Genomic DNA, 140,362 nt, shown 5'->3' on the forward strand with positions numbered 1-140,362 from the left:
GACTGCCAACTTTTAACAAATATTTACCCAGGCTATATGCATTTAATTAAATTGTGAATAAACTTACGGTATGTATTACCACCTCTGCTATGCTACAACTAATACTACTGCAATTGTTAATGCAATTTAATTCTATATTATAAGGTACAACCGTTACTTCTAGCTGTACTGCTACTGCTACTGCAACTGTTACTACTACTAGCTTACTGCTGCAAAGGCTACTCACCTACTACTGCAAAGGCTACTCACCTACTACTGCAAAGGTTACTCACCTACTACTGAAAAGGTTACTCACCTACTACTGAAAAGATTCCTTACCTACTACTACTAGCCTACATCAGTAGTAGTATATTAACAGTAGTATATTAACAGTAGTAGTAGTAGTATTAACAGTAGTATAAGCAGTGGTAGTAGTATTAACAGTATTGTAGTATTAACAGTAGTAGTATTAACAGTAGTAGTTATATTAACAGTAGTAGTAGTATTAAGAGTAGTAGTTATATTAACAGTAGTAGTTAAATCTGTAGTAGTATTAACAGTAGTATTTATATTAACAGTAGTAGTTATATTAACAGTAGCAGTGCTAACATTAGTAGTAGTATTTATAGTAGTAGTCCATGGTAGCAGGCACAGCCACCCTGAGATGAATCCATCTCCATCAGATCCCCGTAGACCAGAAACCAGTCAATGAAGAGCAGCATCACAACAGGCAGGTGGAGCTTCATCATCAGACCAGTTAGCAGTCTGCATCGGTCAGGTCTCAGTAATCCTGAGAGTCAAGTTATTAACAGTAGAGATGCAGATTTTAATCAATTGCTTTTATCAATAGTCAGCCGCCTTAATAATACTAGCTGTAAGTCAAGAAACAAGACCACATTGATGGTGCAGTCTTGATCCAGGGAAACCTGCAAACTGTCTGCTTTGCTTCACTGACACTGCTTCTCATCTGACTGTGAGGATGACAAGCTGTATGGTTCTGTGTCGTTCTAAAGGAATGTCCTGTTGTTGTGCAGCTCCAGTGCTGCTAGCCACACTGACTTCTGCTCCATTGCGCAATCATTTACAATAAAGATTAACTTTACAACACACACTCACAGTTGGACCCGCGCCAAGTATCACATAGTGTGTGTCAACACACAACAAGTTACGTTGCAAAGCTTTCTGAACAATATTTTTTTGATCGTGATTGTTGTGTTGCAACACTGTTTGTTAGTGTCACAGGGCAGAAAACAAACTCAGTATTTACCCTTAAATTTAAGGGAAACCAGAGTTCAAATGATCCAACACAGACTCTGAATCACAAAAGGATTTATTACCAAATATGTTTGCACATCAACCACAAATTACAAATTACTGTCTATCTCAGCGTAGGTGTACAAGTCCTGGAGGGTTCTAAGCGTCCTGTAGGTGTACAAGTCCTGGAGGGTTCTAAGCGTCCTTTAGGTGTACAAGTCCTGGAGGGTTCTAAGCGTTCATGTAGGTGTACAGGTCCTGGAGCGTTCTAAGCGTCCTGTAGGTGTACAAGTCCTGGAGGGTTCTAAGTGTCCTGTAGGTGTACAAGTCCTGGACGGTTCTAAGTGTCCTTTAGGTGTACAAGTCCTGGAGGGTTCAAAGTGTCCTTTAGGTGTTCAGGTCCTGGAGGGTTCTAAGTGTCCTTAAGTGTACAGGTCCTGGAGGGTTCTAAGCATCCTGTAGGTGAACAGGTCCTGGAGGGTTCTAAGCGTCCTGTAGGTGTACAGGTCCTGGAGGGTTCTAAGCGTCCTGTAGGTGTACAAGTCCTGGAGGGTTCTAAGTGTCCTTTAGGTGTACAAGTCCTGGAGGGTTCTAAGTGTCCTTTAGGTGTGCAAGTCCTGGAGGGTTCTAAGTGTCCTTTAGGTGTACAGTTTCTGGAGGGTTCTAAGCATCCTGTAGGCATACAGGTCCTGGAGGGTTCTAGGCATCCTGTAGGTGTACAGGTCCTGGAGGGTTCTAAGCATCCTGTAGGCATACAGGTCCTGGAGGGTAGGCATCCTGTAGGTGTACAAGTCCTGGAGGGTTCTAAGCATCCTGTAGGCATACAGGTCCTGGAGGGTTCTAGGCATCCTGTAGGGGTACAGGTCCGGCACATTCTGGCACAGAAGGGAAGGGAAACACTCCTTAAATACACTAGGAGGGGAAGACAATGAGACAGGTGGAAGACATTTGGTTGGGGACCAGCAATCATATGAGCGGAAGCTTGACAGGACATGGAGAATGACAACAGACAGACTATCAAAATAAAACAGGAAGTACATGTACACAAAGAAAAACTATCTAACTTGATGGGTCCTGACAGGGAGGACTTGTCCTGTAACAGCGCCAGGATGATGGCATTTAAGGGAGAGCTGAAATCCACAAACAGGATTCAGGTGTAGGTCCCATCACCCATGTACCATCAACTCCACAGTTAAAACCTCTAAACAAAAACAACAATGGACTCAAGAGTCCTTAGTTGAAGACAAGAAACATTCTGTAGACCTATGGGCAATAAAACAGTGTTAATATTTAATTTGCTTTTGTTTTCAGAGCTGTCATTAACGCCATAGCACAGCACCCACATTCATTTTCACTGTGGATTAATTTGACTGGTGGGAGCACACAACAAAGTGACATTAGTAGTGTCATAAGGTCATCGTATCTTCTTTTCTTAACACAGTATATGATTTATTATATAAAGCATGTCAAATTGTCTTAAATATCCCAATATCACAGATCATACAATTGCCGCTGCTTGGCCACATTCCATGTCCCTGTTCCAGTCAGCAGCCAAACAGGATTACTTCTGGAAGGATTGGATCACAGATCAAATGTTTGAGAGTTATTATTTGACACATAAACAAATTAAATATCATGGCCAATAGAGGTAATTTTGAAATTTTAGACATGTTAGTTATTCTGTCTTGACTCTAACACGTCAGAATGAGTTAGAAGCAGCAGCCGTTCACTGTGGACAAACATGTTGCATTCTGGACATTTGGCAATCACTTGTGTTGCAGTGAGATGTTCGGGGTCGGCCGCCGCGACTAAATATGGCCACATTGCTTCCTTCGGTCCGACGTACTTCGCTCAGAACAGCGTGCGCGCGGCACTACACCCATCAGCGGAGACGAACGTGAACGCGCATTCCTTACATAGCTTGTAACATACGTCATGGCAGACTTAGACAGGTTTATTCTCAAAACTCGAGAGTAGAGAAAGTATAGCACTACGTACACCGATATGTTTACTATTATCGATAGTAGTAGTAGTAGTAGTAGTAATAATAGTAATAATAATTATAATAATTATAATAATTATTATTATTACTATTATTATTATGTGTGTGTAAGTAAAGCACTCCATACACCGAGATGTTCACTATTATCGATAATAATAATAATACTAGTAGTAGTAGTAATAATAATAATAATAATAATAATAATAATAATAATAATAAAATAATGATTATTATTATTATTAGTAGTAGTAGTATTATTATTATATGTATATACACTGTTAACAATAAAGTTGGAATATTTTGTTTTCAGACACAATCCTCTGTTTATTCCTATTTAAATCAGTAATCACTTTTGATCAGCTGAAACGATTATATTATGTGTCACACAAGGTGAAATTAATTCATACATAGCATTTGTAATTATTCCAACCTCATGGGTGACCCTGTATATATATATATACATATATATATATATATATATATATATATATATATATATATATATATATATATATATATATATGAAAGTATAGCACTACATACACCGAGATGTTCACTATTATCGATAATAATAATAATCATCATTATTATTACATATATATTTCCAGATAAAAGAAAGTATATAAAGAAAGGATAGCACTACATACACTGAGATGTTCACTATTATTGATAATAATAATTATAAATATGTATATAAAAGAAAGTACATACAAGATGTTTACTATTATCGATAATAAATAATCATTATATATATATATATATATATATATATATATATATATATATATATATATATATATATATATATATATAAAGAAAGAAAGTATATAAATAAAGTAGAGCACTCCATACACTGAGATGTTCACTATTATCGATAATAATAACAGTTATTATTATATTGTGATAAAGAAAGTAGAGCACTACGACCATTAATATGTTCACTATTATTGATCATAATAATTATTACATATATATATATATATAGATATAGATATAAAGAAAGTATATAAAGAAAGTACAACATACACTGAGATGTTCAATATTATCAATAATACTAATTGTGTAATTGTGTGTGTGTTTGTGTGAGTGTGTTAGACAACATGAATATCTGTGCTCTGTGTGTGTGTGTGTGTGTGTGTGTGTGTGTGTGTGTGTGTGTGTGTGTGTGTGTGTGTGTGTGTGTGTGTGTGTGTTAGACAGGTAAACAGTGAGGTCCAGGATTGATGGATGAGAGAGAACCAGCAGACGGGCAGCGCCGCGGCCTCGCTGACTACCGGAGGAGGGAGGAACAAACAATGCCCTTATTTCAGCTCCATTGGTCAGGAATGCCAAATTTCACAGGCCGCTGCCTCCTTCGGGCGCCGAGCAGCACCTCCACAGACCTCCACACAGCCCCACAGACCTCCACAGACCACCACAGACATTCACAGACCACCGCAGAGGCCCACGGACCTCCACACAGCCACACAGACCTCCAAACAGCCCCACAGACCTCCACACAGCCACACAGCCCCACAGACCTCCATAGAGCCCCGTCGTCTTTAACCTTTTCCCACCCGGCCGTCCTGGACCCACGCGGCCCCGCCCCGACAGAGCTGCCGCGCCCTCCGGACCACCTTCTCCGTCGGATCACTGACAGATCTCCAGCGAAGGCCAGGCGGGAGGATGAGCGCGAAGCCCCGCTGTGAGGCGGACGCAGCCGTGGCTCGGATCCACGGAGCCTACCGCTTCCTCTCAGCACAATAACACCGCTCCGAGTCGTATAATGAGAAATTTGTGAATGGAAGAGAACATTTGTGTTCATTGTTAAAATTAAACCATACAATGACGTCCCCTTGGTATGTGACCAATCCCAAAGGTGATGAGACACATTCTCCACCAATGAGGGCAAAGACAAGCGGAGAAGCGGACCAATGGCAAACGAGCATGCAAATAAGGAATTTGTCTCGGCAAGAGCTGAATGTCAACTAGTCAAAGATGGAGTCCAGAGCTGGGAGGCCGCGCGGTGGCCGATGGACGAAAGCCCGTTTACAACCGAGGAGCCGAGGAGCGGCGCGAGCCCTCACCGCGGGGGAAAGGGCCATTAGTGCCGGAGTCAGACGTCAGAAGACGGGACGTTTTCCTGCCGCCGCCGCCGCCGGGTGCCGCTCACCACAACCTGCGGGAGGAGAGCGCCGCTGCTGCGGCCCGGAGACGGCGAGGAGCGGCGGGCGGACCTGGATGTCGGTGGGTGTGATTGGCCGCGGAGAAGCTTCGCGAGCCCTCGCTGCTCCGAACTGTTGGTATCACTCTGGTGTGTGTGTGTGTGTGTGTGTGTGTGTGTGTGTGCGTGTGTGTGTGTGTGTGTGTGTGTGTGTGTGTGTGTGTGTGTGTGCGCGTGTGTGTGTGTGTGTGTGTGTGTGTGAGAGAGAGAGAGAGAGAGAGAGAGAGGGGTGATCAGTAGTGATTGACAGGTGAGCGCCCATGCAGGTATTATTCCTCAGCTATCCTGATATCACATCAGGCTTCAAAGTGGCCTTCAGGGACACCAGGGGTCTGTAATTACACTGTAATATAATAATCCACGTTTGGACCTATAGATTATAGATTAGTATTGGACACCAGTAGCTCTTATCTGTCCAATTATTGGTGGATTATTGAGCTGTGCTTGAATTGCATATAGTGCAATCAAATCACTGTGAGCTCTGTTGACCGTTCCCCAGGTTTAGTGTCACATGTGTTGAGCTTCCTGACAATAAAATAAAATTAGATATGTATATATGTGTGTATATATATATATATATATATATATAAAGGTAAAGCAAGCTGACCAGGGCCTGAGGTTGTGCTGCTATGTGGCGTTGTGTTGTTGTGTTTGTTCTCCTAACTGAAGGAATGTGTGCATATGTTGCTCTGCTATAGACGACATGCAGAAACACACAGCGAGTTCTTTCTCAGCGTGTTAACAGGTAACCGAGCAATCAAGTTGTCTTCTTGGTTTAAATGTGATGTTTGAGAAGCCATGGCGGCTTGTTTTTGATCCTCCTCGTCTACATGTGTGTTTTATCTGATCTTAAACTTCTCTGAACACTGCAAAAAAACAAAGCCCCTCATAGCCCCCACCGGCTCTCTGAACGAGGAGGGTTTCAAATTGCCACTTTGGCTAAAGGGACAGGAATAGTATGGTATTAAATGAGGGTTTCTGGTATTGTATCGTGGAATGTGCTCTTTGCCCTATATATGTTTTCTCCACCCTCGTTTCCTCCAGGCGAAGTTGTGCTCGCTGCCTGTTTTCAGCGAGGCCAGCTTTGGTTTCCATTTGAGTCTGTGTGTCTCCCCACGCTCTGATAACCTAATACTGACCAGAACAAATGACCGCCACATGGAACCACGAGCCACAAACATCAGTTTTTTATTTTCACAAGTCAAAGCTTGCATTTCTTTACAATTCCTTTACAATTTGAATAAATGATATGCTTTCCTATTTCGGCATTTTAAACCATATAGGCTGCATTGTGTCGTGAACCTAATAAGCCTGTTTCACGGCTTCCAACCTGTTAGTAGTTGTGTGCTGGTGGTCTGCTCCATACTGTCGACATCATTGTGTAACATTGGAGCTGACTGGTGCATGCTGGGGCTTCAATAGAAACTGAACACATTCGAAGAGCAGCCGTGTTGTCCAAAGCCCTTTTTCTGTTGGACTACTGTGAAATCAGATGAGCAGTGCAATATTAAAAGGGCATTGGCTGACAACACCCCCCCCTCCCCCCCACACACACACACACACACACATACAGGCACACACACACACAGGCACACACACACACCTCCTTCCACTTCCACTACTTACATATGTTATTTGAACATGACAGAAGATAGAATGCTACTGTGATAGCCCGAGAGAGCTAACCAGTGCTGCTGGTGTGTCTCTAGCGTGGCATGTGTGTGTGTCTTTGTGTAGCATATGTGTGTGACTTATGTGTGTGGCGTATGTATGTGTTTATGTGTGTGTGACGTATGTGTGGCATATGTGTGTGTGTGTGGCGTATGTGTGTGACGTGTGTGTGGTGTGTGTGTATGTGTGTGGTGTGTGGGGTGTGTATGTGTGTGGCATATGTGTGTGTGTGGCGTATGTGTGTGTGGCGTATGTGTGTGGTATGGCTGCCATAAAATGTCCCAGCTTGCAGAGGTCAACTGCTTTGACAATGTTGCACTACTGTACCATCCGCTAAAGCAGTGCAATAGTATTGTCATAGCATTGGACCTTTGTCCTCCACTACAGCAGCAGAAGGACGGATGCTGCTAATTGGAGAAAATGAGACAATCCAAAGGGTGGAGGAGCCTGTATAGGTTGTTAGTGGAGGCCGCCTCCGTCCCCACCCCCACACCTACCTCCACATTCAGCAATCATATGACACAGGCCATAGGTTGAGTAGAAAGGAGCCATTACCACAGCTGCTCTTTGTGTTACTTCCTGCTAATACTAGCTCAAAGGGGCTTTAATCAGTCGTCAGTAAACATCAAATCCTACGTCCTCAATTTTAGTAGAAGCATAACATATGTTCTATTCAATTTAATCAATCTCATCAACAACTGCCACACTAACATTTTTTATTTTAATGAGGAACGTGGACTGAGACATTGACACCAATGTTGGGCTGAGGCTGTTCTCTTCGAATACTTTCTTAAACTTCTTCAATTCAGAGAGTTGAACACAAGACATTTATTATCATCTGTTAAAGTTCTGCCTGAACAATGTATTTAAATTTAGTTTGATTAAGTTTTATTGAGTGAAATAAAAAAGTATCCCTTAATTTGGAAACTCCCTCAAGGACCGCTGGAGGTCCCCAGACCGCAGTTTGGGAACCGGTGGCTCAGTCCCGAGGTCCTTATGACAGGAAGAGTCTCTGGCCTTTCAATTCAAACAAGCTGCATTATAAGGCTGTATTTTACCCGGGAGATATAGGCCTCCTGGACCACGCCTCCTTAAAAAAAGAACATTTTGTTCACAGAAGTTCAGTCTTGGTTTGCATTGCAGACCACGTCGGATGAAGTAACATGCTCTGAGGTCAGCTTTCACACATTTAGTTTGGCAGTGTAATGCGTTGCTCCATGCTGGTCCACACTGTGGAATCGGGTTTACCTGAAGTTCTCCTGCTAGTCCTCATCCTGAGTCCATCACACAGCAGTCATTGAACCAGGCTTAACAACAGTTTTAATTAGCAAAAGAGATTTATTTCGATTTAACATTTAGTGTAAAGTGTGTAGACACCAATCTCATGGAAATAGTTTGTATTTTAGGAACAGGAAATGCATAATTAAAGGACTGTTCTGTAAAAAGAATTGATTTATTTCTAATCTTTTAATTTTTGTATGTATGGCTGAAATCCCTTTTTAATTTACAGTTTTACTACTGCTAGTTATTTATCAGAACATACAGGCATTTTAAGATTTTAAGATTTAAATTAGATTTGTCAAAAAAAGAAAATGTTTTATGTAAAAAATAAAAAACACAAGCATCGGTTAAAAAGTATCCACTTTCTTTCGTGTAAATATGACATTTGTTTCAGGAGAAAACGAGTAACTAGGAGGCTGTGAGGGAGCGTGTGAGCATGTAGGTTAACCATACAGTCATTTAGTGTGTGTGTGTGTGTGTGTGTGTGTGTGTGTGTGTGTGTGTGTGTGTGTGCAGCAGCGGGCCTCTTTCTCTCTTCAAGTTGAAAGCAGAGCTGGAGTGCCGTGTTGAGGCGTCCCGGTGTGGGTGGGAAGCGCTGGCTGCGGTTCTTGTTCGGGGCAGGTCGTAGGGGGGATGGGGCTCCTTGTGAGGAATGTGGAGGGCAGGGCCGCTCTGGGGGTGACTGCCTTCGCTCCGTGTGTGTGCATGCCTTGGAGCGTTGGAGCCTGTAGCGTCATATTTAGCCACTGTTTTGCAAGCGACTGTGGAATTTGCTGTTTGTTGTGTGTCTTAAGGGGGAAGTGTTGAAGTGAGGGACGGCAAAACCAGCAGAAAGGAGACGACTCTCTTCTTTTCTCTCTGGCAATAATGGCTTCATTTACTGGTTCAGCCTCACATACATTTCATCACAGAACGGATCAAATTAAACAAAACTTTTGTCAAAAAATTGTTAAATTGATTTCCTTTTTATTGTAGTATTGGTTTGTCTCATTATGATCAGGTTCTATGAGGGTCACCTTTTTTAAAGTATTAGATACAACCCTTTTTACATGTTAATAAAATACATAATAATGTAGATCAATCCATAAATCATAACAAACAGTAATAAACTTTCTCCATAGAAGGTCATCGTTTTCATTCCTTTTGATTTGCAGTGAAGCCATCCTGGTGTCCCAGCCGGCCCTGTTATTTTACCAGTGCTGCACATGTAAACAGTCAAAGCGTCCATCAGGTGATTGTTATCAAATGAGAATAACTCAAACCTGCTAAAGTCTGGACCAGCAGCATGTAGAAGCTTGTCTTCGTCATTGAGCTGGCAGGCAAATACCAGAGCAGAGCGGGTCTATAAGGGGACGGGGGAGGGACCGCACTGCACTCCGAGACACTAACATGTCAACGCCATCAGGCGGAGATCAGCTCAACATCGTCCTACGGCTGCAACAACATGGCGTCCATGGAGCTGCCGGGTGGCGGGTTGGCTTTTAGACAGTAGTCGGTTTTTAGGTGGCAGTCAGTCATCGGCTTTTAGGTGGTGTGTTGGCTTTTAGGTGGTGTGTTGGCTTTTAGGTGGTGTGTTGGCTTTTAGGTGGTGTGTCAGCTTTTAGGTAGTGTGTTGGTTTTTAGGTGGTGTGTTGGCTTTTAGGTGGTGTGTCGGTTTTTAGGTGGTGTGTTGGCTTTTAGGTGGTGTGTCGGTTTTTAGGTGGTGTGTTGGCTTTTAGGTGGTGTGTTGGTTTTTAGGTGGTGTGTTGGCTTTTAGGTGGTGTGTCGGTTTTTAGGTGGTGTGTTGGCTTTTAGGTGGTGTGTCAGCTTTTAGGTGGTGTGTTGGTTTTTAGGTGGTGTGTTGGCTTTTAGGTGGTGTGTCGGTTTTTAGGTGGTGTGTTGGCTTTTAAGTGGTGTGTCGGTTTTTAGGTGGTGTGTCGGTTTTTAGGTGGTGTGTCGGTTTTTAGGTGGTGTGTTGGCTTTAAGGTGGTGTGTCGGTTTTTAGGTGGTGTGTTGGCTTTTAGGTGGTGTGTTGGTTTTTAGGTGGTGTGTTGGCTTTTAGGTGGTGTGTCGGCTTTTAGGTGGTGTGTTGGCTTTTAGGTGGTGTGTCGGCTTCTACTGGCTGTGCAGATACAACGCTAATAACGCATAAACAGGACAAATGAAACGCTGGTCACATGTTCTGAACATGTAGTGTGATTAGTGCTGATCTGAATCAGGCAGAACATTAGTCAGCAAGTAATGTTATCATCAATTAGCAGTTAATTAACATGTTTTCCTCCAAGTAAGAGTGAATAGTTAAGACTTAAAATGTGAAACCAACCACAGTACGTGTGTGTGTGTGTGTGTGTGTGTTCCTACATACATGTTTGTTGAATTTGTTCCTTAATGGTTGTGTTTGATGTGATATTCAGATTTGTAAAATTAGATTTAGTCTTTTTTGTGACTGTTAAGTTGCAGCATCAGAAGTGAAGAATGATTGTTCCCCCTGAAGGTTTAGTGGTTCCGGAGCAGATCAGAGCCATGTGGCAAGAGCCCACCCTTAAAAAAAGAGCAGGGGGGTAAGAGGGGAGTCTTTGGTTTTAATGAGGGTCAAAGTTTCTGCCACTGAAAATAATAGAGGCTCTCCTTCTGTTTAATATGACCCGACTACTTCCTCAGAAATGGAAACACAGTGAACACACTTTCAGATAATGTCCTGCTGAAAAAGAGTTTGTGTTGCAGTAAACGATCATGACAAATCTCTGACTTCCTCCAGTCTGAACTCACAGGAAACCCAAACGTAAATGACTAAAATGAAGCCGACCATGTGGACTCAACCAGGACTTTTAACAGTTTAGTAAGAGAATTCACCAAAACAACTGCACGTAAAATGGAAACCAGACAGATTTTCGGATGGGAAGTTAATTCTCTCAATCCATCTCTGAAGCATCATATTGCCACTGTGATCACAGTCATCAAGCTGATGAATCACATGTGTGCTTAGAACAGCAACAGCCTAACAAGGATCTGTACGGCATATTGATCATTTAACAATCGTTCCGTTATTCTGTTGTGTGAAATCTTAAAAATCCACAATAACAATTTACATGTAATATTAACAACTATCTAAATGACAGCGTTTTATAGAGCATATCTTTTAATAAATATGAATATGGCTGACACTGGAAATTGAAGGAAATAAATTCAGCTGCCAGTAGACGATGCTCATCAGAGAAATGATCTAAGAAGGAAAAGGTAAAAAAAAAAGAAACAATCAATTCCAGTTTTGTTGTGGTTTATGCAACAAAAAAAACCATCCTAGTATGTTGAAATATTCAAATGCTGGAGCACGTTAAGAAAGTAATACTCTTCTTCTGGCTTTCCTTCTTTTGAAATGTGGTTGTGAGCTGCATGACTTTATGTCTCCTTCCCCTTGCTTACTTTTCAGGAACATACACTTCAAAACCCTACTCAAAGAAGTCAAAACCACATTTGAACTCATATGCTAAGCTTGTATATAAAAGACATGAGCGGTTTGTTAAATGGCTTCCAGTAATACTCTCAGAACTTTGGTGAATCACACATTGAGAAGGGGAATGTTTCTCGACTGCATCGCAGCCAAATCTATTCCTGTTTCAGTTGTCTTCTGGTGTTTCTGGTCTGTAGTGGATTACCCCGTCCCTCTTCTGTGTCCTCAGGTCCCCGTGGCCTCCGACTGAGACGGCCCTCCCCTCTGAGGAGAAGTCTTCCATGGCACCTTGCAGACGAGACCCTATCAATGTTGCCTCTGCTTTCACTAGAGTTAACAGAGTAGTGCAATATTGCTTATAGGGTCTTGACTGTGAGGGCTGATCTTCATCCACGAGTCGATCACACAGAGAAGCTTCATGCTGCTGCAGCTCACCGACTTATATATAGAATATATAGAATATATATATATAGAATTAACAGCTTTGCTGGGAGTCAAATATGATTAACAGATCAAAATGAATGAAAGACAGATGAATAAACCAACAACCGTTTGATTAATATTCCCTCGAGTGCACATTAAAGGACAGAATTGAACCTTTTCATGATATCTTATCAAACTAAACACCTAATTTTACTGCTAATAAAGTTGTTTGAAGCCTTTTAGGTTAAAGATCTGTTTGTCATGGTGAAGTAATACTTTGGTGAACAGGTGAATGAACCATGACTGACTGACGGGAAGAACACACCATCTATTGCACGTTGCTGCTGTTTTTTATTCAGGAATTTGTTCTTGTGCACCAACGCCACCAACACAAGTTAGCAGTTCTGTCACTTTGACTTCAACTTATTTATACAACTACGAACATTTTTGTCACTCAGCTGTTTGTGTAAAACCAACCACCCGCTCTGATAGTGCCATAATTTCTCACCAAAGAGTTGGAAAAACCAAAGTGAATCAAACGTTTGCATTTAGCCACAGAACAATAGCATGAAACCCTATTTTACTGCGCTCATGTTCCACTTTAGTCTCCTTTAGTATTTGTTTTCCTGCCTCTTGAAACCAAATATGATCCTACATGTAGACCAATGATTTTTACTCTTATGCTCATGATTTTACATCATCATCATCATTCACATCATCACCATCATTCATATCATCATCTTTCACATCATCATCACCATTCATATCATCATCTTTCACATCACCATCATTCAGATCATCTTTCACGTCATCATAAATTACATCATCTTTCACATCATCATCAATTACATCATCATCATCTTTCACATCATCTCAGCCTGACTCAGGCAGAAATAGTGAAAGTCTCAGTCTTGGATGTAAAACACTCTGCTTGACACTCTTTCCCTGTTGCACTACTGTGGGAGCTGCAGCAAGCAGTGCAATAATGAAAGGGCATCAGTCAGCTGGGCCACGCCTCCCCCTTCACCCCCTCTGAGCAAGGCACTACAACCTTACAGTAACTCATGTGTCTTTACTTCAATAAACGTAGATTAAATGATGAAGTGGTATTTGTGTTTTATCTCTGCTGTGATGATTTCTGCTCGGTACTAATAGGAATGTTCAGCCTCCTGCAGGTCCAAGGCAGTACTGCAGCCCTGATGAGCCCACGCACAAGCAGACGAGCTAAGAGTGACAAGTCAAGAGTTACATGCAAAGTGACCATGTAGACAATCCTGAAACTAAAGAAAAGAACAAAATGAGAATGAAAACAGTAAATGAATAAAAGTAACTGTTTATTTCTCCCTTCCCTCTGATGGAATTTATTCCTGTTGACGGGTTGGTTTTAGTCCCGTTGACGGGTTGGTTTTAGTCCCGTCTCTGAGCTTTGTACCTCCACAACAGTGCCGGTGAATGGAGTATGATTTGTGCTTTTCAACAGCTACTTATCCAAACAGTGCCCCTGTTTCATGGCAACTTTTTCAAAGTAGTTTGAATGAAAACAACAGTGTTGTGGAAACTATCCAGAGTGAGATTCTGTAAACCAAGGAGATGTGGGACGGTTTTATCCTTAATTTAATTTATCATTGAAATGGAAAGAAAAAATGGGAACCAGACATTTACAAGCAGTTGTTGGTGAGGCTGTTATTAAATGGGTAATGTAGGTTGTAAGGACAGGTAGCCAACACATCCGTGAGGGTTTCCTATCTCACAGTTCCAGAGAGCCGGATTCAGATGCACCAGATGTTCACCGGGATTCAGTGGAGCCGCCTCGGCCCCTGACAGCCGGAAGAGATGTGTGATCCTGAAGAAAACCCTGCTGCTGCTCATAGCCATGATGATGATGATGATGAAGATCCCTGCTCTCTGTGACACTGTGTGTTTTTGTTGGTAATCTGTCGCGACCTGCTGGTCAGAAACATGAGCAGCAGGTCCCTCACCATGTTCCCGTCATCCACATTCCTCGGCTCGTGCACTCATCCACCGTAGTGTTGTCTGTTCTCATAGAAACCATCCAGAGAGACGCTGGTTGGTCTGAACTTGGAGCACTTATAGCGAACACACCTCCAACACCACATTTACTTTAGTTTGAATTAGGCATTGGGTTAATTAAGCAAAACAACACCTCATTACATGCTGTACAAACCAGCAAATATTGTAGTTATTATTATTATTATTTTGTGCTATAATTATCATTATTATCAAAATGTTATTTATTAACTACATACAGTAGACATCACAATCATTAAAAAAACACTTGCTATGATTTGACTTTAAATGATAGGTGTGAATTTTAAACAGGGTTCGAGTTACAGGACTGTTGGAGTGGGTCAGGACTCTTGTCCAGTCCCAGGAGTGGGTCAGGATTGTTGTCCAATCCCAGGAGTGGGTCAAGATCCCAGGTGCCCGCAAAGAAAAATTTGAATCGTAGAGACTAGGGATCAAATCTGTGGCCCAGCAGCATTGATTTTGACCATTTAAAATGTCTCTTCATTTATAGACATACAAATAAATTAAATATTACATTACTGAAGAAATCTTTAAATATAAAACACAATTAGAATGGCCAGAAAATACACATATACGCAGTGCTGTGGAAATGTTTGAGGAATTCAAGCTTTATTTTATATCTTAACCATTAGCACATCAATAGGAAAGATCAGATTTGAGATTGTAAAGCATTCCTTTTGCAAATAGTGAATGGTTCCAGTGACATTTTGATTTGCCGTTAAAGAAAAGAATGTAACAAAGTAACTGATCACTTCCCAAATAAAACACTTCATGGAAGACTTATAGCCAAAAAAAATATTCTTCTGATGACAAAAAAAACAACAACAAGCGACTCACCTATGCATGAAAAACGGAAGCAGGTGCTCTGGGCTGATGAGTCAAACCATTAAATATCTGATGTAACAGAAGCCAGTTTGTCTGTAAGCGATACAAGGTGAAGCGTGTTAAGAGGCTCATGGCAGATTTTGGAGTTTTTTTCTGGAAATACAGTTGGGGATTTGGTCAAGAAGAGATTCTTATCGATCACGCAGGACCCTGACCTGATCCCAGATCCCTTCTGAGAGATGACGAACATACAAGCAGTGTCACACAAGAGAGAAAGAGATCTGCCGTGTTCCAGAGGGGATTCACACCAAATGTTGATTGAGGAGGTTTAGATTCACTGCACTTAGTTTGATCAATTAAACATATTCATGGTACTATTTCTGAAAGCATCCTCACTTTACACAGCAGTCTTTGACACTAAAGTCACTAAGGCCTTTGTACATAGAATTATATGTATGTGTGTGAGTGTAAATATATATATATATTTACATACATACACACATACATGCATCCCTACACAAACTATCTAAATATATTACATATATATTTAGATAATCTAGCCTTGATTTTTCACAGTGCATTTTCTCCCTTATGAAATGGACTAAGAAAAAGACCATATGGCTACACTACAGATAGCATCATCGATCTTGATAAAAACGTATCTCCGTTGTCTCAGACCCTGAGAGCTTCACATGTACAGAGACGAGTCAGTTAAATACTCTGCATCATTCACACATGACGTCTGTTGGTCCCGAGAGCTAGAAAACCCCACCAGAACAGGAATTAACTCCCAGTGATGATGTCAGAGCTCGTCGTGGCGAAGCAGCACCTGGCTGGGCTGGATGAAAACACCCTCCATGGAGCGCCACCAGTTGTGCTGGTTGGCAGAGCTCATGCCGTGCACCTCACGCTGGCCGCGGATGGGATGGCCGTACTGTTCGCCCGTCACGGTCAGGAAGACGTCGGTACCCACATGTTTGAAGCGCACAGCCTCATCGCGCTCCCAGTGGTCGCCGTCACACTGCACCATCCACACGTCCAGGTCGTCACCCTCGCCATTCTCTCCAAAGGCGCTGACCTCCTGCAGGGGGCACAGTAGAGGGGAATGAATGTATCCTATTGAAGACGTGTGTATATTCCCTCTGTTAACCGTGAGTGTGACTGCCTGACCTGGTTGTTAGACAGGGGGGAGCTGAAGTGGTGTGTGTGGAGGTTTCGACTGGTCTTCATGTGTGTGATGCGGATGGCCTGACCACACTTGATGGCGGCCCCACGCTGACACGGACGGGTGGGCTTCCCACGGATCTGCCAGTAGCTGTTGGCATCATCAGCGTTCTCCACTCCGGTCACTGACTGCTGTCCACTGCCTTCACACACACACACAGACACACGCGCGCGCGCACACAGACACAGACACAGACACACACACACACACACACACACACACACACACACACAGTAAATCCACCTGCACCTGGTCTTGTTCACTGATTGTGGATGTAAATTAGACATATTTAGCGCAGATGTGCTGGCAGTAGTGGACATTATAATTATGGCACAAACAAAAACATAAACTACTGTTTTAATATCTTCGCTGGTTTCTTTAATATCTTATTTTGTGCAACACAGGAACCGAGAGCGAGCACGAGCCGCGCGTCTTCGCCAGGTGGATACCCAACGAGGACCGACAAGGACCACGGGGACCACGGGGACCGAGGCTCCGACAGGACGGACGGGGACCGACAGGGACCGATGCACCGACAGGGACCGAGCCGAAATGGACCGACAGGGACCGGTGCTGCTTACCTGAGCCGTATTTGACATCGTGGGAGTGCAGACGGACGTTGTGTCGCGTGTTGAGCAGTTTGACCAGCGAGCCGCAGGTCACATGGTTGAGCTCGGACTCCCGGCCGTCGCAGGTGGACCAGAGCAGCAGGAAGAGCAGCGATCTCATCCCCAGCTGGACGCTTCGAACCAGCTCCATCTTTGTGTTCCTCCGTTTCCTGGTCCACGGACGCTGACACCAACAGCACGGTCTCTGTCAGCCAATCACAGCGTGACAAGTCCTCGAATACGGAAGTACATGTCGACACATGATAGGTTAAAGTACGTGTCTGCGGCCATGGATGTTTATCATTGGCTGCATCCCAAGTCTCTTAACGTGAATCTGGTGACGTAATTTGCATTGAAGCCAAAGAGATGCGCCCGACGTAATGTCCCTTTGCTTAATTTGTTCATTATTTTATCCAAATTTTACATACATAACATAAGTCTAAATTTTCTGGTAAGAAGCCAAACTTTCTAGAACTGTCTGCATATGTTGGTCAATATATCTCCTCCCTCTGTGATTGTGAGAATTAAAAAGCTGTTAAAACGTATGATCTTTGTAAGCTTTACAAAATATTTATTTAAATTTATGTTGTTTTCTTTCTATCTTGCTGTCAACCCCTGGTGTATTTATGATGGTTTGGTTGTGTATTAATGTTGTATGCACTTATCTCAACTGTATTCAATCCTGTGTATACTCTTGTTGTCAATAAAGTTGTTAAAAAAAAGTAATGTCCCTTTGTTTTTTGTTTTTTTTATTGTTTGTCCCTCCTGTTGTTTTTAAACGTGCCATATAAACAAAGTTGAATTTGGTTTGACTATTAAAATGTCATACGCACCACTCAATTTACAAACTACACTGAAACCAATAAAAGCAGCTACTCATCTCATCTGCCCCCCCAACAGTCCAGCTCGTACCTTCATAGCAGTCCTGTTGTTTTCTAAATGTGCTATATAAAGTTGACTATGTATTACAAAGTCATATCCATGACTAATTTGCTGCCGACACCAGATTCCACTGACTCAGTGAATGAACTTGGTTCAAAGAACTGACTCTTCAGTCAGACCGTCATCTATAGTCTATATGGGCTTGAAGTCTTCCATACAAAGCAGAAGGTTTCTCAAGGCTTATTGAGCCTCCTCCGAAACAAAAGCAAAAGCAAAATACAATCTTAATATTGAATTTCATATGGAAGAAGAGAACTCATGAGTTGGTCAATGATTCAGCCAGGGGGGTTTAGGAGGCTGTAACTGCTCCTCTCTGAGTTACTCATCCACAATCAATTTGGTACCATATCCTGAACAAAGATTGGAGAGCTCCATGTCATTCTTTTATGTCATTTTCATGTGTCAAAAATCCCTGTAAAGCTGTCCCATTTCCACAAACAAGTACTGCATCTTCAAAATGTATGTTTCACCACACAATTCTGGAATAACGGAGTTGTTACCATAGCAGCGTGGTAGACAATGGTTTAATATTTGTTTATGATTTATAGAATTCAGATGGAACTGGTATTCTTATTTTATAAATGAAAGTGTCGATAGAAGGGCTATTCTACTCCCTTTACTTCCTTTGATTCTAAACAGCATGTTATTTTCTGAGTCTGCATCGTCCTCGTCTTCTCTAAAAATCTGACATGTAAAAGAGGCTCCTTGAAGGAAACCCTTTCTTTTCATTCATCATCCTGTTACTCCTCAAAGAAAGTCAAAGTAACACATTTTTAAATACTATTCAGCAAGTAGCCTAAGTGTTCTTATACACAAAAGCTTCAGTTTGAGGTTTGTTCGTTGGAAGATGAAACCAACTATTTCTTTTTTAATTATTAATTCTTACACTAGGCAAGGCAAGGCAACTTTATTTCTATAGCACCTTTCATACACAAGGCAGACTCAAAGTGCTTCACATCATAAGTTCACTAAGTTGTTTTGGACTGATGTCCATGGTTGTCATTGAGCTCTGAGCCACAGCTGTCACACTGTGTGGTCAATGTGCCTAATTGCAGATCACATGACATGGTTCAGCTCCATTTGAGTAAAATGTTACTAATGCACTTGACTAAAACTTTGTTCTCTCAAAATGTTTTATTTGAAAGATCTTATAAAGAAGCAAATGCCACTCATTAACTTCATTCATTAGTCAGTATTTTTATGTGAAAGATATGAGCTCTATAAAAACAAAACATATTTTCTTTTGTAAAATTCTAAACTTCAACACTGATAAAGTGACAGTCCGTAACATTTTCATCTATTTAATTGTCTTTTAAGCTACTATTTTTCAAAGAGTGAGTTAAAACAATGGTGATTGATCATATGACCCACTAATGAAAGTGCTTGTACTTGCTGCTTTGCCCAGAAATAGGATCTCCGTGTCTGTGGCGACATTCCTGCGCAAAATTTAAAATCAGATAACTGCGCACGCAGCTTCATGAGAAACGCCCCTTGGTGACGTGCTGTTATTATACTATTAATATTACTACTACTGCTAATATTACTACTTCTGTTAATATTACTACTACTGTTAATATTACTACTAATATTAATATCAACACCAAATGCAGATGAACCCCAGCCTGGTCTGCTCCAGATTTCTGATTTCTAAGACGATATTTGCGCAAATGGAGTTCCATACAAGGAGGAAGGCAGTGAACGCATCGTGAGACTGGTCAGACTGGCCAGGTGAGTTTCACCGCGTCATGGATCTGGGATCAGTTCTCTTTCTCACAAATCGACCTAATTTAAACCAGGGCTGATAGTGATGTCTGACCTGAGATCAGTGTGAGAGTGTCGGGAAACAAAGGGATTGTGACAGACGGGATGTTTCCACCGTTTCACTGTGAACAATATACGGAGAATTATCAGCAGGTAAGTCGGTGTCCTAATGTGGGGTTATTTGCGTTTTCTTCGCTTTTACTGACGTGAACGTAGATCGATACAGGCGGCATTTGTTGTAGGCAGAGATCGATGCATGTCTGATTCACCCCGGGTGAGTTTCACTGGGGGGAAAGTTGTTTAAAAACCGGGGGAAAGTTGTTTAAAAACCTCGGGGAAGTCGTTTAAAAACCGAGAAAAAATGCACTGCTGTATTATTAAGTATCGAGTAAAATGTAGGCCTACTGACCATTAAATGGAATAATCGCGAAGACATTAAGTAAATGTTACTTCTCATTATATTTAAGTTAGAAATAATATTTTAATTTACAATTAAGCAAAGTCCAGTCCAGTTTTTCTAGACAAAATCATCACTTTCATTAAAATAGGAAGTAAATCTTACATATCTGTAATATTTACTGTTATGAAGTAATAAATTCGATTTTAAGATTTTTTTTTATCAAGTTACCATAGTTATGTAAATGTAGCTAATTTTCACTTGCTAAATCTCAGGAATTAAAACAATGATCAAAACAGACAACATCATGTACATTTATTATATCATGCATACTTAGTTTTCTACTTAACGATGAGATGAGATGAGAACACCCCCTAATCAGACGGTCTGATGCCAACTGTCTTCTTCCTTCAGTGTGTATATTTATTGTATATTCTAGATATGAAAATACTGTAGGTCCATCTGTTGACAGCTATTGTTACTCCTCTGTGTTTCTCTCTGTAGCAAGCACAGAATCCAGGACCCAATGTCTTCCGGACCGATTGGTTCTGCCACCAGATATGACTGGGTGCGGGAGATCCCACACTATGACCAGGTCCCACTGGGCTACTCATGGCAGGACCAGGATCTTCCTCCTCCGCCAGATCCCTTGCGTGGAATAGCACCAGCGGTCAGCAATGACCCCCTTCCCCCTCCCCCTTTACCTCAACTGCCAGCTGTTGGGCTTGAATCCTTTCAGCCCCCCAGCGATGATGAGACAATGGAGAAAGACTCCGATGTCATGGACATTAAGCCGGTCCACCGCTTCATACCCCCCTCTGTCAAGAACTTCTTCCGTGGCAACAGCGGCAACCGTGGCAGCAAGGATTGGGCCAACCCGTCTCCTCTACCTGCCCCTTACTCTAAGGCCCCCTCATCCATTCAGAGTTCCAGCTGCCACACGACAGCAGGAGTCCCCTGCTCACCCCCCCACTCTGCCCCGCCATCACCTACCCTTCTAGGGTCCTATCGGGACCCCTACGACGGGGGCAGGTACACTTCTCAGAAGGAGCAAGACGAGATGCTTTTGGGTATTGAAGCTCTGGACTCTGCATCAGCAGTGCCCACCAATCTATCGGCCCTGACCTACCAGGAGCGGATCGAGGACTACCACCTGCGCTACGCCTACATGAAGTCCTGGCCCGGCCTGCTGAGGATCATGGGCTGTGTTCAGTTGCTTTTGGGAGCTGCTGTGTTTGCTTGCGTCTGTGCTTATGTTCACAAGGACAACGAGTGGTTCAATATGTATGGATACTCCGGGCCGCAGATGTATGGGGGGCTTGGTGGAGGTGCTAGTGCATATGGATATGGGGGCGGTTCCTACACAGGCCCCAAGACACCTTTTGTTCTTGTGGTGGCAGGTCTTGCATGGATAGTGACTGTTATTCTGGTCGTTCTTGGGATGTCCATGTACTACAGAGCCATCCTTCTGGACTCTTCTTGGTGGCCACTCACTGAGTGTTCCATTAACCTGGTCTTGGCGGTGCTCTACTTAGCAGGAGGGATAGTGTATGTGAGGGACACCACCCGAGGGGGGCTATGCAACATACCCGTCTTCAACAACGGAATAAATGGGGCATTTTGTCGCACCGAGGCCGGTCAGACAGCAGCAATAGTCTTCCTCTTCATCAACATGGTGCTCTACTTCATTAGTGCAGGAGTGTGTCTAAAGCTGTGGAGGCATGAAGCAGCCAGGATGAGGAAGGAGGAGCTGGCACGTGAGGTCTGACACACACACACACACACACACACATATATAGAGAAAATGCTCTGAAAAACACTTTGTAGAACATCTAATGAATCGTCCTCTTCTTCCCACCAACCTAGATGAAAACTATTGGATCATCACTCCCTCCGTCGATAGTAAGTATAAAGGATTGTGTGCTATGGTGCAAGTAGAATAGAATGCCTTTATTTGTCACTATACAAGTACAATGAGATTAAAAGCATCTCCTTTCAGTGAATACAACAAAAGATATAAATCCCTAATCTAAAAATAACACCTGAAGTGTACCTGAACTGAACACAACTTTTACCTGCTGTAGCTGGGTCCAGCCTCCAGGGTCTCAGAGCAGACTCCTCTCCCCACTATCCAGCCAGACATCATGGACACTGCTAACAGCTCTACAGGTGCCTCTCTGATGATGCTGGAGCCAGAGATCCTCAGAGGACACATACCAGCTGGACACATCCCCAAACCTGTCGTTATCGCAGACTATGTGGCGTGAGTATAACCCTCTGACGTGTTTTCACAGAAAGTCCACTTAAAGTGGACAAACACATAATCATACGGCTAGTGCTGCTGCTGCTACTAGTACGACTATTGCTGCTGCTGCTGCTACTACTACTACTACTACTACTCAGATTCTGAGACACATTTGGCTGTAGTTTGAATGTAGCCAGCTGCCCAAGAAAATATGTTGCCTCCTGTTCCCACAGGAAGTACCCTAGCATCCACTCAGAGGAGGAGAGGGACCAGTACAAGGCCGTTTTCAATGACCAGTATGCTGAGTACAAGGAGCTGCATGCTGAGGTTCAGGCCATGGCCAAGAAGTTTGAAGAGATGGACGAGATGATGCAGAACCTTCCCCCCCGGCCTTCCAGCCAAATGGTACAACACTCAATCCTATACATCAACATGCCACACACAGGAATACACATCTTATCACTACTTACATTCTCATTTTGTTACAGGAAAAGGAGCGCATCGGTAGCATTTTAATGGAATATCAGAGGAAGAAAGCTGTAAGTATACATCATAAAATGCAAAGTAAGACTTCACACAGTGGACGTTTCTGTGCCAGATAGTCCAAGGTGTGGTTAAGGTCTTGAGAGACATTATCTTTGATATGCCTTGATGCCCCCTTTGCAACAAAAAAATATAGTGTGTGCCCGAGTCCACTTGAAAAGGTGGTCTAAGGGAGCACACACACCACGACATCTGTACCGTGCCCAGACACGGCCCCGGTATGCTTGGAAGAGGTGACATGACGTAGGCTTTAATCGAAAGGCCGTCCCACCATCCCAAATATTGTTGATGACTCTGTAAGACACAGCCGGATACTGGGTTGGGCTTGGGCTTCAGACTCGTGGTGTGAGCGCTACTGGAGCGGAACCGGACCGGTACTTTCATAAAAAAAATGCTGCTGCTGTGTCTCCATGTAAAATTCACTGCTCGCTCGCATGGGCTGATGCAGGCCGAGTGTTTACTAGACATATGCGCGGACGGGACTTGTCGGTAACGTTTCAGTCATATTCTCTCTGTTCTCTATTGTGCTGACAATGACAACATCAAGCCATGCGTGATGACGTATGTACAACAGGCAATCGGGCCTAGGCCCGTTTGGGCTGGAGCAGTGTGAGTGCAAACCGGGGGACCCCTGGTTGGGGGGGCAATCGTGCCGAGGCACGGTATGGAATGAATGTACTTTGTGTATGTGTATAGCTGCTGTTAATACAACTATTGCTGCTGCTACTAGTACAACGACTATTGCGGCCGCTACTACTATGACTATTGCTGCTGCTACTATGACTATTGCTGCTGCTGACAATATTGCAGCTGCTACTATGACTATTGCTGCTGCTGCTAATGCAACTATTGCTGCTGCTAATAGGACTCTTGTGGCTTCTGCTATTGCTACTGCTAATACGACTATTATTGCTGCTACGACTATGACTAACGTGGCTGCTAATACTATGACTACTGCTGGTGTTGCTACTATGAATAATGCTGCTACTACAACTATTGCTACTGTGTGTAGGCAAGGTGTTGCATAATTATTTAACGTTCTTCCTTCTGATTTGTTAATGTTTGTTATTTGGTTTACTGAATACTTCCTAAAGAAGTGTGTTTTGCCATGCAGTGAGCCACCCATTGAAATGGCTTGATATTCTATGACTATCACAGACTGTATGTAAGGAAAGAAACAAAACAATTGATCTGATTTATTTCTGTTTTTCTTGCCAGGACCCAACGTATTTGGAAAAGAGAGACAGGTGTGAGTACCTAAAGAACAAGCTGTCTCATATCAAGCAGAAGATTCAGGAGGTCAACAAGGCCTTGGAGTCAAACAGCTAAACGCAGCAGTTAGACACTTTCATTCACACATGTGGAATTCATATGGAGTCGCAACTACCTAAGAAAAGGTGTACTATTGCTCCAAGAACAAAGTGTTAATAAAAAGGCGGTGTCACTGCTGTTATTAACAATTTCATCAGGACAAATAGAAAAACCGGGAAGAAACATCATCAGTAGAAATGACTGTTACTATGGGCATTTTATACACGTCATTTGATGCTTGTGTTTGCTGTCAGCTGCTAAGAAATACAGTTAGTAATTAAAAAGTATACAACAATGACAATTATATTTTCCGCAGAGGGATCATTTTGTGACATGATGACATAAATGAGGTGGTCACAACGGCTCAATGTAAGAAAACTGATGTAAATATGTCCGACCCGGTGTTAATGAAGGTTACGTGAGTAGAGTAAATATCTGCAGTAGACAGGGAAGTTGGTGAGTTTACTTTTGGTCAGATAGGATATATTGTCATGTCCTGCGTGTGTTATACTGTGGAGGTTTAGCTGCACTGTATACTGTTGTTAATGGTTTTGACATTTCATGTCTTCTGTCCAGTTCTCTAGTTTCAAACTGTGAGGTGCAACGAACTGTCTCTCCATGTTAGAAAGATGGGTGTTTTTGAGTTTGTTTTAGTTACTACTTTTGTATGATATGTCCTACTGCTTTACACAGGACGAAGCACCCTTTTATAATCTTATATTTTCCCTCTTTAACCGTGAATCTAATGTCCTGTTAGAGTTAATTCTGTTCCATCTGACATTCACTGTTTCATTCCAACTCAATTAGTTCAAGGCAGTGCTAATGATTATATTACAAAAACAGTACAATCACAACAAAATGATATTTTCTTGACTTCATAATTGTATTTATTTTAGATTCTTGTTGGTTTATCCTGGTTTATCCAGGGTAGAGTTAGAAATAGGATTTTGTGTAACATAAGAACATTTTGTCCTGATCTATCATAAGAATATCGATTGTTAAATGAATGTGTCTGCGGAATACCACCATTATAATAACTTTGTGGGTTTTCAAGGACATTGTAAAAACAATATCTCGTTTTCAGTCTACACAAATAAAGATTTATATTATAATGTTGAGACATAAATTATTTAATGAACACAACATCAATATTAATTAGATGTTTGATTATTATTAGTGTAGGAATGTTAATCACTCAGTATCAAAAAACATTAGTAGTATTCAGTCTGAAGACAGAAGAGATGAGGCTTCTCTCTAAGGACCCTGAATAACCTTTCAGAACCCAGTCTAGAATGACCTGAGAGATCTGCAAAGCCAGTTCAATATATCCAGGACATCTATAGTTTATCTGGTTAACTATTCCTAACAACTGCTGTGAAGCCAGCTCAATATATCCAGGATATAGTTTATCTGGTTAACTTATCCTAACAACTGCTCTATGAAACCAGTTCAGTATCCAGGATATCTATAGTGTATCTGGTTAATTTATCCTAACAACTGCTCTATGAATCCAGTTCAATATATCCAGGATATCAATAGGTCATAACATATGTGTCATGCGGATCACGGCTAACTAAAGCCAGAATTCAATTCAATTTAAATTAAATATTATTTACATATCAGCAGCAGGTACCTCAGGACACTTTCAACATAGAACAGGATCGGGATTAGAACAGGATCAGGACTAGAACAGGATTGGAACTAGAACAAGACCAGGACTAGAACAGGATAGGGATTTTCAGAGTGAATCTTGGAGTCCCAACATCACCTGGAGAAAGAGTTACAGCGCCACAGAGAGAAGACACTGTCTTAGCAGACTTTAGGCAGAAATCTGGAGCAGACCAGGATCTGGGGTTCACCTGGATTTTGTGTTGATACTAGTGTGTGTGTGTGTGTGTGTGTGTGTGTGTGTGTGTGTGTGTGTGTGTGTGTGTGTGTGTGTGTGTGTCTATATAGCCATTATTTATTTTTATATGTATAACACTACACTAAATCCAATGAAAACAAAATAAAGTTTATTCCAATCTTCACATACATACATATACATGTACATGAAATATACATATGTATGTTTTAGCCATCATCAGCATGAGGAGCTCCGGTTTTGCGCAGTTTAAGGTGCAGACAATAACGTTTCAACAACATTATGAGCTCAGATTCTCCGCACTGAGCTCATAATAACCTGAATAGTGTGTTTTCCATTACGGTGAAGTGAAAGTCCGCTGTCCCCGTTGTTGTGGAGCTGGGCGGGGGGAGGACAGGTTGGTCCTGTCTTGGGAGGAGCCCACGTGATCAACGCACACCTGTAGGCGCGTCCTGCTGAGAGGAAGGATGCGTCCGCGCGCACAGTGTGTGTTGTTTGCATTCGTCACATCAGCGTAATACGGTCTTCATCAGGATCAGACGGTTCATCAAACAGGTGGGTCCATTTCAGCGTTCCGTTCGGCTTTCTGGGCGCAATAAGGGACACGAGACCTCAATAACAGGTGGTGAGGGGGTGACGCGGGACCGCGGCAAGGAACACAGGTCTTTATACGTTCACGTTCGAAAACGTTCGAGGAACCTTCGTGACGTTTATTTACGCCATTTTGAATGATGTTACTGTCCAACATGAGAGCAGAAATGATTATTTGCAAATGTAAAGTGTTTGAGTCTACTTGACTTGAATGGTTGTAAATAGAAGGTGTGATACACTATCTCTCCACCCATCCACTGGCCTTGTTTCACCACAAACAAAGCTGAAGGCCGAGCAGCTTCCTGCTTCTTTCACAAGGTGAAGCTTCACCAGGTGGATGTGTCACTTTCCTGCCACTCTGGTTGAAATCCGAAGGCCCTGTCTTGGTTTGATGGATACACAATGGGCCGCTGTAATATTGATAGTTAACGTTATACAAAAGTAACTTTTCTTCTGTTTTTGTTCTTTTCTTCTTAGCAGGCTGAGTTTCATCATGCCGAGTAACAAACACAACGCTGGGGCGCACCATTCAGGGGGCAGCAAACAGTAAGTGTCCATCACCACTACACCGCCATGTACCACCATACTCCGTCACCACTACACTACCATGTACCACCATACTCCGTCACCACTACACCGCCATGTACCATCAAACTCCGTCACGACTACACCGCCATGTACCATCATACTCCGTCACCACTACACCGCCATGTACCATCATACTCCGTCACCACTACACCGCCATGTACCATCAAACTCCGTCACGACTACACCGCCATGTACCATCATACTCCGTCACCACTACACCGCCATGTACCACCATACTCCGTCACCACTACACCGCCATGTACCACCATACTCCGTCACCACTACACCACCATGTACCACCATACTCCATCACCACTACACCGCCATGTACCATCATACTCCGTCACCACTACACCGCTATGTACCACCATACTCCGTCACCACTACACCACCATGTACCACCATACTCCGTCACCACTACACCGCCATGTACCACCATACTCCGTCACCACTACACCGCCATGTACCACCATACTCCGTCACCACTACACCGCCATGTACCACCATACTCCGTCACCACTACACCGCCATGTACCACCATACTCCGTCACCACTACACCGCCATGTACCACCATACTCCGTCACCACTACACCGCCATGTACCACCATACTCCGTCACCACTACACCGCGATGTACCATCAAACTCCGTCATGACTACAGCGCCATGTACCATCATACTCCGTCACCACTACACCGCCATGTACCATCATACTCCGTCACCACTACACCGCCATGTACCACCATACTCCGTCACCACTACACCGCCATGTACCATCAAACTCCGTCATGACTACACCGCCATGTACCATCATACTCCGTCATCACTACACCGCCATGTACCACCATACTCCGTCACCACTACGTCCTTAAAGTGTCCCGTGGAACCCTGAATTCACTTTTGAAAGAATACATTTTTTTTACAATTGCTAACAAGCATTAAGCTACTTGAGATATGTTTTCTAAAGCAACACTACATCAAAGTTGTGTGCCAGACGCCAGGCATGTGTTTGCAACCATTGTCTCCTTTTAACACAGAGGCCATGTTTCTGCTTTAAAGTCAACCACATAGTTCTTTATCCAAACATCAGCCCAGCTCCATGTAGGTCCAAGACATACTGCCCCGTCTCCTCGGTCCTCATTCTTTCCTGTGTGCATTCAGGTTCTAGGGGACATTTGAATGACACGATGTGGTGATAGTTTCCTCTCCTCTTCTCTTGCAGCCACAGCAGCAGACACAGACACAGCGAGCTCATGTCCAACCCGGCCTATTCCTACTACCCAGCAGAGAAGATGCTTCACTTTTACCGCTGGACGTCACCACCTGGGATCATGAAGATCTTGTGTATCATCATCATCATCATGTGTGTGGCTGTGTTTGCCTGTGTGGCCTCCACCCTGGCCTGGGACTATGATATGAGCCTCATGGGTATGGGAGGTGGAGCTGGCTTGATGCCAGGCATTGGGGGGGGCTCATACGGTGGGGGCTCATACGGGGGGGGCTCATACGGTGGGGGCTCATACGGTGGGGGCTCATACGGTGGGGGTGGTTATGGAGGTGGCGTTGGCGGCTCCTATGGTGGAGGTACACAAATGGATCCCCGAGCTGGCAAAGGCTTCATCATCGCCATCTCTGGCATTACCTTCATCGCTGTGCTCATCATATTTGTGTTGGTTGTTTCGAGGCAAAATGCTGCCCGCTCACAAAAATTCTACCTAGCAACCATCATCATCTGTGCCATCTTGGCATTTCTGATGATCATCGCCACTATCGTGTACCTGGTGGCGGTGAACCCAACGGCCCAGTCCACAGGGTCTGTCTACTACAGCCAGATCCGGCAGCTGTGTGCCCAATATCAGACCCAGACCCAGGCCCAGGGCATCTTCCTCAACCAGTACCTCTACCATTACTGTGTGGTGGAGCCTCAAGAGGTGTGTATGCTTGCTTTGCACTTTCATTGTGAAGTGACAGTTTAAGATGGAGGCAGTGTCCATGATGGTGTCCATGTTATTTATTAATGCCCACTGATGTTTGGTGCTGTGCTGTTGTTCCTGCAGGCCATAGCTATTGTTCTGGGTTTCCTGGTGTTTGTTGGCCTCATCATCCTGCTGGTGTTTGCAGTCAGGACTCGCGCTAAGATCAGGCACTGGGGCCCGGACCGCGTTCTCTGGGAGGAAGTGAAGGTGGTCAGTGATGGCCTCCACACCAGTGTCGGGGAGTGGGTGAGAGAAACTTTGTGAGCCTGTGATTTGCAATGTTTTTTTGTTTTTTTTTAAATAAAGATTTGTGTGTAATCTGTACACATATTTGAGGATTTACATCAATTTCTATATATTTCTGGTTCATCTCAGATATTATTTTTCACTCGAAATACAACTGCATAGGAAATATATTGTTACTTCAAGGAAATGGATCCAACCTAAGCTTCTTTGTTGTGTCCTTAAAAAAAAAAACACAGATGTGAAAGATGAGAAGTGGTGTGTTGTCGGTGTCAGGAGGGAGAGTTTCATGGGCAGTTTCTGGGTGTGGTCTGTTCAGCCACTCCTACTTTTAGCATGATGTGTTGACAGGAGGATATCTTCTAAGAATAAAATCCTATTCGAAGCCAAGACATCTAAATGACAGTTTGTAAGCCTGATGTGTGGATGTACAAAAGAACATTAGTAGAAATCTACTGTGTTACCCACATTTCCAGTAATTACATCATGGTGGTTTTTGAGGCCAGTGGCACACGTTAAAGTGTTAACCTGAAAACCAACATAGTTTTCATTCCATGTGTGTGAGAGTGTCAGGCTTCTTGTTGTTGATGCTGTGATAGTATCGGTGGTATTCAGACCTGCAGGGAGAAGTGGAAGAACTGGTTGGTCCTGGTGAAGGCTGCATGTTTATCATATGAGAGAACAGGTTGTTTTAGGAAGTATGAGAGGAGCCTCAGGACAACGTTCTGTGGTATCGAGTAAGTTAGTAATACAATGTCTGAAATCAAGTTTTTAATGTAAGACTGATGTGTTTTCATTACTATATATTTTGGTATATAACAAAGTAGAAAAAATAGAATAAACATGCTATAGTCAAATTCCAAAATGTATGCCACTGAAGGTTGTAGATGATATATCAGGATAATGGTTTTTAGTTGATTGGTTTATTATGTGGTGAAACTGCAGACTTGTTTCTGTGTCTCATCAGGTCCATACACTTAAATGTTTACTTGCTATGTTTACCTTTTTAAAGTAATTTACATTGCAGGTTGTGACATGGTGAAGAAGTCTAACACTAATATATTGTTTATCACACAACATATAGGATTTAGTATTAGACTGTTACACAGTTGAGGGACTTGTGAGAGGCCGTTAAAGATAATACTGGATACACTTCCCATAATGCAGCTAGATGCTTCCTGTAATAAATGTGTTGTCTGATGACATCACCAGGGTTATTATGACAAAGGGCCCTCTGATCCACAGAAGACACATACAACAAAACTAAGATCCAAACTAAAATCTACAGGAACATGTTTAAATAAATATCTGACCTTGTCTCTTGCTTCAGGTGAAGAATGTGTCTGGTAGTCCAGAGGTGCTGCTGAATAACGGTAACCCCAAAGTGAGAGGGTCCAGAGACTATCTGGACCAGCTGGACCACAACAAGCCTCTTTACCTACCAGGGTAAGCAATGCACCTCACTAAACTCAGACGGGTTCTGCTGAGAACCTCCCAATCTATGTAAACAGGGTTCCTGAAGTCAAACATTGCTGTTAGCTAGGTACGTTTTCAGATAAAATGATTGTTTATGTGAAAAGAGCCATGCAGTGTTTCAGATGAAGAGATGGTTGTTTATGTATTATTCAGGAAAGTGCCGTAGATATTCTATCAAAACTAAATGCAATGTGCAAATAAATCAATCAGAAATTAGAATTGATGTAATGTGTCAAGTTCGACGTGGAGGCGATCAAAGCAGCACAATGATGTGTTTGATGATGATGTGTTTGCAGAGACTCCGACATCAGCAGTTCTGTGGCAGGCCTGAAGCCCCGGATGAAGGACTATGACCCTGGTGTGGAGTCTGGAGACGACCTGGAGGAGGACCACTTTCCTGTGTGAGTGCACCTGAAGGGATCTGATTGTCGAATAGGGTTATGAAAAAGCTACATGAAGCTTTGTGTGTGTGTGTGTGTGTGCACGCACGCCAAATTTGCGAGTGGACTGTTGCTAGTCATGGCGAGTCGTTCATAATAAATTCTCCTTTGCAGTTTGTTTCCTTCCATTGTGGATGAGCAAGAGCGTCTGAACTACAAACGGGAATTTGACCGGGAACATCAGGAGTACAAGAGCCTGCAAGCTGAGCTGGACAGCATCAACCAAGACCTGGTTTACCTGGATAGAGACCTAAACCAGCACCCTGAGGGCAGTCCACAGTTCCTGGTGAGTGTGGAAGTCAGCCTCATGCTGGATTTGGGGACTATATATGTTATGTCGTGTTACAGCCCGGCCCAAAGGCTGCAAAAAAGGGTCAATAATGTTTGCATGTGTGGATGTGTGAAAATGGGTTAATCAGATTAAGCAGCAGCCATGTAACAGAGGAGGCAAGATGAGCTTTTATATCTGGGCTGCGTTTCAAAAACAGTTTGAGTCGCCCTCGATCACTTGCCCTCAGCCCTTGCTATGACGTCACACGGAGGCCACTTGGAGGGTGGAGGGAAAGTGGGCGGAGGAGGAGTGAAAGAGGTAAATGGAACACACCTGCCCTCGTTCACTAACAGCCCAGACAATCATGGATCAACCACACGTTGTTGGAGTAGCGCTATACTGCCTATTCCAAATTACACAAAATATGCGGAGACTCATTTCATTGAGACAAAGACGTATTCTACGCTTGATGGCAATACGTCGGCTTATATACTTACACTTGTAAACGGTGGGCTCTGCCATAACTCTGCAACAGACAGTCTAATTGCACAATTTAAGAAAATGAATTAAATGTAATTCATTTTCTTCTTCCTTGGTGGTGAATAGACAGCAGACAATGGTGTTTGAGGTTCATTATCGCCACCGCATGGACATATTTTTCGTGCACCACTGCAATGCATTGTGGGTGATATACAGCTCTGGAGTGACCATCGTTGTTGACTCGATCACTCAGCCCTCAAGGGTCGATCTCACGGAGTTCACTTCAGCTGTTCAGAGAAATGGAACAGCCCTTAAGATGGCGGCGGGGATTCCCCCAAGGGCAAGTGCTTAGGGCAAGTGAGCGAGGGCGACTCAAACTGTTTTTGAAATGCAGCCCTGGAGTCTCAATCAGGCTCAGGTGTGGCTCATCAGCTGTTAACGTCCTCCAGGGCCAGGAGGAGGAGCTCAGACCCCAGGAGGGGTCGTCACACCTCCCCCATAAAAAACTGTGTTCCCAACAGGAACACATACAGCTTTCAATATACAGACCGGTTGTAGTGAACCCCCGAGGCCACCAACCAGCCACCAACCTCTGCTACAACCAGCAACTCCAACACATGGAGAAGCATTTAGGAAAGACGGCTAAGGATAGAAAAATCCCACAGTCACATGGTGCAGCACTAGCTGGAAAAGCAAAGCTTCTTCAGAGGGTCGGTCCATGGATATACCTGAACTGGTGGTGAACATCCAGAACTGAATTACATAAGCGCCCAGCCAAAGTAGCATCCAAAGGTTCCTCTAAAACGATGGCTCACTCTGCACTCTCGTCCCAAGACGCACAGCATAAAGAGGCAACCAAACTCACACCAACCAAACTATAACCAAGGCTTGAACTGTAGTGCTCATGTTCCCAGGCCAAGTTACCAACCTGCATGTCGCCTCAAAATGAAACACTTGACAGTTCACCACATCCCTCCTGCAGCAAACAACTTGCCAACAAATGAACCACCAGTCTCCTGCAGCAGGCTTCAGGTTCTCAGGCTAACACACCTGTAGTGTAGCTTGTTCCAACGACCCAGAAACCTACAGGCCATGCAGTGCCCTCATAACTGGGTCCAACTACCCAGGTAGTAATGTATTTATTTTAAGCTGAAGCTAAACGGTCTGCGGACAGACCAGCAGCTGATATAGCTGACACCCAATTACAAGCACTTCAGTAATTCCTCCATTGGAGCTTGAAAATCCTCCACAGAAGCAAACTACATGTGACATGTAGTGTAAAGTGCTCTGCATTAATGCAAATTAATTATCATATTGTGATATTAGTGTGAGTCATGTGATTTAATGGTGTCCTCACAGTAAAGGCATGAAACTAATGTGTGTGAATGTGACACCATGTTTCTGCTGTCAGGATGCCGTGGACGCCTACAACAGACTGAAGGACCTCAAGAAGGTAATAACCACACTGATGTTCTTTACAATGACATCCAGTCACTTCTTGGTGAATGAAATGAAATTGTGTGAATAATGCTCTCTGATTTCCAGTCGCCCGACTACCAGATGAAGAAGAAAAGGAGTAAATATCTCAGGACCAAACTGTCTCACATTAAAAGGAAGATCAGCGAATATGACCGCCGGCCATGAAGCTCCACCTCCGACCCCTAATGCAAGGAAATAGAGATTCACTGCCCCCCCCCCCCCCCTCACTGTTTGACTTGATCACAAACCATATAGGAGCAACACGTTGCCGTTTAAATTACATCTGTATTATGTCAATCAACTGTGATGTATGTTTTTCCCAGAGGAGCAGAGGTGATGGAAAGTGAGATATGAGATGTTTTTATGAAGCAGTTATTGAGCTTCTTTTATGGCCTTTTTTTAAAAAACATGTGACAGCTTCATGAAGCCAAGATGACACATCATCGAGTTACTGAACATCCTTTGTATATAATGTTTATTTTAAGGTTTTAGAAACAATGTAAATTGTTGTTTTGTGTAACTTGTTCCCTTAATATTGAGACATTTCTCTTTGAATGTAATTAATTTGATTTCTAAGTATCACATTATTCAAAAGCAAATGAACAAATGCTCCCATCTCGACAATATATTAGTATTTTGCAAATGTTCCATTGATGGAAACGATGCTTGTGTCTCTGAACTGATGCCTTCGATATGTGTTTTGGTGCAGAATCACACACTTCTGTTCTGTTGTATTGGACATGTTTTGGCAGGGATATAGTTTCAATAAAAACGTTTGTCATTAATGAGCTTGCTGGGTAACTGTGTCAAGTAGAAGAGGTAAGATGATCATTGTGAAGTTTGGTTATTGCAGTACAGTTCTCATTACAATCATAGAAACTGTGAAATAGCCAATTATACCACCAGAACAAGGTTTATTGATCATGTTGATGAGTCACTATTAGTCTGGTCTAATCCTGGTCTAAGTCTTTTAGGATGGAGATGTGAAGACTTCCGGTCAGATCCATGGGCGACTCAGCTGAGGGTGTAGGCGTAGTGGAGGGTGCCACCTTTCTTCAGGGAGCAGTCGTGCTCATGGGTTCCCAGCTTGAGCTGACGCTGACAGACTCCCAGAAGGTCATCGAAGATGATGTCACTGTCATGAAGCTCCAGCCTCAGTATGTCGTTCTGCTGGGCGATATAGGTGAACTGTTCCTCCCACCAGGGATCTGGGTTGTTGTTGCGAACAGACGTTTCACCCAGAGTGGCTGAGCCACAGAACACTTTGACGTAGCCGTCTGTGGCTCCTAAGATGCCGGAGGGAAGTTTGCTGGCCCGCAGGTTAAACAGCCTCAGTTGGGGATCAGCCATAGACAGACTACACAGGAGCAGCAGCAGGAGGGGACGGCTGGAGGCCATGGTTTTAGTCTGGGGACATTAAACAGCATGAGTTAACCCTCAGTTATATGATGCTTGTGACGGCACACTTTGACCTCATCCTGTTCACTTGTCTGCTACGTACATGTACATTTGGTGGTGCGTAATGCACCACATGCTGTTCCATTTGTTTTACCTGTGATCACATCTTTCAAGCTCTAGCAGCAGTGCTCTGTGTAAAAAATAGATAATATAACCCTGCACCCTCAAATTAAACAATGGGATCAAGTTGTCCCGTTTTCCCTCTCAACAACGTTAGAAATCTCAGAGATCCCATCATAAGAATGACCTGCACTAGTTTTCATCTCAATATTATGAGAAAGTTAGAAATAGGCATATACAATGGAAATGTTTTGTATTTTCCTTTTTGTGATCCATCCATCACTACTATTAAATAACTTGGAACCTCTGGTTATATATAAAAGGATAGTAAGGTGTTTGTCAAAATGAAATATATATGAGAATAACATTTAACTTCAATCAGCATGGAACATAATCAAGTATATATACATTATACTACATTATATTTTCTGGGGTATTATATTATCGGGGTATAGCCTATACAAATGATACATACTAAGCCTGGAACAGGAAACCACATGTAGTCCAACTACAAAGACGATAATGTCCAAAATGTCTTCTACTTGAAAAAGCCATGTATCTCATATAATGATTGACTGAGTTTCAGCAGTCAGGGAAAAGTGTTTTCATCTTCAAAGTGAGAGTGAGAAAATGTACTTTCATAACAGCTGGATGTGTTTGGGTTGTTATCTCTAATCCAACACATATTTATGCTGTCAGACCCACTCTCAATTTTAATCTACCAGTTAGTTTATGCCACATCTTTCCCCTGTGTTACATATCAATGTCTCTTAAATTATTTATAAAAAAACTTGTTTTATGTTTTCCGTGTCCTCATCAAACTGTTCCATTTGGTTTCTACTTCCAATAATAGGCCAGCCTATTAAAATCCACCAGGTGGACATTGTTATGCAGTTAAAGCAGTCGCTGTTCCCGTCATGTCCAACATGACAATGCAGTCACAACGTATGAAAACATTAGCAGTAAATATGCTGATTGTAAGATTTGAACAGGTTGAGGGGATGAAGAGTGGCTATTCCTGTTGATGAACATGCAGGCAGAAAATGACCCACAGCCATAGATTAGTTTGAAGAAATGAAAAGGGAAAACTCAAATTACAGCAAAGCAGTGAGCGAAGTCTTACCTGCAGTCTTGACTCCTTGTCCCTCACCACGGTCGTCTTCCATAGGGTTTTAAAGGCAAGCGGGCGTCATATCACCTCCCACAACGCAACCTGCTACACTCTCAGCATTACATAATAGGACAAGTTTTAGGCTTGGATTGTTCAGCCCATTGGTTTCCTTATCGGAGATCTGATGAGCAGGCTGAAGCATGATTCAGGGGGATTCAGGGTACCAACAATGTAATCTGGTTCACCTGACCTCTACTGAATCACATATGGGCCACAAAACGTGGCCTGGAAGGCAGAAGTGGAGACTGGGAGAAGGGCCAGCACCCTGTCACCAACCTGGAAATCTCTTGTAACAGATTTCTTATAACATCTTCCCCTCGGTTACAAAGCATGTGAAACTCCTGCGTCCAGTTTCACATGCTTTGTAAAACCTCTCCCTGAGTTGCTCACATAATCGAACACATATACACATTAAAAACTCTCTCTGAGCAACTGAAGTTGACCACCTTCACGGTGTCCCGAACACCAACTCTGCAGCACTAGAACCAGTGGACTCCGGCACACTCTCTCCTGCAGCCACAAGGAGAAGGAAGTCTTCATCTCACTCTCTTCCCCTCTTTTTCATCATGGCCTCTAATTAACGATTTTTATGAGTACTATTTTTACTTTCATACAATTGAGGGACTTGTGAGAGGCCGTTAAAGATAATACTGGATACACTTCCCATAATGCAGCTAGATGCTTCCTGTAATAAATGTGTTGTCTGATGACATCACCAGGGTTATTATGACAAAGGGACCCCTGATTCACAGAAGACACATACAACAAAACTAAGATCCAAACTAAAATCTACAGGAACATGTTTAAATAAATATCTGGACCAGCTGGACCACAACAAGCCTCTTTACCTACCAGGGTAAGCGATGCACCTCACAAGGGTCCATTTTTTTTCTCAACCTCCACCTTGAAATGAAGCCCAATGAGTTTACTGTGGGTCTTAGCAACGTCAGGATGGTGGGACGCCGCTTGACAAGGCTTTAGAAAGAAAATTCAGATTAAAATCTGTTATGTTGGTTAAAAAGCAGCTGTTCCTATTTCTCCATTGTGAACAATTAGGACAATAACTTGAATTAAAGTATATATGCATGTGGAAAAAGGGCTCAACATACAGAAAAGTGTTTATGGTGAATGGACTAAACTCAGACGGGTTCTGCTGAGAACCTTCCAATCTATGTAAACAGGGTTCCTGAAGTCAAACATTGCTGTTAGCTAGGTAAGTTTTCAGATAAAATGATTGTTTATGTGAAAAGAGCCATGCAGTGTTTCAGATGAAGAGATGTTTTTTTATGTATTATTGAGGAAAGTGCCGTAGATATTCTATCAAAACTAAATGCAATGTGCAAATAAATCAATCAGAAATTAGAATTGATGTAATGTGTCAAGTTAGACGTGGAGGCGATCAAAGCAGCACAATGATGTTTGATGATGATGTGTTTGCAGAGACTCCGACATCAGCAGTTCTGTGGCAGGCCTGAAGCCCTGGATGAAGGACTATGACCCTGGTGTGGAGTCTGGAGACGACCTGGAGGAGGACCACTTTCCTGTGTGAGTGCACCTGAAGGGATCTGATTGTCAAATAGGGTTATGAAAAAGCTACATGAAACTTTTTCATGCGTGCACGCGCGCCAAATTTGCGAGTGGACTGTTGCTAGTCATGGCGAGTCGTATAATAAATTCTCTTCTGCAGTTTGTTTCCTTCCATTGTGGATGAGCAAGAGCGTCTGAACTACAAACGGGAATTTGACCGGGAACATCAGGAGTACAAGAGCCTGCAAGCTGAGCTGGACAGCATCAACCAAGACCTGGTTTACCTGGATAGAGACCTAAACCAGCACCCTGAGAGCAGTCCACTGTTCCTGGTGAGTGTGGAAGTCAGCCTCATGCTGGATTTGGGGACTATATACACTCAACAAAAATATAAACGCAACACTTTTGTTTTTGCTCCCATTTTTCATGAGATGGACTTAAAGATCTAAAATTCATTCCAGATACACAATATTACCATTTCTCTCAAGCATTGTTCACCAATCAGTCTAAATGTGTGATAGTGAGCACTTCTGCTTTGCTGAGATAATCCATCCCACCTCACAGGTGTGCCACATCAAGATGCTGATCTGACATCATGATTAGTGCACAGGTGTGCCTTAGACTGTCCACAATAAGGGCCACCCTGAAATGTGCATTTTTTTGCTTTATTGGGGGTCTGGGGACTCAGAACCAGTCAGTATCTGGTGTGACCACCATTTGCCTCATGCAGTGCAACACATCTTCTTCGCATAGAGTTTATCAGATTGTCAATTGTGGCCTGTGGAATGTTGGTCCACTCCTCTTCAATGGCTGTGCGAAGTTGCTGGATATTAGTGGGAACTGGTACACGCTGTCGTATACGCCGGTCAAGCACATCCCAAACATGCTCAATGGGTGACATGTCCGGTGAGTATGCTGGCCATGCAAGAACTGGGACATTTTCAGCTTCCAAGAATTGTGTACAGATCCTTGCAACATGGGGCCGTGCATTATCTTGCTGAAACATGAGGTGATGTTCATGGATGTATGGCACAACAATGGGCCTCAGGATCTCATCACGGTATCTCTGTGCATTCAAAATGCCATCAATAAAATGCACCTGTGTTCTTCGTCCATAACAGATGCCTGCCCATACCATAACCCCACCACCACCATGGGCCACTCGATCCACAACATTGACATCAGCAAAGCGCTCACCCACACAACGCCACACACGCTGTCTGCCATCTGCCCTGAACAATGTAAACCGAGATTCATCCGTGAAGAGAACACCTCTCCAACGTGCCAGACGCCATCGAATGTGAGCATTTGCCCACTCAAGTCTGTTACGGCGACGAGCTGGAGTCAGGTCAAGACCCCGATGAGGACGACGAGCATGCAGTTGAGCTTCCCTGAGACGGTTTCTGACAGTTTGTGCAGAAATTGTTTGGTTATGCAAACCAATTGTTTCAGCAGCTGTCTGAGTGGCTGGTCTCAGACGATCTTGGAGGTGAACCTGCTGGATGTGGAGGTCCTGGGCTGGTGTGGTTACACGTGGTCTGCGGTTGTGAGGCCGGTTGGATGTACTGCCATATTCTCTGAAACGCCTTTGGAGACGGCTTATGGTGGAGAAATGAACATTCAATGCACGAGCAACAGATCTGGTTGACATTCCTGCTGTCAGCATGCCAATTGCACGCTCCCTCAATGCTTGTGGCATCTGTGGCATTTTGCTGTGAGACAAAACTGCACATTTCAGAGTGGCCTTTTATTGTGGGCAGTATAAGGTACACCTGTGCACTAATCATGATGTCAGATCAGCATCTTGATGTGGCACACCTGTGAGGTGGGATGGATTATCTCAGCAAAGCAGAAGTGCTCACTATCACACATTTAGACAGATTTGTGAACAATGTTTGAGAGAAATGGAAATATTGTGTATCTGGAATGAATTTTAGATCTTTAAGTCCATCTCATGAAAAATGGGAGCAAAAACAAAAGTGTTGCGTTTATATTTTTGTTGAGTGTATGTTATGTCGTGTTACAGCCCGGCCCAAAAGCTGCAAAAAAAGGTCAATAATGTTTGCATGTGTGGATGTGTGAAAATGGGTTTATCAAATTAAGCAGCAGCCATGTAACAGAGGAGGCAAGATGAGCTTTTATACCTGGAGGCTCAATCAGGCTCAGGTGTGGCTCATCAGCTGTTAACGTCCTCCAGGGCCAGGAGGAGGAGCTCTAGACCCCTGGAGGGGTTGTCACACCTCCCCCATTAAAAACTGTGTTCCCAACAGGAACACATACAGCTTTCAATATACAGACCGGTTGTAGTGAACCCCCCAGGCCACCAACCAGCCACCAACCTCTGCTACAACCAGCAACTCAAAAACATGGAGAAGCATTTAGGAAAGACGGCTAAGGATAGAAAAATCCCACAGTCACATGGTGCAGCACCAGCTGGAAAAGCAAGGCTTCTTCAGAGGGTCGGTCCATGGAGATGCATGAACTGGTGGTGAACATCCAGAACTGAATTACATAAGAACCCAGCCAAAGTAGCATCCAAAGGTTCCTATAAAACGATGCTCACTCTGCATCCAAATCGTCGCACAGAATAAAGAGGCAACCAAACTCACACCAACCAAACTATAACCAAGGCTTGAACTGTAGTGCTCATGTTCCCAGGCCAAGCTACCAACCTGCATGTCACCTAAAAATGAAACACTTGACAGTTCACCACATCCCTCCTGCAGCAAACAACTTGCCACCAAATGAACCACCAGTCTCCTGCAGCAGGCTTCAGGTTCTCAGGCTAACACACCTGTAGTGTAGCTTGTTCCAACGACCCAGAAACCTACAGGCCATGCAGAGCCCTCATAACTGGGTCCAACTACCCAGGTAGTAATGTATTTATTTTAAGCTGAAGCTAAACGGTCTGCGGACGGACCAGAAGCTGATATAGCTGACACCCAATTACAAGCACTTCAGTAATTCTTCCATTGGAGCTTGAAAATCCTCCACAGAAGTGCTCTGCATTAATGCAGATTAATTATCATATTGTGATATTAGTGTGAGTCATGTGATTAATGGTGTCCTCACAGTAAAGGCATGGAACTAACGTGTGTGAATGTGACACCATGTTTCTGCTGTCAGGATGCCGTGGACGCCTACAACAGACTGAAGGACCTCAAGAAGATAATAACCACACTGATGTTCTTTACAATGAAATCCATCACGTCTTGGTGAATGAAATGGAATTGTGTGAATAATGCTCTCTGATTTCCAGTCGCCTGACTACCAGATGAAGAAGAAAAGGTGTAAATATCTCAGGACCAAACTGTCTCACATTAAAAGGAAGATCAGCGAATATGACCGCCGGCCATGAAGCTCCACCTCCGACCCCTAATGCAAGGAAATAGAGATTCACTGATGCTTGTGTCTCTGAACTGATGCCTTCGATATGTGTTTTGGTGCAGAATCACACACTTCTGTTCTGTTGTATTGGACATGTTTTGGCAGGGATATAGTTTCAATAAAAACGTTTGTCATTAATGAGCTTGCTGGGTAACTGTGTCAAGTAGAAGAGGTAAGATGATCATTGAGAAGTTTGGTTGTTGCACTACAGTTCTCATTACAATCTTAGAAACTGTGAAATAGCCAATTATACCACCAGAACAAGGTTTATTGATTATGTTGATGAGTCACTATTAGTCTGGTCTAAGTCTTTTAGGATGGAGATGTGAAGACTTCTGGTCAGATCCATGGGCGACTCAGCTGAGGGTGTAGGCGTAGTGGAGGGTGCCACCTTTCTTCAGGAAACAATCGTGCTCATGGGTTCCCAGCTTGATCTGACGCTGACAGACTCCCAGAAGGTCATCGAAGACGAGGTCACTGTCATGAACCTCCAGCCTCAGTATGTCGTTCTGCTGGGCGTTGAAATAGGTGAACTGTTCCTCCCACCAGGGATCTGGGGTGTTGTTGCGAACAGATGTTTTACCCAGAGTGGCTGAGCCACAGAACACTTTGACGTAGCCGTCTGTGGTTCCTAAGATGCCGGAGGGAAGTTTGCTGGCCCGCAGGTTAAACAGCTTCAGTTGGGCATCAGCCATAGACAGACTACACAGGAGCAGCAGCAGGAGGAGACGGCTGGAGGCCATGGTTTTAGTCTGGGGACATTAAACAGCATGAGTTAACCCTCAGTCTTAGCATATGATGCTTGTGACAGCACACTTTGACCTCATCCTGTTCACTTGTCTGCTACGTACATGTACATTTGGAGGTGCGTAATGCACCACATGCTGTTCCATTTGTTTTACCTGTGATACAACCACATCTTTCAAGCTCTAGCAGCAGTGCTCTGTGCAAAAAATAGATAATATAACCCTGCACCCTCAAATTAAACAATGGGATCAAGTTGTCCCGTTTTCCCTCTCAACAACGTTAGAAATCTCAGAGATCCCATCATAAGAATGACCTGCGATAGTTTTCATCTCAATATTATGAGAACGTTAGAAATAGGCATATACAATGGAAACGCTTTGTATTTTCCTTTTTGTGATCCATCCATCACTATTATTAAATAACTTGGAACCTCTGGTGATATATAAAAGGATAGTAAGGTGTTTGTCAAAATGAAATATATATGACAGATTAACATTTAACTTCAATCAGCATGGAACATAATCAAGTATATATACATTATACTACATTGGGGTATTGTATTATAGGGGCTTGTAATATAATACATGATATTATATGAAGTATAGCCTATACAAATGATACATACTAAACCTGGAACAGGAAACCACAGACCAACTACAAAGACGATAATGTCCAAAATGTCTTCTACTTGAAAAAGCCATGTATCTCATATAATGATTAACTGAGTTTCAGCAGTCAGGGAGAAGTGTTTTCATCTTCAAAGTAAGAGTGAGAAAATGTACTTTCATAACAGCTGGATGCGTTTGGGTTGTTATCTCTAATCCAACACATATTTATGCTGTCAGACCTACTCTCCATTTGAATCTACCAGTTAGTTTATGCCACATCTTTCCCCTGTGTTACATATCGGTGTCTCTTAAAATATTCATTAAAAAAACTTTGTAATGCGTTGTTTAGCTGTTTTTATGTTTTCCGTGTCCTCATCAAACTGTTCCATTGGGTTTCTACTTCCAATAATAGGCCAGCCTATTAAAATCCACCAGGTGGACATTGTTATGCAGTTAAAGCGCTCGCTGTTCCCGTCATGTCCAACATGACAATGCAGTGACAACGTATGAAAACATTAGCAGTAAATATGCTGATTGTAAGATTTGAACAGGTTGAGGGGATGAAGAGTGGCAATTCCTGTTGATGAACATGCAGGCAGAAAATGACCCACAGCCATAGATTACCGGTAGTTTGAAGAAATGAAAAGGGAAAGCTCAAATACAGCAAAGCAGTGAGCGATGTGAAGTCTTACCTGCAGTCTTGACTCCTTGTCCCTCACCACGGTCGTCTTCCATAGGGTTTTAAAGGCAAGCGGGCGTCATATCACCTCCCACAACGCAACCTGCTACACTCTCAGCATTACATAACAGGACAAGTTTTAGGCTTGGATTGTTCAGCCCATTGGTTTCCTTCTCGGAGATCTGATGAGCAGGCTGAAGCATGATTCAGGGGGATTCAGGGTACCAACAATGTAATCTGGTTCACCTGACCTCTACTGAATCACATATGGGCCACAAAACGTGGCCTGGAAGGCAGAAGTGGAGACTTGGAGAAGGGCCAGCACCCTGTCACCAACCTGGAAATCTCTTGTAACAGATTTCTTATAACATCTTCCCCTCGGTTACAAAGCATGTGAAACTCCTGCGTCCAGTTTCACATGCTTTGTAAAACCTCTCCCTGAGTTGCTCACATAATCGAACACATATACACATTAAAAACTCTCTCTGAGCAACTGAAGTTGACCACCTTCACGGTGTCCCGAACACCAACTCTGCAGCACTAGAACCAGTGGACTCCGGCACACTCTCTCCTGCAGCCATAAGGAGAAGGAAGCCTTAATCTCACTCTCTTCCCCTCTTTTTCATCATGGCCTCTAATTAAGGATTTTTATGAGTTTGGTTCCCTGATTTGTTTGAATGTACAAACCAAAAGTGGAGAAAAAAAAGAACGACTTTTAATGTGCGGAACACATCAAGGTCAACAGATACTGATGCCTAGACTTTGCTCAGAATCATTGCTGAGAATGGGGGTCACGCCCCATATCAGCAAATGGGAATGGCAATCATTTTAAAATGATATTAATATGATATCATATAATGTAATATTGAATTGAATTATATTTATAGTGTCAAGTTTTTAATGTAAGACTGATGTGTTTAATACTATATATTTTAGTATATAACAAAGTAGAAAAATTAGAATAAACATGCTATAGTCAAATTCCAAAATGCCACTGAAGGTTGTAGATGATATATGGTTTTAGTTGATTGGTTTATTATGTGGTGAAACTGCAGACTTGTTTCTGTGTCTAGTCAGATCCATACACTTAAATGTTTACTTGCTATGTTTCCCTTTTTAAAGTAGTTTACATTGCAGGTTGTGACATGGTGAAGGAGTCTAACAATAATATATTGTCTATCACACAACATATAGGATTTAGTATTAGACTTTCATACAGTTGAGGGACTTGTGAGAGGCCGTTAAAGATAATACTGGATACACTTCCCATAATGCAGCTAGATGCTTTCTGTAATAAATGTGTTGTCTGATGACATCATCAGGGTTATTATGACAAAGGGCCCTCTGATCCACAGAAGACACATACAACAAAACTAAGATCCAAACTAAAATCTACAGGAACATGTTTAAATAAATATCTGACCTTGTCTCTTGCTTCAGGTGAAGAATGTGTCTGGTAGTCCAGAGGTGCTGCTGAATGACGGTAACCCCAAAGTGAGAGGGTCCAGAGACTATCTGGACCAGCTGGACCACAACAAGCCTCTTTACCTACCAGGGTAAGCAATGCACCTCACTAAACTCAGACGGGTTCTGCTGAGAACCTCCCAATCTATGTAAACAGGGTTCCTGAAGTCAAACATTGCTGTTAGCTAGGTAAGTTTTCAGATAAAATGATTGTTTATGTGAAAAGAGTCATGCAGTGTTTCAGATGAAGAGAGGTTGTTTATGTATTATTCAGGAAAGTGCCGTAGATATTCTAACAAAACTAAATGCAATGTGCAAATAAATCAATCAGAAATTAGAATTGATGTAATGTGTCAAGTTAGACGTGGAGGCGATCAAAGCAGCACAATGATGTTTGATGATGATGTGTTTGCAGAGACTCCGACATCAGCTGTTCTGTGGCAGGCCTGAAGCCCCGGATGAAGGACTATGACCCTGGTTTGGAGTCTGGAGACGACTTGGTGGAGGACCACTTTCCTGTGTGAGTCCACCTGAAGGGATCTTACTGTCAAATAGGGTTATGAAAAAGCTACATGAAGCTTTGTGTGTGTGTGCACGCACGCCAAATTTGCGAGTGGACTGTTGCTAGTCATGGCGAGTCGTTCATAATAAATTCTCCTTTGCAGTTTGTATCCTTCCATTGTGGATGAGCAAGAGCGTCTGAACTACAAACGGGAATTTGACCGGGAACATCAGGAGTACAAGAGCCTGCAAGCTGAGCTGGACAGCATCAACCAAGACCTGGTTTACCTGGATAGAGACCTAAACCAGCACCCGGAGGGCAGTCCACAGTTCCTGGTGAGTGTGGAAGTCAGCCTCATGCTGGATTTGGGCACTATATATGTCGTGTTACAGCCTGGCCCAAAGGCTGCAAAAAAAGGTCAATAATGTTTGCATGTGTGGATGTGTGAAAATGGGTTAATCAGATGCAGCAGCCATGTAACAGAGTAGGCAAGATGAGCTTTTATACCTGGAGTCTCAATCAGGCTCAGGTGTGGCTCATCAGCTGTTAACGTCCTCCAGGGCCAGGAGGAGGAGCTCAGACCCCTGGAGGGGTCGTCTATGAGGGGCCGTATAGGCCATAATTCAAACTCACCTCTCACACACACTATTGAAAATGTTTGGCCTCTCACATTCACTACTGAAAACCTCTCACGCACACTACTGAAGATGAAACCTCGCACACACACCACTGAAAACCTTGCACACACACCACTGAAAACCTCTCACGCACACTACTGAAAACCTCTCACATTCACTACTGAAAACCTCTCACGCACAGTACTGAAAACCTCTCACACACACTACTGAAAACCTCTCACACACACTACTGAAAACCTCTCACACACACTACTGAAAACCTCTCACGCACACTACTGAAAACCTCTCACATTCACTACTGAAAACCTCCCACATTCACTACTGAAAACCTCTCACGCACACTACTGAAAACCTCTCACATTCACTACTGAAAACCTCTCACGCAAACTACTGAAAACCTCTCACGCACACTACTGAAAATAGTAACCATTAGTCACATTTTTTACAGTGTGCAAGGTTCAGTTGTGAATGTGAGAGGTTTTCAGTAGTGTGTGTGAGAGGTTTTCAGTAGTGTGCGTGAAAGGTTTTCAGTAGTGTGTGTGCAAGGTTTTCAGTAGTGTGTGTGAGATGTTTTCAGTAGTGTGCGTGAGAGGTTTACAGTAGTGAATGTGAGAGGTTTTCAGTAGTGTGTGTGAGAGGCCAAACAGCAACTCAAAAACATGGAGAAGCATTTAGGAAAGACAGCTAAGGATAGAAAAATCCCACAGTCACATGGTGCAGCACTAGCTGGAAAAGCAAAGCTTCTTCAGAGGGTCGGTCCATGGAGATGCATGAACTGGTGGTGAACATCCAGAACTGAATTACATAAGCACCCAGCCAAAGTAGCATCCAAAGGTTCCTCTAAAACGATGGCTCACTCTGCACCCAAATCGTCGCACAGAATAAAGAGGTAACCAAACTCACACCAACCAAACTATAACCAAGGCTTGAACTGTAGTGCTCATGTTCCCAGACCAAGCTACCAACCTGCATGTCACCTCAAAATGAAACACTTGACAGTTCACCACATCCCTCCTGCAGCGAACAACTTGCCACCAAATGAACTACCAGTCTCCTGCAGCAGGCTTCAGGTTCTCAGGCTAACACACCTGTAGTGTAGCTGGTTCCAACGACCCAGAAACCTACAGGCCATGCAGAGCCTCATAACTGGGTCCAACTACCCAGGTAGTAATGTATTTATTTTAAGCTGAAGCTAAACGGTCTGCAGACAGATTTATGACACCCAATTACAAGCACTTCAGTAATTCTTCCATTGGAGCTTGAAAATCCTCCACAGAAGCAAACTACATGTGACATGTAGTGTAAAGTGCTCTGCATTAATGCAAATTAATTATCATATTGTGATATTAGTGTGAGTCATGTGATTAATGGTGTCCTCACAGTAAAGGCATGGAACTAACGTGTGTGAATGTGACACCATGTTTCTGCTGTCAGGATGCCGTGGACGCCTACAACAGACTGAAGGACCTCAAGAAGGTAATAACCACACTGATGTTCTTTACAATGAAATCCAGTCACGTCTTGGTGAATGAAATGGAATTGTGTGAATAACGCTCTCTGATTTACAGTCGCCCGACTACCAGCTGAAGAAGAAAAGGTGTAAATATCTCAGGACCAAACTGTCTCACATTAAAAGGAAGATCAGCGAATATGACCGCCGGCCATGAAGCTCCACCTCCGACCCCTAATGCAAGGAAATAGAGATTCACTGCCCCCCCCCCCCCCCTCACTGTTTGACTTGATCACAAACCATATAGGAGCAACACGTTGCCGTTTAAATTACATCTGTATTATGTCAATCAACTGTGATGTATGTTTTTCCCAGAGGAGCAGAGGTGATGGAAAGTGAGATATGAGATGTTTTTATGAAGCAGTTATTGAGCTTCTTTTATGGCCTTTTTTTAAAAAACATGTGACAGCTTCATGAAGCCAAGATGACACATCATCGAGTTACTGAACATCCTTTGTATATAATGTTTATTTTAGTGTTTTAGAAACAATGTATATTGTTGTTTTGTGTAACTTGTTCCCTTAATATTGAGACATTTCTCTTTGAATGTAATTAATTTGATTTCTGAGTATCACATTATTCAAAAGCAAATGAACAAATGCTCCCATCTCGACAATATATTAGTATTTTGCAAATGTTCCGTTGATGGAAATTATGCTTGTGTCTCTGAACTGATGCCTTCGATATGTGTTTTGGTGCAGAATCACACACTTCTGTTCTGTTGTATTGGACATGTTTTGGCAGGGATATAGTTTCAATAAAAACGTTTGTCATTAATGAGCTTGCTGGGTAACTGTGTCAAGTAGAAGAGGTAAGATGATCATTGAGAAGTTTGGTTGTTGCAGTACAGTTCTCATTACAATCATAGAAACTGTGAAATAGCCAATTATACCACCAGAACAAGGTTTATTGATTATGTTGATGAGTCACTATTAGTCTGGTCTAAGTCTTTTAGGATGGAGATGTGAAGACTTCCGGTCAGATCCATGGGCGACTCAGCTGAGGGTGTAGGCGTAGTGGAAGGTGCCACCTTTCTTCAGGAAGCAGTCGTGCTCATGGGTTCCCAGCTTGATCTGACGCTGACAGACTCCCAGAAGGTCATCGAAGACGAGGTCACTGTCATGAACCTCCAGCCTCAGTATGTCGTTCTGCTGGGCGTTGAAATAGGTGAACTGTTCCTCCCACCAGGGATCTGGGTCGTTGTTGCGAACAGACGTTTCACCCAGAGTGGCTGAGCCACAGAACACTTTGACGTAGCCGTCTGCGGTTCCGAAGATGTCGGAGGGAAGTTTGCTGGCCCGCAGGTTAAACAGCTTCAGTTGGGCATCAGCCATAGACAGACTACACAGGAGCAGCAGCAGGAGGGGACGGCTGGAGGCCATGGTTTTAGTCTGGGGACATTAAACAGCATGAGTTAACCCTCAGTCTTAGCATATGATGCTACTTGTCTGCTACGTACATGTACATTTGGAGGTGCGTAATGCACCACATGCTGTTCCATTTGTTTTACCTGTGATACAACCACATCTTTCAAGCTCTAGCAGCAGTGCTCTGTGCAAAAAAATAGATAATATAACCCTGCACCCTCAAATTAAACAATGGGATCAAGTTGTCCCGTTTTCCCTCTCAACAACGTTAGAAATCTCAGAGATCCCATCATAAGAATGACCTGCACTAGTTTTCATCTCAATATTATGAGAAAGTTAGAAATAGGCATATACAATGGAAATGTTTTGTATTTTCCTTTTTGTGATCCATCCATCACTACTATTAAATAACTTGGAACCTCTGGTGATACATAAAAGGATTGTAATGTGTTTGTCAAAATGAGAAATATAGGGCAGAATAACATTTAACTTCAATCAGCATGGAACATAATCAAGTATATATACATTATACTACATTATATTATATGGGGTATTATATTATAGGGGCTTTATAATACATGATATTATATTAAGTATAGCCTATACAAATGATACAAACTAAACCTGGAACAGGAAACCACATGTATGTAGTCCAACTACAAAGACGATAATGTCCAAAATGAAAAGCCAGATCGCACAATCTTCCTGATTTCTTGAAAAAGCCATGTATCTCATATAATGATTGACTGAGTTTCAGCAGTCAGGGAGAAGTGTTTTCAATTTCAAAGTAAGAGTGAGAAAATGTACTTTCATAACAGCTGGATGCGTTTGGGTTGTTATCTCTAATCCAACACATATTCATGGTGTCAGACCCACTCTCCATTTGAATGTACCAGTTAGTTTATGCCACATCTTTCCCCTGTGTTACATATCGGTGTTACCTAAAATATTTATTTAAAAAAACTCTGTAATGCGTTGTTTAGCTGTTTTTATGTTTTCCGTGTCCTCGTCAAACTGTTCCATTGGGTTTCTACTTCCAATAACAGGCCAGCCTATTAAAATCCACCAGGTGGACATTGTTATGCAGTTAAAGCGCTTGCTGTTCCCGTCATGTCCAACATGACAATGCAGTCACAACGCATGAAAACATTAGCAGTAAATATGCTGATTGTAAGATTTGAACAGGTTGAGGGGATGAAGAGTGGCAATTCCTGTTGATGAACATGCAGGCAGAAAATGACCCACAGCCATAGATTAGTTTGAAGAAATGAAAAGGGAAAACTCAAATTACAGCAAAGCAGTGAGCGAAGTCTTACCTGCAGTCTTGACTCCTTGTCCCTCACCACGGTCGTCTTCCATAGGGTTTTAAAGGCAAGCGGGCGTCATATCACCTCCCACAATGCAACCTGCTACACTGTCAGCATTACATAATAGGACAAGTTTTAGGCTTGGATTGTTCAGCCCATTGGTTTCCTTATCGGAGATCTGATGAGCAGGCTGAAGCATGATTCAGGGGGATTCAGGGTACCAACAATATAATCTGGTTCACCTGACCTCTACTGAATCACATATGGGCCACAAAACGTGGCCTGGAAGGCAGAAGTGGAGACTTGGAGAAGGGCCAGCACCCCAACCTGGAAATCTCTTGTAACAGATTTCTTATAACATCTTCCCCTGGGTTACAAAGCTGAAACTCCTGCGTCCAGTTTCACATGCTTTGTAAAACCTCTCCCTGAGTTGCTCACATAATCGAACACATATACACATTAAAAACTCTCTCTGAGCAACTGAAGTTAACCACCTTCACGGTGTCCCGAACACCAACTCACTAGGACCAGTGGACTCCGGCACACTCTCTCCTGCAGCCAGAAGGAGAAGGAAGCCTTCATCTCACTCTCTTCCCCTCTTTTTCATCATGGCCTCTAATTAAGGATTTTTATGAGTTTGGTTCCCTGATTTGTTTGAATGTACAAACCAAAAGTGGAGAAAAAAAGAATCAGAATCATTGCTGAGAATTGGGGTCACGCCCAATATCAGCAAATGGGAATGGCAATCATTTTAAAATGATATTAATGATATAATATAATGTAATATTCAATTATATTTATAGTGTCATATCACAACAGCAGTTATCTCAGGACCCTTTCCACAAAGAGCAGGACTAGAACAGGGCCAGGACTAGAACAGGGCCAGGACTAGAACAGGATCAGGAGTAGAACGGGGTCAGGACTAGAACGGGGCCAGGACTAGAACAGGATCAGGAGTAGAACAGGGTCAGGACTAGAACAGGGCCAGGACTAGAACAGGGCCAGGACTAGAACGGGGCAAGGACTAGAACAGGATCAGGAGTAGAACAGGGCCAGGACTAGAACAGGGTCAGGACTAGAACGGGGCAAGGACTAGAACAGGATCAGGAGTAGAACAGGGTCAGGACTAGAACAGGGCCAGGACTAGAACAGTGCCAAGACTAGAAAAGGATCAGGAGCAGAACAGGGCCAGGACTAGAACAGGGCCAGGACTAGAATAGGATCAGGAGTAGAACAGGGCCAGGACTAGAACAGGGCCAGGACTAGAACAGGGTCAGGACTAGAACAGGGTCAGGACTAGAACGGGGCCAGGACTAGAACAGGATCAGGAGTAGAACAGGGCCAGGACTAGAACAGGGCCAGGACTAGAACAGGGTCAGGACTAGAACAGGGTCAGGACTAGAACAGGATCAGGACTAGAACAGGGCCAGGACTAGAACAGGGTGAGGATATTCATAGTCAATGAATTTCAGAGTCCCAAAATCACCAGGAGCAAGAGTTACAGCGCCACCTAGTGGAGAAAAAACACTGCCTGAACAGACTTGAGGGAGAAATCTGGAAACAACACAGTGGGTCGGAAACAAAACATGTAGACCAACTACAAAGAGGATAATGTCCAACATGGAAACATGCTGAAAAACCAGACAGCACTATCTTCATGATTTCTTGAAAAAGCCATGACGCTCATATAATGATTGACTTCAAATCAGCAGTCAGGCAGAAGTGTTATCATCTTCAAAGTAAGAGTGAGAAAATGTTCTTTCATAACAGCTGGATGTGTTTGGGTTGTAAAAGAGCAAATAAAAAGAACTTGTGAAAGGCGAGTAAATGATAAACAATTTGGCAATAGTTGGGAGTGTATGGTATAAACTCAATCCAAAATTGTTCTGTGTGCCTATGAAATCAACTCTGTCCACGACAGCTGAACAGGTTTCATACCGAGGCCCTGAAACCGAAGTCCTGATACGGAGGTCCTGATACTGAGGTGCTGCCAAAAAGCGAATTATCAATATACCTACAATAAAACAACAAAGAGGAAAATACGGACAAAACAAGATGACAAAAAGATAAGAGGGAAGGAGGGGGGGGGGGGGGGGGGCACTATGGTCAGAAACGGGCTCTTTACATGACGTTATACAACATCATCACACAAAACAACAACAACAACAAAACAAATGAAAACCTAAGTTTAGATATTTCTGTTTACTTAGCATTACTCACTACTACTCGTTTGAGTTATAAGGAAATATGATTTGACACACAAAAATGCAAAACTGTCAATTTAGCCAAAACAAGTTTGGTAAATAAAAATATAAAACATATTTAACCTGGTTATACTGAAAGATTAATGAGTGAATGTTACCTCTGGCCACATGATGGCAGTATTTCTCCAAGAAACAAGATATTACTTATCAACTTCCTATCTTTACTATATTTATCCCACAGAGACATGCCTTACACCAGTTTATAAGAAAAGGTGAGTTACCTATTCATGTCTTTAGACTGTTATTACATGCATAGTTCACTGTATTTTCTGTTTGGTTCAGAAAAGTAAGAATTAATTTAGCAATATTCAGCTTAGGTTTACGACTCCCATCTGGTTTTCCATATCTGATTCTCGTGGCGTTTAACAGAAAAGGGGGGCCAGAATAATAAATGTGTATATATAAAATCAATTTCAGTTTATTTAATCCAAGAAGTGATTCCTTCCACTTTCAATGTTCCAATTTAAAGAAAGAATATAGTAGTTAAGGAAGAGCATCGGCAAACATAACAACCCGATCCGGCTTCATCGTTAATTTGGTTTAGTGTCAGAGGTTTTTGAGGACAAATCCAGTTTCTCCTACAACAGCCATGTTTGGGATGAAGCCTTTAAAAAAAATAAAAAAAATACAGTACAGGTGTTTTAGAGATTACCACACCTTTCAATAACTAAAAATAAAGTTGAGGATTTAGATTGTTCTGGTTTTATTTTTTTAATATCACTTCATTGTTCGATGCTCTCATAGACTTCAAATCTGTACTGGATACCATTCTCCTCCTGTAGCTCTTGTGGTACTCCCGGAAACCTGCAGAAGAAGGTTAGTATTATTAAAAAGGTTTAAGGGCAGTCTTGGTTTATCGTTTAAAATGCAGGACAGCCAACAGCTGTCAGTAACATTTACTGAACAAAAACCCCATTTGGTTTTAGACGGGGATTTTTAAGTGTTTCGATTTGCTTTTGAAAAACTGCAGAGTAAAAGAGGTTTTATAATGTGAACTGAATCAACTGAATTTAAGTTCATTACAACATGGGGATTATTTCCCCAGGTCACTGAAACCTTTTTGGACGAGAAAACAAAAGTGAACAGAAAAATTAGGACTGTAAACATGCATCGCTGTTTACGGACCAACAATCTGCTTCAACTTTGACGTACATACGTTCTGCTAGTTCTGCTATCCAATGAGGGATTATTAGTCAGAAGTTGGAATCAACATGAATTATCAACAAAATGTACTTACTCTGGGAGGAGACGATATGTGTCTGGACTGATTTCAGGGAGGAAGGTGTCACACTCGAACTGCTTCAGGATTTGTGTGACAAACAGTCTCCTGGTCCCTGGACTCTCCATCACTTCCTGGGTATACATAAAACATTTTTACTGATTTTAAAACACCCCATTACTTGAGAGCCTTGAGCACCCTGGGTGTTCCATGAAGTACCTTGTAGAGAGAGCTGCCCCCTATAACCCAGACCTGGTCCACCTGTTCCCTCAGCTCTGTGTCGACCAGCCTGAGAGCCGAGTTGAAGTCTGGAGCAAGGTGGTGTGCTCCTGCAGGCGGCTCTCTGGAGGAGAACAGGCACTTATATCAGTACAACAACAGTTCTTGCAAAGTGACATGTTACTTTAGCACCTTGGGCCCTGGATCAAGGTTGCTGAGCAACGTAGTTCACCCAAACTATACGATATCCGATACAGATTCCAATGCCAAGAATCGGATCGGCGCATCCCTAACTAATCCACATCCTTGTCCTGATTTTTGACTTCTACAAGGTGCATTCATCAGAGGTCCTATTTACTAAAAAATATATAAAATGTTTTCTAAAAGTAAATACTGATGAAAACTGTTGTTGAAATATGAATGGCACACAGCAAAAATTAGGATTAACAATAAAAGTTATTTGTCAATAAAAGTTGACAAACTGAGCAACAATCTGGGAAAATGTAAAGACCTTTATGCATGTTGCAGATTGCATCCAGCGTGTTGCACCTACTTGTACTCCCTGCTGAGGACGATGTTGATCCGGTTGTTCAGAGGTCTGTTCTTCTCCGGGATGGAAAACCAGGTTTTTCGGCCCATGATCACCACATTCTGCTTATCTGCAGCACACAAAGCTTTGAGTTCATCATTTGGAGTTACATTTCCAGTTACATTAGTGATGGCTGGTTTCATAATTTCTTTCATTGTAATATTTATTATGCTTTATTTTTAAGCTGCTCCACCCAGCAGCGCTGCAGACAGACAGGTAGACCTGCTTCACCCAGCAGCGCTGCAGACAGACAGGTAGAGCTCCGACCCGCGCTCGCAGCAACTAAAAGCCAAGCGTCCCTTAGAGCACACACATGGTTTTAGGTTTGAGAGCAACAGTTATTATTCAGCTTATTCAGTGACCTGACTGATGAAAACAAGCCTTGAAGTTTGTACTATTTTATGCTAAAGTCTTCATTTGCATCAATAGCACTTAATATGGGGATGCATTAAATATAATCGTGGAAAAGATTACATGCATTCCATCATTTCCTTCATCACAGACACACTCCAGTCAGTGTCTGTGGGAGGGCCGATTAAAGAGTCCTCCCTCATATAAAGTCTGTCCTGCTACAGGAATATGGGATATAGCCTACACCATTAAGACTTCATTTATTAGTAACTGACCTTCCAATTCCTAGTTACTAACAAATATTACAACTATTCACTTCTTGGTGTTGTGTTGTATGTTGCAGTTTGAAGAGAAATGTTGCTGTAGTTATTAACAACTATATTGTTGTGTAAAATATTAAAATCTAAGTTACCTTTCAGAGACGGCGTCGCTGTCATCCGGCGGAAATGTTTGAATTCGTTACTAGAAAAGAAGAACATATATTTAACTGTTGACAAAGTTAATGCAAGTACTGTTCCCAGTTGATCCCAAAGATAGCTCCAACATTGAAGCCCATTCAAGTTTATGACATTTTAACACATGAGCCGATCTCTTGTGAATCTTTTATTTAACTTATAACAGCTAACGTTAGTTCCATTATGTATCTCTTACACCTGTGAATAATTGACACAATAATAAGTGACACTTCCTTCATGATCAGGTATTTTTGAGGAATCATCCAGACTCTTTTCAAGTCAATGTCATTTACAAATCTGTTCCAGTATGACGTAACAGGTGGAACAGATACAATTTATTCTTTCTGAAACAAGGCACGTTTTTATTATTTTTAAGATGTTGAGAGAAACACATTTTGGGGAGGAGGACGGAAGTAAGTGGACGTCTGATAGTATTTCTAAAAAGCTTTATAGTGCTTGATGGAATACTAGTTAGGAACCTTTCTAAGCAAAACAAAACAAGGGGAAAAAAGAAAGAATATTCGAAGAATGGGCGGGAATGTTTGGAACTACGTGAACCACGTGACTGCTTGGAGCCCGTTTCGCGAGCTTCAGTGTCTCGTGCTCGTCATTCTGTTTATACGCGTGCTTCACCGGGCTCTTGAGGAGACTCCACCATCCGGGACTTACTTGAGTCTGACAGGATGCCAAGGCAGGTTCCCGTTCCACCCGATCCCCCGATCCGGACACGCCGCCACGATTGCGTTCAGGACGCGGGCCATGGTTTAATCACCGCGGCAGCAGGAGGAGGCGGAGACTAGAGTGACGGTCCTGCCGGACAGTCTTCTTTTGGGTTTTTAATGGCGGCTGCAAACCAGTTTACAGGCGCATTACCGCCACCTACTGGATTGGAGTGTGGAGCAGCAAATACAATAAAATAAACAAACAAAAGCACTAATAATAATAAGAATACAATTTCAGACAAAATAATAATATTAACACTAATATTGTACCGAACTAAATAACGTAAATTAAACTAAGTGATCTGCAACTTTTAAGGAATGAATTAGTAGGCTTTGTGTTTTTTGTGTCTTTCCTAGAAGAGTCTCCATTGCTATTTTGTGTGTTCCACCATTAAGTGCTGATATTATATTAAATCCCTCTGGTTGGACAGTTTCCAGCAGCCCTCAGAATTCATAGGAAGTTGGAGAAAAATTCACATCCTGTTAGATCTGTTAGGCTGTCTGTAGTTTTCAGAACACGCCCGTAGGTATAGTGCAGGTATAGTGCATGCGTTCTAGATGATGTTGAAGCAGAAGAGGTGATATTAAACATGAACTCGAGCATATGGCTTCTGTTATGATTCACTTAGCTTTGCCTTGTTTCTACATGTGAAAACTACATATCTCCATGTTTAATTCATTCTCAAAGAAAAATGTAGAAATTCTTCTTCATCTCGAAAAACAATTGAATAATCCTCCTCAGAATCAGCAAATAAAAGAATGTGCACCTTTTGACCTGTAAATCAACATGGAGTTGAAGCACATTGTCTGCATCGAAATCTAAAGGTTTGCAAACAAATGCAAGAGATGGCATTTGAAAGTAGAATAAAGCTCTGCTTTGAAACTGGTTAAAGTACAAAAAAGTTTGTTTTATTGTAAATGCTTTGTCACAATCAGAACAGTGTAGAAAGAAATGGCGGTGTGTTCCTGTAGGGGGGGGGGGGGGGGGGGGTCAGGCAGCGCTCTGACTGTGAATGCAGCAGGGGCAGCAGTGCAGCGAGTCATGGATGAAGACATCACAGTCCACACAGAACACGCCGCCACATGACGGACAGCTGAACATCTACAGAGAGAACACACAAGTACACACTGTTTACACCCAGTATGAAGAAGAATAGAAAGATCTTTTATAACCAGCCAAGAGATCTACAGGTCCTATAGGGACTCTGAATTTAAATAGGATGAGGATCAGGGGGGCCACGGCGTTCAGGACCACACCTGAGCAGCACAGTGACCTGCCTCATTTTCCTGTCACGTCTCTACTGTTGCCATCGCATAAAAGGATCATAAATCTAATTTGTGTGATGTTTTCAAAAATGAGGCAGAACGTGTTCTGTGCGACTGTGAAAAGTACTCACACTTTTATCCTTCAGCTCTCCTTGACAGGCTTCACAGAACCTGAAACCACATAACAAGCGCTTTAGAGACACACACACACGGTGTTGCCGAGGTAACGAGTGAGTGTGTGAACGCATCACGGTGGACACACCTGTGTTCTTGGAGCGCCTCCACAGGACTCTCTAGAAAGGCTTGGAGGGGGAACAGGTGGTGGAAGGATCTGGCCAGATGAGGTGCCGACACCAGAGTCAAACCTGGGAGTCAACATACCTGTTAAAGCTACACCACATCTATTGGTTTCTTTGGAGCGGCTGACCAACATGGATACATACCGCAGACTTTACACTCCACAGGAAGCTCCGTGTACTTGGCGTGGCACTGTGGGCAGAAGTATCCTCCCAGAGACAGACCGCCGCCACTGCTGCTGTCCAGGTGACTGGAGACACACAGAGCAGCAGGAAGAACATTTAAGTTAGTGCACAGAAGTCTGCACCACCGCGGCACCACCACGGTCACACGGCTCAACTCACCACATGCTGAATGAGGGCTTGGCATCCTGGTCCGTCAGAGAGGCGATGATGTGCTGAGGGAAACCTGAGCAGACAAATACACCCGAGAAGCTTTTATAGTAATACATTTCATTCATGTTCTGTCTCTGTTGTTGGTGTTTAAAAGTGCTTTGTTCCAAACCCGAATCTTTATTGAAATTAATTATTCAAAGGGAATGACGTGTTTTCTTGAACCCTGAGGTGAACGGATTCTTTACCAAAGATGAAGGAACAGGAAACAGAATACTAACCCATCCGTATTAAGGAGCACTCAGACGAGGAAGAGGCTGCAGGAGGGTTGACATGCAGCATCAGCAGCTCTTTGAAGTGACTCTCGTCCAGGATGACGTGGTATGAGCCGCCCGTCTCCTTGGTCAGTACTGTACACACCCTGACCTCTGCTGATAGGCCAATCACAGACACCCTGACCTTCAGAGACTTCAGGGTCTGAAAGAGGAGCAACACAGTTATCTCCTTTCCTTTGGTAAAGGAAGGTCCGGTGTTTCCTAGAGGAGACATGAAAGGAAGCAGTGAAGCTCCTTTACATTTAGCGGACTCTAACAGCTCTCATCATGGCTGACACTGAGAACCTTCCTCCGAGAGTTCCCAACCAGCCACAGACTGTGTGACTTCACCTTAATCAGCTCACAGATGTTGGCTGGGTCACATGTAGTCAGGCTGCTGAGGATGATCAGGATCTCCCGGCTCGTATGTCCAGGCATGTGCCTTCATACAGAAACAGAGACATCCATTAATATTACAGAATCTAGAACATTTATGTGGTGCAGAATGAGAGAGAGAGAGAGAGAGAGAGAGAGAGAGAGAGAGAGAGAGAGAGAGAGAGACCACAACAACGACCATACAACAGTGCAGAACCTACTTGAGGGTCTGGATGGCCAGGTTGAGAGAGTTGTACAGGGACGGCTCTCCTACACACACTGTGTCGACTGCTTTCTTCAGAGCAGCAATGTGCTTCTTGGGATTTCCTGGTGGTGAAACAAGACAATGCATCAAGTTACAACAAGGCACTGTTGTTAATATTAGGCCCGCCCACAGACTCAAGTCTACCAGCGGTCTGGCTCCACAGGTTCACGTCACCGACTGGAGGTTGGTCTGAACACACAATGTTCTAGTCTAACACCGAAGACTGTAACTTCCTGTAAACCCAGTGTTGCTGTTTAAAAAGACGCTGACACATGATTTCTCTGTGGCTTCACGAGCAGAAAAGGGACATTTTCTACCAGTTTGAATGAGAAATCCTAAAACGGCAAACACGATAAAACACTTCCACTATTCTGTTGGCTAAACTTCTTTGAGCATTACGTGGAGTCTAACATGAGCAGCTCACGTGTTCCTCACCTGCCAGGTCAGTCAGCTTCTCAGCCCTTTTATTGTTGGTGGTGATGATGCCCAGCTGAAGACACACAACACGTTGTTCTGTCAGACACTGAAAAAGCCTTTCAAACCCGTCTGCAGACATCGTATCATTGTAGAAGAAGAAGCTATTGTTTGTGATTTGTGGTGTCGATGTAGTTTTCTTCAATCACTGAATCAGGACAGAAAACTCTCATAACTCTCAGCTATGCTGTCCAAGTTTCATCATCTACTTTCATCCCCTTAAAAAAGAGAATATTCAGGGAGAGGACGAAATAACATGAGAACATGTTCTTGACACTTTCCTCAAAGAGCAGTTCAATCATCTAGGGCAACAAGTAATGATCGTTTATGGAGCATTTAACATTTGTAATGAGGTCGGCCAACAGAAGTTGGGGTCGGGAACCTTTTGATTCCTGTGTACTTCCAACATGATGGTCTCCACATACAGGCTCATCTCATATAAACTCACCTAAACTCAACAAGGAATTTAAATGTCAAGTCTCAATAGAGTTCAGTGGTAACATGCACACAACTCATGATGGTATAAACATACCTGACTGATGGGGTTTTGGTCAAAGTATTCATCGACAAACATTTCCATCAGCTGAAGGGAAAAGGAGAAAGAAGCCAGTGAATTCCAGCCCATGGTGGTGTTTGGCTGCTGGTGGACCGTGTCATGGGTCTGCTTGTGGACCGTGTCATGGGTCTGCTGGTGGACCGTGTCATGGGTCTACTGCAGGGTTTACCTTGAGAGTAGAGGTGAGGCGGTTCGGTTTCAGGTCTTTGTCTTCCATACTACGTGAGCAGTCAATCACCACATGGAGGTGACGCATCTAGAGCACAACAAGTATTTGATGAGGATGCATTCTACACATACAGTTTATTTTACTAATATATATAACAGCATAATACACTAAGCCCAATATGGCACTTTACGTTACACTAACACCGAGTGCGTCCACTGTTCTGATCCCAACCGAGCACTTAGACCTCGGCATTCAGCAGCAGGGGAACCTGAATCCAGTCAGCTTACATGGTATCAGGGCGGGGGCAGCTCAGAGGTAGAGCGAGTCGTCCTGGAGGTTCGAATCCCGGCGAGTGAATGTGTATGAATGAGTTAGCTCCTGATGTGCAGACTGCTCCTCTGCCATCAGTGTATGAATGGGTAAAAGTGACTGATTGTAGTGTGAAGCTCCTTGAGTTGCTAGAAAAGCACTATATAAATGCAGGCCCATTTATCGGTGCCTTGAAATTATTATATTTTTTTTATACTCAGAAGTCATAAGTCACATAAGTCACTGCAAGCTGCTTCTGCCATTCATGACTTACATTAACAGTAAACACAAGATCAAAATAAGTCCATCAAATCAATGGAAACAATTGTGTTTTATACAATTTTAGGATAAGATCTGAGAGACGGGCTGTAGAGCATCCAGATGAGTCACTCACCATTCCAAGCCTCACTTGTCCATGGCTCTCTACTACCCTACAAAGGAAACAGACCACCTTAAGTTTGGAGGAGCTCAACCTTTAGGACAATTGAGGGAATTCTTCTCAGGATTAAACATTTCTAAAATATACACAGCAGCAAGAGGAAAATGTTCCTAAGACATTTAGTAGTACAATTGTGGAGGTCTAATTGAATTCATAACAGAAAGGAAGTGTCGAAAGACACACACACACACACAGACACACAGACACACACACACACACACACACACACACACACACACACACAGACACGCACACCTTTTCCTTTTAGACTGGAACAGGATCTCTTCGACTGTGGCTTTCAATGAGCCGGACTCGTCCTCCTTCAGCACCTCCCTGTGGGAGAACACAGACATTACACAGCGTTCGCCACAGTCCTGGACAACTAAAGGAGGTTTTGACGGAGGTTGTGAACGTGGTCAGTTTCATAAAACCCGAGCACTGAAAGCACGACTGTTCTCTTTGTGAGGAGATGGGAGTTGATCATTTAATGCAGCAGGTTGGTATTGTATTGACTATTTATTATACTCATATGTGCTACATTTTGATTTATGTTGTATGCTACTTACTGGAATTAATTGTTGTCAGACAGACTTCTTTTGGGTTTAATATGCAATTCAAATTAAGTATGAATTGATATCTGTCTGCCGATTTCAGCTGCTGAAGAGGACCCATGGAGATGAGCCCGGAGGCTGAGCATCCAACAAATTCAGATCTCGGTGTTATTTGATGGTATATTTGTTTGAGAACTTGATGTTATTTCCATATATTTTAAACTTGGCCTGATTCGTTTTTCCGGGGGACGTGCAATGTGGGGAGATGGGGGACAGGTGGGGAGATGGGAGACAGGTGGGGAGATGGGAGACAGGTGGGGAGATGGGAGACAGGTGGGGCCCCTCCAAAGTGGTGAATGACAGAAAAGGCATGAGAACCACTGGACTAATGCATCAGTCTTACCATGTCCTCTCATAGCCGCCTTCCCAGCGCTTGGCTCTCTCTGGTTCTTCATCCATCTGGTCTGCCAACAACACATTCAAGCAACAACATTAAGAAGAAGAATACGTAGAAATGCAGCTTCCCGTGACCACAAAGTACAATACAAGCCTCATACGAGTCTGGAGCTCAAACCAGAATGTGAGACGTGTGTGTGCTAACAGGAGACCTAAATATGACAAGAAATGTATCTAGAACATTCCATATTCCAACATTCCACAAAGTAGAGACTTGTCCATCCATCCATCCACACAGAAGAGAGTTGATGATACACACACATTATACGGTTGGAACAACAGCTAACGCTTACTGGCGAAGTAAAAGGATGTGGTCTTTCAGCTAATCCATCCCATAATAAACATATTGTTATTTCAGAGCTTGCAGTTAATTCAAGTCTTTACTGCTGTCTTTATCTTAGCTAACGTTTCCTCAACTCTACAGAGCGAGCTAGCTAAACTGTGTTAGCCTTACGTAGTTTACGTAACGTAACGTTGATTCGAGCTGCTTCTGGTGTCTTTCTTCTACTTAACATTTTATTATGGTGTGTCATACAACTTACTGTCTCACTCGGGAATATACACAGTTATTGTCTTAGTTATAAACGAGGGTTTTACCTCTAATACTGGTCTGGTCCAACAGACACTACAGCTGGCTGATTCTTCTTCGTGTGCGTAATAATAGCGTCACAGTGAAATACCGCCACCAACTGGTGGGATCAAGACTGATGTTCAACTCAACTGAACTGAACTCAACTGAAATCAAACTTTATTTATAAAGCACGTTTAAAACGACCAACTATTCTCAATAAATTTACTAAATTAACTAAAATGTGGGAACGAATTTATCTCGTGTATAGATGAATTAAATTCAATAGGCCTACTTGAAGAAATATATACAGTATTGAGGAAATTAATCATAAATTAAGTATGTGTATCATTGCAGCAGCAAGCCAGAGTAGGCTATTCTAACAATATGAGCCAAAGAGGAAAATGAATGCCCCATGGTGGAATGAGAAATGTACAGAAGCTGTTAAGGAGTTGTAAAGATTGAACGCTACTTTACAAATAGTAGGAATGGATTATGCATAGAATGTAAATGTAGAACATGTACTTTTTGCATGTGGGAAATATAATGATAGTAGAATAATCTGGCAGGAAATGGAAGGAGAGAACTCAATATGATATCATTTTTACTTTTCTTAAAGGAGTCATCACCCGGAAATCGCAATTTCTCTTGTTAAAACATGCATATCTGTGTTTGACCTCAGTTGAAACTTGCCTGAAAGGCTGGAGTTTGAAAGTGGCGCCGTTTTTTCGCTTCTGCTCTTTTTCCGAACAGGAATAGCACACAAGGGTGTGCATTCCTAAAGCACGAGATTTTGATTCTGCGCCTTCGGTGACGTCACCGTGGCGGCTACTTGCATAAGCCCACCCCTCTTTCACCACCCAACCCCGCCCCGTCCGCTACCTGAAATCGCCGAAGCGCCGCCATTATGTTTTGGAGTCTGCATGCAGGCAAGCCCCCCCGGCTCTGTCCTTCCTGCGGCGAATCAACGCGCGCCTCATTACATATTATACAATGCACATCCGGACCAGTCAAAACCTCGCGCGTAATCTCGCGTGATAAAATCGCGGTACGAAAAAGGGTCAGAACAAGCTCAATGTTTGATTAAACATTTTTTTTTTTTTTCTAATAAGTTTTACGAATTGATCCAAAGCGATCCAAGGGGGGCTGGATACGTATAAAACCAGGTGATGACTCCTTTAATAATACTGGTATGGTGTTCCTTTTTTGTTGTTTTTGTTTTGAATTTATACAAGCCTAGACTCTATATGACGTTCATGGTATTACACACTCCTGTACAGTTGGTGGCGGTATAGTACAACATATTAATCTACCAAGAAACAGAAGAAGAAGAAGTTGTTGTTAGCAACAGCACATAGCCGGCTCCCTCGAAGTCATTCATAGCTAGCCTTCTCGCTCTGATGTTAACGTCACTTAATCCACTAAATCCTGCTGTGACGTCAAAGTGGCGGTACGTTTTTTTTCCCGTGGAGTCTGTCTGACGGTTTTAATAGAGAGGTGTCTGTCCGTCTGTCTTCATAGAGACATGTCTGCCTGCCCTTGTTTCTGCAGACAGGATGTCCCAGCAGACGCTGGAGTATTTCTTGAGTCAAAGTCAAATCCAGAAGAAGGACGCTGCCGAGCTCAGATGGTCGCACGCCGTCAACAGCAGGAGCCGGCTGACTGAGGCTCTCACAGGTGGAGTTCTTCTTTCTGTCCATATTCCTGTCAGGACTCGGGGTTAATCAATACTACTACTGCTGCTGCTGCTGCTGCTACTACTACTACTACTACTACTACTACTGCTGCTACTATTACGACTACTGCTACTACTACTGCTACTACTACTACTAGGCCTACTTCTACTACTACTTCTACTACCACTACTGCAGCTACAACTGCTACTACTACTACTACTACTACTACAACTACTGCTACTACTGCTACTACTGCTGCTACTACAACTACTACTACTACTGCTACTTCTGCTACAGCAATTACTCCTACCGATATCAATCCACTTGCTGTTGAGACTTTGTCATGCTGTATTTTATTGCTACATAGACACTCAGTTGGAGGTTGAATAAAAGATACATTGCTGAAATGCTAATTAATTATTAAAAGTGGGAGAATTCTCTGTTGATCAAGGACCCACACATATGATTGAGGCTGACATAATCATAAGAGGTCGTGACCCCAAAGAGCCAATCATGGCGCATCCCCCGGACACAGACAGTGACATCACACTGAAGGAGTGGCTGGAAGAAGTGAAGGATTATGACAAGGGAATCAAACTAGACTTCAAGAGGTGAGACACGTCTCGTGTGTCTTCTATGTGATGTGTTTCTGAGGGATGCTAACCCTGGCGGTCTCTCCACGCAGCCTGGAGTCCGTGTCTCCGTCTGTCCTTCTGCTGGAGGACATGCTGGCTCAGCAGAGCCGTCCTGTCTGGATCAACGCAGACATCCTCTCTGGTCCGGGGGGTCAAGCCAGACCTCTGGAGCCTCACGCTTTCCTTTCTGCTGTGACGACTCTTCCCAGCCACACTGTACTCTCTCTGGGGTGGACGTCAGGGTGGACCGCTGGGACAGACAATGCAGGTGAAGACACAGAGACAGGGTTAGGGTTCATGCTGATGGAAGCTTATCTAGACAGACACACTACACATAAAGCCAACAGTAACCATCGAGGTGCTTGTTGGCACTGAACCCTAAACACTCATTGTGTGGTCAAGATTTGAAAGCTTAAAAAAAGACGATGTAGAAAAGTCATCTGGTTCTTTTATCTCTAACAATTTCAATCTAAAATCCCCACTTGTACATCTTACTGAATCTAGTTCCAGTATTCAAGCTGCCTTCCAAATTTGAATCCATCATAAAATGAATGTTCGTAGAAGCAGAAAATTGAAAAATGTATATGTATTATGCGCATTGAAGTAACAGAAGTCTATTGACTCTGTTTGAGACACCTTATTTTTTCAAAGTAACGTCATCCAAATGCCGAGTGAGATCTGTTAAAATGACGGCCATAACTTATTGATATGAAACTGGCATGACGTGATCGATTTTGTGACAACTAATAATATAATTCTAACGCGTGAAAGCAACAGTCGGTCAGCGACTGCTAATAATAAGAAGCCGGTACCTGAAGCCCACAGAGACGGGAGAGGTGACTGATTCATCCAGTCACTCACACTGCTGCACACAAAGCACTTTTCACACACTCAAGTTTCACACCTGTCTGTCATCACAGGCCCACGCTTCCCAAAACTCCTCCTATGAGTCGCAGTACTTACGAGATATACAAGATGATCCTTCTCAGTGTACACAGACTCAGGCCTCTCTGTCACGGCTCTTTGTGCTCTGGATTGGTCTGCTCACTCCTGACAAGCATGTGTTTACCCTTCCAACAGGGGGGCTTATAGTGCTTTGTGTGTGTTTTTGATAACTACACAGAGGAATAAGAGCTACATCTGGTAGAAATGATCGAAGTGAAACCTAAAGATCTTTGTTTGAATCTATTTCAGGTTACAGCTGGGATATGGTGCTTATGATGGAGGAGATATGTAGAGCTGTTGAACATCCGGTCACCTTCCCAGTACGTGCAGCTCTACTGGCCCAGTCCTTCTCCCAGCTCACCTGGCTGTTGCAGCAGTCAGACAGGTGAATGTCAGCACACGGAGGCTTCAGCAGCCTGGACAACACATGGCTTAATTAAAATCCACTTAATATCCTCCGTGTTGTACAGCGGCAACATGTTTTATAATAATAATACATACTACCGTCTTTAGTCCTGGGTACTGTTTAATAATAAATACTAAATATGTACGTATGGAGTATGTAGGTGCACTCACGGCATCCTGTGACAAGCTCGACCCTTTCGACACACTTGTTTGTGAGGTTAATTTTTGATATTTTGGAGGCGGCACAGATTAGATAGTTGCTGCTGATCATCGAGCATCAATTTGAAGTCACTCACACTAAAGTACGGCATGTGTCGCATGTCAGCCTGGAGTCCAGTTCTACATAAACCAAAAGACAAAAGGAGCAGAGTTCAGTTCTGGGAGAAGTCACTTTTCCTCCCACCAATTTAAATGTATCATTATTTTGCACCAACATAAAATATGTAAATACGTCTGAGCGGTTCATTAAATGCGTTTGCTTTCTCCTGTTGTACACAGGTACACGCTGACCGTGTGGACCGGCCACAACGACAAGTTCACACTCCAGGACTTACTGGCCTACAGAGAAGAAGTTGACATCAGTAGGATCTACTTCGACCTGCCAGACTCTCAGAGGATGGAGCTCAGTGTGACATCACAGCACAAAACCTGATAGTCTACAACATCCCGAGAAGTCATCTGGTTCTCCTTTCTTCACAGCAGAACGGCGCCCCCTAGTGGAACTTGTCTCTGTGGTTTATAACACCTAGAACAGTGGTTCCTAATCTGGGTCTGGACTACCCGGGGGATTGCAACATTAATCTCAGGTATTATGGAGATTTATTAGATAGAGAAGGAGAGCGTATTGCTGTTTCTCTGCACAAATGATGCTTATATTTTATCACTTTTTTCTATTTCTTTCTAAATTAAATTATTTCAGATTAGACTGGTTGGGTCAATGTTATGTTGCGGCAGGGCATGCATTCATCAGGCTCCGCCCACTCGTAACTCTGTAACTTGCTGCTCCTGAACATGGTGTAGTAGCTGTGCTGCTTATATACTGAGGGGTTGCCATGTATTTGAGGAGGCACGGCCTGATTTTCAAAGTGTGTTACCCATAGAGTCCAGTAGAGGGCCTGCCTGTGCTTCTAACTCACAGTTAATTTCGTTGTATTTTGCAGGCAAAAGTCAGATAAAATCATTGGGCCTCATTCACCATTATCTTCCTGAGCTTTTTCTTTAATGAGATCCTGAGGAAGGTCAGATTCATGTCCTGAAACCACAGAATCGGTTGTACCTGTGTTGTCATAGCGCTAAATGCCAATGTCCTCGTCCTGATAATCTCCATAAAAGAGTGTGAGATGCTCTCCTGCAGAAAATTAGCTTTTATATTTAGTAGCAATATATATATATATATATATGAAAGTAAATTACAGCTTCACTATTTACTGAAATATGACTGTATACTGTACTGTGAATAATACAGTACAGAACGGTATATGAAATGTATCTTACTGTTTAATTATAATACCAAAAAGTCTGTCCATTAAGTCTGTCCTTATAATAAGGCTTGGCAGACGTTTCAGTGCATACCAGTAACATTCTGGAAATAAACTGTAGGCCATGATTGTTTTATATAAAAACTTATGTTTATGTTTAAACAGCATTCTCTACCAAAATGTGATCCATAGTAGCATTTTGTACCTCAGTGCAACTCAGTCGATGTATTTATTTGAATACCGTTTTCCGCCAGAAGAAAAGAAGATTTAAAAAAAAAACTGCAGCCTCATCAGATCCACTGATGGAGAATAAGATGAACTGACCGGACACGCCCCCAACAACGCTGCACCCAGCAACACCGTAAACACTTCATGCCAATATTACCGGGAATGGATCATTACATACACAAGGATTGAAGAACAATGAAGTTTAATCTCTTATGTATCTGAGATTCAGGATCTAATTAATCATTTGCGCACATTCAAACACCGATGGCTCCGCCTTCTGCAGCTGTTAGGTGTATGTTTCTGCTGGAACTGTACCTCCATTTCCTCTTAGCATCATCTTCATTAAGCGTTTTGTTTAAAAGCAAACTCCAGACACGCGAGACCAATCAGCGGGACAATTCCATCAAAGCTCTATTGTCTCAGTTATCAAGACTCTGCCACAGATGACTTGTCTTGTTTCAGACTTGCGTGTTCCTCCCTCCGGGTTCTCCGCTATGACCTTGCCCTCCCGCCTTCGTGAACAATGGGCCTGCTGTCGACTGGCTCCAGCACTTTCCTTTATTGGCGCTCGACCAAAGCCCATCAGTTTTTGTGGTCCCGGTTTGGAGGTCAGCACACTGACCATCTCACATATGGCCATTTTTAGTGGGAGAGAAGACCAGGCTCCTGCTTTGAGGAATAAATGTTATGGAAATATGAACTTACAGTTATGTATGTAATAAACCATTCCGTGTAAAACTTCTAGTGGCATCATGTCAAACCTACACACCTACTTCAGGAATACCAGATGCAACATAATGGTTGTGAAGCCAGACTAACTGTTTCTGCTTCCAACAGGAAGTTACTCTCAACACTGACTCACTGCTTGCGTTGCTATGGTGACTCAGTCAAACACCAGGATCCTCCTTGTCTCTCCACCCACTGAGTCTGCTGCCCTCCATGGTATCACCATGGAGACAGGAAAGTATTTGAGCACCCGCTAAACAGTGGTGCATCCTGGGTAACCTCAACCATGGGTGGAGTCTTACTGTGTTCTGCAGGATCAGCTGATGATAATAAGAAACGTTTATCTGCGAATACATTGCTCAACCAACAGAAGAGCACAAGGAGGAAACTAAATCTCCTAAAACAATTGAACTGACCCTCTTCAACAAGTTGACTTAGCCGAGACCGGAATGTCATTAGAGTGGTCATAAAACAATGTGTTGGACCAAATGATGGCTGGATCATGGTGATCCATCCAATAGTTGGATGGGAACATGGATGACAGCACACAATGATGTCAGTCAGTTGTTTCTTTGTTAAGCTAATTAGTAGCAACTTTGACTTGCTAATGGCAAACTGAGAGGATGATGAGATCAAAGGGATCTTCTGAAACATGGATTCCTGTTGATGTGACGATGTTATACATGTATGTTATATACGTACAGTGCTCATCTAAAGACAACACAAAGCAGCTTTGGGTGCGTAGTTCTTCCACCTAACACCATGTACACCAGTGAACTTAATATGATCCACCTGATCCCCTAGACCCAGTACAGGATCCCGACTGGGGAGCATCGTGTGGATAGATTTGCCCTCAGGCTCCTGTGGTGCAGCCAGTCGTGAAGCAGACGTAGCCGGATTGAACCGGTTGAATGTAATGGTGCCTTGCCTTGGTGGTTCAGAGCGCTCAGTCATTTAATCTGCATGCACAGACTGGTCCCTGTGTGTGTGTGTGTGTGGGAGGGGGGGGGGTTGGGGGTGGGGGTGGAAACATGAACTCTACTTTGCATGCGAGTGTTACCGCCTGATCCATTGTGTTGGTTGTTGCTCAGCCAGCAGGTTGTGAAACATGCACCGCTCCAACCTTCCTGAAAACATGAATGTAGGCTTCATAACTATTACTAAGAGATGCTCATTTTCACAGCATTCAATGGAATAAATGAGCAAAATATAGAAAAGCAGAAGAATACTTTAGGAGGCAGCTGTTTAATTTGGTCAGTATGAGTATGTTTGTCTGATGATTATATGCTTGCAATGTTACATAAGCAGGCCTTCAGATACATAATGCTGGCATTTAAGTTCAATATAACTAAAGGCAAACAAATTAGACATTGAGTCTCTTATTGTAACCACAAAAGAGATCCATTCTTCTACCATGTTTTTTCTTTAGTAAAGGTGACTCATTTTATTCTGTTTACTGACCCTGAATGTTTGTTTCCTCAGAAAACCTCCAGCACACAGGTTCTTTTCATCGCTGTACTTTACAGGAATAGTGATGTTGGATCAGTAGATTTCCTTCTCAATCAAAATGAATGCAATCAAAATGTATTTCTTCCTCATAATCCCACTGAAGGCGTATGATACAGTATTGTATGTATTGTATGTATTGTTGTGGTGGGTTTTATAGACAGAATCATATGACTATGAACTCAAAGGTCAAAGTCTCACTAGAACTGTGGACATCCTCTTGATAAAAGTGTCTCTGCTTTGTGTTAAACATTGAAATTGCCTCAGATATCTGGGACGTGTGCAGATTACACAACAAAAAGAGCAAAGAGCTAGTGAGGCATTTCCAAAACACGATGTGTTCATCTTTGGAGAAAAGCAAACACCGCATATAACCTAAGCTCTGTTGTTCAATATGTCACAATTACAGGGGATTCAATGTGTTTTTGTGTGTCAAACTGTTTCAACAAGCATCACTTTCACAGATTTTCCTATCAGCTAATTTTTTCACACATGCATTGGATGTAATTGTATTTGTACAACACATTTTCTAATGTATAGAATATATAAATAATTTGTTATTACTTTATTTAAAAAAACAAAACAAAAGAACCTCATCATTCTGCACCCGTTTTAGATCCCCCCTCCACTCCCCTCACTTCCACTTCCACTCCCCTCATCATTCTGATCATTCTGAATCCGTTTTAGATCCCCACTTCCCCCTCCACTCACCTCCACTCCCACTCCCACTCCCCTTACTTCCACCTCCACTCCCACTCCCCCATCTCCACTTCAACCTCCACTCCACTCCCCTCACCTCCACTCCCATTCCCCTCATCTCCACTTCCACCTCCACTCCCACTCCCCCATCTCCACTTCCACTTCCACTCCCACTCCCCTCATCTCCACTTCCACCTCCACTCCCACTCCCCTCATCTCCACTTCCACTTCCACTCCCACTCCCCTCATCTCCACTTCCACCTCCACTCCCACTCCCCTCACCTCCACTCCCACTCCCCTCATCTCCGCTTCCACCTCCACTCCCACTCCCCTCATCTCCACTCCCACCTCCACTCCCCTCACCTCCACTCCCACTCACCTCATCTCCACTTCCACCTCCACTCCCCTCATCTCCACTTCCACCTCCACGCCCACTCCCCTCATCTCCACTTCCACCTCCACCTCCACTCCCACTCCCCTCACCTCACTTCCACTCCCCTCACATCCACTCCCACTTTCACTCCGATCACCTCCACTTCCGCTCAGTGTATTATGCATTTTATTGCCTAAAGTACAGTACAATCATAAACAAAATGCAGAGGAGGGAATCACAGTACAACTCTCTTAGATAACGCTGAACTCTGACTGTTACTTCATCCGTCCCGAATCATTGCTCAACATGCTGCGTCCTTTTCTTATCTGAGTTCTTTGGTTTAAGGACTGAAGCTGCCGTTAGGGTTAATTGTTGATTGTTCATGTATTGTTCAAGTATTGTTTGCACTATTTGTATTGTTTGTTTTATTTGTCTGTATCTGCCTAGCCCATGCTAATGTCCCGTCAATGTGATGTCTTGATGTGATATGACTGTGGAATATGTTTCATGTTCTGCAGAACAACCTGCTGGAAACCAGTTATTAAACTGAGTTGGGCCCACCTGTAAAACTCTAATTTAATGTTATGTTTAAACTTTCCTGTATAATAAATGGAAGAAAGAAAATGTGAGATAAATGAAGATGATAAGATATCACATCTGATGTTTGATCTGAAACTGCAGACTTCGTTCTGACATACAGACCTAGAAACCAATATTATTCTAGGATAGTTGTGGCTCTGATGTAAAAGTGACTGAATGTAGACAGACAGAATAGTGTGAACGGTCTGCAGACCTCTGGAGGGAAAGACACACTTCCTGGACCTCTTATGGCCATGGCTCCTGTCTTTATTTTTTCCATATAAGGACTGTGTTCACCCGGGTAGAAGGACAGTTTTTAGGAAAGCATGCAGTTCCAGCAGCATGACACCATCGGTGTTGTTTATGAGGAGGCTGCCTCACAGGGCGACGCCTTGCAGCCTTATCAACACAGATCAGCCGGCTTCATGGGCAACGGGTCAACTCCACTTGTAAACACAACTCATTAACAACATGCGTCGTATTTTTAGCACTGCTAACTCGAAAAGGGAGATATAATCGCGTACGGTAATTCTGAAAACACACTTTGACATGACTGAATAATGCTAAAGCCCCAAGGTGATCACAGTGTAAATGTCACTTCCGATGGCGGTCTAAACGGTGATGTGTAAAAAACAACGTGTTCTAACATCCAGCGAGGACTTGACTACATTAACATCACACACGTTTATTCATCTTCTTCTGGCTTTATAAAGTGGCAGAAATGTCTCAGATGAGCTGGGATATGGTGGTAATAACAAACATGATCATACATTATGGACATGTTTTCTTTCTGTTGATTGCTAGGTTGTACGAGAGGAATGTAACCAAGTACATTTACCCACAGTGCACTGCACAGACTTAACAACAAAACCTCATTGAAACATCATTTTACCCAATTTTGTCCAATTGTATTCAGTTCTTCTTTATGTTTTTCCTGTTTGTTTCATGTTTTTTAAATTGCACGTTTACTATTTGTATTCTGTTTGAATTCTATACTTAAATAGTTAAGGTCTTTGAATGTATTTCTCTGCCTCTGTAAAGCACTTTGTCATGTATGAACGGCGTACTTGGCCTTTTAGACGACCCTGACAAACACACTCATGAAAGCAGCAGTAATAGAAACGCTCAAAATAAAAGGCACTGGGAGGCAGAAGGATGTGTGGAGAGCTGGGAGGAAAGACCCGTGTCACATCTCAGAGCAACCAGGAGATCAGCCAGACTGATGCGGATCTGGAGCTCCAGCGGCCTGTCGGTGTGCTGCAGGCCGAGGGTGGTCTGCTTGACTACTGCTGACGTCACCGCGGAAGGGAACGCCCCACCGCGGCCTATAAAACTGTTCAGGTCTCCGAGAGCTGTTTACTAGCGCCTACAGCCGGAGACCAGCTGGTACTCAGAGTCGGACGGCCGCGGACAAAGACCAGACACCATGTCGTCCTACGGGTCCTCTGAATGCCGCCGCGTCACGCCGTCTGTCCGCGGGAACAAGTTCGACACGGCGCTCCGCAAGAAGGCCGTGGCCAACATCTTCGAGGACGTAAACCAGGACGCGCTGATGCGGCTCTTCCAGAAAACGGGCGACATGAAGGCGGAGGAGCGGGTGAGGAGCATCTTCTCCTACACCCTGGACCCGGAGGAGACGGCCCGGGCCCTGATGGCCCTAAAGCAGCGCAAGAAGGATAAGTTCCTCCAGATCGCGGGCATGCTCCGGCAGCTGCTTCAGATACGTTGACTGTCGTGTGTGTCGGCTCGTGTGTGAGCCCGACGTGGAAACACTCCAATGAGACTCACCGTCCGCCTGAGGGGCGTCAGGTGGAGGACAGGCTACGTCCTGGTGGAGGACAGACTAAGTCCCGGTGGAGGACAGACTAGGTCCCGGTGGAGGACAGACTAAGTCCCGGTGGAGGACAGACCAAGTCCCGGTGGAGGACACCATACTGCAGCTGTCCACTCCGGACAGACGGGGCAGTGCAGCGGGCGGAGGCCGTGTGCAGCTGGTGGAGGTCGTGCCCACATCGTCCCTGAAACGTGACTGCATGTTGTGGATGCCTGGCAGCTGGAGCCCGGAGCCCCGCGGGGCCCGAGGAGACGAGGAGCCGCCTTCTCTCTGCTCATCTGAAAATGTCGAAACATTTCCGCACAATGACTTTATTTGATGTTTATTTATCTTTGTGTTTTTTTTAAAAATATGAATAAATAATTCAATTTTTATACAAAAGTTGAACTCTTGCTTGTCCTTTTTCACACAAGTCATTTCCATTATTGGTCAATAAATGAGGTGATTTGGGGTCATTGCGATGAGCTATATTATGGTTGAAGGATTAGTGATGTCACAAACGAGAAACAAAAAGAAAGGGAAACTAATTCTGGGCTTGCTTTGATCCAAAATTAAATCCCTTTTTTTTTAAACATGATTTTTGACATGAAACACGTGATGTTCTGTCCAGCTGTGACCATAAGCAGGGAACCCTTCAGGCCAACATTAACGCCACCATAGAAAGTCTTTGAGGGGGGATGGAGACTGAGATGAGACCCTGCAGGGTGCTGAGTTATGGAGATCTAGATTTATTTCACAGTAAAATGTTTCTGCCTGTAGCCTCTTGCTGTTTACTCTGACTCAGCAGAGGACATCAGGGACAGAGTTACGCATGAGAGGATGTGGTCACCCGTCATCGGGTTTCCCTCACAACTCTGTGTAGCCTACGCCTCATCAGGCCAGTGCGAACCAGTTTGGGCTGGGGGGGGGGGGGGCTGCGCGGCTTTGTCGGCACAGTGCTTGAGTCTATTTAATCATCGCTGCTCTCCAGATAAGCCTGCCTGTCTAAGTAGCATTATAGGGTTTAGATGGGTGGAGGATTCACCATCTGATTCTTCACTCTCAAGAAGAGCAGAAATAATCCCTCCATCACTGTAAAAGTCTACACACCGCTTCAAAGCCGTCGCTCCAGTGTTTCATGGGGGGCTGGGTGTGATGGTTTAGGTTCAGCCGTACACAGAGGACGTCTGCTAATCTGCTTGCACTGACAGTCCCTCGACCGGCTCAAACCAGTTCCCTGCAGCTTGTTGGGCATGACGACATGAGGCGCTGCTCACATGCTGATATGGGAAGCTGCAGTATCAGTCAGTTGAATAATCCCATGTGACTGTAGAAGGAGTGTTTGTGCGCTGATGCAGAATAAATCATTCCAAGCCCAGACGTTCACAGTCAGTGTGAAAGTTAATCTTTAAACTCAACTTGAGGTATAGGTAGATGAGGTAGTAAGGTTAAACAACTCTATCTCTGAATAGAAAAAGACGAACCTGACGATGCTGAAAGCGAAACGCGTTGTTCATAATAAAAGTAGCAGCAGAGTCTTATCAGTGTGCGGGGGCCGTCTTTTTCTATTGATTTTACGCACTCCTGCTACGTACCTGCACCTGAGGAACTGTGGCTGTGCAGGGAGATTTGCTTTTCTTCAACTCTATCTCTGACTTAATCACATTTCTATTCACCTCAACTACACGAGAACGTACTTCTTTTTTCTGGAACAAACAGTCGCCGTTTGAAACAGGTGGTTAACACAAAACAAGACCTACAAAACCTATTCGGTTGAGAATACTAAACAACGTAGTTAGGTTGAGACTACTAAACTACATAGTTATGATGAGATGAGTAAACTACATAGTTAGGTTGAGAAGACTACGTAGTTGAGACTACAAAACTACATAGTTAGGTTGAGACTACAAAACTACGTAGTTAGGATGAGATGACTTAACATAGTTAGGTTGAGACCATTAAACTACATAGTTAGGTTGAGACCATTAAACTACATAGTAAGGTTGAGACCATTTAACTACATAGTTACGTTGAGACCACCAAACTACGAAGTTAGGTTGAGACCATTAAACTACATAGTTGCGTTGAGACCACCAAACTACGAAGTTAGGTTGAGACCATTTAACTACATAGTTATGTTGAGACCACCAAACTACGTAGTAAGGTTGAAATGACCTCATTACGTAGTTAGGTTGAGATGACTAAACATAGTTAGGTTGAGACCATTAAACTACATAGTAAGGTTGAGACCATTAAACTACATAGTAAGGTTGAGACCATTTAACCACATAGTTACGTTGAGACCACCAAACTACGTAGTAAGGTTGAAATGACCTCACTACGTAGTTAGGTTGAGATGACTAAGAGCCCACTCACACTACACCAACCGTACCCTGCCCAGGCACGATTGAGGCTAAAGTCCGGATTGTTTGGCGAGTGTGAGCGCTCCGTTCTGTACTTAAGAACGGTACGATTCCTCGTCCCCAGCACGCTTGGAAGAGGTGGATTTGAGTACGATACGGTTCATGCACGTGCACATGCACGGGTATGCAATATTGACATTATGTAGGCTTTAATCGATAGGCCGTCCCACTAATTATCGCTCAGTGTTCAACTTGGATCTTCCATCCTCAAAATACTGTTGATGACTGTGTAGGGCACAGCGGGGTTCTGGGTTGGGCTTGGGGCTTCATACTGGTGGTATGAGCGGTACTGAAGCAGAACTGGACCAGTACTTTTATAACAAAAATGCCACTGTGTGTCTCCTTCCAAAATCCACTGCCAGCCCGATCGCTTTCACTCACATGACTAGAAATATATGCAGACGGGACTTGTCAGTTAGGTTTCAGTCATGTTCTCTCTGTTGTTCTCTATTGTGATGACTTGAGACGGCGCTCCTTGAAAACAACATCAAGCCATGCGTGTGTCGTATTACGATGTGATGACATGTACAACAGGCAATCGGGCCTAGGCAGTGTGAGTGCAAACCGGCTGGGGACCCCTGTGGGGGGGCAATCGTGCCAAGGCACGGTACAGATCGAATGGCCCTGGTGTGAGTGTGCCCCAATATGTCAAACTATTACCTTAAATGAATTCTATCAGTATTTAATGAACAACATTAAATATAATAATTCTTGACAATATGCATGATTTTATTATTACTTAAATTAGAATCATCAGCCAATCTCAGAGGTCACAGTTCAGCCATCTTTTAATTGCCCACATTATTACAGTTTATGTGTCATCTGCCCCTTGTATTCCTCATTGTTCTGGAAGCAGAAAGCTTTACGACCCCTTATTCCATTTAGACTGATCCAAAAGGGGAAAAGCGAAGTGTTCGAGGCAATTGTCTTTGCTGTGTTGGCAGCAGTGTGCAGCGTTGGACGCAGGTCCTCTCTCCCACCCTCTTCCTGTCTTTCATCAGCCGGTGGACACTTTGATGTCAACAGACACTCTGGCAGACAGCCTTTGAGCCTGGAGGACGCCCAGAGACAAAGGAAGACCTGAGGTGGAGGTGTAGGGGTGTGGAGGTGTGTGTAGGGGGGGGGGGGGGGGGGGGGGGGGGTAGATAAAACTCTTGTGATAAAAAATAGTTTGACATGAAAATATAGGTCACTTTGAAAAATAGTGATAATGTTGTGTCCCTTTGTTGTGATATTTTTATATTTAGCAAACACAGATGAAAGAGCAGAATATTCATAGTGCTTTGTTAAGAGGAAAGCATATAAATAACAGAATAAAGGGTGAGAACAAAGAGTAACATTTATTATGTTTCTCTCCGTAAATCAGACCTGCTCTGCTCCTGGAAGGTCGAATATATATGATCAGGGGGGAGAAAGAAAGAAAAGAAAGAAAGAAAGAAAGAAAGAAAGAAAGAAAGAAAGAAAGAAAGAAAGACAGAGAAAGAAAGAAAGGAAGAAAGGAAGAAAGGCGAAGACAAAGGCAACATGGGAGGAACCAGATTAGTGATCACAGCGGAGTGAAGGAGTGGCAGTCGACTCCAGTCCAGACCGGTTTTAACCAGCGTCTGTGATGAGGAACCATGCTTCAGCTGTACCGGGTTCAGGATTAGTCAGCTTTCAGCTGAGATCATGCTGATCTGAAGTCAGTGTCCTGTTTGATGAAATGTTGTCAGCCGGTCACACATTAACAAGATTAGATTTGGGATTTTTCATAAAACAAGCCAAACGGACTGATTAAAAACGGGAGTGAATAAGGTTACTATATTTCTGATTACCAGTTTTTCTTTGTAGAACAGGTGGGAGAGATTACCAACAGACCCACTAGCTGCTCACACATTGTTTCCACTTAACTGACAATTAAATGTCTAGAATTTATTCATACAATTTTTAATGTGTTTTCGTTACAGTCGAACATTTCCTTCTTTCACAAGTTGAAAACAAAAACAGCCATTTTTACGTTGGTAAAAGTAGCAGGAATAGAAGTATCACAATAGATCACAGTTTAACATTATTATTCTGAATATTTCTAATAATTCTAATGAACCAAAGAATTTATTACCGTCATTGACTATATTTAGTGTAACGTCTGGCTACTTAAAAGTCATCCTCAATGTTTCTCAATACTCTTTCAGAGGCCCGATGTTGAGGCAGGTTGTGTTAGTAAGCGTGTGTTTGTTTCCTCACTGCATCACGGATTAATGAATGTAAATATTAGCATACTGAGCTTGTTAGTACAACATGGGGAGGCAGGTTGTGAGCTAAATGCAAACATCAGCCTGCTAACATGCTGAATGCTTTGATGTTTAGGATAATGTTTATTTCATTTAGTGGTTTTCTTATTATTGGTCAACACAGCACAACTGAGGCTGATGGGAATGAAGGTGCTATTAAGATGAACTTGATCATCAGGTATGGTTCCTGCTGCTTGATCCAGTTTAGTGTGTCACATTCAGGTCCTTTATAATCCTCCAGCACTCTTCTTAACTGGGACTGACAATGTTACCTCCTCTAGTGTCCAAAGCATGGCCCTGTTTTCTCCTCTATGTCAAAAGCAACTGGAAAGAGAGCAAAGGTCAAGGTTCGATGATGACATAAGACCCTTACAGGAAGAGAATATACGAAAAAGAAGAATGCAGGACCAGAAAACCAGAAGGCTGGCTGACTGTTTTCCAATAGCAGCTCCATGTGTAGCAGTATGAAAACACAAAGAAACTACAGCTGAAAATGGAACACATTCCTCAGAATCAAAGAAGAATTCCTGGAATTTGGCACATTTGCAGTTTGCAATTGTCTTTGTGCAGAGGTGATTCCCAGTGGACGCTTTGTTGTTTCTGGATAAGTCACTGTATTGTGTTCTGTTGTCTCTGGTGCGTATTAGCCTCATATTCACACTGTTGTTCATGCGTCGGTGGTCTGCATCAGAGGTGACCTTTTGGAGGGGGGGTTGGGTGTTGTCACCATGGCTGCTCTAGGCAACAGTGATCCTTCCTGTCACGGTGGCTAGTTGTTGTCGTTTTGACAAACATATGCTGAATACAGATGATGGTGGCAAGGAATTATGACCATATATGGTAGCAATGCTGTTTCCATGTGGTCTGGTTGAAGAGTGGATTATTTCCCTGAAAGCGGGTCATGATCTCTAATTCTCTGATTGTACCTGATGTTGTTAGATCACATTATCAGCTCTCATCTAAAAAAGATCACATTCCTCCAAATTGTGACACTGTCTCTGTCTGTGGGAGGAGAGAGAGAGAGAGAGAGAGAGAGAGAGAGAGAGAGAGAGAGAGAGAGAGAGAGAGAGAGAGAGAGAGAGAGAGGATCAAAGCTTCGGTCTGGCAGAATAAATATATTCCAAGTAAACAGCGTCTGTCTTTCTTCAAAGTGCTGACAATCCTCCCATCCTCTCTCCTCCTACCTCCTCTCCTCCTCTCCTCCACCTCAGAAAATGAAAACATTACAGGAATGTATTCCTTTATGTATTGCAATTATAGAATATTTACACAGATATATACTAACAGTTTTTTTTTACTGTAAAATATATTTTTACAATTGTACCCATAGGCAGGAGGAAGGATTTGTTCAGATGCACAGGGAAATGCTGACATGGTTGTTGTCAACAATAGCATTAATAAATGAATATATGTGTGTGTGTGTGTGTGTGTGTGTGTGTGTGTGTGTGTGTATATATATATATTGAAGCAAACTGCTGCTTTTCATTCCTTCTTGTTTCACATAAAAATACTGGTATGTTATTAAATATACATTGCATGTGAAAGATTTTCACTCTTTTCTTATAATATATTGAATTGTGTGAAGTCAGTCAAATTATTCAAACTGACTGTATTGCTGTCTGGTGGTAGTGTTTTCCTCTCAGTGCGTGAGTGACAGTGTGTGTTGTTGCCATGACGACTGTTCAAAGTGTTTGGCTGCACTGAGCCGGTTTTGCACATGATGTGAACTGTCTAGCTCAGGTGACTGTTGGCGATGCAGACTGTGGTTAGAGTTTTGCACATGTAGCTGCAGTTGTGACCGCTGTAGTTTCGCACTCGGAAAAAAAACTATTACATGATTAAAAGAAGAACATTCTAACAAACCAGCTGAATGTAGTTGAAAGCAGATCGCCGATAGTGACTCATCACGGTGACTATGAATCCTGAGCATCCACAGACATAGTGCTGTGTAAGCAGAGAGGGCTGAACCTTTGATGAAACATTGTGACCGTGAGTGACCTCTGCCTCGTCTCCGTCACAGGACAGTTTGTTCCTTGACTTAATGAGAGACGAGTTACAGCAGAGTCCAGGGCTCGGTCACTACGGGGGCCTCCATTGTTCCAACTGTCTGTATCGGTGAGTGTGTGTGTGTTGTGTAAATGTGTGTGTGTGTGTGTGTGTTGCGTAAGTGTGTGTGTGTGCGTGTATGTGTGTGTGCTCTGCAGAAAGCCCTTTCCTGTGTGGCGCTGCAGGTTCCTTCTGGGTCTGGGCGGCCGGGGGCCCTGCAGACACGGTGTCTCGCTCCAGTTCCAGCACAAGGTCTTACCATTGTTCTGGCCCTGTGTCCCTTTGTCTGGTCCAGTCTGCCTCCCCTCCTCCTACACCTCCACCCTCTCCTCCTGTCTGTTGCCCTTCAGGTGCAGCTGATCCACGGCCAGAGGAGGAGGAAGTGCAGGCCTCCGAACAATAGCAGGCCTCAGCTCAGATTTATATTTACATTCTTTATTATAGTTATGTGTTTGACTATTTGAAACATGCTCGAACTGTTGATGACCAAAGGGATTATGGGATTCCCCCTTTGGCCAGGTGGTAAACTGATTTTATGACACATTAGAAAGTACTGTGGAAATCACCCGTATATATTTGGATATTACAGCAGCGTTATCTTATCAGATGTGGAGGAATGAAACTACTGTCTCAGCACATATTGGTGAACGCCATGATAGGCGGCCAGCTGAACACAGGAAGTGGGATGAATGGATGTCGGTGCAGTGCGAAGGGATGATCACACTGAGACACGTGTTTCTGAGGTCCAGCACGCTTGGCGTGCTCCTCTCTATGACACGTGTTTCTGAGGTCCAGCACGCCTGGCGCACGCTCTGTTCTATAACGTGTTCCAGCAAACACAAACCAGTAAGCTCTACTGGGAGGCCGAGTTTGTGTTTAAATGACAACATTATGTGATTCTTACCCTGGAAAGCATCTATACAGCAACAAATAAACTGTACCCACAATGCACTGCACATTCTGGTGCATATATTGTTCTCACAAAAATTTTGAAGAAAATGGGGATTTTTCAGCTATATTTAGGAATGGTGATTAATTGAGATTAATCTGATTTAAATGTCTGATTAAGCGTTTGACAGCCCGACTAAAAAAGCTATGAAATGTTTCTACTACTATTGTTACTAGTACTGCTTCTACTATAACAACAACAACAACAACAACAACAACAACTACTACTACTACTACTACTACTACTACTACTACTACTACTACTGCTACTACTACCACTACTAGTAGCACTACTTTTATATTTTAGTTAGTTTTTGCAGCAGAACAGTTCAATGCTTTTGGTTTTGAATATTTTTCCGTCATTTAATGGTTTGGGATTAATAGCTTTCGGAATTTTCAGAATTACATTCATTTTTAAATACATCCACTTTTCTTTGGCCAACATTTTAGCATGAAGCCTTCTTGCAGAGATCTGTTTTATTCATTTACTAGTGGTCTCATATATCTCATATAACACAGATACATGTGAGCAACTTATAGATATGCTGTCAAGTAGTCTGCTCTCTGCTGCAAAGGTGGGTCACTTTATTACTGGAGATAAAATGATATGATGTCATCAAACTGATGTCTGCTTCTTTAGATCATCACACCATCTAGTGGTGAAAATAAATATGTCAACTTTATTCCTATCATGTAAGTGGACATTATTCTATCAACTTCTTGAAGAAATGACATTTCTAATTAGTGAAGAGATGTCTCGTCCTGCTGCTAGTCGATGACAAACCTCAGCCGACCAAACAAGACAGAAATATGCTGGGTGGAACAATCAACAATAAACAATGTACTCTGTTTGAATCAGAGCCAGAGCTATTTTCTACCCTTACGGCATCCTGATTCCTAATATTGTGCTTTGTTTGGTTTCCAGTGGTCATAGTTTTTATTCGGTGCATTCCACAATATGTCATAGGGCAAAGCTCTAGAGAGATGCAGGAGGAACGCCCACAACAAACTTGAGGCGTATGAGCGCTGCAAACAAACAAACAAACAATGCTTTGATCGCTCCGAGGAGAAATTAGTTAAACTATGATTCTTTTTCTATCATCCCCATCAGAACCAGGACCTCTGTATCAGGTCCTCGGTAACAGGAACTCAGTATCAGTACCTGTTGGACCTCAGTGTCAGGACCTGGGTATCAGGACCAAGACCTCAGTATCAGAACCAGGACCCGGGTATCAGGAACAGGACCTCAGTATCAGAACCAGGACCTTGGTATCAGGACCCAGGTATCAGGACCAGGACCTCAGTATCAGAACCTTGGTATCAGGACCTAGGTATCACGATCTTTGTATCAGAACCAGGACCTTGGTATCAGAACCTCGGTAACAGGAACTCAGTATCAGTACCTCGGTATCAGAACCAGGACCTCAGTATCAGGACCTCTGTATCAGAACCAGGACCTTGGTATCAGAATCCGGTAACAGGAACTCAGTATCAGTACCTCGGTATTAGAACCAGGACCTCGGTATCAGGACCTCTGTATCAGAACCAGGACCTTGGTAACAGAATCCAGTAACAGGAACTCAGTATCAGTACCTCGGTATCAGAACCAGGACCTCGGTATCAGGACCTTGGTATTAGATGGCACCGTTGGATGGCCGGGCCCTGTAACACCAGAGGAGAGTAGTGAAGGTCTGTGGTTCTGAGAGAAACTGGGTGGGTGGCCTAAGCTTCCGGTAAAAAACCTGTTCAGCTGTTGTAGGCACACAGAACTATAACGATCGGTTCCTGACTGAGTGCAGGTATAAATATAACTATTAATATCTATAAATAATAATTCATAGGCCACTGCAGGTTATTTTTATTGCAGCGGTCTGTTGTCCTGGTAACAGGCTTGTATCAACTTGGCAACAGAGTCAAACAAAAACCAAACCTATGAAACTTTGAACAAATTTCACTGACACTGAAATTGCTGATACCTTCAGTTAATAACCCGTTAATAATTGGTTAATGAGCATCTTTTTTGTGCCAAGACAAGGTAATAAACTGACATCCCTCATAATCTTTAGAGCAGACATTAGCGTACGACCTAGCCACCGTATATGTGACGTAGCGTTAGCATAGAGTTAGCTAACAATGTCCCTATCAAGGTGCACGCGATGATCTGGTGATTACACGTGATTCAGGTGATCAACCACAACAATACTTTAGTGATTCTGTGAACTTGCTTTGGGACTATTGTGATATGTGGTCCTAAATGTGATGTTTTGTGGCAATACTGTAACTGTTTCTACTTTAGAAAAACCTTCCTGTTCCTGTAGATTAGTGTACATATAATCCGTTTGGCAGATTTATTGAGACCTGTGTTTGAAAGTAAAGACACAGCAGAGTGTATCCCCTGTTAATGAATGGTGATGAATGATGCACATTAAGCTCTATTTGTTCTCAGCCTTCTAGAGTTAGTAAATAGGCAGCTTCAGACTCTTTGGCATTCTGCTCCAAAGTTTAGTGTCCTAATTGAGATGGCACAGTACTTGTTTATTTCTAATCCATGCTGTAAAAATGGGCAATGATGTCTGAAGAGGGTTTGACACAGTTACATTTTACCCATTAAAGCTGCATTTTGATCAAGTTGAAGGCAGATAAGCAGATTTTTGCCGAAGGCAGAAGTGACTTCATTTCTGAGTGTAACTGCCTCAGGATCCCCAGAGGAGCTGGAGGACATCTGCCTGCCTCTGCTGCCACACAACATGGTTAAACTGTAGCAGATTCATCATTTTGAAAGATGTTTTCTGAATGCAAAATTAATGCTACAGCTAGCTATACAAAAATGTAGTTTGAAAGGGGGGTCTATATTTGATCTATAAATCTAAGAAACTTTAGTTTATTTCGATGATTTGTAAATTACAAGGGGCTGCATGGTGGTGTAGAACTGCCGCCTCACATCGAGAGGGTCCCAGGTTCAATTCCTGGTTCTGGTTCCATCTGTGTGGAGTTTGCATGTTAGCGTGGGTTCTCTCCGGATTCTCCGACTTCCTCCCACAGTCGAAGACATGCCGGATGTCATCAGGTTCATGATGATACCTTGCCTATACCTTGTAAAACACTCATCTGGAGTTATTTGTTCTGAATTCACTATAAACGATTCAGAATTAAAATGTGTAATAATAAATTAAGTTTGACCAAATGTGACTGATCATATCCAGATCTCAAACATACTTTTTTTTTTTAAATGTTAACTGCAACATCTGGGCCAGGACATGCATGAAACTGACTGTTCACTGCATTTTTGGATCTGAATTTGTGAACATTGAAACATCATCGTAAACTTGTCCAGCAGCGTTCCTGGACTCTGGTGATGTGATGGACCAGTTTCTGGGCTCCTATAAATAGAAGTTTAAAACAGACTCAGGGTCAGTTTACAAGAAGTGTGATGATCAGGCAGCTTCACTGCGTCATCATGAACCAACCAACTCAAACAAATGTGTTCAAGCTTTTAAGATTCAGCTGCTTCCGTTTTAACTCAACAATGACATCAGATAAAACCAAAAATAATCATTGATATAAGAGTGAGTAATGTTGTCTAAGCTTGTTTCTAAGCAACACACACACACACACACACACACACACACACACACGCACATGCACACACACGCACACACGCACACGCACACACACACACGCACACCCACACACGCACACAAACGCACACGTACACACACACACACACACACACACACACACACACACACACACACACACACACACACACACACACATTTACACACACACAGCTGCGTCACTTCCTACACAGCGGCTGTGTCAGCAGCTTCCAGTGTTGGAGGACTCGGTCTCGGAGACGGACTCGGACTTCCTGTTATTAAATGGTTCCCTTTCATGACCTAACGGATACATCCTTTACACTCTGTTGGTTCTGGACTAGAAGGATCCTGTGTGACTCGTCCAGGTCTGGACCTCCGACAGTGAGCATGTGTGGTTCCGGGGCGTGCAGCCCACATCAGCGCCCACGTCGGCGCCGTTACGCGCGTAGATCTCCGGTCACCTGTTGGAGCGTTTAGCCTCCTAACGGAGACTCGACTCGGGCGGCGCTTGAACCGGCCGTCGCTCCGTCCTCCGGTCTCCGTGGCGCACCGATGACCCGTTATGTTGCAGGATGAGCGCGGATCCGGAGCGCGTTTCGCTCAACGCATCGGTGAAGTCAGGCGGCTCCGGCGGACGCGCGCTGTCGTTGAACGTCCACAGACTCCACAACGCGCTGAACCTGCTGCTGGACGCGCCGGAGAGGGAGCAGTTCATCCACTGTCTCAATGTGTACCACGCCAAGCGGAACGTCTTCGACCTGGTCCAGACCCTCAACGTGATCCTCCACACGGCCGCTAAACGCCAGCTGCTGCCGATGCTGCGCCTGGTGATCCCGAGGTCCGACCAGCTGCTGTTCGACCAGTACACCTCCGAGGGACTCTACCTGAAGACCGAGCTGCCCCCCAACAACGGGGCCGGCTTTGGAGACGAGGGCGACCCAACCCTGCACGAGTATGTCTCCTCCATCCAGGAGCCGCTCACCTCCGGCTCTCCGGACGACCTCAGCGCCGCCGCGGACGCGCGCTTCTTTGGAGAGGTGCGCAAAGTGACCCTGACGCGCTCGAGGAGCCACGAGGGTCTGGGCTTTAGCATCCGCGGGGGGTCGGAGCACGGGGTCGGGATCTACGTGTCCCTGGTGGAGCCGGGCTCATCGGCCGAGAGAGAAGGACTGAGGGTCGGGGACCAGATAGTGACCGTGAACGACATGATGTTGGACATCGTCACTCACACAGAGGCCGTGAAGGTAGGACGTGTGTGTGCGTGCGTGCGTGCGTGTGTGTGTGTGTGTGTGTGTGTGTGTGTGTGTGTGTGTGTGTGTGTGTGTGTGTGTGTGTGTGTGTGTGTGTGTGTCAAAATCAAAACGCTGAAAACCAACGTTAGCTTTAAACAACAAAACCATGGTTAGCTTAAGACGACCAGATGAACCAAGGACAAGAAGACACAAGAAAGACAGAAGGGGAAGGACAAACAAAGGACATATGTATTAAATAAAGAGACACAAGAAGAAAGACACAGACTAAATACACAATAACCTAATGAGACAACAACTGTTTAATACTGAGATCCTCTGTTCCACAAAACACAGGTTTGTGTAGAAACATCCTTCAGAGTGTAGTTCCGTTGTGTGGGAATATGATTTTGTGTTGAATCCCGTTTGAATAACCGTGTCCACTGTGTGCCTCTATTTTTAAACTGGCTGCTTTATTCTGTGTGTTTGTGTAGAAACAATGTTACATAATCAGACCAAATGACCCTGAGCGGCTCTAAAAACAGAAACTGCTGGAAGTGATGCTCTGCTGTCAGTGTGACGTCGTTAGAACAAACCTGGTGGAGGCTTTCTCTGTGAAACGGCTGCCTGCAGCTGCTGTTGTCAAGTGTACTTGAACGCACCGCTCCATTTTTCAAAGCCCATTATTGTAGATAACAGGCGTCAGTGTGGGAGAACATGATGGGAATCAGCTCCCTGATGTGGAGCGGTGTGTGTGTGTGTGTGTGAGAGAGTGAGAGAGAGAGTGTGTCTTCTGGTTCTTGGTTCAGATCCCATCATTGTGTCTCAGATCAACATTCATTCGTCTATTTTAACTGATGGAACCTCTTGCTATTGGTAGTTTTCATACTTTCTTATGAACTACTTCATGCTAAAACCAATGATAGTTCTAAACAACATAACCAATAGTTTTAAACAACAAAACCGACGTTTGCTTTTGTCAAAACCAACGTAATTTTAAGACAACAAAACCAAAGTTAGCTTTACACAACAAAACCACCCCCCACCATCAGTACCCTTCCCAGTATTCGGACCAGCATTGACTGTGCTCTGGTCCGGTCCTCCAGCTGAACAATAAAGCCATCTTTCCCTCTGGTATAGCAACAGTTCCCTCCCTCCCTCTTCATCCACCCACCTATCCTGCCCCATGTGATCCCACTGAGAGCTCCTCTTCCTCCCACGCCATCCCGCCACCATCACCATGGGAATGCATGTCCAGCTGTTTGAGAGTCACTCTTATCTGGCGGCTACGCATGCTGATCTTTGCCTCTCTAGAGCCTGAAAACATCCCAGAATAGAAAGCAGCTCAACTCTAATTCACTGCTGTGAATAAAGTCAATGGACTCGCCTGCAGAGACTCTTTGTCGTAGAGCATTTAGTTAGTGAAGCTCCAGTTGCAGACAACCATTGCTGCCTCTAGTTAATCTGGGTCACTCCTTTGATTCTATTGTGGAGAATCCGGATACTTTAAATGTGATCTGGCCTGTAGTTGGGTAGAGTCAGTGTCAGTGGAAGGTCTAATAGGAAAACCTCAGCCTTTGTAGACACTTTGAGTTGTACATGTATTGGTTGATTGGTTGTAATGATGACTATTAATTGGTCAGCACATAATTAGCACCGTCATGTCGTATTGCTGTGATGGTATTTGATCAACAAGATCTTCAGCCTCCACAAAAAAAGTGACTTGAGCTCGGAGGGGAACTTTTCTTCGTGAGCTAAATAATGATGATTCCACTCAATTGCAAAGAGGCATTTAAAACAATACAGTAAAACATTTACAACAAATGTGTTTAACAAGTCCAAACTCTGGAGTACTATTGATGACATTAGAAATAAGATTTTCCACTTATTTACTTATATTACTTATTTCCATACTGCATAACTGAACAGGAATGACTTATTCAACTTGCTTTGTTCCCAACGAGTCTTGCTTTTCACATAATACATGTTTTTGGGCCCATTTAAACTATGATTGGAAATTGGATGCTTCTCTTCTCATTCTGTAGGTTGTGAGAGCCATGGAGGTTAAAATGTGCCTGTTCATCTTATAGATGTGTTGTTTTATTCTGATGTTTGTGTTCTGAAGTGTGTTCTTCTCTACTCTATGTTAAAGCTCTGGAAACATCTCTGGAAGCTGTTTCCTGTTTTAGCGTTTTAATCTGTTTCCACTTGACACCTTGATTTTACTACACTGCTGATAATGTCTGTCTGTAACTAGTTGTTCTTGTATTGTTGTTGTTCAGGTCTCTCTTGAAAATGAGACCCCGTGTCTCAATGAGACAAATAAACGTTAGATAAATAAAGGTTAAATAAAAAATTACGGTCCATCTGTCAACACTCTTATCTGTAATCCCTTTAGCCTTCTGTGTCCTGTTTGTCTTTCATCCTCCATCCTGACACCATGTTGCAGTTGGCTTCCGTTTGTAAAACTGGTTACATCTAACTGGTTGAACATGTTTCCAAAGAGGAAATCTGTCAAACTGTGGAAGTGCTGTGTTCTGTTGTGGAGAGAAGAAGTGGAACCAGAACTCAGAGTCATCATTAAGGCCATTGGTATGTGTTGGTTGTGTTGGTTTATTTGGTGAAAGAGTTGCTGTGTGTTATCTCTTGTTGAAGTTTGCCTGAACCGTTCTCCTCTGGTTCTGCAGGTGCTCAAGGGAAGCAGGCAGCTGTCCATGTCGGTGTGTTCGATGGGTCGGATCCCCGGAGGATACATCACCAACCATGTGTACAGCTGGGTGGACCCTGAGGGACAGAGTATCTCACCCCCACCTGACAGCCAGGATGCCAACCAGGAGCAAGGACATTGCATGGCCGAGAGGACGGTAAGGACAATGTGTGTGTGGTGGTAACAGTTCAACGTGAATAAAACATCTGACCTCGACCTCGACCTGGATGCAAAGATACTGTTTTTTTTTAAATGTGGTCTGTCAGATTCTAAACAATTTATTATCCAGTATGGCAGTTTTTGTATTTGTCCTCAGAGGACTGTCATCATCACCTTTCAGGTCACTGAGGCCTGTGTAGAGCTGGTACCATCCTGTCTGATCGGATCAATCACGTCACACATTGATCTCTTGTTAGGAACACAATGCTTCCTTATAACAAAACAGAAATCCTGATCATGTGACTGCGGCGACTCCTTCAACTGCCTGCAGTTATTAAAGGACCACTTCACCCATTTGCATTAAGCTTTGCATCGTTAGACATCCGGTAGTAATTTTGAATGGTCGTGCATCATTCCCTCATTTTCCCCAGAGATGGGAGATATCCGTATTTCTATTCAGAGAAAGAGCCTCTGATGATGCAAAATGATGATATTTGCGTCAGGCTGCTTTGGTTAGAGGGGGGGAGACTACAACACTAGTTCCTAATGTTTTTCAACCCGTCTATAGGGGGCGCGACCCACTGAGGCTACAGATCTATTACAGATCAGTGATGGGACCTCACTTCAGACTTGAGCGGAACTGGACCGGTCCTTTCATAATAAAAATGCCTCTCTGTCCAAAATCTGCTGGCCGCAGATGTTTGATATATTTGCAGCTGATCAAATGTGCATCGTGAAGTTAAATTTGTCTGAATGAATCTTTAAAATGAATAAATCGGCTTAAAGATTCTCGTATGTATGTGTCCTGAACATCATGTCTCCCTACAGGTGAACCTGAATATGGATGATGGTCGCTCTCTGGGCCTGATGATCAGAGGAGGGGCTGAGTATGGACTAGGGGTCTACATCACTGGAGTGGATCCTGGATCTGCTGCAGATGCTGGTGCACTAAAGGTACCTAAACTCAACCCATCCTTTACGCCACACAACCAGTCCAATCCAATGAGAATCCTTCATCATCAGCTTAAATGATAGAAGGATGTTAAATCAGTACATCAACTAGAATATAATGGATTGTCATAATGCTCCATTCAATCTTATTGGATTCCATTTAGAATCAAGTTTAGTGTTGTAATTTATTGGGAAGCTTAATTCACTTTACAGCTTTGGACTAGAAGTTATTTTGATGCTGATTCAAAGGAAGGAACAAAGTTCAATCAACCAGACTTTGAATTAAATAAATAAACAAATCAAGGTGCTGGAGCGAGACTCTGCTGCTGCATAGAGGAGGGGCATCTGAACTCAGGTATACAGGTGACCCATCAACAGGTCGGGCTGATAGACGAGACTCCGCCCCTCGTTTACCTGTAATCCACCTGAACAGATGCAGGGAGAGCAACTCAACCTGTAAGCATCACTTACATCTGGAACCTGATGAACCTGTTAGCATCACTAACTGTGCATCATTCCCTCATGTGTAATTTAGCTGTATTCGTATTGTGACAATAAAGTTATACCATACCATATCTGGTACCCGACGGACCTGTTAGAGTCACTAACATCTGGTACCTGATGAACCTGTTAGAATCACTAACATCTGGTACCCGATGAACCTGCTAGCATCACTAACATCTGCTACCTGATGAACCTGTTAGCATCACTAACATCTGCTACCTGATGAACCTGTTAGCATCACTAACATCTGCTACCTGATGAACCTGTTAGCATCACTAACATCTGCTACCTGATGAACCTGTTAGCATCACTTACATCCGGTACCTGATGAACCTGTTAGCATCACTTACATCTGCTACCTGATGAACCTGTTAGCATCACTAACATCTGCTACCTGATGAACCTGTTAGCATCACTTACATCTGGTACCTGATGAACCAGTTGGCATCACTTACATCTGGTACCTGCTGAACCTGTAAGCATCACTAACATCCGGTACCAGATGAACCTGTTAGCATCACTTACATCTGCTGCCTGATGAACCTGTTAGCATCACTTACATCTGGTACCTGATGAACCAGTTGGCATCACTTACATCTGGTACCTGCTGAACCTGTAAGCATCACTTACATCTGGTACCTGATGAACCTGTTAGCATCACTAACATCCGGTACCAGATGAACCTGTTAGCATCACTAACATCTGCTACCTGATGAACCTGTTAGCATCACTTACATCTGCTACCTGATGAACCTGTTAGCATCACTTACATCCGGTACCAGATGAACCTGTTAGCATCACTAACATCTGCTACCTGATGAACCAGTTGGCATCACTTACATCTGGTACCTGCTGAACCCGTTAGTTGAATCCATCAGCGAAGCCAACCATGCTAACTCTGTGCTGAGTCCTTTCAGGTCAGCGTTCTGCCTCAACAAGCAGGCCACTCTAAAGCTATTTTCAAGCTGCCCGAGGGAAGAAGAACAGTATTGTTTCCTAGCTGTAAACAATTTGGCTGAATCCCCAATATGACTTGATAACATCACGCTGTGTCCTAGTTGGGAATAAAAGTAAAACGTCCCATTATGGTTTGATTTCTCAGCAACTCATAAAAGACATTCGTACAAATTCAAAAGTTGTCCCTTCAAAGATAGTCTTACTCTAACAGAGAGAGAGAGAGAGAGAGAGAGAGAGAGAGAGAGAGAGAGAGAGAGAGAGAGAGAGAGAGAGATGAAGAGGTTTTATTTGGAGGGTTGGTGAGTCCAAACTGCAGCTTCAGTCCAGAAAGATGTCTTCATCAACTGGTTGTCATTCATTGTTTGTGGAGGGAGCTGCTATCTACTGCTGTCTACTGTGTGTGTGTGTGTGTGTGTGTGTGTGTGTGTGTGTGTGTGTGTGTGTGTGTGTGTGTGTGCGTGTGTGCGTGTATCTGTGTGTGTCTGCGTGTGTGTGTGTGTGTGTGCGTGTGTGTCTGTGTCTGTGTGTGTGTGTGTGTGTGTGTGTGTACACCAGTGTTGTGGCAGTAAGATGGAGGTTTGGATTACTTTTAATAAGGGTTTGACACTAATATGAATTGACATAAGTGTGGATGTTGTTTACCAGCAGACCACGGAGTATTGATGCAGCATTAGATGCTTCCAGCAGCAGAGGCCTCCTCAGTCTCAGGGCAGGAAAGTCACTAAATACAATCTGTTAGTTTCATGGTCAGGGACGTGATTAGTGTCTCTCAGCCCTGCAACAATGTCAGTGTGAATTAGGATATTTTTTCATGGTGGACACAAAAGTGAAACACAGAGCTTGTGATACTGAGAGACTATTTAAGGTGGGGGGAAGGGGGGGGGGGGGGTGCCTTTGACTCATCTGGAACCAACGTAGGTTTCCCTCCAACTAAACAGCATTTTAATAGAGACCAGGCTGAGCATCTGTAGAAGTTAGAATCCAAACATAGTTGACAACATGTGGAGGGTGACTCAGATCAACCAGACGGTCTTGTCTTTGATGTCCTCCACTGACCTCTGTGTCTGTCCATGGAGAAGATCTTCTTCATGAACCTAATTGTTGCAGGTGGGGGATCAGATCCTGGAGGTGAACGGTCAGAGCTTCGTCACCATCTCCCACGACGAGGCGGTCTACATCCTCAAAACAGGATGCCACCTGCTGATGAAGGTGAGGGATGTGGGTCGTCTTCCTCATGCACGTACAATGGTGGACGAGACCAAGTGGATCTGCAGTCGGTCCCCAGCTGAGAGCGACGCTGCTGCTAACGGAGGCTCTGTGAGCAACAACACCGTGATCATGGGCCAACGAGGCAGCGTCAGTCCCTGGAGTTCAAGGTGAGTGTGGTGCTGATTATCTGAGGACTAGAAGTGTCGGAGCACAGACATCAGCGGCTACGTTAACATGCACCTCATATTCCCCAAAGACAACATTCCTACCAATCCGTTAACATGGCTAATGATGAATTCATTTGTATGGATATAATTGGTTTCTTACATATTGTTTTCTTCTTTGTTGCAGACCGTCGTCCGCCAAAGTTACACCTGTATTAGGACAGGTAAGATTGGAAGCCATGTTTTTCTGTATGTGAGTCCATATACTGTCAATGTTTTAATGTAAATTTAACTTCTGATTCAAACCTTCTGAGTCAAACAAGAGGCTTTTTTAGCTATAATGTGAACAGACAACATGGCTGCCGGCAGAGTGATGATTTAACAACCTTGTTGGACTCCAGGCTGATTGTTCTTACACTTTCTACAGAGTACAACGATTCTCATCCTATTTGTGTGACTCATTTCAATCTGGTCCTGCAGCCGGTCTACAGAGGTGTGGCCCCGCCGGGCTCTCAGGTGTCTCTGGAGCAGCAGGCCTACATGCTGCTGACGGAGCCGGAGCGTCGGACCATGACCTACTACCTGCAGGAGTACCAGGAGGGACACATCGGAGCAGAGCCGCTGGTCATGGCTCTCTTTGAGCTCTTTAACACACACGCTAAGGTACACATTCATGGCTTATAAGCTGTTAGGAATAGCTTTATTCATGCATAATAAACACAGATAATACATCATTAATTGTGATAAACCATGAGAATTATGGACGGGGTGATGAGAACAAATCAGACTGAAAAAGCTCCAATCATAACAACATCTCCCTCATAAGAGTCTACAAACATTTTTATTATAATTATTACAATCTATTGAAAAAATAGAGGGCGGATGCATTTTGTGTCCATTGACGATCCATTGTCTCATTGATTTATTTGTTTTCACTCAGGTGAAAGATGTTTCCTTTTCATATCAGTAATTTTACTAAACAAATGTTTTATTGAACCTTTGTCTCTGTTGGTTTTCCTCCCTATTCAGACTCTTTTATCTCAGCTCTGTCCTTTCTTGTTCAATCCTCCAGCTGTCCATGCTGTCTGAGGTGAGGAGTCTGGTGGCTCCCCAGGACCTGGACTTGTACGACAGGCTGGTGCTGCACCGTGAGAGGGAGACCCACCAGACCTGGCATGGAGTTCTGGGAGTCCTGCATCCTCAAGGACCATGCAACCACTCGACCCCTGTGGTCAACGATGCAGGACACAGTCTCCCTGCAACGGTAGGTCCCCTATCCAGACCTACGATATCTCCCGTGTGGTGTAAACCTGATCCACATTAATAAGACTGGACTCACATAAAAGAAGAAGAAGACGCAGTATGCACTGCAGAGTTCAGTGAGTTCTGCTGCGTGAACCTTCACTTTGCTTCGTCCTTCAGTCTCAGTGTTTCACTCAGACCAGCCCGTGTTTGTGGCCCACATCAGTCCTCATTGCCCTCATTGTGTCACGCTCCAGTCTGCTTGTGTTAACATGTGGATTATGTTCCTGGCTGGCTCAGTTGTTTGGTGCAGCTGTTGAAAGCCTGCCGGCTGCACCATGTTTCTGTCTAACTAACTGCCTGCTGACTCTCATTACTGTGGTTATGAAATTATAACTCTGAATAAAAAGTTAACAGCATGGAACTGACACTGTCACTTAGTTACTCAGAGAGAAACGGTGACACATCATTGCCGTTTAAAAAGGTGGGAGGTGTTTGGAGCACCTTGTGTGGACAGGAGGAAGCCCCATATAACATCCCTATAATACATTGATATGTATAGTCTTTGTAATGCTGGAGGACCATATGTGGTCCCTTAAATGGCTCCTGGTGCTGTTGGGGACAGAAAGGAGCCTCTAACGGTACAGCTTACAGAAAATAACAGACTAAACTTCCTTGTTCCCGTTGTGTTGCCCTGCGGGGCAAATCTCATCCTTCTGACATCTGCAGAAGTGGGCCAAACTAAACCAGAATGAGTTCATTGCAGCAATAACACCATGTTTTATACTTTCTTTCAGACTGAGGGCCCTTATGGTGGCTGGGCACACAAAAACCAGGAGGACAACACCTATACCTTACAACACATCGCCCTGGTATGTGTCATCTTTGTTTTATCTGCCATGATATAACTGTGTTGTCTGATTCGGTCTCCATGACGATCCAGCTTATCTCTGTCTGCAGCTGTTGCTGATGTTGCCTGTGTGTCTGTTGTGCTTCCTACATTCAGTGACGAGTCTTACAGAGTTTTACAATGTACGTGCTCCTGATTGGTTAATGCTACAATAGTAGAGAAGTTTTCAGCAGCAGCATCTGCAGATACACTGATTATGGAGCTTGAGATTTACATGAGACTAAATGTTGACGTTCCAGTGAAGCTCTAAGAGAGAAACAAAATAAGACAGGAAGTTCAGTCCAGACAGGTTATAACAAAATCATAAATTCATCATCTGGTGACATTGAATATCCAAGTCAAATTTCCTAAACATGTGGCTTGTTGAAAATGTTATTTTCCAGTGAGATTGATATTGATCATCTTTTTGTAACCACAGGTGTGTCTAAATCCAATAGGATTGAAGTCTTACGGGTTAGAATTGATGGTCTCCATGTGGGTCTCATGTTGTCTTGTTGTCACTGAATGAAATCCAGGCTCCAGGTGGATCTCCTCCATGCTTCAGGGCCACCCCTCTCCAGGGTCACAGCAGGCGAACTACGGAGAAGGAGCAGAGCCGGAAGTCTTCAACCCGGCGGATGCAGTCCGGTTCCAGCCTGCTCTTCAGCGGTCCCGCCTGGCTGCTCCAGGACTGCCTCCATAAGTCGCTCAAATCCCTCCCCACCAGCCACCAGCCCTCATCAGATCACCACACTTCGCTTAATGCCCTTCAGTCCTCTGAGGACCAGAACCACCCCCACTTCCACCACAGCAGGCCCAATTCAGGACACCACACCTGCCCCGGCTTCCTGCACCACCGGGAGTCCTCCCACTCTCCCAGGCCAGAGACATCTGTCAAGCTGGCTTCCAGATCCAGCTCCTATGAGAAGTCCTCCTACTTGTCAAAGTCTGCATCCTCTTCCAAAGCGGCATCTCCCATGCCGTCCCCTCATCTCTCACCCCACCTGTCCCCATGTCCCTCCCCCTGCCCCTCCCTCATCATACCTGCTGCTCCTCCCTGTAGTCCTGACTGGCCCTGCTCACCTGGTCTCACCCACAAAGTCATCATAACAGACATGAACCGGCTGTCTGCAGATTCCAGACTGCAGCAAAGAGGTAGATCATCCTGAATCAGGTCCTGGCCTCTCCACATGATCCACAGACTGTTGAGTTTTCTGATCTTCTAACATCCTAGTTTGTCAGGCTGCACAAAGAGCGGTTAAAGGTTACAATATTGTGACCCTAGTACTATGAGAACAGGCGGAGCCCTCTTCTGGACTCTCGTCCAATCACAAGCACAAGTTTCTCCACACTGAAAATGTGCACCAATCAGGTGCAACAAAACCGAAACACCCACCTTGTCACCTGTGTGTTCCAGCGAGGACAGACTCTGAAAGGGAGCCCGGCCGGTTCAAGACTTAGAATCGCTTCGAATTAAATCATTGAAAATAATTTAAAGGGCATAGAAAAGCTAGATTAGCTACATATAGACTATAGGTTACCATAGCCACACATTTATTTAGTATTCTGTTTACATACAATAACATTATGTCAACAGGTTAACATAGAGACTGAGTTAGTATCAAAAATAAATCAAAAGGGAAGATAGTAAAACAGTTTATATTATTTTAATAAAATCTGGTAAAATCCTATTGACATGTGACTGCGATTATCAGATATAAAGTTGGTCTAAGATCAATAAAGCCCTCTATCCATCCAGGAGCCAGTCTGTCCCAGCTGTCAGACGGTGGACAGACTCTGAGTGAGGACAGCGGCGTGGACATCGAGACGGGGGGCGCCAGTAAGGATGGAAGCCCTCGACCCAGCAAGACCCAGCAGGGCCACCTGGACAAGACGGGACCCCTAGTCCCTCCAGGGACCAGACAAGTGAGCCATGATCCGTGTTTTTTCATTAGTACTACCGCAGTCTTCATTAGTACTACAGCAGTTTTAATTAGTACTACAACGGTTTTCATTAGTACTACAGCAGTGTTAATTAGTACTACAGCAGTGTTAATTAGTATACAGCCCTAACTGAGTCACCCTGTTGGCCAATCACTTTCTGAATGATCACTCAAAGGTTGGGTGAGAAGCTTGTTGCCAATGGCGACAGTATTGGTTGTGTGATGAAGCTCAAGGCTTTTCTACTTTCACACCTCCACAAGTTTGGAAAGAATAACGGAGGTTATATTATTGGAGGTCTAATTACAACAACCCATCTATATCTACAACACGTTGCCTTGGTAACAGTATAAGGTTGGGCCTTCTGACCCCTCTCTACCTTGTGTCCCAGCAGACTGGCTCACCGGTCCCAGTGCCCACTGCTACACTGGTACAAGTGGTGAAGAACACCAGCACCCTGGGCATCGCTATAGAAGGCGGAGCCAACACACGGCAACCGTTGCCGCGCATAGTTACCATACAGGTGAGGCAGCGATACAACCGGGCTTAAACAGACTCTACTTAAATAACTCCAGTGCTTTAACTTTATAATCATTTCTTTCTTCATGTGATTATTAGTTCACGTTTGTGTTCTAAAGTCATCAAACATGCAAACAGGCAAACATACAAACATACAAACATACAAACATGCAAACATGCAAACATGCAAACATACAAACATGCAAACAGAGATTGACAGAGTAGTCACATGTCCAGCTTTGTATCGTGCTTCCTGCCAACTCAGCTGTCACCTTCCTGAATGAGGTCACATGATCGCCTCCCTTCTTGTCCCTGTTGACAGAGAGGAGGCTCAGCTCACAACGGCGGCCAGCTGAAGGTGGGTCAGGTCATCCTGGAGGTCAATGGTATCCCCCTGAGAGGTCGGGAGCACAGGGATGCTGCCCAGATCATAGCCGAGGCCTTCAAGACCAAAGACCAGGACCACATTAACTTTGTGGTGGTTGAGCCAGGACTCTAGGAGGGAACGCTGTTGTCCAATAATGATGGCCCTCGTTTCATTTCAGGGAAAGAGATTTGACTATTGCACTCTACAAACATTTGCACATTTTAAACTTACAAAAGGATATTATATCTATAACTCAAATGCTATTTGCTTCTTTTTCATTCCTTTCCAAACCCTGATTGTTGGTGTATGTTTCACCAGAGAGACAATGTAATTATATACCAGTCAGTGTTGTATTTGTGGTTTTTGAGACAATGTCTGGGAGACAGAGCTGCTTTTCCTTTCTGTTGGGAGGAACACATAGTAGTTCAAATTCTTCAGACAGACATGTCGAAAACAACGAGTAATGTCCCTAGAGAGAAATACATATAAACATGAATATCACAGTCACAAGTTACACATTTGTGAGCACTCGATGTCATTTGTTGCCTAAATTAATTGTTTGGTTATTTGGGTGAAAGGTGCTGATGGAGGGTTTTGTGTGTTATTTTACAACTGTGTGGTGCTGGTGGACTAAAGTGGATCCGCTGCATGCTATGAGAAGACATCCCTCCAGCCAGAGTGCTGCTGGCTCTCTGTATAAATAGTCAATTGTAGCCTCAGTAAGTATTTTTTGTCTCTCCTGGCCACAGTTGAACCACATTAGCTGCTTGTCCTATGGAGGTAGCACCGAATTAGAACATCTATAATAAAAGTAGAAATCTCTCCTCAGACATATTCACTTTGCTTTTTACCTCCACAAAAACTTTCTTTAGACAACAAAACCTGTTTAATTAATGTGTCTTTGGACTGATGGAGGAACACGGAGAACCCGGAGAACACGGAGAACCCATGCTGACGACATGTAGACTCCATACAGAAGAACCCGAACACAGATTTTTTATTCATAATAACCGACTGAGCCAAGTTTCACGTATTTGCCTCATTTGCATCACGTCAATCAAATGATTTGAAATAAGTCATATTTCTCCTCGAGAAAAAAAAGTATTTGTCTTCGTTAGCCTAAGTTAGGCTAACGAAGACGTTAGCTAATTGGCATTGCCTCATTCCGGCGGCCCACTACCGTGAAATCTTGTCTCTTGGCCTCTTTGCATTGACTTAGTGTGCAACACAATCATAATAGCACTGCAGCTTGTTTCTGTTGTTTTAGTGTCGTTCTTAAAGAACCACAGAATTAGCTAGCTAGCCATTTAGCCATAGTTGATACAACCACAATGAGTACTCACCTCAGTAAGTCCCTTTACTTTACACAGAAGTGGCCCTCGACAATGTGTACAGTAGAGCCAATAATAGGAGGACATGCTTTCACAAATGTATATTGGGCAGATTGTTTTTAAGAAGGTTGTGTGTATTTTTGTAATCACATCGTCCCACTAGAGTCACAGGACATGTGGAGAATCGTGATGAGATGATGCATGAGACAACCAACATGATTTAAATGTAAATGAGACTGCTGGTTTGCATTTTTTGTGAATGCCAAATGTTCATATATTCTGTGCAGAAAAGGCTGCACATATATTTATATACTGAGAAGTTAGAGCGTTTTATTAAACACAATGACCTCTTGATGTAACTGCTAACATCTCTTGTGTGTTTCCCTTCAGATATAGTATCCCCACAAACATGAGTCACTGATTCTCCTGTTCATTCCACCCCCAAGATCCCCTGAAGACTCAATTAAATGTGATCAAACTAAGGATGATATCATGCTGCATGTTTGGAGTAAAGCATTAGTTTTTATTTCTTTTTTTCAGGTGTGTAGAGTCACATGATCTACAGCAATGAGGGAGGAGGTTTGTTAAAAGGCAAAAAGGGAAGAAAGAGTTTTGATTTCTTTGGTTCCAAATTGTGTTTAATAATTCTAACTGGACAGCTGATGGCTTGATTCTTTAACATGATGGACTTTTTGAGAGCGTTTAAAAAATATATGATAAAATAAGGACATATTCTGTCTTTTTCTATTATTGAACAAATCCCATGTTCGGATGCAATAACGACAACAAACATTTTAACCATCGAACATTTTTGGCTCAAATCGTGTTTATAAATGATTTCGGTATGAACGCTGTCTGAAACCGACTGAATTACCAATAACTTGCTGAAGAAAGTAATAAAGGTCATAAGCAACCAGACCGACCTGCTTTTGGATCCTCATTTTTCCTTTAATGACCATTAATAATGATGATGTTTACTGACAATATATTTAATGATGATATATAATTAACAGATATAATGATGATATATAATGACTGTCACGATTCTGTATTCCCATCTCATCCAGTCAACACCCTCCTCATTCAGACTCACCACAGACTTTTTCCTTCAGCCCGCCTCCAACAGCCTGTAAGCCCCAGCCAGCTCCACCAGCCTGTAAGCCCCGCCCACCTCCTCATCAACACCACCTTTTTAACACAGCTGCTCTGAATCACTTATCAAGCCGGTATAAAGATTCCAGCTTCACTCTCACTGCCAGATTGTCTGGATCCCTGACTCTCATGCCTCACTAACTGATCTCCTGAGAACCTGAACCAGGTCTAAATAAGGACCCTTTACCTCTTTCCATCCATCCATCCATTGTCTACCGCTTATCCTGTATTCAGGGTCGTGGGCCTTTACCTGTTTGTAGCCAGCAAATGTGATTTGGGCTGAAAAAAGACTGTTTATTTGACTTTCACTGGAGTAACAGGTTTGGCTCACAGCTGTAGACTCGATGAACGAGGTCTGTTTCCTGTTTCCTGTTAATTCACACAGTTTAAAAAAAAGACTAAATCAAGAGTTTAATGGAAGCCACTTTATTAGCGAACACACGTCCTGCAGCAAGAATTGTTCCTTGATGTGGACACACAAGCACATACTGCTCATAATACTGATATTTGCTAGTTACAGAGAATAACATCAGGTTCAAGTCAGGGAGCCGACAGGAAACTGGATTTCTACAGGAAGAGAATCCAATGCCGCTGTATATTTAGTGGCTTTATGTTGGCGTTGGTGTTCTGTTTCACAGACGGGCAGGAAGCTACTGAAGGAAACTTCAACACAATGAAACACAGAGAATGTGTCAGAGTTTTGTTCTGTTATATTACTGTGAAACCCAGAATCTCATCCAGTCATCTAAACTAATTCACATCAACATTCAACACAAACATCATCCAATAAACTTTGATCACCATCACCAAATGTTGTTTAAGAGTTCACAGAGACGGGACTTTATACAAACATGTATTTGTGATGGAATAAAGGAGGAGTCATTGGTACCGAGGGCGAGAGACAACCGTCCAACTGCTCCTCTCTCTCAGGGGTCTTTGGGGGCTTTCATTAGACTTCAGTTGTTCCTGAAGACTTCAGTTGGTCCTGAAATACACAACGTGATCAGTTCTGTCTGTACAACGAAGTGCACGATTAAAAACATGGTTGGTCGACTCGGTCAATTAGTTTTTACATTCTGAACATTAAAAGGTGATTCCAATTTATTTCAACTTGATTTGGCCCCAACACACCTATGCTGCATAATGAGACCTGGTCTCAGGACTTTGTGGACCTCTACAAACTGGTTCACCATAAAGAGAGTCTAGACATGAGACATGAGGACAAGGATCAGGTTCCCTATCAGTAGATAGATAAGAGACACGAGGACTAGGATCAGGTTCACTATCAGGAGAGTCTAGATACGAGACATGAGGACTAGGATCAGGTTCACTATCAGGAGAGTCTAGATACAACACATAAGGATCAGGTCAGACATGGGGGGGGATTCAGATCATCACCTGTATTTACTTTATTCTTCAGTTGGCTCCTCTGGGCCCTCTTGACCCTCTGGGGGAGCGTTGGGATCCAGGAAGTCTGGGTGCTGTAGTTCCTTTAAGTATTTTGGGGGGGTGAGAATGTGGGTGGAGCCTACAGAGACAAAAACAACCTGACTTAACTCTGAATCCTCTATAAGACTGTTTGAAGGGTCAATGTGACTGACGAAGTCTGAAGACATCAACATCATCAGATATCAAGTATAAATGTGGGGATTTCCTGTCCAGTCAACTCACCAAGCAGAGCCTCCCACTTGCCGTTGGCCTGCGTGACCTCATAGACGCAGCGCATCTCGCTGTACGTCAGCCCGCCGATGATGAAGACAATGATCCGCGGTCCCGTCTTCATCTCTGTAGGGCCCCGGTTCTTGTGCCAGTTACCATAGCGAGCACTGCACGATGTCAAACAAGGACATAAACTCTTACTGCTCCAGGTTCAGTTCTGGAAGTAACAACGGTTCCATGAAGAACTTGAACCCACCTGGACGGAGCGCTGGCCTTGGAGGAGGCTTGTCGCTGAGAGATGTACGGGTACTGTTTAGGGTCAAGTTTGTCCTCAATGGCGTCCTGAAGGAGAACAGATGGACTCATCTATCAGTTCTCATCTAAAGCCTAAGACTTTAACATGAGTCATTGACTTAAATCACAGCTGACGGCTCCATGTTGTTTCTCAGCGATCAACTCTCAAATATGTCGCTTCACATTTAAATGCCAACAGGACCAGAAGGTTTGCCAAAAAGTTATTATTTGGGATGGGCTTAAACATGACCTCCATAGTCACTGAGGAGCAGGTCATGTTAAAACCAGCCCACCTTCCCTGGAGACATAAATCAGGCCCAATTTTTCTAAACACGAAAAATATCTGGGGGGGTTTAAGAACAATGCTGCACTGTGCTCATGAATCATTTCTGTATGAGCTTCAAACAAAACATGTTCAAAAATACTTGCATCATTATGACTGAATGTAACTTGGGTTCCTTGAAAGGTGATATATATTTTCCAGTTATTATTATTATTATTATTATTATTATTATTATTATTATTATTATTATTATTATTATTATTATATTCTACCTCAATGAGATCCTTAAGGAGAGGCGTCCACCTGGACAGCTGGTACGTCTGCTCACTGATTCGCTCCTTACGTTCAGCCTTCTTGGGTTTCTTGGGGGCGCCCTGTGATGAAACAACGGTGATCATTCATTGGCTGTCACAAGAAACACATCAGCAGATCATCTCACTGACTGAGTCGGTTTAACACCAAGTTAACGTGAGGAGACACGGACGACACGGAGGACAAGGAGGACATGATGGCTCACCTCAGAGACGATGGGGATGCCCATGTGGGCCATGTTGGAGATTATGTCACTGTCCTCTGGTGGGATGTTGGCATGCTGGAGGAGTTTACACAGGTTCTCCTCAGTCACACCTGACACACACACACACACACACACACACACACCAACACACATGCATGAGAGCGTGCACGTTTACTGTTCATGCAGCCTACGTCTGCACACACATTTAAAGCTGTGAGCGGACGGACAGCGAGGGACGCCTCACCGTTCTTCAGGAAGATGTAGAGCAGGATGATGCGGATCTTGTCCGACACGGTGACGTTGGCGTCCAGTAGAACCGGTACGATGAGTCTCATGGGATCCTTAATCTTCTCTCCCTCTGCATCCACGCCCATCGCCAGATCCTCAAAAACAACACAGTTGACTTCCATATCAGTTTTGGAAGGAGGTTTCTGTGTCGAAATCTAGCTGAGACATCAGCTGATCTGGATGAAAGTGTTTGTCTGACGTCTTTAGGCCTCAGACATGAATAGAGACAACTGGGGGCGACACTTGGAGCCTCGTTGTTTCAGAATGGATTCATTGGCATTTTGTTAAGATATGCTGAATAAGCAATTAGCAGTTCCTGTTTGCAACTCTGTGTGTTGAGAATTGAGTTATGAAGTTTTAAAGTAAATTAATGGTTCTCTATCCAGATCATAAATATATCATCAACTACAGCCTATGTCAATATTTAGCGCAGTAAAGGCTACCTGAGCAGAAAGAGAAGTCACTCTCCCTCTGTGTGTGTTGTTATCACAGCATCTCCTCTCTTAATTTACTTACTTTGAGACTCAAGAATCCCCCCCACATGAATCCCCCCTCATGAATGCTGCCTTCACTCCCCAGATCAGAGACCACCTGTGTGATTTACCTGCTCGACCCGACACAGCTTGTCCACGGTGCCCTGGTAGCGGTTCATACAGTCCTCAGCCAGGTGGAGGTGAGTGGAATACTGAACAATCAGAGAGGACACATCAACACATTCAGATACAGTTTCCACTTCCTGTTTCTGCCATTCAATTATGACTAGATTATCCAGATGTCCATACACATGTGCACAGATGAAAAACTGTGTCACAGTATGATATTTGATTTAACATTAATCTGGCAACTCCAATGTGGCCTTTTTTTTTTACTCTTAATGAGTATGATACACCAGTAACACAACCAGTAACTGTACAGATGTGCAGTAACTAACTACAGTAACACAACATGTTGTAACTTGATTTCCCACCTTGCTGAGCTCTTTCTGATACTGAGGCATCTTCTTCAGCATCTGAGCGAGCTCCTTCATGGTGGTCTGAAAAATGAATCACCGTTAGCCTCTTAAATCTGGTACATAACATACTCTGCTATACTAGAAAGTAGTTCAGATGCTGATACCAGAGAGAAAGTTGGTCCTCTACCTTTTCTCCAGTGTTCATCTTTTTGCTGGCAGAGAAGTCTTTCAGAGAACGAGTCACAGCCCTGATGACAAAAGAGAGAAGGAAATAGAACGACTGTCTCCCTCTGCCATTGAGTCACTTCATATCCATGTCTGTGCAAAACGTAATTTCATTCTCATCATAGCACAGTTAGTATTATTTACACACAATGTCACAATGTGACAGGAGGCTTATGCAACATACCACCTCTCTACTATAGGAGGGAAAAAAGAACTAGAACTATGCACCACTTCCTCTCCTACAGCGCTCGGACAGAGCTGGTTTGAGTCGAGGAAGCTCTGGATGTTTAGTCACTTAGTCAGAGCGACTCACGTTGACACCTCTGCGATGTGTTTGTGTCTCAGAGTCAGCCACAGGTCGTCGTCCTCATCCAGCATGACCTCCTTCATCCTGGTCTCTCCCATCCCACTGGTCTCAAAGCTGACAGAGGCAGAGAAGACATTATCAGACTCTACGTCTCGGAGACACAAGGTCAATACAAAGTAAGGCAGGGCTATTCTACTATATTGTTCAGAAAGATTTTCTGTTCCACTCGACTTCTTTCTGGCCTCATGAATTCACGCCTTTTCATCGTTTTTGCTAATTTGTGTATATTGGGTATAATTTCTGACGTACACTCCAGATATAGTTAATAACGGTTAATAAAGATCTCTGCTCCTCACCCTGGGCCTCAGGTTATGTTTTAAAACGGGGAACCAAATATGAGGGATACTTGAAATATTTTAGTAATTAAAAAGACATTTCCTGCAACTCTACAGCAGCTACACGTCTGTACTGTTGATGAGGTAGACTGAGGCTGCGATGAAAACCAAGTCTGCATCCCGAACCCTTTATTGACAGGAAGGCTCGAACAACAGAGACAGAGTGTGCACGTAACCATGGTAACTCACTGTCACTGCTGCATGTGTGTGCACATGCAAGAGGAGAGTAGAGACACTGACTGAGATGACTGATCAATGGGAATGAATGACTGTAAAATAGATTTTTGTTGATGATGGTCTTAAGAACTCGCTGTCTGTCCTATTGTTCTATATTTATGATCCGTGCGCTGTCTATGCAATGTTATCAGTTATGGATTTTATTGTCACTGTGTAAAAAAATAAAGGATTTTAAAAAGTGTATATGTAAATAGAAGTGATTGTTGGGCTGTAGATATAAAAGTCAAGAAAGATGTTGAAGTGACTCCAAGCAGCCATCTGGCCTCCTGGAGCCGTTAATTACCTGTAGACGTCGTTCTCCATGCCCAGCAGGTCGTAGGCCATGGCCTGCAGCGTCAGCTCATGCAAGAGAGGTGACACGGGGTCAAAACCCCGATCCAGGATGAGCAGCTGAGTACGCGACTTGTCTGGACCCTGAAGGCAACACATCACAAACTGCTTAATTTTTCTAAACTCCTTGTAAATGCAGGCATGTGGACGGTTGTCCCATCAGTAACCCTCTTTCCTACCTCTCCCATGGTCGGGTCGTCAGCCTTGTAGCCATCCAGCTTCTCCTGCAGCATCTGAGCCAGAACTCCACAGTCTTTGTACTCCCTGAACCACCACAGGACAGTATCAGCTAGCTGTGTGAACAAACTGCTTTCTAATATACAAACAGGTGCTTCAGTAGATGTGTGCTATACATGTCCAGACTGACATGGTCTTGTGTGTTTGTTTGGTTCCTGTTTTATGTACAAGTTCCTTGCCTCATGTGCCCTGCGTATATGAGTATATGAACGAGTACTGAAAGGATTTGTGGCCTGTCTCACCCTCTGTATCTGACCCCAGGGTATTCTTTGAGGGTGGCACACAGGGTGGCGATCTGCTCAGCACAACGCTCCAACATGTTGTTCTTCACGTCAGCCTTGAAGGGGCTGTAGAAGTCCTGGAAGGCGTCCAATTTGTCCAGGGAGAAGACCTGAGGACCAAGAGGACAGAGAGTCACTCTCAACTTCATTTACACTGATTCCATCGACACTGTGGTGAGACCTGAAGTGGACTGATCCATGTATACTAGGGGTATATGTAAACCGCTTACTGATTGACTTGAAGTATTGATTAAATCAGAAACACATGAGACATGCACCTTTCTGTTCCATCACATGATAACAGACATCTCATCTGTGTTCTCATTGGCTGACATTGGTAAGGGGATGAGAGCAGGGCGAGGGAGGAGGAGCAGGGACGCTCTCTCTGGATTAAAACAACTGACAACAGAAGAGGATTGAAGACTAAAGCCGCTAGTCTGATCCTGTTCAGTCCTGAAGGGCTGTGTCCATCTATCAGGGGGAGGGGTTTAACAGAAACCAGCTGTTACCACACCTTTATAGAATCAGAATCATATCAATCAGAATCAAGGAGTTTATTGCCAAGAATGTTTTCACATCTCACACATGGAGATTTAATGGGCTAACTGCATTTCATTGTGTTGCTTAAAGGTAATCAATGATCCTTGAACCGATTAAAAGACGAACTGATCAAAGTAAGGAGAGAGGAGTCGGCTCTGTTCCTTCCTTCACCTCCTTCCTGTGTGAGAACGAGGACAACGGTGAGTTTTACCTGAGACTCGTAGGGCAGAAAGGCGATGTGGATCTCAGTCAAGGCCTTCATGGCTTTGGAGGCTCTGGACTTGGTCAACAGTCCAAACAGGGAGTCTGGGATGGCTGCCGGGATCACAGAGGAACACGGTGACTACGTCAGCTAGTTAAAGATGCTACGTCAGACTGAAATGGTGTAACTTTCCTTATCACAACGTATGTAGTAAAATAGCTCTAATGTCTTCTGTTCACTGCAGGGAATCATCAGTTATATCAGACACATTTGTGATCTTCAGATTTACTCACTGTCAGTGAAGAAGACGTGAGCTCCTCGGTACCTCGGGGTCTGGGGGTCTCTGAAGTCAGCAATCAGACCCTCCACAGACTGAGACAGCACACAACAAGGTTTTAATCAATATTGAATAAAATTGGGTTAGTAACTTTAGGATTCAACATTATTTAAAGGATCAATGAGGCGGCGGTGGTCTGAAGATCAGAGAAGTTAACTAGAAGGTTGTCACTCCCTAGACCAGCCTGGTAAATCACCACTGAAGTGCCCTTAAGCAAGGCCCTTAATGCTGCAATGGTCTGTGGCCCGTAGACAGACTGGTTGTACTGGACATCTAACCAAACTAACCATAAGACCTACTGAAGCTAAATGACCAAACCTTGTTGGATGAAGAGTCAGCGAGGGACTAATGTGTGTGTTACCTCATCTGAAGGTGTGATCAGGTAGATGGCCTCCATGCTGGGCAGAGGCTCACGCCGTTTGTTGATGTCTTCAACAACTGAAGATCAATAATCAGTTAGTCATCCATCAGCTTGATTAGACAAAGATATTAATTGATCCTTGTAGCTGGACTGATTTGAACTGTGTGCTACTTACTGGTGATTCCCTCTGACATGATGTCTGTCATCTTACAGCAGGATGAAATCATCCTCATACTCAGCTTGTCCACCACCAGAACCTACAACACAGATCTCATTTATCTTCATTCATATTCAGAGTCACAACTGGGAGAATAACAGCACAATTACCTTCCATTTTCCTTTCTCTCTCGCCTTCTTGATCACATTGTTCATTATCTCTGTGGAGGAGGAAAATGCAATCAGACGTCGACATCAACAAAATCATTATGAGACTAAGAATCAATTTACTGTACTGTATAAAAACACGAAGAAATGTTCATTTAGCTTGGCTAAAGCTACTGTTTCCATAGACAGTGACTTATATTCATTGACTGTTGTATCATCTGACATTTTCTTGAAATTTGCCTCTCAATTAATTTGATGATATTCTTCTGTTCTCATACTTTTCTTGTTGTGAACACAATAAAAACGTGCAAATCCATGAGGTTGTTAGGTTTTGTAGTTCTAAGATACACCATGTGAGTGAGTGAGTGAGTGTGTGTGTGTGTGTGTGTGTGTGTGTGTGTGTTATATCTGCAATCTCTCACTTTTTGATACTTTCATTAATAATTCAAATCCAAAACCAATGCTAGCATTATGCAACAAAGCATTAGCTTTAGACATAAAAAACATTGTTAGCTTTCAACAACAAAACCAAGGTTAGCTTTAGACAACAAAACCAACGTTAGCTTTAGACAACAAAACCAACGTTAGCTTTAGACAACAAAACCAACGTTAGCTTTAGACAACAAAACCAACGTTAGCTTTAGACAACAAAACCAACATTAGCTTTAGACAACATAACCAACGTTAGCTTTAGACAACAAAACCAACGTTAGCTTTAGACAACAAAACCAACGTTAGCTTTAAATAACAAAACCAATGTTTTAGATGACAAAAACTCTTAGTTTGCTTGTGAAAACTGGCACCATCACGTTACTTCACAATACTTTGGGACTGGCAGTGTCCAACAGGGTCTGATGGTTAAAGTCCTGTGTTGGTGGACCACCCCCACCATCAGGGGACTTTCCCAGTAATCAATACCACACTAATAACGGACGTTGCACATGGATTTGTTTAATTAATACATTTAACATGAAAAAGGATCCTAATTAACGTTATATTTGTGTAACATTGTCCCTGAACATGAACCTAACAGGTGGGAATGAATGAGGACTCGTGTGACGAGCCGTTGTGAGACCGAGTTGGTCTCAGTGTGAAGACTTGATCATAAAAACTGTAAATCCTGATAAAATGGGGAAAAAATTACAATCAAACAATCTGTTGAAACTGATGAATTGCGGACGCCTACGCAGAGAAACAACATGAGGGACCTGGATCACCACAGCAACTAAACAATACTTGTAATACAATCAACAGGGTTGTATTTAGTAGAGACACAACAGTGTCAGTTCACACTGATGTAACACAGAATGCAGTATTTGTGTTGATGAGGATCCTCCCTGTCTCTGTCTGTCAGACTGAATATGAAGTGACGTGGTACTGGGAGGGACCAGCCCACATCAATCACTGGCCCTAATCTGCCAATCCTCCTAATCCTCTTAGTCCATCCACTGGTTCTATCTGTGTCAGCGGATGGAGCGTCAGAGAAAGGAAGCAACACTGGATCATCAACACGTCCTGGTACAACACTGAGGGACACGGTTCACATCATCAACACGTCCTGGTCCAACACTGAGGGACACGGTTCACATCATCAACACGTCCTGGTACAACACTGAGGGACACGGTTCACTACATCAACAGTCCTGGTCCAACACTGAGGGACACGTTTCACTACATCAACATGTCCTGGTCCAACACTGAGGGACACGGTTCACTACATCAACATGTCCTGGTCCAACACTGAGGGACACGGTTCACTACATCAACATGTCCTGGTCCAACACTGAGGGACACGGTTCACATCATCAACACGTCCTGGTCCAACACTGAGGGACACGGTTCACTATATCAACACGTCGTGGTACAACACTGAGAGACACGGTTCACTACATCAACAGTCCTGGTCCAACACTGAGGGACACGTTTCACTACATCAACATGTCCTGGTCCAACACTGAGGGACACGGTTCACTACATCAACACGTCCTGGTCCAACACTGAGGGACACGGTTCACATCATCAACACGTCCTGGTCCAACACTGAGGGACACGGTTCACTATATCAACACGTCCTGGTCCAACACTGAGGGACACGGTTCACATCATCAACACATCCTGGTCCAACACTGAGGGACACGGTTCACTATATCAACACGTCCTGGTACAACACTGAGGGACACGGTTCACATCATCAACACGTCCTGGTCCAACACTGAGGGACACGGTTCACATCATCAACACGTCCTGGTCCAACACTGAGGGACACGGTTCACATCATCAACACGTCCTGGTCCAACACTGAGGGACACGGTTCACATCATCAACACGTCCTGGTCCAACACTGAGGGACACGGTTCACATCATCAACACGTCCTGGTCCAACACTGAGGGACACGGTTCACATCATCAACACATCCTGGTCCAACACTGAGGGACACGGTTCACATCATCAACACGTCCTGGTCCAACACTGAGGGACAGGTGTGGGTAATGCCTGTGATATGTGTGACTTGTCTCTGAGGACAGACAGTGATAGATGTGAATGTCCCTGTTTGTTTGTCCAGTTGGTAAACCGGATTAAAAGGAAGTGTTCTGTCACTGACAGGACACTGCTGCTGATAATCAGGATTTATTGTATGTTATCCCAGTAAGTGTCCGTTTATGTGTCCCCTCCTCTGGTGGACACTCTGTCCACTCAGGAGATCCTGTACTGGTCTTTGTGAGTCTGGATTCCTGTAGCACTACTGTGTCCACCCTCTGTTCAAACAGGTACATACAAACCAGTAACCATGTTTACTGGTTTCTATACCAACACATTCATCACATCACACAGCTCGGTCAGAGCGACTACGTTCCCCTCGACCATCACTGTCGCCATGAGCTCTTAAACTAAAAACATTCATATCTATTAAGGATTAATGTGTATAATAAAGAATGTAGTGGGGTAGGAATGCCACTGTTTTACTTGAGAGGCTTTTGTACTTGAATAGCTTTCACTCTGTTTTATTGTTCATTTGTATATCATGTGTTTTATATCATTTATTTTGTGCGGCTATACCTTGTCTCACTTGTAAAAGAGAGTATTGATCTCAATAGGACTTCCTGGTTAAATAAAGATGAAATAAAATTTAAAAAAATGACGGCAAGTCAAGATACAATCCTTACGTGAAGAGTGTCTTTTCAAAATAAACTTCACACACTTTGGGACTAGCAGTGTCCAACAGGGTCTGTTGGTTAAAGTCCTGTGTTGGTGGACCACCCCCGCCATCAGGGGACTTTCCCAGCAATCAAATGAGATACAATCCTTACCTGCAGAGCGTCTTTTCAAAATAAACTTCACAAGAAGTTAGTCGTATGCATGCAAAACCACTTCAGGAAAAGAGTACGGTTGATGTTTACTTCACTGACTAACGACTCACAAGGAGACCAAAGCTTAGCTAAAAGGAGACTGAATATTGGACTCACATTCACTAGGAATATTTCATATTTCATGGAGTTAATTGATCTATTGTTAAAATGAAATTAATTCAGCTTTAAAATATTTCACACAGACTTGCCACCCTCAAACAAACACTTACAGAAGCCAAGAAATATGACGACCAGATAGGAAAATATAGACAATATAGGCATTTTTTATAGGTAACATTGTTGAACGACCAAACTCATAACACATTAACAATTGTGTGAGTTCTACTGCCAGTTGAACTGGTGTGGGCGGAGCCAGACAGAGTTGCTGACAGATTCTAGAGTCACACACTAACGTTCTAGCTCAGGGTTGTTGTTGCTCTCATTGTTTTGGTTTTGTGAACAAGAGTTAAGTGATGAGGAGGCTGCTGGTCCACACTTCCTTATAGGAAAGAGAAGAGGCACCATTTCATCCGACTGAAGGCTGCCGTGTAAATAAATCTCTTTATTCTAGTAGAATCATCTGTGTAGTTTCAACATGTTGCCTCTGCAGATAAAGCAGGTGTTCTCGGGACGGTGATGCTGCTGATACTCAGCAGACATAGTTGTGATGTTGTTGTCCGTCCTCCTCTCAGTGATGTCACTTAATCCGCACAGACAAAGAGGATTTACACCCACCAGCACTCTGCTCTCATATTCATACTATAAACACCCATAATGAGTATGAACGATAGAAACAACATCGAACATATTCATATTTCTATATAATTCATCTGACTGACCAGAGAATCTGGAGAAACAACCGTGTGGAGAGCCGCGTGTGTCTGCGTGTCTTTTACGCGCCGAACTTCATGACATAATCACTTTTAAAAATCAGTTTCAACAAGAGCTGCGTGGTCCTTTTTCATAATCAATAATCTGAAAAAGAGCGCTGATATCTGATCGAAAGGACAGCTCTCCATGCCTATGATTATTATAAATTCAATCTATGAATGAAAATCTATGAAACGTGTATTAAATGTCAACATGTCAGAATAATAAAACATATTCTATTAAATATAAGACACTCACTTTCTCCGACGATGGCTTTTAGTCCAAGTGGTGACATGATGAGTCTTCTGCTGCTGGTCCTCCTCTGGAACTGGAACCGGACTGCTGACACGGTCGGCTCAGGGCTACCAGGAACACGCTTCCGTCCCACGCGATACAAAATAAAAGCCTCCAGTGACAGACTCATTCAGACACATGGACATCATTCTGGAATTATGCATATATTCAGTTGTGACGCACTGTTGCAGAAAGATACAAAAATACATTAAATTGCATTAATAAAAGAATTGGCCTACAGTTTAAAATAAAATAAATAAAAGTAAATCATCACGCACACGCACGCACGCACGCACGCGCGCGCGCGCACACACACACACACACGTATAATATGTATTAATTTCATATTTAAAAATGACGAAAATATGTTTAATGATTTCATGGTGATGGAAAAAGAGCACACAAGCTTTAGTTCAGGAATACATGGAACAGGGTCTTCTTTTAAGGTCTTCTAGAGGACTCTGGTGTCCAAACACATACAGTTCTCTAACAGGTAGGATACACTTCCTCAAATATCCACCAGAGGGCAGCAGAGCACAAGTAAACAGTAACGCAGCTCTCAGATCAGACAGGACAAGTTAACAGTAAAGCAGCTGCTGAGTCCTGCTGCTGAGTTCACATGAAACTCCACTTTCATCAAGGTCACATCTGATGCGTTCAAGTCACCGGAAAAAAAATGTTTCTCTTGGTCCTCAAGTAAAGTTAGAATCACTAGCAAACTATATCCACAGCCACCATCAGATGAATAGTACTGCATTGCCTATATTAAACATATATACAATATATACAACATACATATAGATATATAAATTGTATTTCAGTAGTTTTAGACTGAAGACTGATAGGGTCGGCCGTATAAAGTAGTTGCTATCCGGAAGTGTGGATAGTAGTTTAACATAACTGTGGAGCTTTATTTCCCCAGCGTTCTTGAAGGCAGCGCGGCCGGAACGTGGGCGTGGTTCTCCTTGTTTTAAAGAGGGCGTGTCCCTCCCCAACTCTCTTTCCTTCTTGTTGAGCTGCTGCCTCGTCTCCTCCAAACTGTTGAATCACCCTGAACCCGGATCTGTTACAGACCAGTTAGACACCAGTTAGAGAGACCTGCTAGAGACCAGTTAGGGACCAGTGGACTGAATCTGGGACTATGGGGGACGTGATTTCCAGTCACCTGGACGATGCCAAGCGAGAGATGATCACAGGTGAGCAGCGTGTGTGTGTGTGTGTGTGTGTGTGTGTGTGTGTGTTGCTGTTGATTTGTGATTGTAGCTGTTTCTCGTCTTTCTGGTATTAATGTTAACAGGAAGTAGAGTTTTGTTGTTTAACTCATCTGACTCCAGTTTGGGCTTTAGAAATATTTATCATCATCATCATCATCATCATCATCATTATGAAATAGTTTCTATCAAGTGTTTGATCTATAAAATGTCAGAATATGGAGATGAAGAAAGTTATGACATATATATATATCAAACAGAAAAGCTTTTCATTTAGCTGACTTCCAATCATAGATTCAGCTGTGGGGGTTCAGATCCAGACCCAGACCAGCCAGAACCCTGAAAGTACATTAGCTTCAAAGAAGCCAAACTGCTACATCTTTATTTATTTATTTATTTTTAAATAAAGATATTGCATAAAGTTAGAGCTGCGGCTATTATTTTATCTGATCGTCTTATCCGGATATTATATTGATAATCATCTGGTCTGTGGGGTATCAGTAGCTCAGTCCATAGACCAAAATACTGGACGGATACTGGATGGACCGATTCCAGACCAGCCAAACCAGCCTTGGTTGGACTGTATACGATGATGCTAAATGTTAAATATCATGACATTAGCGTTGTGATTGTGGGCTTGTTGCCATTAGCTTCTCTAGCTCGGCTCTAAATGCCTGAATAAGATGATGGGAGTCTAAGCATTTACAGTGAAAAGTGAATGAGAGGAAGCTCATTTAGCAGTGAGGCCTGCACATCTGTGTACTTCCTGTAAAATTCTGGAAAGCACACGAGGAAACAATGACTTTATCCCACTTCAGCTGTTAGACTGTTCGACTCTTAGACCCGCTGACCTTTCACTGTTTCCTCGCTTTCCTCCCTCAATGTCTGCAATGTCTGCAGAAAAACACATGAAGCTAATTAACTGTGTTACAGGCCAAAGTCATACACAGGCACACATGTACGCACACACACACACACACACACGTATCCGACGTGGAATCTGAGGAATGCATGAAAAAGCTTGCGAGGCTGATGGAAACCTCCTCCAGGCCTCGGCCTTGAGTCAGCGCCTCACTGTCTCTGCTGCCAAGAAGAGGACAGATCCTGGGTCCCTTTATGAAAAAAATGCCCCTCCCTTTAGGAGAAGGCCCCTCCATATAAGGGAAGGCCCCGCCTTTTAATATAAGGCCCCTGCATACAGACTCAGTAATTCATTCATTCATTGTGTTCTGATGAGAGGTCAGTGTGCCAGTGATCATTATGTGGACATGATGACTCGTCATCAGCGTTCAGCTTCATCACTACATCCAGACAACCACACCCAGCCATCGTCACCTCGCTGAGTCACACGACGCCGGCTGGCAGCGTGATGGACTTCCCTCATAACCTCAAGCATGAGGTCAGCTGTGGAGGACGTGTGGGGGTGTAGTGGCTGGAAGTGACCCAGATCACATGACTGACCTCTCATTTCCTCTTTGGTAAAACTGGTATGAGTGTGAACTTTAGTCAGCATACGACACTCATGGATGAGGAGCCACACACACACACACGCACACACACACACACACACACACACACACGGATGAAGAGCCTCTAGTGAGCCCGTAAACATGCTTACATCCAGCTCGGTTTGGTGCTCGAGTCCCTCACACAGCTCTGATTGGAACAGTGTAAATTTATGAGTCACTCTTTGGGTCCTCTCTGAGGAATGTTGTTGTTAAGGCTCTGTGGAGGAAGGACGAGGGGGGCTGCGGCTCTCTTGTGAGTCTATTTAAGAGCAGTCTGGTCTCGGCTCAGACCTTCATGATCAAGACATGCTGAAAGTGTTGAAGTGATGTCAGTGATTAGACAAGCTGCCGTTACATAATATGGTAACATGGTTATAGCTGAAAGCTGGACAATCAGTCAGCTGGACTCGGCTCCTGATCTGTAAGTCCAAATGTGACCCTAGTATAGAGGTGGGGGCACTGACGTCCATCAGAAGTTCTGTTGGTATAAAGAACTTATGGATCACAGAAAACCTCCCGGGGCTCCAGAGGACCACCAGAAATCTGTGTAGTGTGATTACAAATGTTCCTTGAAGGCACCGGTTCCGCTGAGCGTTTAGCTGGTCTGTCTGTGTAGCGTGAGGTTTTTTTTGTGCACTAATGTTTGAGAGGGACAGTACTCAGGGAATGGAATTTATTTATTTACTCCATGCAGGATCCAAGTATTGATCCGATCCATCTGGAGTTGTTTTGGATGCAGAGCATTCCCAGGATTCCTGAAAACCTCTGATAAAAAGCTAGAAGTAGAGACTTTAATGAAGTCTATGAGCCCAGTACATCTCTGAGCCTGGATTTACCGTAATCCACAGTGCTCTCTGTGTGGAAGTCAGAAACAATTGTTCCAATCAAACCTGGACTTGTGTCCTGATGCACAGCCAGAAACGCAGCACACATTCTAACAAAGTCAGCTGGGGTCTGTTTGAGCTTTCAAGCACACTTCCTGTGTGATGTGTTCAGTGTGGGTCGGAGGACTGATGTGTGTTGTGTTCAGTGTCGGTCGGAGGACTGATGTGTGTTGTGTTCAGTGTCGGTCGGAGGACTGATGTGTGTTGTGTTCAGTGTCGGAGTGTGTGAAGGACACACCACTAGATGCAGGAGCTGTGCACACCTGAATACAAGGTGACCTTAGTTCCATAAGTAAAGAAAAATAAAACTTCAACTCTGTCTACTGAACTACTGATGCCCCATACCCCCCCCCCCCCCCCCGCTCCCCCCCCCCCCTTCCTTTTCTTGCGTTCTGCCCTCTGTCTTTGTCATGTTGCTACTTCACTCCCTTTTTTTTTCACAAAACCTTTTGAGTATGAATAGATGAATAGTAAGATTATCTTGAAAGTTGCAGGTTTGTCAGCTTCAGACTTTGCCTGTATGCTGTTTAGCTGCTGTATGAGATGTGTGAAAGACTTAGATTTACTTAAGCCAGATTCTGTGCATACATGTGTCTCTTTTCATAGGTGTGTGTGTGTGTGTTTGTGTTACAGCTCGGACCAGGGAGGTGATGGAGGAGTTTGGCCGTCTGTATGAGCAGCAGTTTGCAGTCGCTCTCTTCAACAGAGTTCGCTTGGACGTAGAAGGCGGCGGAGGCCCACAAGCCCAGCTGCTGCACCGCCAGGTCCAAAGTCCAGCCGGCCAAACCCTAAATACAAATAAAACAAGTTCAGATTGATGAAAGTAAAGATTGGGCCACAGTCGTCCATTTTTAAGAAGCAATATTTTGACTCATTCATTCCTAATTATTAATGATTTCATATTGATTTAATCAGTCAACACCTCCTTGGCATCTGATCATTTTAACTTTTACTAAAGACATCTTTGACTATGAAGTAGTAAATCATCTGATGTCAACATCCTGTCAGACGAGAGGGGAGGAGCCATGTTGGTTTGTAAAATAAAAGCTTGGACTGAATCAGAATGACAGTGATCGTTGGTTAACTGTGTACGAGGGAAGTGAAGGATGCAGTTAGCCGTCTTCAGGAAAACGATGTTTGGTGTCTGGCCCCTAATAGAATAATTAGAGATCTGTATTTTCATAAAATATAACCACCATCTTCTCCTACTGTTCCACCAAAACGTCTCTGAGAATAATTCTTCCCACTTGTATCGTCATCAGGGTTTGATTAGAAATGTGTCGTGTGTCCCAGATCCCTCTGGAGAACCAGTCCATCTTCTCCGGGTCACTCTTTCAGTACCTGGAGGACAACAGGAAGTGGAGGAACCGCTTCCTGTTTGTTCCGGATTCCTACACCATCAACTGTTACGACAGCAAAGCGGTGAGGCGTCTGCCCGTCGGTCTGCAGGATGCTGGTTTGAATGTCTCGCATGTTAACTCTGCTCCTGTCTCACCTACTAGTCACATGACCGACGCCTCCATCCTAAAGCAAGCATCAGCTGTGCCGGCTACAAGGTGCTGACGTCCTTGGAGACGTACCTGGATCTGGTCAGCAGCAGCCTACCTGGTGAGGGGGGGTTGCTGGTTCAGATGCATGTAAAGATGTTCTGCCTCCGTAACAGGGAGGATGCATTTCCTACTGCAGAGTTCAGACTAAGTCCTGTGTGTCTCCAGATATAAAAGTCAAGGTGGGGAGTTCACCTTTCCTGAAGTGTGCCACCCAGTTCCCTCTGATCCTTTGGCACCCTTACGCCCATCACTACTACTTCTGTGTGCTGACGGAGACGGAGCAGCAGAAGTGGAACGCCGTCCTCCAGGACTGCGTCCGACACGCCAACGATGGTGAGTCCTGCCGACCTGTCTGCCGGTCCCATCTAATATTTAACACAAATGATAAACAACAAAACGTGTCTAAGCACCTGATCCTGGTCTAGTGCCTTCAGGGTTCTGATCCTGGTCTAGTGCCTTAGGGTTCTGACCCTGGTCTAGTGCCTTAGGGTTCTGACCCTGGTCTAGTGCCTTCAGGGTTCTGACCCTGGTCTAGTGCCACATCAATAGCATGCTAACCGCTAACAGCTACTAATATGCCATCCCAGGTTTGTCAGAGGAGAATAAAGTCCAAACACCAGCTTTCACTGATGCAGTACGACTCTACCGCCAAGCACAAGGGCACTATGGCACCTGGGAGATGATGTGTGGTGTTCCATCACAGGTAAGCATGTCAGTGACGGCATCACCCCCGTCTTCTGGGCTGGAATACAGTGTAAGGGTTAGGGTTGGAGGGTTGGGCGTACGGGTTAGGGTTAGGAGGTTAGGGTTGGGGGGGGTTGGTGGTTAGGGTTAGGAGGTTGGGGGTACGGGTTAGGGGGTCAGCCTGCAGGTCTCTGGAGAACTGCTCATCTTAACAACTTTGCTCTCAACATAGTGTGTCTTTGGATGTTCTTCAATACACAATATAGTGAGCGATGGAGGGTGAGCTCTACCCAGCATGCAGTTCAGTGGTGTAACAGCTGATATGTAGAAAGTGACAGATGTGCGATCCTTCGACTCTCATGTGATCTTGTAATGTTGCGAGATTCCAGTTGTGACCATGAAAGTTGCGTTTTTGTTGTGGAAGCAGAACAAACGTGGGAGGTTCAAAGTTAGGTCGCTGTTGGGTAACGACTTGTTTGAGCGATGAGGGTGGAGGGCTGGTTGGAGGATCCATGGTGGTCATTGGGTGGAGTTCTGTCCCGTAGATCCTGTCCAACCTGGTGATGGAGGACCTCCTGCCTGAGCTGAAGGAGCTCATCTCTCCTCGGCTCAAAGGAAAACTCCACGAGAGGCAGAGAAACTGGATGCTGGTGAGGAAATCCCATCAAATATCTCTAGATTCCATTTAAACCCTCAGCAGCTTTCTGTCTTTAAGATCTACATTCATTACAAAAGATAGAAAATGTGAAATCCTATTAAAATAAAGGTTTGAAAAAAAGGACAAGAATCGATTTATCTGGCTTGTGGCCTACCTGTCTGTCTGTTTTTCTACCTGTCTGTCTGTGTGGCTGCCTGCCTGTGTGATTACCTACCTAACTGTCTGTCCGTCTACCTACCTGTCTGCCTGTCTGTATGTCTGCTTGTCTACCTACCTAATTGTCCGTCTACCTACCTGCCTATCTGTCTACCTACCCAACTGCCTGCCTGCCTGCCTGTCTGTCTGTCTGCCTACCTGTCTGTCTACCTGCTGGTCATTGTACGTCCCCGTCTTCTTCTGGCCTGACAGTGATGACTTCCACCAGCAGCCATGTTGGTTCTTTGTATTATTTGGACGGAAGCCTGAAGGGACAAACTGACACATACTTGTGTGTTCAGTATTGTTATTTTTCATAGAAAACCAGTTTACAGTATGAATGATTAAGTTGAATCCTGTCAGAGAGAACATCACTGATTGGTTGACGGAACCAGACACTCGTTTTACACGACACGTCTATTAACAATTAAAATCCCTGTCTGTTTGACACTTGGTCTGAGAGACGGCCATGATGATGATGGTGATGATGATGATGATGATGATGATGATGGTAATGAACAACATCTGTTTCCTGTGTGTAGATCAGTGATGCGGTCTACAGACTGGTCCAGGACCAGTGTGGGGTCCAGTACGAGGCCCTGTTACAGGGGTGTGAGTCAGCCAGCAACTCTCTGGAGGCCTCCATCCGGACCGACATGGACCAGATCATCACCTCCAAGGAGCACGTCACCAACAAGATCCGAGGTCGGCGGAGAGAGCACAGTTTATTTATGATGAAATTATTCTTTCCTCCTAAATGAAATGTAGGACTTTAGACCCAGGCTCTGATTGGTCTGCTGGGTTTTTACACTAGAAACGCCTGAAAGTTGCTGATGGATTCCCAGTGAGAGTTTATTGTGGCGTCACAGCGCCTCCTGCTGGCTGATATATGACATCACAGACATTACCAGCTATAACCACTAGGAGGTTTCATAAACGCTGAACATGTTACCGTGGTTACTCCCAGATTTGGGGATCGAGTTGATCTGGTGAAGCTCTTGTTACTGGACTACTTTTTAAATATTTCATCTAAAAATCGTATAATAATCCAGACATTGAAGGGGCTTGAATTAATACAATTATAATCCAGATCTTGAAGGAGCTTGGAATAATACAATTATAATTCAGACCTTGAAGGGGCTTGGATTAATAAAATAATAATCTAGACCTTGAAGGTGCTTGGATTAATAAAATAATAATCAAGACCTTGAAGGTGCTTGGATTAATAAAAATTAAAATCCAGACCTTGAAGATACTTGGATTAATAATATAATAATCCAGACCTGAAGGTACTTAGATTAATAATATAATAATCCAGACCTTGAAGGTGCTTGTATTATTAAAATGATAATCCAGACCTTGAAGATCCTTGGATTAATAGGATAATGATAATACAACATTGAAGGTGCTTGGATTAATAGGGTAATAATAATACGACCTTGAAGGTGCTTGGATTAATAACATACTAATCTAGACCTGAAGGTGCTTGGATTAATAAAATAATAATCCAGACCTTGAAGGTGCTTGGATTAATAACATACTAATCTAGACCTGAAGGTGCTTGGATTAATAAAATAATAATACAGACCTTGAAGGTGCTTGGATTAATAATATAATAATCCAGACCTGAAGGTGCTTGGATTAATAAAATAATAATACAGACCTTGAAGGTGCTTGTATTAATAGGATAATAATAATTATTAATTATAAAAGGTGGACTTCAGTGTGTCGACAATGAAGATTATCATGTTCATATGATTTTGCTTCTGACATGGGGGTTCTCGGGTCCCCCCACAGACGTGGTCCTCCATAAGGCGGAGAAGCTGCTGAAGGTGAGCATCCAGCCCTACATCGGCTCCATCCTGGACGCCCTGATGGAGCCGACCAGCCGAGGCTTCTCTGAGGTCCGGGATGTCTTCTTCAGAGAGCTGGTGGATATGAGCAAGAACACCTTAAACGAGGGCACCAAGGAGACCGTGGCTCAGGTGGGGGTCCAGGAGGAGGTCCTAGTGTAGTTGATGAGATAGAGGAGAAGGTCCAGGAGGAGGTCCTGGTTGATGACATAGAGGAGGAGGTCCTAGTGTGGTTGATCACATAGAGGAGGTGGTCCAGGAGGAGGCCAACAGACCTCATATGAACTGGTTGTCTGTTACAGGTCTTTTAAAGTCATCCTTCTCTTCCAGCACATGGAGAAGATCTCCATGTTGGCATTCCATCCAGTGAAGATGCAGATCTGCTATGAGAAGATGGACCAGCTGAGTCTGGAGGGTCTCCAGCAGAGGTTTGACGTGTCCAGTTCCCTGGTGTTTGTCCAGAGGGCCCAGATCCTCATGAGAGAGGTGAGTCTCAGACCGTTAACAGGTGGAGGAGCTTGTTTGGAGGAGCTTGTTTGGCTTGCTAAGCCCCTCCCCCTGAAGAGTGATCACCTATCATAGCTTGGCAACTGCAACTGGCGGGACAGTTTCAGGTTTCTATGGTTACCAGTATGGGGGGGGGGGGGGGGGTCATTTAGAGTTCAAATGCTGCTTAGAATACAGATCTGTGAAAGTCCTAAAACAAGATGGTTAGAAGGTTTTACGGTCAGAGACAAAGTCCACTTCCATGTTTGTGAAGAGACCGAGTGACCCCACCAGGTCCTTCTTGCTGACGACTGGAACAGAAAGGACTCGGCCTTACAGTGTAGAATGACCAGGGGTTACCATGTCTGGGTGGAGCTCTGTTGCTACAGGGATCATTGAGTGCTTATTGAGTCATCAAACACGATGTGTCACTTTTCTTCAGCCAACAGTGATGGTTGAACTTGTTCAGGAACTCTGTTTTATATTTGAATGTGATGTTTGTTGACCAGAAGGCCTTCGGGTGGAGTGAGCTCATTCATTTACTAGTGGTGTGTGTTCAACCACAGGGGAACCAGAACTAGTTAATATGTCACAATTATGTTACTGCAAACATTCACAGCATGCTATTAACACCTATTGTTATTATTATTAGTATATTATTATCAAATGTACTGAAATATTTCTGGAATGTAACGTGTGTGTGTGTGTGTGTGTGTGTGTGTGCGCGTGTGTGTGTGTGTGTAGCAAATGGACCATGCGGTTTACACATTTGAGCAGATCCTTCACCAGAGTCTGGACTCTGAGACTCCAGACGAGCTCTGTAAGACCATCCAGCGCTGCCAGGACCGAGTCATCAAGGTACAGATGATGGTCCAGACCACTAAACTAATCCAGTTAGACGGTGTAGTTTAGCAGGTCCAGACCACTAAACTAATCCAGTTAGACGGTGTAGTTTAGCAGGTCCAGACCACTAAACTAATCCAGTTAGACGGTGTAGTTTAGCACGTCCAGACCACTAAACTAATCCAGTTAGACGGTGTAGTTTAGCACGTCCAGACCACTAAACTAATCCGGTTAGACGGTGTAGTTTAGCGGGTCCAGACCACTAAACTAATCCAGTTAGAGGGTGTAGTTTATCATTCTGTCACCTTTTAAAATGAGTTCTTCTCTGTCGGGGATCAGAAGTTCGACTACGACAGCAGCACCGTGAGGAAGCGGTTCTTCAGGGAAGCCCTGCTCCAGATCTTCATCCCCTACATGCTGAAGCAGCTCAGCCCTACATGTGTCCCGGTGAGTCTCCAGGAACCTGGAACATCGATGCACTTATACTTATTAATGCTCCTCCCTCTATAGTCATAAATGTATGATGTTTGTTCTCATCTGCATCTCGTAGCCCGTCTGACAAAGAAACGATTGTGAAATGAGACCGTTTATAAAGCCGTTTCCTGAATGTTAAAATGTGTTTTGGTCTTTGCGGTGAACTTTAGGAGCTGCCTCGCTTCCAGGAGTTCATCTTTGAGGACTTCTCCCGTTTTATCCTGCTGGAGAACATTTTTGAAGAGGTGGTGCTGCATTCAGTGATGAAGGACATCATGCTGGGTCAGTCCTCTCTTATCCCTCCTGTCTGTAGTTCCAGACTGAATGAACTCTGGGTGGAGAATCTTGATGAGGCCACTCTGAGAACAAACCTGTTTAGCTCTCATGCATTTTCACAAAGTAAAAAGTGAAATAAAACTGAATAGCAGTAGAAATGTACCAGATAACACACTATATTATCTGCTATTAAATTCCTTTCTAGGAAAGGACAGGAATCCTGACGACCAGATATGATAAATCTGGTCAACTAATCAGTCATGTTTTATGTTATTGATCAGTTTTGTTGCTCATCATGTTGATGTGTGTCCTGCAGCTGTGAAGGAGGCCGCGGTCCAGCGGAGACACAACCTGTACAGGGACAGCATCGTCCTCAGCAGCAGCGACCCCAGTCTACACCTCCTCGGAGAAAACCCCTCCATCGACTGGGCCGGGGAGTTCAGAGGAGCCCAGAAGGAGGTGGACGGAGAGGGGGAGGTCACAGAGTCCCAGAAGAGGAGGAGGATCAAGCAGGTTGTGTCCATGATCCAGGAGGACGGCTCCCCAGTCCTGCCCAACAAGTCCTGTATGGAGGTGCCACAGGTCGGCCACATCCGGGAGGGGGAGAAGGATGGAGATGAGGAGGAGAAGGATGGAGATGAGGAGGAGAAGGATGGAGATGAGGAGGAGAAGGATGGAGATGAGGGGGAGAAGGATGGAGATGAGAAGGATGGAGATGAGGAGGAGAAGAAGGATGGAGATGAGAAGGATGGAGATGAGGAGGAGAAGGATGGAAATAAGGAGGAGAAGGATGGAAATAAGGAGGAGAAGGATGGAGATGAGGAGAAGAAGGATGGAGATGAGGAGAAGAAGGATGGAGATAAGCAGGAGAACAAAGATGGATCTGTAGGTCTCCAAGCTTCAGAGGGCCCTGCAGGCCAGTCACATAGTTCTGTGTTGGAGGAAGAGGAGGGTAAAGGAGAAGAAGACTCTGCTACAGTAAGTGGTTCAGCTGTAGAGGAGGAGGGTCAGGGAGGCGACAGCCAGCCGATGGTGGAGGAACAATCGGAGGAGGGGTTGCAAACTCCACCTCCACTTGAGGGACATCCACCTGTAGCTGCAGACATGTCTCTAGAGTCCAATGTCCCGCTGCCTCCTCACAAAGATGGTGGATTCCAGGTTTCCACCAGAGAGGAGGAGGAGGAGGAGGAGGAGGAGGAGGTGGCCACCAGCACGGCTTCCCCTAGCACGGGGTCCACTAGCACAGCGTCCCCTAGCACGGCGTCCCCGGGCCCCCCAGAGGTGAAGGAAAGTGTTGCTGCAGACCAAAGAGCCCTAAACCTGACCTGAGACCTGCCCTGATTCTTGTGAGGACTATTAAAAGACACTAAATGCTGTTTTATAAGTTTTTTTTTTTTAAATAATTTTCACTGAGCAGAGCTCACCTACTCATCGTCTCTGAGATTTCACTCCACTTATGTTGCACTTGGTTCTCTTCACCTGCTGTAAATGTGACACGCCGACGCCACAAGTCCCTACGGGTGAGTCAGAAACGGGGTCAGACACCACGTTTAAGGCCTTTGGTTAAATAAAAGGATTTAGCTCTGAAGTATTTCTTGTCAAACTACTTCGGCAGAAAGATTCTTTTTTTTTTGTTTGTTATTAAACTCACTGAATGGTTAAGAGAAACTACTGTGAACCAGCAGAATGATGAACTTTTTCAGACAGTATTTTATTAGTTCTTTCCTTCACTAAGTGACTTGTTTATATTACATATAAATACTACAGACGCTGAACCACCAAATAATTTGACATACATTGACATCATTTCATCAGGGTCTTCACCGATTCCTCTTTTATTTATCATTTTGCACCCGTTTCTTTACCGATGTACTTTTACATTTATTTTATTGCTGTGTTAGAAATGAATGTTATTGATAATAAATGATTATCAATTAATGATCATCAGTTTGTTGCTCTCTGTTGGATAGCAGACATATGATAGACATTTTTGTCTGGAGGCGGAACATGTCGTAGGTCTGTGGTCTCCGGAGCTCTGACAGTATCTTAAGTTTCACACGGAGACCAAACCAGAGACTCTTTGGTCCCGACAACAAGGGCCGCTGCCGTATTTCAGTCAACGTTATTGTCAGTGTTTAGGGAGCAGCGTTGGCGTTTGTGTCGGACCGGTAAGGAAGATGAAAACTGTGTGAGAACAGAAACCAGGTCTCACCTGGTCTTGTTTTGTCTTCCCCGTTCATCGAGGTGAACAGGCTTGTTTAAAGAGTTTAATTCCCAACATAAAGAAAGAGAGCATCATATACGAGTTCATCCTGACTCTGAGAGTTACGATGTAGACCGACACCAGAATTGCATCTCCTCTCTTTGCCTGGAACACAATGACACCACCTTGTATTGCTAAATAACCATTTATTTACAGGTTTGATGCACTAGTGACATTATTCACACATTGTCGGCCCAATAACGTGAAGAAACTGTATATTCTGCAAGAGACAAACGTCCTAAAAAAATAATCCTCCCTGCAAAACGAATCATAAAGTAAACCATGATGGACTGACTGATCCTGGTTCAGGTTCAGAGGGGAGTGGTTGGGGTGGAGGTGGTGGTGGGGACAGCAACCGGGTGTAGGCCCAGGTCCAGGGACGGGGCTTCTTCTGGCGGCGGTGGGCTCTTCTTCTGGGCGTCCAGCTTCTCCGTCAGCTGGGTGTACAGCTCCTTCACCGGCTCGCTGCTCTGTCACAGCAAACAACAAGAGCATCAGGTGAGTGAAACCCTCTTCTACTTCTTCAGCTGTCACCTGGTCATAACTGATGTGTGAATGTGCTGGTTGATCATCCGACCTCTGAGGCTGAATGGAAAAATGAAACCAACCTGTTTGGGAGGCTCCAAAGTTTTTATCAAGGTCTCCATGTACGACGGCAGCACTTTGTGGTGCAGGTGGAGCAACATCCGGAGGGCGTGTCTGTGGACGTTCTCCTTACTGGAAATAGTCACAGGAACTGTGTCAGGATGTGATGGCTGAACAATGTGTGTCTGACTGTACTGAGATGATCAGCTGGACTAGAATCAGCCCACCTGGAATAAGACGTGAGGAGGAAGCCATCAAAGACTACGGAACAAAAGTCTTCCGATCCAAACTCGTCCGAGAGCAGCGTGAGGTGTCCGGTCAGCAGGTGCAGGAAGATGTCTCCAAAGGCCATGTCGTTGTAGGTCTCCACTGTAGGGGACCAGCACAGAACCACATCAGGGACTTGTCATTTTAACTGGGAACTTGCAAAAAAGCCTCTATCTAACAAGTAACACCACCACAAAGCTTTGGTCAGTAAAAAGAAATGTCAGTTTCAACTTGGTAAGGAATTGAAAAAAGGTGTTTTTGCATTTTGGGTTCTGGTTGGAACCTTTACAAGTCTGTGGACCTGATGGTACTGACCCAGGGCCGGCAGTAACCTCTGTAAGGCATTCTTGTTCCTCAGCTTGGCGATGTGGAGGACGTAGTAGAGACCCATTTCACAGGCCACTCGGTTCTCCTGCAGGTACCTGAAGGCAGCAAACACAAGTGTCAAGAAACAGGAAAGAGAGCCTTGGAAATTCCAGCTTGTGGTGGTTTTTATTCCAGAGATGTGGGCTGTTCACGCCAGGTTCACGCTGGACGAGGAAGTGCTGCGAAGCACCACAATCTCTAACAACCGGGCTGCTCAGGCAGGACGCGGCGTGGAGGTCTGCAGCCGAGGATTCTGGTAAATAACATACTGACGATCTATTATAAATTATGTATTATATGATATAAAGGATTTAATTCTGATTAATGATAATCAACATCCCTCATCTTATTAGACTGCTGCTACTAGAGTTCACATGAACTTGAACAGCTGCTCACCTAGAAATCACTACATGGCTTTGGTACGGGAGCCTTCTAGACCTCCGAGATCATCAGGGACCCTCTGTTAGTAAACTCTAAACCTGGGAAGGACCATGTAGCTACTGTGCACCAGCCAGCTGGAATAAACGTCCTGAAGTTAAGACCAGAGAAACTCTTTGAAATCCAGACTTTTTACGTTTACGTTCACTTTAGCTTTCTGCTAAATCTTAACTGCACATTATTGCTATTATTTCATATTGATTTGATATTATTTAATTTTATCATATGACGTTTTTAAGTGAAAACACTCAGTCTGCCTCGTGCATGACGTGTTACATAATAAAGTTGCCTCGTCTCTGTTTAAGAACGACTTGTTGACTGCTGCAAAGAAACAAGCTTCTGCATGATGATTGACATAATGCAGCAGTTTGCTGCGCTTCCACATCCAGCGTGAACCCGACGTCAGTCCTGATCTAGGTATAAACACCGGTCCACTACGAGCCTGCTGACGTCCCCCGGCCCCGGTTTACCTGTTGAAGGCGTCGGGCAGGGCGCTCGGGTACGACGACGACGTCTTCTCCTCGCTGGGAAGCTTCTGTTCGACAGTGAAGGTGTGATCGTCAACAACCACTGACATCATGGCCGGCAGGAAGCGGGTCACCACCTCCAGGTCCTGAATGTAGAAAGACAAATGTAAGAACTTACACACAGGTTATTTCAGTTGAGTTGGCAGTGACTTGATGAGGGTTTAGTGAACCTACCAGGCGAGGCTCTTTAAAGACCTGGCTGTCAATCATGTCCCACGCTCCCTGACCCAGCGACAGCATCCTCAGTAACAGCATCAGGTCTGGACTGTCCTGTTCTCACACACACACACACACACACACACACAGTCTCAGTGTCCCCAGTGTCCTCAGTGTGCCCAATGTACCCATTGTCCTCAGTGTCCCTAGTGAGCTCACCCTGGGTAAAGCGTCCTGACTCAGCAGCTCTTGCAGGTTCCTCATGAGACTCAGAACCAGGGTGTTACAAGCAAACGGGTCACACAGGATCATGGACAGGTCCCTGGAACACAAATACCAAAGATGAATTCCTGGGTTCATCAGAGAGGAGCAGCTCTGTAAATGTCCGTCCCCTCATCCGTTACCCGAGGACTTGCTCTTGTCCTTTCTTCACTCCGTCCAGGAAACCTTGCAGCTCTCTGGCTCGCTTGCCGTCCACAAACTTCTCCCGGATGCAGGCGTCCAAACACCAGGTGAACTGTCACAGCACACAACAGAAACACGAGAGTGAGAGAATGTACGGCAGAGCTGACTCAAATTCAGGCTTCGGTGTGCTGAGACGCGATCCAGCATCCTGACCTTATGACAGGGGTCCACGGAGCAGATCTCACTGATGTCCAGGTCGTGTAGAGACATCAGCAGCTCTGCTCTCAGTGTGCAGTAGTGGACATTTCGCGTTCGCAGGAAAAGCGTTCGTAGAAACTGCAGCACCATGTCGTACAGCTTCACGTTCTTTCCGATCATCTGTGTCAGCTTCAGCACCACCTAGAACAGAAGAGACCACGTCGTCGTCTCCCACAGGTTCCTTGTGTTTGTTAGACATCTGCTCTCGTGGCTGGGACTCACCTCGCCTTGGCGTCGTGTTTTGGGAGACGGGCTGAAGAAATTGTGCAGGATGGAGAGGTCGCTGCTGAACAGAGCTGCTTCCTTCTCCACGATGTACTGCTTGAGGAGGGGGGACACTTCATCCCCAAACAGGGCCTGGTTGTCCTGCCAGATCTGCCGTTTCACCTCCACGGCACACACTTTGTACAACTCCTTATCGGCCATCACCATCTTCAGTTTCTTCTCTGGCACCTGCAGGAGGGAGTATGTGATGAAGATGAAGGGGGATCTCTGTGAGGACATTCATCGTGGTTCCTAGATGGTCCGAAGACACTCTTCATGACGAGACACGGGTGGGTTATACTTGCCTTTGGTAGATGCTTCAGCACCCGCATCACCACGGGCTGGATGGATGGCATTTTGACGAGAGGAAAACTCTTCTCCAGCAGCTCTTCAAGCTTCCCGTATCTGTGAAGAAAGAAAACAGAGTCAAAAGCATCCACCGCTGGTTCCTTCCAAGTCAAAAACAACCGATGACATACCTGTCCTCTTCCTTGCCCTCTGCGATGGTGGCTACTCGCTCCATCAGCTTCTCCCGGAGCTCGTCAAAGACGGACTGGTGGAACTCCAGCCGAGGCGTTCCATGGAGGTCGAGGAAGGGCAGAGCAGACTGGAGGGTCGGCAGCAGGATGCCGTTTTCCATCTGCACTCAAGAAACGCGTTAAAGAGTCAGCAGGGAGTCACAGTCAGCTGAACAAAGGTTTCCATGCTTTTCTGATTTCAGCTAAAACACAACTTAAGACAGACATAGGAAACAGTAGATGTAGATGTAATGTGTTTATAGCAAGCAGGTCACGTGCTGTTTAAATCCACGAAGAACACGCAGCCCGGAGACGCTGTGCTTTTAAACGAGCCGGTTGTGACGTCACAACCTTCCAATGTATCGACCATGACGTCTACATACATCTACGGATGGACCTTCCCCCGTTTAAAAGCTTAGAAACGTCTCAGCGCTTATTCTAGTTGACAGGAAGTAAACCTGGAACTTAACTGTTGCCTAGCAACGCAATTCCATTAAAACGCGCCTACATGGAAGGCGGCAGGTAAATGCGCGTTTATTCACATCCAGAGATGTAACGTTCCAGTAGAAACCAGAAATACCGATATGAGCGCGGACGTGGACCCCGTCATGGTGGTCGGAAGGCGGGCTCAGGTACCTGGAACTGGTCGATGGCTTTCAGCGGCTCCGTGCAGTTGGTGAGAGTCTCCTTCAGGTCCTCCCCGTTGGAGATCCCGAGCTCCGGAAGACCCGCGAACATCTTCACCCCCGTCCGGCTGTTAGTCCGGCTTCTGGAAGTCCGGCTTCAACGCTCCACTGCGTCGGTTTGGTTCCACAAAGAATCCGCTCGCTACACAACACAACAACACAACTCGCTCTTCGAAGCGCAAACTTCCGGTGTTGCAAAGTTGTAAATAGTCCGTCAGAAACAGCGGCGACGATAAAGGTTCCGTGCTTCCTTCATGATCCGTGGAAAGAAGGGGACATATCAAACCCTTTAGCGATTTATGCGAACTCATTGGGAGTTATAATGCAGATTGTTATTTTCTCAAAGGCACTTTATAGAAAGGGAAAGTTTATGTGAAAGGACATGAGCGATCATCTGACGGAAACAAATGGTAGATGGATGATACTCTCAGTTTATTAATATTTCATAAACAAAGTAATGCAGTATTATTTCCAACAATAGAAAGTAAAATGAATCAGTTATTAGTAACATTTCCTTCAGACAACATCTATTAATACAGTGATGGATGAAAACATGGATAGACGGCCCTCAGAATGAATGCAGGAGCTCTTTGATATTTGGTGATCAGAGGATTTACACCTAACAGATCTCAGCTGGTTGGTCTCCTCACAGATCCAGGATGAGCTGGATTCAGGGCAACAGCCAACAGTTCTCACTGAGCATAGGGCGGTTAGAATTAATATTAATATGGAATCAATTATACTTAAAAATAAAAATGTAGCTTTGTTATTGGGAAGAAGGATTGCCAAAGCAAATTGAGAAAGAGAATCCCATATTTTCTAAAATAATGAGACTATCAGAGAAGAGGAACTGAGAACTTGATTTGGACAAATTAAATGAAGAAGTGAAATTCTGCTTATATTATTCATGTGTTTCTTGAAGATGTAGAAAATTCCATTAAATGCAGTAATGATCATTCTTTGTCATTTACATTTTTATTGAACTTTTAAGAAACATACAAATAAGTACAGGTTCAAGATAAAAGTAATGCTCATTTTAAATCAGAATGTGACCAGATTATTTCTTCAGAAGTAAAAAATTGTATTGGCTCCCTTAAAGACAACAAATCCCCCCGCAGTGATGGATTAATAAGTAAAGTTTAGCCCCTTTCTTAGTAGCCGTGATGGAAAAAGCTACAGAGAAAGAAGATTTACCACCAACACTGATCAACCTGATCCCCAAGCCAAAAAAGATCAATTAAATATTGAAAGTTGGCCAATAAGTGTGTTCAATAAAAACCCTCAACTGAAAACTTCTAAGAATGTCAGTGATTTGAGTTTTGTTACTTTATATTTACATCGTTCTGTGTGTGTTAACCTTGTTTCTGTTTCATTTACATAAAACATTATTCTGTTGTTTGATTGTCAACACACAGAGAAGCAAGCACAAGGTTTAATGGGTGGCAAAGTAAATGATGTCGGCCATATTAGATAAACATGCACACATGGTGCAACAAAGAATTTAAAAGGTTTTTGCAATTTTTTTTAATACGTTTTGGATGCACATACTCTAAGAAGAATATGAAATGGACCGGCAGGTATGTTCTTACACCGGGCCTTCTTAAGTCTCTGTGTTCCTGTAGATCATCAGTAGATAACCCAGTGTGATGAGGAGGAGGGTGATGAAGAGGAAGAGGATGCCAGCCCAGGGTCCAAGGGGCAGTGCCTTCATCAGTCCAAGTCTCTCTGCTGGTACCATCCTGCTTAGAGTCAACATGTACCCCAAAGCCCAGTTCACAGATGCTCCACCCGCCTGCAAAACACAAGAGGGGACCCACTGAGACCACAGACCACCATGGTGGCCTACTGGTCTGCCTGCAGGTTCAGCAGACGGTGGCAATGGTTTGAATGTGGAGTAGATTTCCTGACCTTTTTCTGAAAGCTGATGGAAGTCAGCGAGCGCTCATCGAAGCTGTAGCCCTGCAGCAAGAGGACCTGGACGAAGGTGGAGACGGCACAGACGTTCTTCAGGTGTTTCTCTTTCTGCTTGGCCTTCTCACTCATCTATTAGTGGAAATATTATATAGTATTATTCAATTATTCAAATCTCAATCTGCTTGACTTTGTCTCCCATCACTGAAGACATTTCTAGAACATTCAATAGTTTGTTTTTGTGCTCGAGTCGACTGGCCTCTTTGGTGGTTTTAAACATGGACATGTTTGAGAATCCTTATTTATTATGGTCTGGCTCGGTACCTCAGAGATGGTCATGTTGCAGAGGACCCGGATGGCCTCCTTCAGGCGACTGGGGGACGTGATGGGGATGTTGGTGAGGCGGTTGATGTAGCTGTGGGTGAAGAAGAAGGCAGAGAAGGCCTGTGGAGGAGAGACCATTACAATTAATTAATTGAAGTGATGAATTGAAGGAAACATTTATAAGAGCCTGTGAACTACAATGGGAAGTTAAACACACAGCATTCTGGGTAATCTGTGCAGGTCTGTACAGGTCTGATGTGTCACTGAAGAAGGGTCAGGCCTCCACAGCTCTAATCAGGCTTTTTAAATATAAGCATTTACCTATTGTAGACATTTATGACAATAGGCTCCGACTGTTTCTATGGTTAATGTTCCAGAAATTAAACAAGATGGAAATGCAATGTTTTTGCATATTATACCTTCATCAACATCAGCAACAATACTCATACTGATGTCAAATTGAAAACCCAAAAAGCAGAAGAATGTTTTGCATTTGAGTAAAAACTCACCATGAAGCTTCCTCTCAGGTTGGGCTGGAAGACTCCGTTAAAGGAGCACTTGGAGAAAGTACAGTTGTCAAAGGAGAACATCTTCTGTACGTTGTCCAGGCAGCTCTGGTAGTTTCCTGTTCCAACCACTGTGACAGACATCTTGGGGTTGAACTTGGCGGGTCGGTAGTTCTTAGTACACGGAGAATCGAAGACATCCTCCCCCAGCTTGATCGATGTGTTGAACTGTTGTGGATAGCAGGGATGGTCCACCTGGGACTTCACACCTGCAGACTGAAACCAGGGCAGAGTGAAACCTCCTTCTGGTAAACGTGCCGGGCAAGTAGACCTCACGTAAACTAGTACAGTACAGTTCTAGTTTCACACGTTCACAAGTTACCAGCAATTTGGATGGTGGTCATCTAACTCGCCTCGCCTCTTTACCAAAGAGGACCAAGCCCCTGGTTCAAGCACCCTAGTTCAAGAATCACCCTGCTTCATGCACCCTGCTTCAAACCCACTTGTTGCCAAGTACAACTGCAGCAAAATATGAATTCCTATGAGGTCCAGGAGTTTTGGCATTTAGCTGATTTCGACTTCTCAGATGACCAAGAGAAAGAGAACCCCGAAGGCAGAAATCGTGATAATCTTGATGTGTATCTCAACAACTTTCCACGTTTTGAACAGAGACGTTGCAGCAGCTGCCCCCTCCCTCTGGAACATACCTTGATCAGATGAGCAAGCAGCTTCCGCAGGAACTGGTCTTGGCCGTAGCACAGGAAGCTCTGGGTGTACAGTCTGTAGGTTTGTCCATAAAGCTTCAGCTCCATCACATTTTCTTTGTCCTCCACTGTTTCTGAGGTCTCAAAAGCAATCTGTGTGGAAGCTCCACCTAAATCCAAAGCCCCGACTGTCTCTCTGCCCGGATTCAGCCAACGGCCGACAAAATCATACTGAAGGGCAGGAAGAGACAAAGTAGAATAACTTCACAATTCATGTAGACAATAGACATTGCTGTTTCAGCTGAGAAGAACAACCAGCCGCAAACACTTTCAAAGGACGTGTGTGTGGAACAGTCGGTCACAGTGTGTCAATCGGACGTTGTCGTGACTTAAGAGAAAAGTGGGAGCTCACCTTGACAAAGTTTTCGAGTAAGTAGTTGACGGAGACCCAGCCGTAAGCGCCCTCCTCCTGTCCACTCAGGATAACTGCCTCTTTGAATTGGAAAGGGGACGACCGCAGTTTGTTTTCCACTTCCTTCAGCAGCCGCTGGGACTCCGTGGCATTGACGATGCTATGAAAGAGCGGAATTAAATAGTTCCGAGATCAGTTCTAATGCATTCATTCATAATGAATGAGGAGTGTGGTAGAGAGATTGCAATATCCATTCCGATCAGGAATATCTACTGACTTCAGGAGTCTCATGCCTGCAGTGGCTCCCAGATAGAGGGACGTCTGGTGGTGCCTGGATCTTGGAATATCCTTCCCAGCTTGTTCCAGGCAGGAAACCAGACTTTCTGCTGCACCACCACGAACACCTGCATAGCTGGAGATCCCTCCACCTTCACAGAAAGAGAGATTAAGAGCTCCAACTGGACTTCTTTGTGTTAAAGGATGAATCATCCCTGAGATGAAGGATGTTGTTTCTAAGGAAACTCTGCAAACAAATGACAAATAACTGAGTGAGTAACTAAGATGTGTCAGATGCATGGTGAGGAAGTAGAGCATGAAGAAGTCATGAGATAAGTTTAGGGTGGCATTGTAGAAGTGAAAATGGGGATGTGTTTACCAGCAGGACAGTCTGGGGTCAAAGGGTCACTTCAGGAAACCTCTGCTCCTTTAGCTATGCAGAGAGTTTGGGAAACTACATCTTCCAATACAATTTAAAAACCTTGACATTTGTAATATAGGTGAATTATTTCACTTTTTAACAGTGCAAGTTGACCTGCAGCGTATCGATGACTCTGGAGTTTCACAGATGGATGGAGCGCTATAGTAACCACAACTAGATCCACCAATCACATGCTGCCTTGACTGCCTGCATCTTCTTGTCAGCTTCGACCAGGCAAACCAGAGGCCATCATGCTGCCTTCTCTCACCTTTTACCAGACACTCGCTGTGCTGAGTCACAATGCCTGTGCCGTTTTGCTTGTCAGCAGGCCATTTGTAGATGAACATGGATGTGTGGGAGGAGCCTGCATCCAATACGATTCCATACTGAAACACACGGAACATTAAATATCACAAACAATAACTCATCTCAGCTGTTTATTATGCTGCTTAGACGCTTGAGTTACCCACTTATATTGTATGATATTGATATGACATATGGAAAAACTCAGTGCACCTCTCATACCATAACTAAGGTATGAGACCCCCAGTATTGACAGGAAGTGCACGGCCACATCCTGCCAACTATTTATCCCCCACAACTCACAACTCAAACTGCTATATGTGCAAAACTCTAACCACATCTGCATCACCAACAGTGACCTGAGCTAAACTGTTCATGTGCAAAACCGTCTCACTGCGGCCAAACACTTTGAACAATCGTCATAGCGACAACACACACTGTCAGTCAGAACACACTGAGGGAAAACTCTACCAGTTAGACACTTTACTTCTACACAGTTTGAATATTTGAGTGACTTCACACAATTCAATATTTTCTTTAAAGAAAAGAGTGAAAATCTTTCACATGAACATTTTTATTTATATAACAGCATTTTTTAGGTCAACTAGAAGTTATGAAAATCGTCAGTTTGTACAATATATTTATATTTATACTCCCTGCCACTCTTCTCCCTCCACCAACATGTCTTCATTGGTCCATTTCCTATAGTCTTTCTTCTCCGTCTCTATATATATGCTTTCTACCAAGTCTAAAACAAGACACTTGCTGAGGCTTTCAGCTGAAATTGCAATCATCAGTGTTTGAAAGTCACCAGGCTGAAATCATTGTTTTGAATGTGTGGATTATAGTTTTGACAGCGGTGTGTTTACATTTACATTTACATTTAGGTCATTTAGCAGACGCTAACAATAAGTACATTTGTCAAAAGAAGGAAACAAAGAAACCACAACGTATCATTGCCGATAAAGTAAGAGCTAAAAATATAACAAGTGTTAGGTCCTCGTCTGAGTAAAGTAGTACTTCAAGAGCAACAGTGCTACGATCAGAGTGCTATAGGTAAGGTTTTTTTTTAGCATGTGAACAAATTGCTGTAAATCCACAGTGTTGTGCAGATTGTGGTTAAAGTCAGGAGAGAAGTGTGTAGAGTTTAGAGAAGTTAGAGAACTGTGTTCAAGCAAAGAAAAACGAGCTAGAGCTTGGTCCACATGAACTGCTGCTGTGTGGTTAGAGTTGTGCACACGTGACTTCAGTTGTGCCCACTATCGTTTAGCAATCAAGAAAAGAACTGTAAAATATAGAACTTGCACACTTTTTTAAAACATAGACCCCAATCTAAACTTTGTTAGACAGAATTACTCAGGGCTGCCAACTCTCACGCATTGGCTGTTTGACACGCATTTGATTGGTTTCACACTCTATCCCCTTTTCTCACACTGAAGTTTCCATCCAGCAACAAAACTCATCTATTGTGTTATCTGTTATCTCGGGCCGAGAGCATCAGGGTTTTCTTTACTTTATAAGTGTTTGTCACCGCGCCTCAGCCAAAAGAAAAGAGAAAACACGTTGTCAGAAAGGAACTGATTCACAACTGAAAGTTAAACTTAAATAGCGGTGAGTGGATCGACACATGCGCTGACTTAAGACACGGTGAAAGTCCTTGGGGGGACTTGAAAAAGTGGGTGGTATATTGTGACTCCTCCATAAATGATTGAACATACATTTATACACATTTGTCTGTGAATCACAAGGGATTAGAATTAGAACTACTAGAATGTTTCTTCAAAACATTTCCCATATTTTCTTACTGATTTATTGCATTTTTAGTCATCAACCACACGATTATATACCATTTGATGGAAAGAATGCTCATTTTAAAGTGATGGTTTGGGAGTGAAATGCACCCTAGGTCATTTCCACCATGACATCCAGCCAAATACCCCCTCAGAAGCATTTTTAGCGATGGTCAACATTGGTCAAAATAGGGTACTGGTGCTAATGGTACATTTTGTATATCTCGTAAATGACCCCACTAATAATGCATGGAATGTTACCAAACTTCTGCAGTAGTACACATAGGGTCTGTACTCACATACCAAGGCATTTAAAAGTTTGTAAGTACACCAGGAGTTTATTTAAAAGACATTTTCGTTTCTGCGGTGAGTGGGACGGACGAGCGTGCGCCCGGCACGTATAGCTCTAAGTAATCATTGCTATGTTGTAACATAGTCATACATATGGACATAACAGCTTCATGGATTTATTACGGACATGACGACTGCACAGCTCGATCGTTTCTTTATGGATACAAAATCAAAACTACGAGGAACATTTTTTCGTTTCTGCGGTGACTGGGAGGGACGAGCGCACGCTCGGCAATCTACTGCTAATGTCTACGGGGTTATTTTAGGTGAGTTACTCCATGCAAAAACACACATATTTATGATGTTTCGCCATAATATTTGAGCTAAACGGGCACTGTTGTGTCTCGTACGGACCCAACCTGTGTTGCATAGGTCTTGGAATTATTTTCTGAGGACCAGAAAAGCAGATAAAACTTGCCCCTATGGGTTAGCATTGGAGCGAGTCTGGAAGGCTGCCAGGCAGGTACAGATCTCGGGCTAGGCAACGTCAATTTTTGTCGGGTTTTTTGCTTCTAATAAGTTGGGATGTCTCTGGGCACATGAACCGGGGGTGGAGCTTGGATCTCAAGCACGCTGTGGTTAGGCCCCTCCTCAAAAAAACACATCTTGACCCCTCTGTACTGTCCAATTTTAGGCCTGCCTTTTCTTTCTAAGGTATTGGAAAAAGTTGTTTTTATTCAATTACAAACATTTTTAGAAATTCATTCCATTCTTGATAAATTTCAGTCTGGTTTCAGATCCAGACATAGCACCGAGTCAGCACTTTTGAAGGTGCATAATGATATTGCCTTGTCTGTGGATGCTGGGAACCCCGCTGTGCTGGTTCTGCTGGACCTCACTGCGGCTTTTGATACAGTTGACCATGCAATCCTTGTATCTCGCCTAGAGCACTATGTAGGCATCCGTGGCACCGCCCTCAAATGGTTTAGGTCGTACCTGGCAAATAGGAGCTTTTCTGTAATAATTGGTAACCTCTGCTCCTCACAGACATCTCTCTCTTGTGGGGTGCCACAGGGCTCTATTCTTGGCCCTATTCTGTTTTCCTTGTATATGCTACCGCTGGGATCAATTATAAGAAAACACAATCTGTCTTTTCATTTTTATGCTGATGATTTACAGTTATATCTGCCCATGAGACCCAATGAAAACACTGCACTTACTCAGTTACTGGACTGTATCTCTGATATAAAACAGTGGCTGGCTCTGAACTTTTTGCACCTGAACGACAGCAAAACTGAATGTATTCTGTTTGGCACACCATCTATGTCAAGTGTTTTAACTACAAACTCTGGGACTCTGGCACCCTTTTTTAAACCTCATGTAAAGAATCTTGGGGTAACATTCGACAGTGGGCTCAGACTCGATAAACAGATTCGGTCTGTTGTTAGCACAAGCTTTTTTCAGCGGCGTCTCCTGGCCAAAGTGAAGCCTTTTTTAAGTCGGCAGGACCTCGAGAAGACGATCCACGCTTTTATTAGTTCAAGACTGGACTATTGTAATGCACTTTATGTCGGCATCAGCCAGTCTTTAATCTCCCGTCTTCAACTTGTTCAGAATGCTGCTGCTCGCTTTTTAACAGGCACGTCCAGGCGTGAACACATTACCCCTGTACTGTCGTCACTCCACTGGCTTCCAGTTCGTTTTAGAATTGATTTTAAACTGTTATTGTTTGTTTTTTACGCCATTAATGGCCTGGCTCCCTCCTACCTGTCGGAGATTTTAACTGTCCGTGACCATGGCAGGGCCCTCCGTTCTTCCGGCCAGCTCCTGTTAGAAGTCCCAAGGTCAAGACTCAAACAGTGGGGCGATCGTTCTTTTGCTGTCACAGCTCCCAGGCTGTGGAACAGATTGCCCCCTGACATTTGCACCATTACTGACCTTAGCCTTTTTAAATCAAAGCTGAAGACACACTTTTTTAGATTGGCATTTAACTGTGATAGGGTAGTCCTGCTCTTAGGCATACTTATTTTGCCTGTTTTTACTTAAATGCACTTTAGAGGGCCTCAAACACCCTGCAGCACTAGTAGCACTTTTCCTGTGTTTTCTTGCAGCACTGTGGCACTTATGTATGCTTATGTATTGTTTTAATGTATTATTTTATTGCTTTGCTGTAAAGCACTTTGGGTACCGTCTGGCTATTGTAAAGTGCTATACAAATAAAATTTGATTGATTGATTGATTGATCTCGTCCCGTTCCGCCTACTCTTGGAACCTACTGTCTATGGTCAGAATTCAATTCAATTCAATTTTATTTATAGTGTCATATCACAACAGAAGTCATCTAAGGACACACGCTCATGTTGTTAAGAGTCAATACAAGTTGCAACATCACCCAGGGCCAAGCGTTACAGCGATCAGTGGTGATTAAAATCTGCCTTAATAGGCTTTTAGGCAGAAATCTCATGCAGCCCAGGCCCTTGGGTTCCAACTGCATTTGGTGTCGGTAGTAATATAGTAGTAGTAGCATCACCGGTAGTGGTGGCATTAACAGAAGCAATAGAGCAGAGAACAGAACAAGTACAGAAGTACAACAGAGCACACAGCTCTTAAGGACTTGATTATGGAATTTGATTACTGTATTTTTTATACAGAATCCCAAAGTAAACGTGCACAAAATGAGCCATGCTGTGTCTTGTATCTTACTGCTAATACATTGAGAACCACTGATAAACGGTATTAATTTTTTTTTTTTTTTTTTTTTGCTGTATGTAATAATGGGCCAAACAAAAAATTGCTGTGTATGCGGTAAAATTTTGGTTGGCCCCACCAAATCTCACTCCAAGGTTTTTTGAAAAGTTGGCAGCCCTGAGAGTCATATGTATTAAACTAACTATACAAAGCAAACATTACAACTTCCGTGCAACAAAATCAGCCCATCAGCTTCAAAGCAAACCTGCCCGTTAGGAGACAGCAACGCTTCCATTACCATGTTTGCAGGTGGAGTGTCCATCTCTCGCGCTGGAAGGACCAGCAGCAGAATCCCGACGATGCCCAGAGCGAGCAGCGCAGCCGCGGGGGCCGTTTGGCGGCAGCGGAGAGCCATGATGAAGTAACCTGCTGAAGTAACCTGCTGCTCCGGATGGAGGAGCTCCGACATCAGGCCCGGCCGGTGCAGCGGAGGGTTTGGTCTGAGCTTTTGACGCGCCCTTTAGTAAGAAGTCACGCTTCCTCTAAGTCCTGCACGCAGCCTCGCGCACGGACACACGCACAGTTTAATGTGCATGTTTAAGATGAACGTGGAAGTTAATAATGGCCACAAATAATGCATGAATTACAATGAGGATGGAGGAGTTGATCGATATTATCAGATCGTGCTAAAAATAAAAACAAACAACGAACGCTCACAATAAGTTGATCATCTTTTCTATCATCGAGATACATCTTTAATCGTCACAAGTGAATTGAAAAAGCTGCGTAGCTCACTATCACGGTAGATAAGTGACAATTAGACAGAAATCCTTTATTAATGCAGCAATGCCTAATGATGTATGATGATCTGATTTAAGATGATTTGATTGTTTCACAACGCGTTGGTGTTTCATCTGTGACTCAATATCAAATAAAGAGGTTCTACTATGTTATAGTGCCGTTTTAAAGGCTTTTACGCATGTTTGGATGATTATTGGATAATACTGTGAGCTGCTTTATTCTGATAATCATGAATTACAATGTCCATATCGTCCCAGTCACGTCACAATGACATATTTTATTGTTGCTGTCGTCACTTTCAGAAATGGCAGTTTTATTTGGTATTTCTAAACTGAAATCAGTGAGATATCCAATATAATTAATTACATTAAGAATAATGAAACATTTCATACACACAGCTCATTGACTATTTGTGGCTGAACTCACCATATTGATCATTGTTACCGTATTAATATCAG

General features: G+C 43.7%; 13 protein-coding genes and 1 long non-coding RNA gene across 20 annotated transcripts; 8 read left to right on the forward strand and 6 right to left on the reverse strand.

Moving 5' to 3' along the window:
- The first annotated feature begins 5,218 nt into the window (after positions 1-5,218).
- Positions 5,219-13,342, forward strand: LOC311023218. The gene is made up of 2 exons (XR_014598194.1): positions 5,219-5,461; positions 12,050-13,342. It is a non-coding gene; the product is annotated as an uncharacterized lncRNA (long non-coding RNA).
- Positions 13,343-14,874: 1,532 nt separating this feature from the next.
- sdf2l1 (stromal cell-derived factor 2-like 1) lies at positions 14,875-17,136 on the reverse strand. Its single transcript, XM_084024253.1, has 3 exons — positions 16,924-17,136; positions 16,288-16,484; positions 14,875-16,198 (listed from the first exon to the last, which is right to left on the reverse strand). The coding sequence occupies exons 1-3, from the start codon at positions 17,099-17,101 to the stop codon at positions 15,920-15,922; spliced, it is 654 nt and encodes a 217-aa protein (XP_083880379.1). The 5' UTR covers positions 17,102-17,136; the 3' UTR covers positions 14,875-15,919.
- Positions 17,137-19,661: 2,525 nt separating this feature from the next.
- Positions 19,662-25,244, forward strand: marveld2b (MARVEL domain containing 2b). Its single transcript, XM_084024945.1, has 7 exons — positions 19,662-19,806; positions 20,555-21,812; positions 21,917-21,952; positions 22,135-22,313; positions 22,529-22,700; positions 22,784-22,834; positions 24,057-25,244. Exons 2-7 carry the CDS (start codon positions 20,577-20,579, stop codon positions 24,165-24,167), a joined length of 1,785 nt encoding a protein of 594 aa, XP_083881071.1. The 5' UTR covers positions 19,662-19,806; positions 20,555-20,576; the 3' UTR covers positions 24,168-25,244.
- A 1,215-nt stretch (positions 25,245-26,459) lies between these two features.
- Positions 26,460-48,087, forward strand: oclnb (occludin b). 3 transcript variants are annotated; one of them, XM_084024538.1, is made up of 9 exons: positions 26,460-26,568; positions 27,082-27,150; positions 28,414-29,122; positions 29,249-29,413; positions 44,634-44,749; positions 45,073-45,177; positions 45,323-45,494; positions 47,232-47,273; positions 47,366-48,087. In XM_084024538.1, exons 2-9 carry the CDS (start codon positions 27,098-27,100, stop codon positions 47,462-47,464), a joined length of 1,461 nt encoding a protein of 486 aa, XP_083880664.1. In that variant the 5' UTR covers positions 26,460-26,568; positions 27,082-27,097; the 3' UTR covers positions 47,465-48,087. The 3 variants fall into 3 exon arrangements, with proteins under 3 accessions (XP_083880664.1, XP_083880662.1, XP_083880663.1); XM_084024536.1 differs by lacking the exons at positions 44,634-44,749; positions 45,073-45,177; positions 45,323-45,494; positions 47,232-47,273; positions 47,366-48,087 and adding exons at positions 30,741-30,856; positions 31,183-31,287; positions 31,441-31,612; positions 33,489-33,530; positions 33,623-34,341 and having other exon boundaries at positions 26,479-26,568; XM_084024537.1 differs by lacking the exons at positions 44,634-44,749; positions 45,073-45,177; positions 45,323-45,494; positions 47,232-47,273; positions 47,366-48,087 and adding exons at positions 30,741-30,856; positions 31,183-31,287; positions 31,441-31,612; positions 33,489-33,530; positions 33,623-34,341 and having other exon boundaries at positions 26,495-26,568; positions 27,085-27,150.
- Positions 37,064-40,991, forward strand: LOC311023679 (occludin-like; the record flags this gene model as incomplete). The annotated part of the gene is made up of 4 exons (XM_084025671.1): positions 37,064-37,101; positions 37,686-37,790; positions 37,933-38,104; positions 40,899-40,991. The coding sequence occupies exons 2-4, from the start codon at positions 37,729-37,731 to the stop codon at positions 40,989-40,991; spliced, it is 327 nt and encodes a 108-aa protein (XP_083881797.1). The 5' UTR covers positions 37,064-37,101; positions 37,686-37,728.
- A 4,560-nt stretch (positions 48,088-52,647) lies between the features above and the next one.
- Positions 52,648-55,886, reverse strand: dhfr (dihydrofolate reductase). The gene is made up of 6 exons (XM_084025326.1): positions 55,748-55,886; positions 55,036-55,085; positions 54,237-54,342; positions 53,684-53,807; positions 53,483-53,598; positions 52,648-53,049 (listed from the first exon to the last, which is right to left on the reverse strand). Exons 1-6 carry the CDS (start codon positions 55,837-55,839, stop codon positions 52,968-52,970), a joined length of 570 nt encoding a protein of 189 aa, XP_083881452.1. The 5' UTR covers positions 55,840-55,886; the 3' UTR covers positions 52,648-52,967.
- Positions 55,887-56,725: 839 nt separating this feature from the next.
- On the reverse strand, positions 56,726-62,269 carry gtf2h2 (general transcription factor IIH, polypeptide 2). Of its 2 annotated transcripts, none has more exons than XM_084025324.1 (15): positions 62,201-62,269; positions 61,551-61,611; positions 60,852-60,929; positions 60,552-60,588; positions 59,849-59,935; positions 59,656-59,706; positions 59,085-59,139; positions 58,606-58,711; positions 58,361-58,451; positions 57,977-58,172; positions 57,708-57,771; positions 57,510-57,613; positions 57,329-57,431; positions 57,198-57,237; positions 56,726-56,902 (listed from the first exon to the last, which is right to left on the reverse strand). In XM_084025324.1, the coding sequence occupies exons 2-15, from the start codon at positions 61,604-61,606 to the stop codon at positions 56,792-56,794; spliced, it is 1,179 nt and encodes a 392-aa protein (XP_083881450.1). In that variant the 5' UTR covers positions 61,607-61,611; positions 62,201-62,269; the 3' UTR covers positions 56,726-56,791. The 2 variants fall into 2 exon arrangements, with proteins under 2 accessions (XP_083881450.1, XP_083881451.1); XM_084025325.1 differs by having other exon boundaries at positions 61,551-61,606; positions 62,201-62,221.
- A 1,223-nt stretch (positions 62,270-63,492) lies between these two features.
- On the forward strand, positions 63,493-66,753 carry fam151b (family with sequence similarity 151 member B). Its single transcript, XM_084024587.1, has 6 exons — positions 63,493-63,621; positions 63,723-63,848; positions 64,299-64,458; positions 64,533-64,750; positions 65,677-65,812; positions 66,331-66,753. The coding sequence occupies exons 2-6, from the start codon at positions 63,728-63,730 to the stop codon at positions 66,482-66,484; spliced, it is 789 nt and encodes a 262-aa protein (XP_083880713.1). The 5' UTR covers positions 63,493-63,621; positions 63,723-63,727; the 3' UTR covers positions 66,485-66,753.
- Positions 66,754-72,769: 6,016 nt separating this feature from the next.
- LOC311023109 (transcriptional and immune response regulator-like) lies at positions 72,770-73,614 on the forward strand. The gene is made up of 2 exons (XM_084024773.1): positions 72,770-73,246; positions 73,291-73,614. Exon 1 carries the CDS (start codon positions 72,848-72,850, stop codon positions 73,148-73,150), a length of 303 nt encoding a protein of 100 aa, XP_083880899.1. The 5' UTR covers positions 72,770-72,847; the 3' UTR covers positions 73,151-73,246; positions 73,291-73,614.
- Positions 73,615-84,727: 11,113 nt separating this feature from the next.
- LOC311023373 (whirlin-like) lies at positions 84,728-99,607 on the forward strand. Of its 3 annotated transcripts, none has more exons than XM_084025162.1 (12): positions 84,728-85,764; positions 88,437-88,613; positions 89,444-89,569; positions 92,135-92,403; positions 92,588-92,624; positions 92,881-93,063; positions 93,473-93,664; positions 94,440-94,514; positions 95,068-95,686; positions 96,291-96,457; positions 96,864-96,995; positions 97,314-99,607. In XM_084025162.1, exons 1-12 carry the CDS (start codon positions 85,093-85,095, stop codon positions 97,488-97,490), a joined length of 2,826 nt encoding a protein of 941 aa, XP_083881288.1. In that variant the 5' UTR covers positions 84,728-85,092; the 3' UTR covers positions 97,491-99,607. The 3 variants fall into 3 exon arrangements, with proteins under 3 accessions (XP_083881288.1, XP_083881290.1, XP_083881289.1); XM_084025163.1 differs by having other exon boundaries at positions 84,729-85,764; positions 96,867-96,995; XM_084025164.1 differs by lacking the exon at positions 94,440-94,514.
- A 638-nt stretch (positions 99,608-100,245) lies between these two features.
- LOC311023473 (syntaxin-binding protein 1-like) lies at positions 100,246-112,193 on the reverse strand. Of its 2 annotated transcripts, none has more exons than XM_084025323.1 (20): positions 112,087-112,193; positions 107,614-107,663; positions 107,462-107,543; positions 107,287-107,363; positions 106,882-106,960; positions 106,598-106,701; positions 105,808-105,956; positions 105,508-105,592; positions 105,282-105,412; positions 104,373-104,480; positions 104,022-104,082; positions 103,850-103,915; positions 103,487-103,567; positions 102,839-102,977; positions 102,595-102,704; positions 102,350-102,451; positions 101,757-101,842; positions 101,513-101,667; positions 101,250-101,369; positions 100,246-100,807 (listed from the first exon to the last, which is right to left on the reverse strand). In XM_084025323.1, the coding sequence occupies exons 1-19, from the start codon at positions 112,121-112,123 to the stop codon at positions 101,251-101,253; spliced, it is 1,821 nt and encodes a 606-aa protein (XP_083881449.1). In that variant the 5' UTR covers positions 112,124-112,193; the 3' UTR covers positions 100,246-100,807; position 101,250. The 2 variants fall into 2 exon arrangements, with proteins under 2 accessions (XP_083881449.1, XP_083881448.1); XM_084025322.1 differs by having other exon boundaries at positions 101,240-101,369.
- A 945-nt stretch (positions 112,194-113,138) lies between these two features.
- On the forward strand, positions 113,139-124,682 carry LOC311023833 (protein Niban 2-like). The gene is made up of 14 exons (XM_084025911.1): positions 113,139-113,318; positions 116,359-116,489; positions 117,019-117,147; positions 117,228-117,333; positions 117,441-117,608; positions 117,863-117,978; positions 118,505-118,609; positions 119,355-119,517; positions 120,610-120,797; positions 120,996-121,151; positions 121,896-122,009; positions 122,334-122,441; positions 122,639-122,750; positions 123,061-124,682. Exons 1-14 carry the CDS (start codon positions 113,264-113,266, stop codon positions 124,071-124,073), a joined length of 2,664 nt encoding a protein of 887 aa, XP_083882037.1. The 5' UTR covers positions 113,139-113,263; the 3' UTR covers positions 124,074-124,682.
- A 105-nt stretch (positions 124,683-124,787) lies between these two features.
- nelfb (negative elongation factor complex member B) lies at positions 124,788-129,659 on the reverse strand. The gene is made up of 13 exons (XM_084025912.1): positions 129,428-129,659; positions 128,753-128,913; positions 128,579-128,678; positions 128,232-128,462; positions 127,965-128,150; positions 127,751-127,863; positions 127,566-127,668; positions 127,365-127,460; positions 127,134-127,276; positions 126,175-126,281; positions 125,820-125,961; positions 125,616-125,724; positions 124,788-125,477 (listed from the first exon to the last, which is right to left on the reverse strand). The coding sequence occupies exons 1-13, from the start codon at positions 129,527-129,529 to the stop codon at positions 125,319-125,321; spliced, it is 1,752 nt and encodes a 583-aa protein (XP_083882038.1). The 5' UTR covers positions 129,530-129,659; the 3' UTR covers positions 124,788-125,318.
- Positions 129,660-130,612: 953 nt separating this feature from the next.
- On the reverse strand, positions 130,613-139,597 carry LOC311023060 (ectonucleoside triphosphate diphosphohydrolase 2-like). The gene is made up of 9 exons (XM_084024723.1): positions 139,402-139,597; positions 134,300-134,417; positions 133,612-133,762; positions 133,335-133,494; positions 132,926-133,153; positions 132,222-132,494; positions 131,713-131,832; positions 131,386-131,520; positions 130,613-131,269 (listed from the first exon to the last, which is right to left on the reverse strand). The coding sequence occupies exons 1-9, from the start codon at positions 139,570-139,572 to the stop codon at positions 131,078-131,080; spliced, it is 1,548 nt and encodes a 515-aa protein (XP_083880849.1). The 5' UTR covers positions 139,573-139,597; the 3' UTR covers positions 130,613-131,077.
- Positions 139,598-140,362: the final 765 nt, after the last annotated feature.

Source organism: Eutrigla gurnardus, assembly GCF_963514095.1.
Source record: "Eutrigla gurnardus genome assembly, chromosome: 13".
NCBI classification, from domain to species: domain Eukaryota; kingdom Metazoa; phylum Chordata; class Actinopteri; order Perciformes; family Triglidae; genus Eutrigla; species Eutrigla gurnardus.

Excerpts from the sequence above, each read along its gene's own strand:
- oclnb (XM_084024538.1), top strand. The coding sequence starts at position 27,098 with ATGCCGAGTAACAAACACAACGCTGGGGCGCACCATTCAGGGGGCAGC. Across the intron at positions 29,414-44,633 it reads ACACCAGTGTCGGGGAGTGG|GTGAAGAATGTGTCTGGTAG; the intron begins GTGAGAGAAACT and ends CTCTTGCTTCAG. Across the intron at positions 45,495-47,231 it reads AGGGCAGTCCACAGTTCCTG|GATGCCGTGGACGCCTACAA; the intron begins GTGAGTGTGGAA and ends TTCTGCTGTCAG.
- dhfr (XM_084025326.1), bottom strand. The coding sequence starts at position 55,839 with ATGGCCCGCGTCCTGAACGCAATCGTGGCGGCGTGTCCGGATCGGGGG. Across the intron at positions 54,343-55,035 it reads AGCGACGCCGTCTCTGAAAG|ATAAGCAGAATGTGGTGATC; the intron begins GTAACTTAGATT and ends TGTGTGCTGCAG. Across the intron at positions 53,808-54,236 it reads GTCCTCAGCAGGGAGTACAA|AGAGCCGCCTGCAGGAGCAC; the intron begins GTAGGTGCAACA and ends GTTCTCCTCCAG.
- LOC311023373 (XM_084025162.1), top strand. The coding sequence starts at position 85,093 with ATGAGCGCGGATCCGGAGCGCGTTTCGCTCAACGCATCGGTGAAGTCA. Across the intron at positions 88,614-89,443 it reads ATTGCATGGCCGAGAGGACG|GTGAACCTGAATATGGATGA; the intron begins GTAAGGACAATG and ends GTCTCCCTACAG. Across the intron at positions 96,996-97,313 it reads CGCGCATAGTTACCATACAG|AGAGGAGGCTCAGCTCACAA; the intron begins GTGAGGCAGCGA and ends CCCTGTTGACAG.
- LOC311023473 (XM_084025323.1), bottom strand. The coding sequence starts at position 112,123 with ATGTCACCACTTGGACTAAAAGCCATCGTCGGAGAAA. Across the intron at positions 103,916-104,021 it reads AGATGAACACTGGAGAAAAG|ACCACCATGAAGGAGCTCGC; the intron begins GTAGAGGACCAA and ends TTCATTTTTCAG. Across the intron at positions 103,568-103,849 it reads ATCAGAAAGAGCTCAGCAAG|TATTCCACTCACCTCCACCT; the intron begins GTGGGAAATCAA and ends CTGATTGTTCAG.
- fam151b (XM_084024587.1), top strand. The coding sequence starts at position 63,728 with ATGTCCCAGCAGACGCTGGAGTATTTCTTGAGTCAAAGTCAAATCCAG. Across the intron at positions 64,459-64,532 it reads ATCAAACTAGACTTCAAGAG|CCTGGAGTCCGTGTCTCCGT; the intron begins GTGAGACACGTC and ends CTCTCCACGCAG. Across the intron at positions 64,751-65,676 it reads CGCTGGGACAGACAATGCAG|GTTACAGCTGGGATATGGTG; the intron begins GTGAAGACACAG and ends AATCTATTTCAG.
- sdf2l1 (XM_084024253.1), bottom strand. The coding sequence starts at position 17,101 with ATGGAGCTGGTTCGAAGCGTCCAGCTGGGGATGAGATCGCTGCTCTTC. Across the intron at positions 16,485-16,923 it reads CGATGTCAAATACGGCTCAG|GCAGTGGACAGCAGTCAGTG; the intron begins GTAAGCAGCACC and ends GTGTGTGTGAAG. Across the intron at positions 16,199-16,287 it reads CCCCCCTGTCTAACAACCAG|GAGGTCAGCGCCTTTGGAGA; the intron begins GTCAGGCAGTCA and ends TGCCCCCTGCAG.
- gtf2h2 (XM_084025324.1), bottom strand. The coding sequence starts at position 61,606 with ATGGATGAAGAACCAGAGAGAGCCAAGCGCTGGGAAGGCGGCTATGAG. Across the intron at positions 58,173-58,360 it reads ACATCTGTGAGCTGATTAAG|ACCCTGAAGTCTCTGAAGGT; the intron begins GTGAAGTCACAC and ends CTCCTCTTTCAG. Across the intron at positions 57,772-57,976 it reads GTGCTCCTTAATACGGATGG|GTTTCCCTCAGCACATCATC; the intron begins GTTAGTATTCTG and ends TTGTCTGCTCAG.
- LOC311023833 (XM_084025911.1), top strand. The coding sequence starts at position 113,264 with ATGGGGGACGTGATTTCCAGTCACCTGGACGATGCCAAGCGAGAGATG. Across the intron at positions 122,442-122,638 it reads TCAGCCCTACATGTGTCCCG|GAGCTGCCTCGCTTCCAGGA; the intron begins GTGAGTCTCCAG and ends GGTGAACTTTAG. Across the intron at positions 122,751-123,060 it reads GATGAAGGACATCATGCTGG|CTGTGAAGGAGGCCGCGGTC; the intron begins GTCAGTCCTCTC and ends TGTGTCCTGCAG.
- marveld2b (XM_084024945.1), top strand. The coding sequence starts at position 20,577 with ATGTCTTCCGGACCGATTGGTTCTGCCACCAGATATGACTGGGTGCGG. Across the intron at positions 21,953-22,134 it reads CATCACTCCCTCCGTCGATA|CTGGGTCCAGCCTCCAGGGT; the intron begins GTAAGTATAAAG and ends TACCTGCTGTAG. Across the intron at positions 22,701-22,783 it reads CCCGGCCTTCCAGCCAAATG|GAAAAGGAGCGCATCGGTAG; the intron begins GTACAACACTCA and ends ATTTTGTTACAG.
- LOC311023060 (XM_084024723.1), bottom strand. The coding sequence starts at position 139,572 with ATGTCGGAGCTCCTCCATCCGGAGCAGCAGGTTACTTCAGCAGGTTAC. Across the intron at positions 133,495-133,611 it reads GCAGGCATGAGACTCCTGAA|CATCGTCAATGCCACGGAGT; the intron begins GTCAGTAGATAT and ends GCTCTTTCATAG. Across the intron at positions 132,495-132,925 it reads TGCTTGCTCATCTGATCAAG|TCTGCAGGTGTGAAGTCCCA; the intron begins GTATGTTCCAGA and ends CCCTGGTTTCAG.
- LOC311023109 (XM_084024773.1), top strand. The coding sequence starts at position 72,848 with ATGTCGTCCTACGGGTCCTCTGAATGCCGCCGCGTCACGCCGTCTGTC.
- nelfb (XM_084025912.1), bottom strand. The coding sequence starts at position 129,529 with ATGTTCGCGGGTCTTCCGGAGCTCGGGATCTCCAACGGGGAGGACCTG. Across the intron at positions 128,914-129,427 it reads AAGCCATCGACCAGTTCCAG|ATGGAAAACGGCATCCTGCT; the intron begins GTACCTGAGCCC and ends TCTTGAGTGCAG. Across the intron at positions 125,725-125,819 it reads CTCCTCACGTCTTATTCCAG|TAAGGAGAACGTCCACAGAC; the intron begins GTGGGCTGATTC and ends GACTATTTCCAG.